At 38.5% G+C, this 144,179-nt stretch overlaps 2 protein-coding genes across 2 annotated transcripts; one reads left to right on the top strand and one right to left on the bottom strand.

Moving 5' to 3' along the window:
* The first annotated feature begins 45,730 nt into the window (after positions 1 to 45,730).
* Positions 45,731 to 64,667, top strand: LOC140231595 (uncharacterized). Its single transcript, XM_072311742.1, has 13 exons — positions 45,731 to 45,790; positions 47,783 to 49,477; positions 52,688 to 52,818; positions 53,295 to 53,378; positions 53,943 to 54,079; positions 54,924 to 55,052; positions 55,914 to 56,023; positions 56,612 to 56,741; positions 58,080 to 58,511; positions 60,478 to 60,586; positions 62,110 to 62,222; positions 63,162 to 63,237; positions 63,815 to 64,667. The coding sequence occupies exons 2-13, from the start codon at positions 47,787 to 47,789 to the stop codon at positions 64,195 to 64,197; spliced, it is 3,525 nt and encodes a 1,174-aa protein (XP_072167843.1). The 5' UTR covers positions 45,731 to 45,790; positions 47,783 to 47,786; the 3' UTR covers positions 64,198 to 64,667.
* Positions 64,668 to 76,960: 12,293 nt separating this feature from the next.
* LOC140231396 (SEC14-like protein 1) lies at positions 76,961 to 138,982 on the bottom strand. The gene is made up of 15 exons (XM_072311522.1): positions 138,920 to 138,982; positions 131,176 to 131,325; positions 116,360 to 116,491; positions 107,283 to 107,411; positions 88,700 to 88,894; positions 88,096 to 88,246; positions 86,749 to 86,864; positions 85,731 to 85,920; positions 84,883 to 84,971; positions 82,906 to 82,976; positions 81,503 to 81,809; positions 80,537 to 80,674; positions 79,210 to 79,458; positions 78,542 to 78,699; positions 76,961 to 77,922 (listed from the first exon to the last, which is right to left on the bottom strand). Exons 1-15 carry the CDS (start codon positions 138,980 to 138,982, stop codon positions 77,802 to 77,804), a joined length of 2,259 nt encoding a protein of 752 aa, XP_072167623.1. The 3' UTR covers positions 76,961 to 77,801.
* Positions 138,983 to 144,179: the final 5,197 nt, after the last annotated feature.

The following is a 144,179-nucleotide window of genomic DNA, read 5'->3' as shown; positions in this document are numbered from 1 at the left end:
CTAAGTTCTTATAACAAAGCTGCTTGTTTTGAAAGAAAACTCAATAAGCAGTTTCATTTTGAGGTGCAACCCATGAACCGATCGTCGTGAAACTAAACTGTATCAAAATAAAGGTCTCTTTTGCATAGCGTTTCGTACGACCAAGACTCAAAGATCTGTTCAGCGGTGGGTGAGCTGTCGCTTGAATCCTCGATTGGCCTGGCTTTCAACACACTCTCATACACTTCACATGGTGAGTTGTAAATGAGGTTTCCGCCCTTTAATGCATGAGCCCTCCTTCCACTCAATGAGCACACGACATGAATACATGCATAAAGGGGGACAGCAGTCTCCCAAGCGAGAGAATCCCTTACGGCCGAGTGTTGTCATTAAAGGCACCACTTGTCCCAGCAGCGTCCATCCCACTGGGTTCTGTTGGCGTGTTTGTTTAGTTGTTTGTTTGTATCTGAATTTAGTACTACAGTAGGTTTGGAGTCTTTGCTTTTACTTTTTATATGAGCCATCCACTTCCGTCTCAAGAGCCAAATATGACACATCATTTTATCAACAACAAGAACAACAACAAAAATAAATCAATGATCACGAAAATATCGTTCTCTGAGAAGAAATTTGATCCGTAATTTGAGTTACCACAGGGCTCGTTAGCGTTACGTGCCTGGTATGATTAACTTCCTACTATACTCCTCGGAGCGCTGGCAGAGATCGCCCGTCCGTTGAGCTTGGAAGAACGGGGGGGGGGGGGGGGGGGGAACGACATCACAAGATTTTTTTTTTCTTCCTGCCGCGTATGCCAATACCCATAAATATCATCCGAATGAGACACTGTAGATTAACGACACAATACACTTATCATTCCTGTCATGTTCATGTATCTCCTGAGATTGCTATGTGTTCATATGATGCCAAGACATTTTCATGTCGCTCTCCGTTAAGAACTTGTAGTGTCCAATGCTTTCTCTCTCGGAAATTTTGCCCTTTTATGTTTGCATCAAAGCATGTATGTTTCACACTATTTTGTATATGAAGAAATAGAAATCAAATCAAAGAAAGCGTTATTTATTCGCATTTTATATCGGCATTCAAATAACAATAATTATGTACACTGTAGTTGCGATATATTGAAGGTAACGCAAAAAAGAAAATCACATGAAACAGGTGAAAAAAGAAATCGATGACCTTACATTCACGTCAATATCTTTCTGCAAAGAATAATAAAGTAAACAGGCCGTTGCTATTTCTTTTTTTTTTTCTCCAAGCACGGTAAGAAGATGATATATTCACAAAGTATACACAAAAGAAGTAAAAAGTACTATCAATACTATTGATTTATGCCCATTTATTATTGATAATATTAATAATTATTAATGTTGTTATATCGTAGAAATTGTCAATTTCGTAACAACATTTACCCTATTGTAATATAAGCATACGTGGAAGGAGCAGAGCTAGTGCTGACTTGGATGGGCCCTATATCTTACACATTTACATGACTATGCCGTTGCGATTATGTATTTACACCATGCACTGTAGTGCACCAAAGATACATTACTGAAGGAAAGGCAACAACTTGTGCAAGGATGGATGTTTTGGGCAGAGCGGTTCAGATGAAGTCGTTATATCACTGATTCTATGCGAGATGTGTATGTGTATATGCACTTGTTAAGGTACTGATAGTGCATAGTTATAAGATGAATTCAAGCTGCTTGAAAGCCTCTCATATACTTTCTAAGAAAAAGGCAAAGTGGAGAGAGACTGGTACCACAACGGCAAGTGTCGACAAATGAAAAATGCCATGAGAAATAAAAGGTTGTCATGGATTTCTTCTTTATTGCCGTGGCGACATCTCGTGGTAAATAAAAACAACAACAACAACAACAACGACAACAAGAGCAAGACTTCTACATCCTCACGGGAATGTTATGTGTCGCAAGACCAGACTTGAAAGTTGCGAAACGCCCACTTGACGCGTATTCTATTGGAGCTCCAATCAAGTCAATTTCTGCTCGAGAACCCAATACAAATTTCACAGTACTAGACATTCTAACTTTTAAGGAATGAACCCTGCTCTCAGTTATTGACAAGAATAAATCTTTAAAAAAGAATTTCAGGAAGACGCCTAGATTGTAATTACCGCACGTCGGGATAGTTTGATTCACAAGAGACACGACAGGGACAAACCGTCGTCCTTGAAGACTGAAATCCCATGTTTGCAATTTCTCCTCGATTTTCTCAAAAAGAAGCACTGACGTAAACAAATCACGGCACCCTAACTCTGGTGATTGCAACCTGAAGGATGTCCTCAGTATCCGAATTACATCAGCGAAAAGTCGGGGAACAGCAGCTACACATGTCCAAACGAAGTCTGATGTGGACGCAAAGCAATGAATGTTGTCGCCTACTGAGAGATTAAGTTGCCTGGATTGGTTGCAGATAAGACAGAATCTGCCTTTAAAGGAAGTGCTCTGCTATGCGTAGGAGGGTTTCGGCGATATCAACCACGCACACGATTCTCCCGAAAAAGAAGTCAACCTCAATTTGAAAGCCGTCGCAGGGGCGTGTACTTCTCTCTAATTCTAAAGGAGTTAAACAAAATGCCAGAGGTGCTTGGCATTTTAGACAAGTTAGCGCAGGTCACTAATCAACTGGAATAATTCGTCCCAGAAAGGTTTTAATCAGCGCGGTGGCATGAGCGACTGGTTTGATGGTCCCAATGTCGTGATTAACATACCGGTGTCAGTCAACGATCAATTGATAACGCGTTACTAACTTTTCACGCAAATAATGAACTGTGCCTATTGCCTCTATCATAAGCACGACGGGATTGAATTCAGTCTGGTTTCATAGCAGCATGAATAACTGTATAACCGTCTTCGACAAGCATTCTTAATCCTTGACAAAATGCAGTTGCACCTGACATTTAAGAAACAGAAGTCCCAATTTTTCGGTCAAATTGGCATCCCGCCTCCGTAATGACAAACGCAAGTGTTCATTGATTCCTTAGGCATATTATTTTATCCGTGTAATACAGCAGTTTGGCAGGTGTCTTCCGTTTACCGTACAATAAGAAAGGTTAACAGATAATCTGAATAATTGTTTATCTTCGATGTCGAGAAATGTGTATATGCTAAAGTGAAATGTGAAGCTGCACTGAGTATATTCCCCTCCCCCTCCCTTCCCCTCCCCCTCCCCTCCCCATCCCCCCATTCCTCCTCGACTCCCGGTGAGACTGAGAAATTAAAATGTAAAGTTCCCAAGGACTTGGAGCAAGTGATTTCCACTGACTGCGGAGGACGCCGGCCACATCATTGCTTGAATTACACTCATTTTCGGCTATCTGCGCTGGAGACATTATCCCGTTTAAATTCTTGTCTGCAGGCAGAAGGCAGCATAGTCTTGTCCTGCACATTCATGAACAGAGGATACAGTTTGTCACTCCGTAATAATATACAGGCGTCACACAGTCCCGAAATTGAGTGAAGATGGGAACACGATAAAGGAAATGTTCAAATTCGGCTCTCATCGTATAAACATCACGTCATTAGTAGGAGCATCTTAAGCCATACTCGTATGACCTCCGGTGGAGTTTCTTAGGCTGCACCAGCAACTTCGTGAGCGGTGGCAATTTTTTTTGTGTAGCCTTCGTGTTTCATTCGTTTGTCTTTCGGGTAAATTTCGTAATAAAGATTATCTTCTTCGTGTAGCCTTCGTGCGTGGTTCGGGTGGCATCGTGTGACCTTCTGTGGGCATCGTACTTACTTCCACTGGCTTTTGACCACGTTCGGGGCCAACTCGGTCGTGATTTGGCAAAAAGGTGTATGTCTGAAAAATATCATGTGACCAACTTCCGTAAGTAATTGAGCCTTTGTTTCCGAGATATTTGGGGCTATCTCTGTATTATTTTATCAGATTTTCCTGCTTTTGATTTGGCAAAAGGGTGTATCTCTAGATACACCTCTAACCGTGCACGCTGGGGAAAGTTTAAAGATTTGGCAGATAGGTGTATCTTTAGATACACCCATCTGCCAAATGAATCATGAATTATAGTTGCGAAGTATGATAAGGCAGAAAGGTGTATCCTATATACTCTGTGTATATTATATACTCTGTTATACGTGCTGCTGGCATGTATGTGTACCTTTTCACCGGCCGGTGCGGTGGCGGGCCCTGCTCCAAATCTTCACACGAAATTGAGCATTTAATATTCGTATTGCTATCTAATGTCAATTTCTGGACAGTATGACGCCACACCTTAAACGATTTGTCCATTCGTCATATTATACATGCGCCTAAAAAATGTAGCCTTCGATTACATACCTCATATATATATATATATATATATATATATATATATATATATATATATATGTATATATATATATATATATATACTAAGTACATTAAAAAATTAAGTAAAATCTTGACTATCAAACCGCTCCCTGTATCTACAAGATAATATCCCCCAAAACTTCGTGGTGGAAGGTTATTGACCCATGGAACATAACATTGTTGTCGGTTCAAGTTGACTGAAACTTTGAACACTGTGAGTATGTAGGTCCTCCTCCTTTTTTTTATTAATATGTATGTGTGTACGAAGACAAACATTGTCACATCGATCTTTTGCAAGAGCCTTCTTTTCTACTGATGACGATGATGTTTGGTGTCCAAATAATGGGCAAAAAAAAATGTTACCTCAATCTGATTCAAAAGCAAGAATTTATTATACAAAGTACTAGTAGTCTTTGAATTCCGTTAGCGTGATGTTCAGAGCTTCTTCCTGTATGTTAAATTACTATATAGTATGCTGCTCGAATATACACACACACACACACACACACACACCTCCACACACACACACACATTACTACTATATCATAGCATTATGGGGGCATTATGAACATGAAACGTGATTTGATATAAACATCCATTACCTGAACTGTCAGTTTTGTCCTACCGTGAGCCCGAGATAAATTCACGATGAATCGCAAAGAGGGGATACAGCCCTTATCAGGGGGGAATATATCACGGGGGGAAAAACCGCGAGGGAATGGTATCATTCAATTATTCATTATCTACGTGTATTCAGAAAATACAAATGACATCTTTCATATCTCCAGCGGAAAGCCCGAGGAAATAGTGATTACTGTCACTCAGCGGTGGCCACGCTGACATTTTGAGTACCGCTCCCCTCCCCTGACAACTCCACCATGCACTAACACCCCTCCCTAGTTTTCCTTGTCAATAACAACTTAAGAAAATGTTTACTCTTTGAAACGAAATGAGACGAGCAAAAGGAAACAGATTGGCATATACACACTAATGAACTGCGACTTCTCTGCCGAGAAAAAGAATGATGGATAGTTTAATTGGGTGTAAAGCGAACTTGAGCGCCGTCTCGGGCGACTCCGTCATATCGTATCGCCGGGCGGGGAACGCCTCGGGTGAGAGATCCTTGGGCCCTGGCAGACGTTCACACAATACTGACGGGAAGATTGTCTTACACATTTCGTATCATTCTTGGCATACCTCGATACGCTACGCGCTTCTCTTGCAGATAAACAGGGGGACGATTATGCTTCTCATACATAGAGACACAGCGGCCATGGTTTGTGTACCCTGCTATAACTTGCCTTTTGCCATATAGCTGAAATGCTTCAAGAAGTCGCTAGTGCAAGGAGTATCCCTTTTTTTTTTCGTTCGAAAAGTAGCTGTAAGGTATAAAATGAGAGATTAAACCCCTAACATACTTGATCTCTTGATTTCATATCCTGTCTGCCTTTAACTCATTGGTTATTTTTTAATGAACGGACATGTACAGACACAAACCTATTAAAAGTATATATACGGTACATTTACATTTTGTATAGTTAGTCTGATCAGCTGCAATATGTTAACCTTTGCGTTATACATTCATCTGTATATGCCAGGGCACTCGCAAATAATTTAAATGAAACAGCGCTTGCAGTTGATTCCCTATAACCACTCAGGCTGAATATCGCTGTCATAATCACCCCTATCAGCTTGTAATCACTACAAAATGAGTAAACCCAGGGAAAAAAAAAGATGGAAATTAAAAAAAAAATCTTGCAATTTCTTATTTCGTCGATAGTTCGTCTTTATCAATGGTTTATTCGACATAATTGGAAATGGATATTAATGATACTTCATACTAAGCTGTAGACTTATAGTATCACAGACAGAAGTAATAATGATTGCCTTGATGGCTTTGAGTTTATAAAAAGGGATTTCGACACGGACTACCCATGATCTCGCCATTTCCATGGCTGACTCTGACTCAATAAAATCAAATGACTGAAAATACTTCTCCATTAATGACGACTGACAACGAACATCACCGCCACGGGCATATCGCTGAATACGATGACTAAAACCTCTCCTTCAGCAGAATTTGCTTTGAAATTTATAATAAAAACAAAGTTCTGTTTCAGAGATGCACGCTTTCTTGAATATAAGTGACGGTTTACAACACACACACTTACGCACGTACAAACACACACAAGTACATACATGCATACATACATACATACAAACTACTCATTAAAATATTCACATCAAGATTGTAGTAAGGCAAACCTCGCATTGTCTAGTGTTTGTCTTCATCAAATTTAGCATATTTATCGGCCGGGGAGGAAGGGATATTGAGAAAGGTACAAATGGTATCATATTATGCGCGTTTCACTGGAGTCGCTGTATCATGAATTCGAGTGATAATCAAATCTTGTATGACTTCAGCAAAAACAACATAGTAATTACATCTAAAAAAAACCCTGGATATATCCCTTTTCATCATTTTGAGATATTGGAGACTAAAGCTGCCGAAAAACAAAGAAAATCATACAAATATTAATGTGATGATTTTGATAATAATATCTTCCAAAATATTTTCATTATATATGAACGCAGTATTTATCATAGATAATTCTTTTTTCTACTGGATGATGACCTCACTTTGAAAAAATATTGAAAACGGCGTTTATCTGTTTTTGCATTCAAACTCTACGTATGTATGAGGACATGTATGTTTATATTATTATACGTTTATATATATATATATATATATATATATATATATATATATATATATATATAGGGAGATGTGAACAAAAGACTGGCTCTCTAGTTATTTTGACGAGTCAGATTTGTGAAATTCGAGAGAACTTAACACGTCATTTACAGGTATTGAGTCATTATGGTCTCGTTCTCTGTCCGTTAAATCCGTAAATTTCATCAATCATCGGTCTATCTCGGCGAAAAAGTCTTTGTTGTGAATTGAAATGAATCCTAAATTGTGCAGCGATGGATAAGATTTGAGCAATCAATCAATCTATTTATCCGTGTGTGGTTGGCAGTTCCACAAAACTATACACGTATTTGTGTCGAGAAAGCTTTTAGAATGCAGCAAAAACACGGTCATCTTTTCGTCGCTTTGATAAATCTCGAGCTTTTACGATGCGATAGTAATCTCTAGACGACAGTAGTTTCACACGGCCAAGTTGAATTCCCAGTTGAATGCATTTGTGCCGGAGCTTTTCTTTATAAAAAAAAGTCCGGGCGTTATAAATGCGCAGTGTTAACTTTGTGCTGTGTTTATAAAATACAGACGGTCGTTGACCAAGTTGACATTTTGACGCTCGTTTTTAACCGTTCATTCATCTAGAGTTTGTGCTATATGAAAAAAAAAAAGAACTGAAGGAAATGATCCATCGATTTGTCTGTCAATCTAGGGTCCAAAATGATTCATTTATGAAGCATCAGCGGCGATGCCATTGTCGCTGCACCTGCCGCTCCGTGGACGCGTGGAGGTATACTTTGATGGATACCTCCATCCCAACGTTCTCATGTCGGTGTGAGGGTGTTTTGATTCATAAATATAAGAGAGTGAGAGAAAAACATTAAATGATAGATGTTTGTGCGTGCATGTATGTTTTGCATTGCGTATATAATATTATACACAATATATCAATGTGAAATATAATATATAGTAAATAATATATGATATTATAATATATCATATATCATATGTAATACATAATTCATAATATATAATTTATAATATATACAACGGCAGGGCCCTCTTGGAGAGCAGTGTTTATACTGAAGAGGCTTCCCAGGGTATAAGACCATTAAAACATTATGTAAATGTACAGCTGGAAAGATAATTATGTATGACAGATGGTGAAAGATTAGTGTGATGTTTGCGTGTGTTTTACTGGAGATAAATCCTATGGATTGAACGAGCGTATCGCATACAAAAGCGGGTTTTTTTATACCCTTGGCTGCGCAAGATTCTCAGACATTTCTTCTCCTTTTTTTCATTGATTTCTTTTTTTTTTTTTTTAACGAAACCAACACTTCCCGAATTAAAGATTTGGCATTTGCCAGTGCCGCGGCCGGAACGTATATGTAAATCAATGCACCGTTGGTCGAATATAACGGGTGAAACTTGCCTTTATCCAGGCTCGCCCGGATAAATCGAATGATGGATCGATCATCATGTCGTATCGGAAGACGGATAGGACGATTGGAAATTTAAACATACGAAGCAGTTGGGAGAGATAGAGAGAGAGGGGGGGGGGGAGGAGAGAGGTTAGTAGAAGAAAGAGAGCGTGAGAAAGAGGCAAGTGTCTCCCAGGGTTTCTGATTTTCATCTGGACTATACTCCAGTAAAACTTAACGCCCAGGCTTATCACTGAGATGATTTTGCAGCCGCTCTGCTCTTTTTCTGACAGTGGAAATTCCTATCAAAACGCATACACTCGTTTTCGTACAGGCGTCAGCAAAAACAAACAAACAAACAAACAAATCAGCCTAGACGTAAAGAGAGACTAAGCACTGTATGGACGGATATTAGTAATCGCAATTATGAGAATACTATATCACATCTATTTATTCCCTGTTATACTCAGTATCGAACTTGCCGCGGCGCAAGGCATAAGCAATGTACCTGGACATATAACATTAAAGAAAAAAGAACAAAAATCTGCTGTAAAGATTAAGTCTGATTTCAGTGTTTGCATTTTATCATTGCTGTTTATGGCCATTGTTATGAGTGATGTTTGTATTGTAATCACAGCTATCATTCAATTCAGCGATCACACTATGTGATCGTGCATCGAAAAACCAACAAAGAGTCGAACGGCTTGATCTTCCGTGAAGACTCAAAACAGATGAAATCATTATGGAAACGAGAAAGCCCAGATGAAATCATTATGGAAACGAGAAAGCCTGGTCAATTTTTAGTTTCTGATATTTTTTGAAAGAGCAATTCTTCCTCAATATATTTCCCAAATGTGGGATCATAAAATGAACGGAAATTATCTTCTTGCAGTTTTTTTCTAAAACACTTTGATTCGGTCTGACATTGGATAGGCTTACTCAGATTTAAGGATTCAGAGCACTAGAAACTCTTCAAACACTTATCACTTGCAACATTTTTATCTTTTTGAAAAGGATGATGCTATTCCTTCGTAAGGTACTATCGGTCATGAATATAATGTACTTAATGATGTGCAAACTTTCAGTTTAGTTTGATAACCCCTTTATAGTGGTTGCCATGGAGTTTTATATCCTTGTTCCATTCATTGCATTGAGCACAGCGGAGTGTCATTACGCTTTCGACTAGACCCTAAACTTCAAAGCCTTTTTTTGTCAGTACAGACTTTTTTTAGAGTGTATACGTATTTTCCATTATTTGGTTGGGTTTAGAAAGTCTCTCTGTATTGAAGTATATGTCATTTTACAGATTACAGTCTGCTCTTTCAACATCCGCCCTTAACTACAAAATCCACGTCTGGCGACTTTTTGGTGGATTTGTGATGCAGGGTCACATAAATAAACATAAAGAAAGTAATCAACTCAAAGCAATTGAATTCAGCTCGTGCAATGTATGTCTAAGAATATCAATTTCGCTTTCCTTGAAGCTCTCCACCCATATTCTTAAATATCAATCCTGGAGATAGGCTACATGCACAAGTCAAAGATGGTGAGATGTTAAAAGGAATTACCCCAGGAATATACAGTATATGCATATTCCGTGAGGGCAGAAACACTAGCAGAACGCATCAGTGAAGTTTGAAGAAAATCGGACAATCAGTTCAAAGTTATGAATTCCCACTATATAGGCTAATATAACTGTATTCACTGAATCCTCATCATATGTATTTGGAGTAAACTCCCCTGGGTAAGAGATTTGAATGACTATACAGGCATTTTACACTGGCCTGTCAAACAGTAAGAAGAAAGAAATAGAGAAAAAGTACGCTTTAGTTTGAACCCTAAGTTTTGCTGTGTATACTCAATATGTCATCATCTTATGAAGATGAGAGATCACAAAATTTTGGCGCCTTTTGCATGCACATGGACATGGACAGACCTAGACAAACAGGTATACTCACATATAGATACAGCATGACACACAGCATGACGCACACACACGCACACACACGCACACACACACACACACACACACACACACACACACATACACATATACATACACATACACTATACAACGCAAGCCAGTATAACATTATAAGGTCTGCTATTCCGATATGAGCACATCACATTCATTTTGGCCACGAGGGCGAATTTGCATCATACAGTTTACATAATGTGTTTTGCCAGCACAATGTCACGCTCATCCAGTATATGAAAATCACAGATAACTTAACCACACTCCAACTGGCGTCATCACCACTCCACCAAAGTTTGATGACGTATGAAACGCAATGCATCTTATCCTACACGGTCCCTCCTTTGGTCGTATAAAGTGTCCGGTCCCTTAACCCATTCACTGTCAAAATACATGATGCTGACATCTCCACACACTCTGCCTAGGATCTATTATACGTTCCTGTCTGATAGCAGGCAGTCGGTTAAGGCGAGGCGATAATGACGCATTAATGCAACTGCTCCATCAACTGAACTGGTTGGATTTGCATGAACTGATAATACCTGTAAAATGCATTAGTGTCAGATGCCAAATGACATGTCAATAGATAATGAGTCAAATCAACCGCACGGCTCGTATATACAACACTTAAATTACCTGAAACGAGGCGGTCTCTTGAGAAAGGTGCATAATGATCGTTTGCATTTTTATAGCGATGAAGAAAATCAAAGTAATTTATCAAACACTGCCATTTCCTTTACCGTGTAATATGTTTCGACACAAAGTTATGTTTAGGCATAATGCTGCTCCCGAATAAAATGCACGTATCGTTAGGATAAAAAAAAAAAATCACGTTTCCTATGTAATCTAGATATTTTGTAAAGAATTCACCAGTAAAGATATTATTTAAATCTTTTAGGCCAAGCGGTCGTTTCTCACTTAATCTGACTGCAAAATAAATCTACAAGATCTATCCAGCAATAAAAGTATGGGCATTCATTTTTTAATACATTCCACACACACCCACATAGAAATGCGTAGACAAACACACACACACACACACACACACACACACACACACTGCACACATACACATATACAGGACAAGCATTGTAGATATAGATATACCCCATTGACAGACTTCTGATTCATATTAGTTTATCGTCTTCTCTCTCTCTTTCTTTCTTTTTTTTTTCATTTCGTCTAGAAAGCTCCGTTATTCACTTTCAGAGCAATTTTCATAAATCCACTTGCGGGTGACCTCAGCACGCGAATCGCTTAATACTGCAGTGTGCGACGGGCGATATGCATTAACTAATTCATATCCGTCACAATTATTGCTCTACTTCTTTCTTGCATTAATTTCCTCTTGCTTCAGTCATGCGGTGACGCTGGTCCGTAGCCACGGGTTATTTTTCGAGAGCACTCCCCCGTCTGTGCCCCCCGAACCCACGGGCGGACGCCGGCGGGCCCGTTCCCCGCGCTACCCCTCTCATTAGAACGACGAATCAATTTTATCATCCTTTCATGTTGATGTCTCTTTTGCTTGTTTTTTTTTTTCACGGTCTCCCTAAAACTCTGTCTCTCTCACTCTCTCTATCTCTCTCTCTGCTTCATGGTCGTCTTAATCTACCAACAATAATACTCATACTAATCCATGAGTGCTTGATTAGATCTATATTATTTCAAACATCCAGAACGGAACCAAGAGAGCGAAAGCTTCTGCGATCTTGTCCCTGATGAGTCAACCCCCTTCACTCACGGGAAAGCAGCGAAGCGCCTCCGCACAAAACGCACAATCCCATTAGGCCCTATACATGTAAGATATAATTCAATTCCTCGTCCATTTCTTGCCCTTTCTCCACCACACCACGTCCAAGGCTCTCCGACCCGCTCCTCGATCCACACAGCGTCACGACACACAAATGCACTGATTACTCTTGCCCTTAAAGGAGTGCTACATGACAATGGGTCTCCCTCTCTCTCTCTCCATCTCTCTCTTTCTATATCTATCTATCTATCTATCTATCTATCTTTCTCTCTCTCTCCCTCCCCTTCCCTTTCTCTGATTTCACTCGTCTTGAGGCGTCCTCATGGCTACGTGCATTAGAGCTCTAATTGCAACCGGAATCTCCATTTCCACCGCTACCACCACGGCACACACCTGTGCCCGGGAAACTCCGCACACCTTTTCCGCAGACCTGGAGGACATCTCTCCTGCTGACTCATGGCACAAGTACACATTACATCCATCCTCTCTATATACCACTCCTCATAGATACCATCAAGGAATCAAACGGAGGACACGCCCACTCTAAAGGCATCATGGGAGTCTCTGCTTTTTTTTTTTTTTTTTTTGATGGAAATCCATCTTCCATAATGCTTGACGTGAAATAGATACCGAGGAAAATGTTATACATTGTATATGTAAGCTTCACGTCCAGATGATTGGCGAATAGTATCTTGGTCTCTCACTCGAAGCAAAATATATTACTGTAATGAAGTGAAAGTCATTGGACATATTACATCCTTACAATCAGGCAATGATGTCACTACGATCCTAATTTATCATCGTAATGCAGAAAGTATCCATTGATGGTCAGACAATACGTAAACTATCTATTAATCCAAGAAAGTGAAATGGATTACAAACACATTTCACACAAGCACAATAATTATTTGCTGGACAAATAAACAAACAAACAACCAAATAATCCTTCTTCGATATCGGTTGAAGCTCCTCTGCGTGTGTTCGTGTGTGTGTGTTCGTGTGTGTGCGTTTTTGTGTGCGTGTGTGTGTTTTGATAATGGAATAGTGACACGTACTGCCACATAAGGTAGAATAGTAGACAAGGACCCCGTTTTTTTTTTTATGAAGAGTTAAAATTGATTATAAAGTTGATCTCTATGATAAGTCTATGGCAGCCTGTGAGTTAAGGAAATTCAAAATCGATTCTATCTTTTGATAAAACATGGCCAAGAAAAATCAGTTCTTCCTAGGTAACTGACTGTCACAATTCTTTTGTCGAAAGTTGGACCTGCAGAGACAAAGGGTTTTGATTACCAGCATTTCAGCCAGAAACTTTTTGCCTCTCAAATTGACGAGTGATCACTCGCAAAGCTTGGTGTATTTCAGGAAAGATACCTTGAATGTTTGCTGCAGGCATTTGCAGTCGGTGTATTGGATATTACTTGTATCTTTATTTCTTTTCTTTTTTTGTAGGGAAGCAGCAAATCATTGAGGTAGAGTGCGAGGGAGGGGAAAAAATACGGACTGAGAAAACAGTAGCCCAAAACAAGAAAAGAACTTTTTCGCGATTGATATTATGTTTCAAGATATTCGAATCGAACGTTATTATAAAACAAAACAATAACCACGGTGATCGTGAAAAGGATGGCAAAAATAAAAAGCGATGACGTCAAAATAAATGTTTGAAGGACAACCTGAACACTAAAGGCACCCTCCTGCATCTCTCTCACTCTCTATCTCTGCCACCAACCTTCGCCTCTCTAACCATGTCGACTCGAGTGTTGAGCGGCTAAGGGGACAACGCTCGCGAAACTATTTTCGCGAGTTCTAGAGTGATACAAGAAACACAACAAATACTTGCCTGCCCAGGTGAAACCCAACACAGCCGGAGCCGGCGACGCAGTGTGTCGATGACTTTATAAACACTATCACATACAGACAGGTATCTGGAGAGCAACGCTATCAACCTACAAATTCAACACGAGGCAGACTCTTCCCGTCGTCTTGAGGGTGGCGGTTTCGAGGCCTCTTCAATATCGAGAATGGGCAAATGATAGTTAAACAAGGAGGCTCGTTTTCCAGCGCGTTGACATTCGACTGCCGGTCTGGATAGCTCGTTTCTTCGCAGTGCGTTACATGATGGCTTTTGTATAGAAAATGATAATATTGATGAAACGGGCCTCCGCGTGGCATTTGAAATGGGGCAGAAATCATTTCGCAGTGAGAACATGCAGAAAGACATCTGTTAGACTCGATATCGCATCTTGCCTTCTCCGGGGTGTGTCAGCATCACCCATATTGAAGTGTTCCTAGCAACCGCCACAAAAACAAAAGTCGGCCTAATCAGCATTATGTCTGCAATGTCCCTCACGGCGCTTCATCCCATACTTCCCCCCCCCCTTCCCTTTCTCTCTCTCTCTCTCTCTCTCCGTCTCTCTTTCAATCTCTCCGTCTCTGTTGTCATCTTTTATTGTCATCTCTTTGCGGATGGTTTGTTTTCAGGGATGTAGAAGTGCCACCAATGAAAGGAAAGACGGCGCATCCTTGAACTGCGATGATAATAGCTGAAGCAGAGAGCATGGGCTAGCTTGCTCAGACAAATTGAAAAGTGCGTACCACACGACTGAGGAAACAATGCATACTGTCCTCCATTGATTCCATCCAAACGTATCATACGTGCAACTGCACTGCCATTTTGGGTTGATAATGAAGATGAGATAGTGAGCGCCGGAAAAAGAAAGAGAAGGGGGGGGGGGGAGAACATAATCCCAAACAACAGAGCATCGCAAGGTAATCTAAAAGAACAGAGCGTCACAAAGATGACGAAGATGATGTAGTAATGGTGTGACGATGGCGATTGCCCATCATAATGATCATAAAGCTAATGACGATTACCGATATAAGCGGTGGTTGATGTCGAGCCACCAGATTTCCCAAAGACAGCTAAAATTCAAAATGAAAATTTGTCTTTTTGTTTCGGGCCACTTTATTCTACATAATGAAATGGTAAATCAACATTTTAGATGTTGTCACTCCTCTAATTTATTTTTTGTAAATGTTAAATTTAACGCTCAAAAGGTTATATTTACCATTTCTAACGTAGATGTTCAACATTGAGTACTCAAGTTTACGTTTGAGTGTTAAGTTAACATTTATAATAAGGGTGGAGGAGTGACCACTTTTAAAATGTTAATTTGTCATTTCATTTCTTAGACTGCACATTTTTTTTTTTTTCGGGCCTGCACCAAAATTTCGCAACTTACTGGCCCGAACGGGCCACCAGATAAAATGTTAATGTGTACAATCAATAATGAAGTACAATGTATCTCTTAACACCGTAAACAAGCTCGAATCGAAAAAAACAAGGAAAAGTAGAAATTACGCGGTGCGTAACATATGTCCCCGCCGGAAGTAGCATTTTGTAACAAAATGTGCAATATAGGTAAAAAATCAAGGTCAAAGGTCAAAGAAGTCAAAGGTCAAAATTCTGTGTAGAAGTTTTGAAGCCCTCACCTAGTGCCATCACATAAAGCAAATGGAATCGAAATTGGGTTAGAAATGGCGAAGGAGTAGCATTTTGTAGCCAGTGTACAATATAGGTCAAAAATCAAGGTCAAAGGTCAAAGAAGACAAAGGTCAAAATTCTGTGTAGAAGTTTTGAAGCCCTCACCTAGTGCTATCACATAAAGCAAACGGAATCGAAATTGGGTTAGAAATGGCGAAGGAGTAGCATTCTGTAGCAAAATGCACAATATAGGTCAAAAATCAAGGTCAAAGGTCAAAGAAGTCAAAGGTCAAAATTCTGTGTAGAAGTTTTGAAGCCCTCAACTAGAGCCATCATATAAAGCAAATGGAATTGAAATCGGGTTAAAAATGGCGAAGGAGTAGCATTTCGTAGCAAAATGTACAATATAGGTCAAAAATCAAGGTCAAAGGTCAAAGAAGTCAAAGGTCAAAATTCTGTGTAGAAGTTTTGAAGCCCTCACCTAGTGCCATCACATAAAGCAAACGGAATCGAAATCGGGTTAGAAATGGCGAAGGAGTAGCATTTTGTAGCAAAATGTACAATATAGGTCAAAAATCAAGGTCAAAGGTCAAAGAAGTCAAAGGTCAAAATTCTGTGTAGAAGTTTTGAAGCCCTCACCTAGTGCCATCACATAAAGCAAACGGAATCGAAATCGGGTTAGAAATGGCGAAGGAGTAGCATTTTGTAGCAAAATGTACAATATAGGTCAAAAAATCAAGGTCAAAGGTCAAAGAAGTCAAAGGTCAAAATTCTGTGTAGAAGTTTTGAAGCCCTCACCTAGTTCCATCACATAAAGCAAACGGAATCGAAATTGGGTTAGAAATGGCGAAGGAGTAGCATTTTGTAGCAAAATGTACAATATAGGTCAAAGGTCAAGGTCAAAGGTCACGACTGAAATTCTGTGTAGAAGTTTCAAAGCTCCCATGTAGTGCTATCATATAAAGCAAACAGAATCAAAATTGGCTCATAAATGACAGAGAAGTAGCAAATTGAAGATTTTGATCACACACGGACGCACACACGGACACACGGACGGACGGACGGACACACGGACGGACGGACGGACGGACGGACGGACGGACGGACACACGGACACACACACGTACGGAGCCCGTTTCATAGTCCCCTGCTCGAACTCGTTCGGCGGGGACAAAAAAAATGACGAGAAACTCTTGTGGTCGAAAGATGAATGTTAAGTGATCAGATGGATGATATGTTGCTGGTGAAATAGTCTCAAACATAAAACTAATTACGCACTTATTCCTTTTTTTTTTCTTCTCAACGTTTCAACCATCTCATACATAAATCACCTCATGCATGCGTACCGCGTAAAAGAAACAAAGGAGAAAGAAAAAAAATAGGTCTTCTCGTAAAATATCAATCATTATATCATACCTCTATCCGCATGAAGGTGTGACCCGAATCTCCATCCGATATTGTAGCAGGCTGAGATGTGTGTTGTGTTCTGCGAAAACAACTTTGGATCGGTAAAATAATGTACGCATATACAACGGTTTCCTCACATCGAGGAAAACGAGTATCGAGGGAACAATGAGACTTATCAAATAGGCGATAATGCGTGCAGATTTAGGCAATAAATACCGCCATTTCTACTCACTCGGTCGCGCGGAGCGCCGAGAGGAGAAAAAGGGGGTAAAAGATATCAACCTGCCTGTTATCAAAGAGAGCTGAAATCGTCTTTCTCCCTCTCTACATTTATATCTCTCTCAAAATGCGTCTATCTGTGTGTATGTCTGTTTCTCTCTCTCCATGATAATTGCCAAAACAGGTCGACCAGCATCGCATAATTATTGTTTTATTCGTTGGTGCGCTGACTGTTAGGGATGAGAGAGGGAGAGACTGGGAAAAGCAGTGAAAACGTCCGAGGTGCGATGAATGGGCAAACAAATAGAATATGACGGCTGAAGTGGCTATCACTAGCATTTACACTGCAGCTCGCGCGTAAATCTGGAGACGGGAGGGAATAACAACTATCTGAATTTCCTATGGGAATGGAATGGGACTGAGAATATCAATGAGTCTATACGCCTCAGGTGCGCGTAGGAAGGATGAAATTGTCATAATGCAAGGTGCATTAATTATCTCTCTTTCTCTCACACGCACACACACACAAACGCACGCACGCACACACACACATATTAAAATACGCAAACAAACAAACAAACAAACACACACACATACATACATCTAACGCAGACTATAACTGTTGACATTAAAATGATGATTTATTTTTGTGTTGCTGGAAACATCGTGAAATAAAATACGTATTATGCGTGCCTATACGTTTATCCACAATAGAAATTATGATAATAACTTCTGGTTACCCTCACTTTTAACAGTGCTATGTCACTATTTTTGGCTTAGTAAAATATCTTTAAAAAAATGTGTCATTCTAACAGCCTGTACCTGTATACATTTACCAAGGAAAAATTATACTCCTTTAAAGGTTTCCCCAGGAAAGCAGTATAATTGCAACATCACAGAATCGGAAAGTTGTGATTGTTTGATCGCGACTTCAAAAATCGTAATATTCCCAGTATTCATCATAATTTCTTCAAACTTTCACTGATTCCTCCTTTACCGTCATCCAATACTTGATGTCATTCCACCCTCGTGCCTTAACAAGAGGACAATATACGAACTGAAACACTCTATTGCGTCAATTTGGAGTACAATGAATGGAATCTGCGAAATGAATTAATGTTGAACGAGTATTGTTCACTCGGTAAGTTTGCCATTAAGTTCTAATGAGGGGGTTTTCTCTGGACTCCTTGTGATTACTTTGGAATAGAGGGACTATACAGCCTCGGGGTAACGGGATAAAAAGGGGATCCCCGCTGATGTAAGCGGAAGCAGCTAAAATGCGTCATAATCTCGTGTACGACAGCGACGCTCTACTCCAGTAATCCCTCCACTGACGGACGCGCATCCACGATACATTGGGCAATCGCTCATCCATCATCTGCGCCAAGTACACATTTTGCCTCCTTTAACCGTCTCAAGACCGCTACTTGAAAATACCGTTGACATCTAATGCAGATAACCTGACTGCGGTAATCGGAGAGTTGATCCAGCGATATAACCAGTCAAGAGGTTCTCTATAGAGTTCAATCCCTAGTGACATTCACATCGTTATTTCAAATACAAAGATTGCTTGTTAATCAGGAAGATACGATGCATTTCTCTCTCGATATCTAGCAAAACCCATCAAAGTGATTGATGCTCGCATTATGTCTTATTTCTCTTGCGATTCCTCCAAACCAAACCAAACTAAATCCAAACTCGTAATCACACTACTATGACGGAAAGTCACTCGTTTAACCCTTTCAGATCTATCCGCACACAACATAGTCATTCCTAATTCCTAGGGAGATTAGTAAATGCATTGTATGGGCAATAATATACACGATTATAATTTTATTATTACATTATATATATATATATATATATATATATATATATATATATATATATATATATATATATATATTTATTGTTTATATAATTATTCAAACCAAAAAATAAAATACATTTGATTTATGTGTAGAGTGTGTGTGTGCATATACTTGAACAGGTTCATTGCGCATGATCTGCATGCTATAGGCCATATCTTCATATTATTTACTTGTATAGAACGGTCGGCAGTACATGAATATAACTGTGTCTGCAAAACATAAAAGGATTCTTTTTTTTTTAATGTGCAGAGTCATTCCTCTCCGGGTTTTTTTATTTTCTCCTCCTTGCAAGGAAGAGTGACTTCGAGTACATCAAATCTTGTTAGCGCATCGATTTCACACTTTGCTTCCATTCGCCTCTCGGCTGTGTTAATTTTGTGACGTCACCCACTGGCCTTCACGCCTTCCATCGTTTAATGTTTCAATTTGTTGTTCATCGATTAAAGGAAAGTGAGAGAGAAATGGGATGGAGGGAGGGAGAGGGAGAGAGGGAGGGAGAGAGGGAGAAGGAGGGAGAGGGAGGGAGGAAGCGTTGACCGTGAACTTCCGAGCATGTGTAATCCAATGATGAGGAATTGACAATACCCGGGCCCCTACGATGCTATTGAAGCAAAGGCTATGGACGCATCGATAGCCTTTGATCTTATTGTACATGCTGGATTTAACGCGTTCGAGACGCCACGGATGTACAGAATGGCCTGATACAAGGGGGCTGCTACTTCATAAAACAACGCTTCACTCTGGGTCGTGTTATCATACCGCGATGCTTCGCTGTGTGATTTGGCATGTACCATTATACTTGCATCCCCGAACGGTCAATCCCAACTCTCGGGTCAGTGGTCAGTGGTCAGTGGTCAGAGGAAGCCAGTGAACAATATGAGAGGAAAACACACGCTCTAATTAGCTGCAATAAGATTCACTGATCTTCAGCTGGTGAAGATGATGTGCACAAACATACATAAACACAATACTGATTCAACCGTGAGATAGTAAGACGAACAATTATTGTAGATTTCTTGTTGTCATATTACAGCTTGTAATGCTTATGAATATGTTCCTTATGACTTATCCACAAATTTGGTGCCTGGCAGAGGAAATGATTATCCACATTTTTGATGTGGGAATAATCATTGTTCCCATGACAACTGGAAAGCACACAAGTGCAGCTACCAGTGTTATACCGCTAATAAAAGGGGAGAGTTCCATTCGACACTGTATATACAGCTCGCTCCACGCACTGGACATCCTTCTGGGTGTTACAATGTGGCACCCACGTTTATGTTAAGTTCCACAAATTTTCACATTCAAATATGAGCAGCTAAACAAAAAAAGACACGATCAGTTGATATCTACGTCATACATCAATTTTCCATCATATCGTTTCTGTTAATTTCATTAGATAGTCGAGAACCTTATCAAATTTCATTATGCCCATTCATTTTGAGAGCTGGTTTGTACGTAACGCCTGCCTCAAAACCTCAACGGCTAAGTTCAGTTTTGACGCTGTTCAATTATTATTGCTCTCCTCTTAGCGAAAGGGGTATCGCTTGTCATCAAGGAGGGGGGGGGTACAGTGGTAGGTGGATAAGATTCTTGATTTTGAAACGGAGGTCACGGGTTCGAGTCCTGAGGAGTGCTTTCGTCCTCTGACATGAAATGTTTTTTACCCACTGCATAATGTCCTCTCGGCGGCCAGGTGCGAAAATGAGCACCTGCAATGCTGAGGGTTATTATAATAATGATAGCGACTTCTGGGAGAGCAGTGTTAACTGAACACTTAGAAGCTACCCTTTAGGTAAATAAGATTTCAATTAAATCCCTTGACAAGACCTTTTCTTATGGTATAGACTCAATGGATTGCATCTATTTATATTATTAAGTTTACAGAATGTTAAAAACAACACTAAGGCACATTTCCGATATCTTTTTTGTCTGCGGTGTGCACACAGGTTGAAGATCCCATAATTCAACCTGGAACAAGCATCAAATCATGTAAAGTGACGAGCACATCGTATAAGTAACCGATTCCACCAGACCCTTTCATGTTATCAGTGTCTTTATTATAGACAAATTGGCGTATCACTCGGGACAGAGGATCTTGTCTTACTATTGTCTCGGCGCGTGTGTGTGTGTCTTTGCAACGAACCGCAGTGTCAGGAAATAACTCTATAAACAAGAGGTAACTGTGGGTCAATTTTCCCTGAATAGTCACATATATGTCATGTCCGTTTCCCAAAGAGCTCATTACACCCTGTATATTGCATGTGACAGATTTCCCTGAATAGTCACGTCCATGTCATGTCCGCTTCCCAATGAGCTCATCACACCAGAGCTCATCACACCCTGCACATTGCATGTGCCAGATTTCCTCAATATCAAAACATGGAGCATAAGACTTAGTGTAAGAACTTCCTAAAAGCCAGTTTCTCTGAACGGAGAAGTATGCATGGTGCATTTATGGATGTTTCCTTTAATGTTTTAGTGTATCAGCCAGTTATTCTCAGTATCTTAGCACAAATATTTCCTGAAAAGTCATATGCATTGTATGTCTGTTTCCCAATACCGGGCTCATGACACCTTTATACGATGTTTGTCAATCAGAGCATTGCATGGCATTTGATGTTTGGGCAGGTGTCGTGTATCAGATACATTGTTGTTGTTGTTGTTGTTGTTTTTTCACGCAGGCGTGGTATGTCTGTTTCCCATTAGGCGTTTTCACATCAGCCCGATGTTTCGATATAGCGCGCTATTTTCTGACTTGGGAAATTTTCCCGATAGCGAAATAGCGCGCTATTTGATAATGTGAACACAAATTAACGCGCTAATTGTATCGCTCTGATCGAGAAAATTTCTCGAGTCCAACTCGGGAAATTTCTGAAATAGCGGGACAGAAGCGCGCTATTTGATAATGTGAAAACGACTCTAGAGATTAGCGCGATGCATCCCATTATGCCAAGCGTGTGTGACCCGATCGATCGAGGCAAACTGCACACAAATCATGAGGAATTTTTGAGAGGGCACACACATTACTTATGCTGTTTGCACATACTCAGCTGTCGAATTAGCTCGAAAAAAAATCGGGCTAAGTCTCTTCGGGCTGATGTGAATAAGAAATGAAATAGCGCGCTAGTTCGCAATCGCAAAAATATTTCGAGCTTGGATTTTTATCGGGCTGATGTGAAAACGCAGTATTGAGCTCGTTACACTTTTGGATGTTTGTTAATCAGAGTATTTTTTTTTAATGTAGTGAGGGTTACGAACACCTGATATTTGGGGTTTTCAGGTACACTGTACAAGCCAGGTATTCTCAACATTTATGTACAGAGTAACTCTGCAAGAATGTTCATTATTTGGTTTATTCTTCGGTCCTGGTGCTCCTTGTTTCAGCAAATCTTCCCTGGGTTGTCTATGTTTCTTGTTTGATAACGAGTATGAATATAGGTATGGGGAGGGAGAAGAGTGGGGTCTATTTATATAATATAATATAATATAATATAATATAATATAATATAATATAATATATTATAATATAATATAATATAATATAATATAATATAATATAATATAATATAATATAATATAATATAATATATTATAATATAATATGATATAATATAATATAATATAATATAATACAATATAATATGATATAATATAATATAATACAACATAATATAATATAATATAATATAATATAATATAATATAATATAATATAATATAATATAATATAATATAATATAATATAATGTAATATAATATAATATAACATAATATGATATAATATAATATAATATATCTTTGTAGTGGGATTGTGTCGGTGATTGGTGGTAGTATATTTTGTTTTGTATGGGGTGGGGTAAGATAGTTTGTGTTAGGAAGGGGGAAGGGGAAATGTAGGGCTAAAGGGGAGTTTGAAGTTTAGGGTTAGGGTGTTAGGTGTGTTTCAGAAGCTGTTGTAAAGAGTTTGTACATTTCTGTTTAGATTATGTGACCGTGCATCACAAAACCAACAAAAAATCGCACCCCTTGATTTTAGGTGAGGACTCAAAAGAGGTGAAACGGGTCAACCAAGTCAATATTGTGTTTTTCATATTTTCTGAAAGAGCTATTCTTCTTCTACATTATACCTGAGTTGGGGATCATAAAATGAATGGGAAAGTGAGTTTTGAGCATTTTTTTCTACAACCCTTTTCTTGTAGAGTAGGGAGATCAGGTATGTCTTTGAGGCTCCTTTTCATTTCTTGAAAATCCTTTGCACACTCTTCACTTTCAACTCTAATAACTTTTAATGGTACTGCTCTGAAAGTTGGCATTGATAAAGAACAGAATGTGTTAATAGAGCATGGTCAATATCAGCTTAATCTGATAATCTCTTCATTAAAAGAAATAAATTTGGTTTGCATTTTTACTGAAACGGGAGTGTTTTGAATATTACAAAATTGATTGATGTAATCCCACCCCCACCCCCGAAGGCGTGTTGGTGTTTTCCTTTTTTTTTCGGTAATTGCTGTACTATTGCCATTTCTATTTGAAAAATGAATATGTATAATTATTTCAATTATTTTTACAAGAATCATTCTCTTATGTTGTATAGCAATACCAAAGTGAATTGATATTTATTGTATTATTTGTTAGGAAGTGAATAGATATAAGATCTTGTATTTGAAAAAAAAATGAAGTCATGCGGTAAGTCGTTTTCGTCTGGTTCACACGGGATGGAAAACGCGAAGGCGGACGGATATAAATGAACCCTTCTGAGCGACAAGGATTCAATCAGGATAAAGCAGACTGGCGTATTTCGCGTGGCGTTCACAAGACTTCGAAAAAATGCTGCCGCACCGCCACCTGGCAGCAGTCGCTTAAATAGAAAGCTATACATTCACATTTCCATGAGATAACACGCAGAGAGAGAGAGAGAGGGGGGGGGGGGAGGGAAGCAAAATAATGTCCGTGTGTTACTACTGCTAGACGGGCCCGTGCATTACAGATGCAGTGTTTGGGTTTTAATACCGAGAGACTCGCTCGAACAGGCGCCGTTTGTCGGGGGCAGTCGAAACGCCGTCAGGTTATGCTGGCGATTAGATTTGGGTACAAGGGGGTGGATAAAGCGATAATCAACTTAGTCGAGGACCTGCGTATCCTGTTCTGAACGCGACACTGACACTTTGGCCCTATATGACTATAATACTGTTTGCAGTATACAACGCGTCCAGGTGAGCTGCTATCGAGGGGTGTATCGTGTGAAGACACAATGTGAATTGATAGACAGACTAGTTCAGCTATAACCAGCTTATTTTCATGGTTGCACATCTCGCGATATGAGCCGAGGTGACAACTGTGATTTCTATCAAAGCAGTGCAAAGAGAGTGAGAATTCAAATAGAGGACATATTGAGAGAGAGAGAGAGAGAGAGAGAGAGAGAGAGAGAGAAAGAAATAGTTAAAGAGTGAGGGAGAGGGAGACAGATCGATCTAAAATATGAGAGAGGAAAGGTATATTAGATCAGGAGCGGAGACGTCATACATATTATTTACACACACCAAGCAGTGTCAAGGGTGGCTGAACGTATTTGCCTTTTGTGGTTGTTGTTTGTGTTTGTGTCTAGCTTTTGTTTTGTTTTGTTTTGTTTTGTTTTATTTTGTGTCTTTTTTTGGCTTTGGCAAAGGAAAAGGGTACTATCATCCGATGACCTTTATAACGTAAGTACTATTCTTTTTATGTATGCATTATCAATTCATGCTTATTTCTATATTATCAACAATAAATAAAAATATATGAAAAATATTTGTGCTGTTATTCGGAAGGTTTGTTATTCCGATGATTCGTAGTTCCGGAAATGAAATAAGGTTCTTTATTCCTATGGTTCGTTAATCCGAAAATGCAAAGACAATACATACTAACAAACCTTCGAAATTACGACCCTTATTTCATTTCAGATGAACGAACATTCGGAATGAAGAACCCTGCTTTATTTTTGGAATTACTGACCTTATCCCATTTTCGGAATTACGCACTTTCGCAATAACGAACTTTTGTTGTTGTTTTTTTTTTTTTTTCATATTCGGATGAACAAACCATAGGAATAACGAACTGTACTAAGAGTCACTACGTTATAGGCCTACTCAGACAGTGACAGTGGTGTTTATGGTACGTGCCCCTTGTACAGGGGCGTTGACCTCGCTTTACGGGTGTCGCTGATTGACGGATGTACATACACAATCCAAATGCATGAAAATTTTAGTTACATCCCATGGTACGTAAATACGGATTTGTATGCATACGCCTTTGTGAGTACGTATATGTGTTGTCACGACTTTAGGATGACAAAAATTGGTTTCGCAATTGAAGAAAACCGACTGAGCGAGTTCTGAAAATGTCCACGTACGGTTTCATACACAAAGGTCCCAAGATACCTCTATTGTACATCGTGTGTCCTCGCTGTGTGATGATCTATGACAAGGGTATTATGTTAATATGCTATTTCATGTCATGTCATGTCATGTTATGTTTCTTTAGTCTTCAGTGCTTGCAACTCTGCAATGGAAGATATAACCAACCTCAAAATGTAAATAGATAGATAGATAGATAGATAGATAGATAGATAGATAGATAGATAGATAGATAGGTAGGTAGATAGATAGATAAATGGATAAATAAAAATGCCAGTGCTCATCCTTGTAAGGAAGTCTACATACTCGTTCGCCCGCACATCACTCTCCCCTTAGATCTCAGGAACGTGAATCTTCGTCGAATACAGTTATGCAGATTGTAAAAATTATGATACACTGACGCACAAAATAATATATTTTTACCACGTTTAATGACAGCAATCACTGCGGAGATATGATTCTATTTCAAGAGGTCTTCAAATTTTAGCTTCGTATACGTAATCTGCTTGTTATCATAATACTGTTCCTTAATTCTTGGAAAACAGGAAGCACATCAGGGAGTTTGCTAAACACGCGTCATCTCGCCAATCCATTTATGAGTACTGAAGAACGGCGTAACGATCCCTGAAGTTTCCCATTTACATCACCATGGCGAAAATTATGGTGCTGTAATGAGAAGATATGTTTTTCTCATCGTGATATTGCATTCTGTCGGATCGCTTTAGGGGGAAAATGAAGTGCGGCGCGCTCGCCCTTTCCACGCTGGACGAAGCCACGCAATGAATCTGATCTCTTGGGAATTTCGCAGACGACTCGATCTCTGTTTTTTAGGAGGTCAGCGCACTTTGTCTTCGTGTCGAGTGGCTATTGAGAAGTAGACTTCGAGCAAGGAGGCAGTATGGCGCGCCTTTATAGTAAGCCCTACCTCCTTGCTTCAAGGAGTGTACGATGTACGGGATAATGTGTGATCATATACTGAGCAAACATGCTCAGAAAACCAGTTTGTGGAGTGATCATGTGTGTGTTCCAAGCAGATTTCTTTTTTTTATATTATTATTTGGGAGGTGATTTGAATGCGAAATCACGCCGACTCGTGTCTGAATGATATATATTGACAGGGGAGGATTTGGTTGAAAAGAGGGCAACGCAATTCATGGACCGAGCCTCCCATTCATCCTTCGCTGATTCATCCCCGATGAGAGTTGGTCTGTATAAGGACATTCCCATTTTGGGACAAACAGATACTGAAATAAATAGCTGTAATTTGTGATCTGCTACTCATGGCCCACAAGGGAATCGTGCAATTACACAAGCAGTGTTTACGCGTGACCTAGGCATGGGACGTGTAATTGCCCACTTTCCAAATTAGATGGTCGTCCGCACAATAATTGTGTCTTTTCTGATTTGACCTGTGAAATATCTTTGGTTTCCGTGTGTGTCTGTCTGTGTATCTTACTGTGGACTCTTGTTGCTGATTTATATTGTGTGAATATGTACGTTGTGTGTGTTAATGTGTGTGGGTGTAGATGTGTGTGCGTGTATTATGATGTGTGCATAAGAAATTCATCCCATGTTTGCGTCTTAGCGCAGAATTGAACATTGGTAACATCATCCCAGGACAGCACACAAAGGGCTTACTCTTGTGCTTTATAGTCAGTCTCTGCTGCAAAATCTACGCTGAACTATAAAGCCGCGTAAGTCTGCCCATAAATGGCATTTCGGGTTGTTGAGCGGAAACTACACAAAACGACCACACCATTATCGAAGATGCATTCCTAGCTTCGTCTGCATGATCATAAAATACAATAATAATAACAACAGTGGGGGGGGGGGGAGGGGAGGGATACTATGCAGCACGTATGCAAAAAGCAAGCAGGAAGATCTAAATTTAGATGATTAAACATGAGACAAGCTATATTCTTCTTTACGAGGATGATAGCTGCAACCAAATAACCATAATGTTTATGTTAGACAGTTAGGCGACATTTTGTTGGTTTTATGGCAGGAGCTAAAATTATTAGCCATGTTTCTGTTATAAGAGATTGTATATAGGCATAAAATGACGTTTGTTGGTTTAGCATGGTACTCAACAGCTCTCATTCTAAAAGAAGACATGGGATTTTTGTCATTCAGTGCCAGTCAGATTGAATGTGACGGGGGTTTCCGTTATTGCAAGCTAAAACTTTCTAGAAGGTAGAATTGTCCAAGAATCGTTGGGGCACTTTAGCATATAGATATAGTGGACAAGACCATTGTCATTATACATTGACTCATATTGTTATTTTTGCCAGAATGACAACGGCTCATCCGCTTGCAGCATGTAGCTTATCCGACTCCCAAACCTGCATTAGAGAAGAATTTGCTATATCCCTGTATATTTGTACTTTTTTTTGTATTTTCTTTTCCCCCTCTATGTTTCGGTCATTGATTTGTTGTATACCCGTGCTCCTCATCTCAATCTGTAGCTCGATTTCAACTGGGACCTACGCTCGACAAGCTTGCTTTTAAGTCGGTTCCTTCATAATTATTAATTCTGCATTCATTCTCAGATTCCAACTTTCATAGATCAACCACTATGTTTTATATGTTTGCAGATTATTCTATGTATGTCTCCTAGCTGGATATCTATATGTACAGTAGGCCCTATTTCCTTTTGTAATATTATGCCTCCTAGGATATCATGCATTATTCAATCATGTTATATTTGATGTATTATTTCATTGAGAAATATGAAAATAAGATTGATATTGAATTGAAATTGAAGACTTGGCTTTCAATCCGGGGTCCCGAGTTCGAATACCGTCAAGTGTCTGTAGTCCTTGGACAAGATGTTTTACCCTCCATATCCCTCTTGGCCCAGCTGTACGACATTATTGCTAGTAAGTAGATGATGATGATGATGATGATGATGATAATAATAATAATAATTATTAATAATAATAATAATAATAATTATTATTATTATTATTATTATCATTATCATTATATTTTTTTTAATAATTATCATAATCGGGATAATAATAATGATGATAATAATAATAATAATAATAATAATAATAATAATAATTATTATTATTATTATTATTATTAGTAGTAGTAGTAGTAGTAGTAGTAGTAGTAGTAGTAGTAGTAGTAGTATTATCATTATCATTATCATTATCCCGATTATGATAATTATTAAAACAATTATTATTACTATTATCATCATCATCATCATCATCATCATCATCATCATTATATCACACACTCTTGAATCATATTTCGTTGTTTTATTTCGTTCATGGGTTTGCTATAGTGTTTCCTCGGCAACTCTGATATGTTTCTGAATTAAAAAAAAAAAGACAACAACGACAACCAGTCTCTTAATTTCTAGTTATTCTGCAGGATAGGAAACTCGGGGGAATAAAACTGCAAAACTGCATAAAACAAGAAAAAAAAAAACGAAAAAGCAAACAAAACTAACAACACAAAACAAAGAATCCACAGGCAATGACGTCGTCGAGTCTTGTAATCGCGCACTCGCAATACCGGTGGCTGTCTCTCCAACCAGCATACTGTAGAGGAAAATATCCGTGGCGTCTAGCTGTGAGACTGATTTTGATCTGTAGCAAAACATTTCTTCTCATTTTGCCTTTTTCAACAACAACAACAAAAAAAATCAGGTAAATGAATACCTGCATGCCGCACGCATCAGGGAAGCATGCATATACCGCAACAATGCCGCTAATTTATGGGGTTACGAAATTTGTCTTATTGATCGTCGACGAATGTGGCCTTGGTCGTGGAAATCGGGCTAATGGCGCAAAACTTGAGCGTATCATGCTGCGTTCCACTTTCGCCGCCGAACACACGGTGCAGAAGGTACAATACACATCAAAATGTGGAACTTCTAATTCCATCTGCGTGTATGTGTGTGCACACAGTGCACGTTGCGTGCGCAAGTATTCAAACGTCTGCTCGTTCTTGCATTCCAATTTTATTTTTTCTATATCAATGCATTTCCGCTAACCTACCCCTTCCTCCCCATATTCTCTTAATTCGCCGATATCATGATGATTTGCATAATCATTATAATTAAACAATTATCTGAAGACAAGGGAGTGACTCAAATTTGAATAAGTAGGTATGATTCGCTGTTCAAATGTCATCATGCACATCATACAAGGGTAAGTAGGTTTATTGAATGAAAGGCAATCTTTTTTTATGCGAAAATGTTATAACTTACAAAGTTACAAGGTACAGAGTCATACATATGATTTACCAGCTTTGATTGTCCTGCGTTCTTGTATTCATGGGTTGCCACCTTCAATTCAGTTTAATTTATATTGCTTGGCAATAAAGTGTTGTAAATATACAATGATATCATCACACGTTGTCAACCAACACACAAGATAGCATTATTCCACAAACATCACAAAAGGGAGAGAACGGTGTTTTATTGGTGTGGTCGGAGTGAGGAAGGCGAAAAGACTTCTGAACAGCCAACTTAATAATTATATGTCTGCGGATCGCAGACAGGGATATGTGAACAATCGAAAACATCCAGCTCTCGGATGCATTTATTTCTTATTCATCCATAATGCATCCCTCTTTCACAGTTCTCGACTCATCCGTCACTGAGACACCTTTTATCAAACATTTTGAAGTTCACTTCTCATGATTTGATATTTATGTTTTTCGATAACTGCAATGTAAGCAGAATGTAAGAAGATCGACGTATATGACATGAATGAAAGCATTGCCATTTCCTATAATACTTTTCACGAACACCCTCATCTACACCTCCCTTATCATTACGATTACTCTTAACGTTATCATTATCGTCATTATGTCAACATGTCTTCATTATTATCACGCTCTTTTTAAATGCCATTTCTTTGACACACCTATGGACGCCGAAATCCTGCTTGTAGAAGTTTGTCGGAAATTCTCCTGAGGCGCGCCCGCCTTGCTTTATGAATTGACACGACTGTCGACTTTCTAGAAGCCGAGAGTAATAAATCTGACGACTTCGCAAAAAAAAAAAAAAAAAATATATATATATATATATATATGATTTGCCCCTAAGCATTCACGTTATCCCGAAAACCCGATGCAAACGAAAAGGGGCATAAACAGTAAGCCAAGACAGACTTTACACACCTGTCTCCCAACTAGAACTGCCACTAGAAATTCTTGGCAAGTTAAGCCACATCGATAATTCGACGCGCTTCCTTTATTTTTATTTCATTTATTCATTCATGTTCTTTTTTATTGCTTCTCACAAAGTCTTTTCATTCGTCGTCAACTAAAATCGATGGTTTCCTCCCTCGACTACAACGCAGGTGGTGGTTAGCATGCCGATTTACGATAATCAAAATTTTTATATTTCAAAGGCCCGGAACATTTCAATCATTGTCGTGTTCCGATCCATGCGGCTCTTTCCTATCAGCAAAAAATGACAATAATGATCATCTCATACATCAATGCTATATGTTATAGACTCATACAAAGATAGAGTGTCTTCTATAACGCGCTCATAAAGATGGTCATTGCATAGATGAAGAGGGATTTTTGCCGCTGTTTGTATATCCTCATCTATAAATCGAGCAGAGAGCGTTTGATATACTAATTACGACATCTCTGCGACTCGGGAAAATGCACCTGCCTTTGACAGTCTCCAGGTAACTCTGTGTTTGAATCTCACAGAGCTGAATGATTACTGCTCGAGTCCACGTGCCTCCATTATAATTTTGACCTCGAGTCGCCTGCGTCTCCATTTGGCCAACTGGCGCGCTCGATATCAACGAAATTTAAAATTGGCTCTTTCGCTTTGATTTGACTGAAACATGTTGGACACACTGACTCCTTCTGTGGGTAAAAACACCAAAATACAATTTGCGAGGAATGTCAATATTCAGTTTTCCGTATCATCGTGAAGAATTCCAACGGATCCCATTTTTTTCTTTTTATATGATTTACAAAAGATTACCGTATTATGTCCGCACGTTAAGCCTTACTTTTTTCAGTGGATCCTTCATTATTAATTTTGACATAACTTTGGATTTGCTGACAGAAAATAGATGAATAAAATGATTGGATGAATGAATAAATAAATAATTAATTAAATAAATAAATAGATTAATTAATCAATTAATTAATTAATCAATGATGCCACATTGAAATACACTTCACTGTTAGTACTGTGTTGTTAACTGACAAGCATCTTGCAGCCCTATACTCTAGTCATGCTATAGTGGTGTTCTGATGAAACACAGACTATTTCTGAATAGATATTAATTGAAATGAATTGAATGAAATTGAATTGAATTGAATTGAATTGAATTAAATTGAATTGAATTGAAATGAATTGAATTGAATTGGAATGAATTGAATTGAATTGAATTGAATTGAATTGAATTGAATTGAACTGAATTGGATGATACTTGAACAAGTTTTCAGGCATATAGTGGAACATTACGAGGAAGTCATCACTTTTCACTCTGCTTGCCTTTTGAAATTATCATTAAAAGGGGAAAACAAATCATTAAAGCTATAAAGCTTTGCCCTGTACGCCATACTTGGTAGTTTTTCCTTTAAAAGTCCCGGAAGACACGATGGAAATCCCGCATCAAAAGCCGTTTGTAGTCATCAATTTCACGCACGAGACATACGTGGTGGCAAGACGTTTCAAGCAGTATGAAATCACACCCGACAAATTCCTGAGTGGAACCAAAGATGAAGTTCATGTAGCTGGCAAGATAGTCATGAAACAACCCTAGTCTGACTTTCAGACTTTTGTCATTACTTCATCTTTATGATAACGACAAGGTTACATAAATATTTATCTAATAAAAAAAGGTGTAAAAACATAATAAGAAGACAATTTTGTCATACTGATCAGGGCCAAAAACTGAAGCGAAGATTTTTACTCGCATGGTTATACATGACGTTGATATGCATCTTGCGTTGTATGGAGATTGGAGAAGAGAGAAAATTTCGTTGCTTCGCATTTAGCTTTGTTTTTCTCGCTTGTCAGGACAACGTCCAAAGCAAATCTAAAATTTATTGCAAACCTATCAACAAAATTACGTCGTTGCTTACTGACAAGGCTATACTAGTATTTGGCCTTCTGGTAACACTACAACAGCAACAAAGAATTAAAAAAAAAAGAAAGGACAAACCCACTATGATGTGCCGCCATATCGTGATAAAGATGTACACTCACACAATACTAATGGCCTCTTCTCAAGGACACTTTATTATCATACAGGATGCTGATGGGATGACTACATTGGACAGAGGATCAGATAACCCATGTAGTATGAGACACTATAAGTAATGGCAGTCTATACTTAAATCAAGCTTTAACACACCGGATTTTCTTTTATATTAGTTTGTTTGTTTCCTTATTTGGGTTTGTTTTTCATGGGGGTGTCAAGAATCATCCTAAAAAGGTATTGACACTGACTTCTCGTTAAATGTGAATAAAATATTTCTAAATTAATGAACAGGAAAGTACTAATGATGGCAACAAATGCAACAAAACACGGACCGTTATTGAATCAGTAGAATCAGTATAGTTAGTCACGCCATCTGCTGGACTGAACATGGAGGATTTTAAAGAAATGGGGAGACCATATGCGGGCATAGAATTTCTCTGACGTTTCAGGAAAATATAAACTTCAATCCGGTAAAAGGAGGAAAGAAGACTTAGGTGACGATGACGACAGATAAAGAAATTATTCTCAGAACACAAAGACGGCATAATATGCCCTCCATATATGTTTGTAGAACATTGTGTATCTGTATAAATCCAAAAGGATAGATTGAAAATCCATTAACGACCTGACACAAACACTCTGCACTTAAAAATATCTGTAAAATGAAATTTTCATAATCATGAGGCATCTGTATTGTTCTATGAACTGTTTTTGTTCAAAAGACCTGATTACAAGCCGCACAGCGAGTAAGAGAGAAGCAGGATGCTTCGAAAATCATTCCCATATTCATCAGCTTCATCATCCCTAGGAGTTACCATTAATTTTCTGCATCTAAAGTATTTTGTGAAGGTCGTGTTATGCAATATTATGCAATATGAGGTGTTTTTTTCCTACCATCGCTCTGAGGGAAGATATGGCCGAATCATAGCAGCAATTATTGTCTCCATGGAATTTTGCCACAATATACCATTCAAAGATCCACCCAGAATGAAAAAAAAACAAAACAAAAAAAAAAAACCGACACTTATAACACTCCATATTGGCAGCATCGCGTTTATAGCAACAATGTTGTAAATAGCACGATGTTCAAACGCTGCGTGTCCGTTATAAGCTATAAGAGTGTTCTAAATGGTTTATGATATTGAGAATGACAAAAGCAATAGTGATAATTAAAATTGAAATAATGATTATAATAATAATCTTAATCTTTAGTATTATTAGATTATATTACAGTACAACAATGTATATAAAGATATTGTACCCTGAATTGTATAGAAGTTCTCGTTTGCACCAACAAACACACACATCATCATCTCTCTTTCTCTCTTTCTCTCGTACACATAAAAACTTAAACATGCACACACACACACACACACACATATATATATATATATATATATATATATATATATATATATATATATATACATATAATATATATATATGTATATATATATATATATACATGTATTTCATTCATTTCCCTACATGCATACACAGCAATCATGACGTTAAGTGTTTGATAACGGATCATGCTTTTTTTCTATTTTGTATCGTTTATTACGTGTAAATCATCAGCAGCATTATTTTTGCTGTCAGCTTGTCAAATCATTCCTTGTCTCCGTGAATTCACGGGATGTGTACAAACCGTCATTTTACATAAATTTCACGTCCATATTCTCATTCTGTGGGTGACGTTGCTCTGCCCATATATCCTCCAAACGACCGATCTTCATCGCTGCTAATTTTAACCGGATGATATTGTCTCTCTTCTTCATGCTATCCCCCCCCCCTCTCTTTCTCTATCTATGTGTGTGTGTGTGTGTATGTATGTGTGTTCTCACAACATTACACACTGCGATGAGTTAGCCCTGTGTTCAATTTGACGTGAAAGCGGTGCACAATGACGCATCCTGGTGTGCCTTTCCCCATGATTGTGTATGAGTCAGTGTGAGGCGAATATTATCACCACCATGCATATACACGACGCATTGTGTGGCGTCATGAAGTTGTGTGGGATACGCGGCAAAAAAAACAAAAAACAAAAAAAAAATGCTGCGTTGGAATGCAAACTTTGCTGTAGTGTTAGACATTGATGTGTGGCGCCCGCAAAGACTTTGTGTCACGTGATCAGTCAGCAATGTACAGTATTGTATCGGACCAAAATAAAAATGGCTGTGTGTGTGTGTGTGTGTGTGTGTGTGTGTGTGTGTGTGTGTGTACTTGAACATTTAAGTAGAATGCTTCAAGTGTGCCCCTTTAAAGGAGATACATTATGTTTCGTATATTCATGTGGAATTCAAGTTGAGTTTATGTATAGCAAATAAGGATTGAAATCAAAATAAAAACAAAAATTTGGAAAATCAAAAAAGCGTGTGTGTGGTTTATGATCAAAGTTCCCTCCCGTGACATTCGAATCAGTCAGTCATTACAGCACACTGATGCCGACAAAAAAAGAGTTCGAACATCGCACTGCATACATCTTTGCCAAGGAGACCATAAGACAAAAAGAGGAGAAATACTTCCTTTCAAAACTTTCTGAACATCCTTTAACGTGTTTTCTAGCCATTCGCTTGTGATGGGAATATGAAATGAGTTACACTGACAATACACAGAGGCAATTATTGGCTAATGTGTGAATATAAAACAGCAAATGGCCAGAGGGCAGAGAACTCTGCACACCATAATCCTTAAAATTCCACCAAATGGCATCCCATTCCTTTCTAACTCCTCCTCAGAGGATTTTCAGCTGAAATTTCGCACGATCACCCTGCCCTGATAGACTCACGACATCCAATTTTGTTGTCGCCGATCATTAGCAGCTCCCCAAGGCGCAATATGAAAATGGCCAACAGGTACGCGCAATTTGCAAAATTAGCATGCAAATCGCTATACCAATGTGCTATACCATCCAGTGGGAAAGGCCGTAAAGATATCATCATCATGCAGATCTAGTTTATTTGCACAGTCATACTTTGGCGTGTTCAAGGCGGTAACTCAAAATTGAAGGCATTCTGACTTCGCCCGGTTTTTCCCCCCTTTTCATGGGTTTCATTGGTTGACAATGTGTCTGAATTCTGATGACGCTGCTGACGCGATAAAAGAGAAACATTTTTAAAATTGTACATAAGATTGTTGACAACGTGCGAAGTGTATGTGTACACGATAATATAATCTGCGTAAATCATCATCAAAGTAACAATGATTTCTTCAAATCATCCAAAGTACTAACTATACAAAGCGATGATGTCTTGGTATATTTCTGTTCACTCTTTCTCTCTCCCTCTCTCACTCTAGTCTCTCTCTCTCTCTCTCTCTCTTTCCATCTCTCTCTTGATCTTTATCTCTTTATCACACACATAATTATACACACACGCATATATATGCTTTACATAATTATGTATATGAAATATACAATCATATATTTTTTATCTCTTCACATTCATTCTTGTATGTGAATCACATGTAATTACACATACATCACTCACTCACTAAACACAAACATAACAATATGATTCCTGTACATAAGACATGTGGACTCCATCTAATACATTTACGAAGTGCGATACTTTAAACACAGTGAGCATCAATGCCACCATCATTCTTATTTTGGCAGGAAACGCTTGCATTACAACGAAAATATGGAGATGAAACTACCAGATCTTCTGTCGACATTATACAGCGGATCCATGGGGATCAATGGAATAGGAAATATAGTGTGAGATATCACTCATAGGGAATGAATGTGTCTTCAGAGATTTCCTAAAATACTTGACCAATGGGAATCGCATGGAAGCTACAGAGTACAGTTACTTTTTTTTTTTTTGGTGACAAGCAAGTGAGCTTTAAAAACGGTGAAATACAGATTAAAGCACGAGATACAACTCTTTGTGCTGAGGTATAATCTGCTACCAGTGTCTATATCTTAAGAGACTGTAATGAACCTCCCCCCCCCCCCCATTTTTCGTGAGCTAATATCGGTACATTCGGGCGTAGCTCTAACAAACCAATGCCAACAGAGCTGAGTAAACTAGTTCACCAACACAAAATAAGAAGGAAAAAATGTTTCGTTCGACAGTTAGTAGGCCTACGGATGATAGATTACGATGAAACACTATAGCCCGAGTAAGATGTGAAATCTGTCAGCTAACATGCATCAGTTTCATTTTTGCATTATTAGAGGATAAGTGGTCTGTTTGGTTTTGCAAAGAGAAAAGAAAACATGTTTTTGCATTTCAACTCACCTCAAGTTCAGGTGATACACAGACGAGTGGAGGAGGTGAATTGAGCAGACGGCTGAAGCTTTCCTCCCCTAGCCTCCCGGAGTTCCCTCGGGCAGGACTCCCGTTATAGCTGCCGGGCTGGTGTACGTCAGGCGTACATGTAGCCCTGGATTGCTTGTACTCTGTGACGTATGCAGGAGACCAATCAACCCAAAATGCTTGTTTCGATGCAACGCGGCCGCCCAATCACAAGTTGATTACTAAAGGTTGAAGCCTGTCTAATTACGAAGTTGCTCGCGCGTGCCGTTCATTTGCGACCACGTATTGTCTCTCAGCTGCACATCTTGTGCCATTTCAAATCTCCCCAACTCTCAGCAGGTCGCACGCCGTTCCCTCGGCTATCTCTCCCTCTTCTCTCTCTCGCGCATGACTAACCTTTCCGCCCGAGAGACAACAACTTCTGTGAAAGGATAACTGTGAGGGCGTCCGTTTTATCAATACTAGTACGCGTCTATATTCTACAAGCAATTTAGCAACACATGATAATGCCGAAAACGACCAACACGCGCTATTCACGCAAACTCTATGCCTGATTGGTACAGCATGTGCCACACTTTACATCAAAGGTGAAAAAAGAGAAAACAAAAGGGAGGGAACCAGGTATACCTCAGTTGTCATCAATGACTTAGGCCTGTTTATTCGGCACGTATTGAGACATGAAAACCTGAGACATATAGCCATATCAGTTTCTCTGGTAGATCTTTTTTTCCCCTTATAATAAAATAAAAACAGTGCTTCTTACGTTATAATCTACTCTCCTCGAAGTGAGGAAAAGCATGCTCACTCACTGCAAATTCTATTCACGATATTTGGAGGTTGCAAACATGACACAAACCCTTCTCTCCCCTCCCCCCCCCCCCCCTCTAGTTCTCTCAATTTGCTGAAAAGAGCACGGTCCGCCGACAGATTTCAAAACAAGAAAATAACCTTTCCCAGCCTCCCGTGTTTTCTTTTGTCAAATTCTATGACGAGAGCGGCGGTAAAAAGCTAGCGCTTTTGTGACCGTGCGCTCAGTAGGTGCCTTAAAAACAGCGCCGGCGGGAAACTCTACGATGGAAATCAAATCTTATCATATAGAATGTCGACACGCATGGCTAAGGCCTGGCGGAAATGAATACAACGCTTTTGTTGCCCTCCCCCGTTCTCTCTCGACCCGAGAACGTCTTCATTTTGATATCGGTTCACATTCCACATTCCACAAAAGCTCTGATTGGCGGCCTGCCTTGCGCCATATGAACGTTGCCATTGGTTACGGGAAGATGAGAGGGTAGATACAGTTGGACGTCTGCACGAAATACGCCGTTATTAGTACCGACAAGGATTACGCTTGCCATTTTACTCCATTGTCCTCTGTAACATGTATTCTGCTCTGTGTGTAAGAACGCCAAGTATGAAGAGAGAGGAAGGGAGAGAGCGGGGGGGGGGGGGGGTAGTTAGTGGAGGTGGGATGCGGTAGCAAGAAGATGAGGAAGAGGAGAATGCCGAGTGGTGGCTGAGTGGTGGGAGAAAGTATACATAGAGAAATATATCTTTTTCCACTCTCTTCATCTCTCTCCCTTTCTCTATTCAGAGCATCATAAGTTACGTAACAACTTTTTTTGCCATCATAACTATTGACTCGAGATTGGCAGTTCAAAGCAAAAAGATCCAAATATGGTGGTATAATATACTTATTAACACCTTCATGGTTAGTTACGAAAAACATGCAACGTATAATACCTTATGCAACTTTTCATTTCCTTTCATTAGTAATTGAGAGTCTTCAAATGACCGAGAATTTATGTTACATACAATGTAGAAGAATCAAAATAACCTGTCAAGATCTGATACTGATATCCAGTAATTGATTGGTCCTTTATTCGGTCATAGATGCTACAGACGCACGCAATGCGAGCTGTGATCAGATCTTGGAGCGACGTCGCGACGTCTCGATAAATACAGTTTGGTATATAAAGGTACATAATTTGACGTTACGGAACACTAGTAGTCTGGTTAAATAAGCAAGGATCTCCATAGTCATAAAACAAATAATGCACATCATTCAATCCGAGGTTCATTGAAATCATTCCACCAACAATATTACTTTTGGAGATGCACTCATTGCAAGTATGACTAGTTTAATCAAGGAGCTACTTGTAGCTCTATGATGGTTGAATCATTGTCACGCTGAACATTTATTGTGCCTCCATTTTGCCGATATTTCTAGTCCTTGCTTTCCTTTTAGATTTATAAATCCACTGATAGATATCTCCGTCTTTGTTTTCATGCAAACTTGGTTAAATATAACTTACTCCTCCTTGAGATTTTTGTGCTTGAAGAGCAAGGCATGACGAAGCCATATAATGGCGAGTTGATCTGTCAAGACTGTATCGAGAGGTTTCTACCCCCCTTTCTTTCATTCTCTCCCTCCCCCCCCCCCCTCCCTCACTCTCTCTGTCTTTCCTTATTTCTCTCTTCCATGAGCATCATGTTGGACTCCCTTGTTTTCTTGTATTGATGTTATGTGTTATCGGTTACCAAAACAGTAAAGCATTTCACTCGTTCTTGAAAACTGTTCTGTATGGAAATCGATATGTAAAAACACATGGCATTATGTTACAGAATGTATAGGCGTATGTGTAATGAAACGTCGCCCAAGCGACGGAAAATTGTTGATGGCTGATGAAACTGCTGAAAATGATGGAATAAATCTAATCAAATCAAATCAGGCGTAGAAATAAGTGTGTCTGGATCATGCGCGCCTGTCGGGTTGGATTCGTTATTGGATGTCTGTTGGTAAACTCTAATATGCCATATGCACGCGTACTTTGGGTAATCAAAATCTGCATAATTCATCCATGAATTTTAGCTGTCTTTGAGAATCCCGACCTACAGGTTCCGATTAAATTACCCCTTTCCCGTAAACAGCAGTTCTGGAAATTCTGTTCCTACTCTTCGAGAAATGTGTCACATTGAGCATACATAATCATAATCTTGTGGGTGCTATGGATGAGGAGGTCACGTGGATATAGATTAAAACTCAAAAAGTCTCTTCTGAAACTGATCTGATCATCAAAGGATATTTCATGAACAATAATGTGGAATTAGGTATGCATTTTTCCTGACACTGATAATAAAGTAACCAATTATTATCTTATTCATGATATTAGCCATGATAAAACAACAATAATTATCATAAATCACATGTTCTGCCAAATTTGGCCATCAAGATACAAAGGATTTATCAACTTATTTGTAATATGAATTTTGTTTCCTTTTCCCATAATAAATGCGAAAAGCGTAGAGTCTGGCTTCCTACGGCGGTATATACGGGGTCAGCTGATGGCAGTTTTACCGTCCTCTTCATCTTCAATTTATCTTCCTCTGTCCTGATCCTTTAATATCTCCTCTTCTCGACCCCCCCCCCCTCCCCCCATTCTATGCCTCCACTGCCTTTTATATTCAAAACAATTATAGGATTAAACTGGAAATACTTCACTCCAGCTTGCACTAAGCAATGTAAATTAGGCTGCGTAATGAACGTTGGTTGTGGGTTGACTCGTCATATATAAAGCATCACAGTGCTTTACCACAGCGACCTTCTTGCATCATTTAACAATGGTATTACAGACCATAGTTCTTTGCTATAGTAATTGAGCATGTTACAGTAATTTTCTCTTCTGTCTTTTTCTCTTCTCCCTCTACTCAGTGAACTATTTTGTTCAAGATATGTTAAAACGATGCTATAGTTTTGGTTGAGATGGGGATTCAGATTCGAACTTTTTGTGACATAATAATGATTATCAGAAACCACTTATACGTTTGATATTAAAGAGCATACAATAATCTAGGAGGAATTAAAAGTTTATTTGATGAAAATTGTTTTTTAAATGGGTAAAATTAAAAAAACAAACAAACAAAGAAGTTCTTACAAAAGCTGGGACTTACCTTTTTTGGATTTTTTAATTCCCATCTCAACCTAAACTCTATACCATCCCTTTAATTGGCTCTACTTGATTAGATTCTTCTTCTCGGTATAAAATAAGGGACAAGTATAATATCTGCTTAGTAGTGGTATTTCTCATTCTCTTTGTGTTTTTTCCTGATATTCTTTTTCTTTTGTATGTCCTCTCACCTCGTGGTTCATCTGTATGACTTTCTTTTATCTTACACTGAATATCTTTTTCAGTGGTTATTGTTGTATCAGCTCGTCTCTCTAATTTCTTTGTTTCTTACTTTCTGTCACGTCATGTATACATTCTTTTGTACTCTCTTTATTTTCTCTCTGCTGATAATTCTTCCACCCCAGGGTATAGGTGATCTCTTGCTGGGAAAGCCTTGATAATCACGATGCTGGTTACGTAATGGCTGTTTCCATTTTTGTCTTCCCTAGATCTGAACTATACTCTCTGCAGCATCTGACATTTCAGCTGCGGCTCTTTGAAAATCTCCAGCTCGCTTACAACGAAATTTTAGAGAATATCTTTGAAAACGAGGCGTTGATGATGACGTCACGCTTTGTTCTTTTTTAACCATGCATAATTTTGAAGTAAGTTTCCGAGAGAAGGATTGTGTCGGTATTCAAAAATGAATGATTGTTGAAATTGTACTGTTTGTTTGTCTTTTTTTTTTATTCTTGTTCATCCTAATTATCAAAAGTCAAAGTCAAATCAATATATATATATATATATATATGTATAATTATATACATATAAAATTTAATAATATATATATATATATATATATATATATATATATATATATATATATATATATATATATATATAAACATGTTGCGAATTCACGTATTGGCTCCAATATAGCGAAGAATCAAGAAATAAACTAGTAATGCATTATTTCGCTAATAAGAATGAGTTTATTGAACAACTCAAATTTTCGGTGGCCTCCACCTTCTTCAGGAGTCTCGACGGGGAAAATTTGAGTTGTTCAATAAACTCATTCTTATTGGCGAAATAATGCATTACTAGTTTATTTCTTGATTCTCCGCTATATATGTATATATATATATATATATATATATATATATATATATATATATATATATAATATATTTATATATGTGGGTATGTGTGCGTGTGTGTGTGCGTGTGTGTAAATTAATGGACAAATAAAGGCATATTATTTGCAGATATAGATACACTAAATGATGAACGAATACTTAAAAACACTTGTAAGGTATTATGATGGTTTTGACCCTAGGAAGTTGTCCCGCTTACTCGTACTCTTATATGTTTTAATCTCTGTATATCTCTTGACAACTGTCTTGATTTAGGATCTGTAAAAAGACAAAGAACAAAAGGGCCTCCCCTTTCAAATACTGTGCCAAGACAAAGTGTGTGTTCGGGTCCCAGTACACGTACCACGATTATTGTTGTGATCCTAGTTTGCTTATACATAATGATCCATCGCACTTGTTTATATTCTTTTGGCCCACGTTCCACCTGAACCCGAAACGTCGTAGGAGACAATAATGCTCAAATAAGAAGCTACATGGACTCTCAATGTTCAAACTAATGAAACAGGCAGGCAAACAAACAAGCAAACATACAAACACACGGACACACAAACAAACAACCAAATAAATAGATTGATAAACTAACTAACTAACTAACTAACTAACTAGCTAGCTAGCTAACTAACTAAATAAATAACTAACCAATTAACTTACTAAATAACCAACCAGCTTACCAACGGAAACTAGGGAAACTCCGAACCAAAATCTTCCTTCTGTCCACCTGCTGCGATATTCTTCGAATTGATCATTAGGCCTATTGTACTTAGTATATTTGGTCAGTATGTTTCTGCTGAAAATGGAAAAAAAAAAGAAATGAATGGATGAATGAATTTATATGTTGTGTTTGGCATCTTGAACTTTTGTGATTCGGTGGGACATTATTAACCTTCTATGTATGGAGTTGATTTTATAATAACGCCAAATCCAGATGGCCTCGCAATGCGTTATATCTCAAAGCTAAGTTTACCTTTCGTTACAGTTTGAGAAATAAAAACACTGCGATAACAGCATCAACAATAAAATCTGACCCAATCATAATATTTTATGATTCCCTCCGTGCAGTCATCAATCAGTTCATGATGTGAGAGGAATAACAAAGAGTCGCTCTACCCAATTCTCCGCACTATAAGAAAAAATGCAAAAAAAAAAAAAATCTGGTTTTTAGCGGAAATTAAAGTTGCGAGTTTGTGATACCAATTTTCGAATCAGCTGCCATTCGTAACTATATAATATACATAAAAATTGTATAGAATATACAAACTGAGTCAAGTTAGACACTTATTACTCAATCTGTAACGCTAGATTATATCAAAGATATCTTATGATATGATAATCATTATGATTGCTATCATTCTTATGATTCTTCTTCTCCTTCTTCTCTTCTTCATATTCATGGTAAAAATTGTTGCAATACGCATTATGATGCATTAGAGACAATTTTACCTAGTGCATTAAATTTGTCAGACAAACAACTGTGTTTACGTTAATCACAAATACACGAGGACGAATACAAAATAGAATTAGGACTCCTGGATTTTTTTTCTAAATCGTCTATTCAGACCAATGAATTTTCAGGCTCTATTTAAGACAGAAACTTGAAGTATGCCCCATATCTTAGCTGCAACTGTTTTATCGTGAGCTTTAGGATAAGAAACATAAATGGTGGATAACTTGTCTTATGTTATTTGTTGTTTTTTTTTTCATCTATAACTATACTTTTTCCGTTTTTATTTTTTTTTTTCGTTTTAATTTGTAATGATTTATATTTTATGTTGCATTCTCTTCATTGCATGGTTTCTGTGTGTATCATGATGCTATAATTTCACGGCCTTGCTGAAAAAGAAAAACTTACCGAATTGCTGACAGCAAAATATTTTCTACCGTGTTTGAATAAATGAACTCAACTCATGTGGATCGGCATCGGATCATATCCTTGATAAAGATTAAACAAAGTACTGAGTAGATGAAAAATCTCAAGACATAATCGTGCATGATGTGTGATCTTTTATTCATAAATATTGTGACATGATTGTTATCATTGATTCTTGTTTTTCTAGTTTGTTTTCTTACAACTCGGCCGATATGGATATCATATGTTTTAAACTTTTACATAATGCGACGGGTATCAAAAGAAAATTTCATCGATTATTGAATTAGTTACAGGATAAATATACACCACTATAGTCATATAAATATACACAATTTGTTGCGAATAAATTATTGCAGATATGCAGTTTCCCCCAATTCTTTTGTGCTTCTCCTTCTTCAACCTTAGGCTTATCTTATCTTCTTTCTTTCTTTCTTGTTTTTTGTTTGCTATTTCTTTCTGTTTTTCATTGGCTTTTCTTATTTCTCCGTTTCTCTCTACCTCGCCTTCTTCTCCGTAGGAAGAAGGAGATAAACATATTCATAGTGTATGAAGGCAGGGCTCGACACTAACGGTGGCCCGGTGGCCCGGGGCCACCAAAAACGCACGTCGGGCCACCAAAATTTCAGAAATGAAGAATTTGGTGGCCTGATCGGGCCACCAAAAAAGGTCGGGTGTTTGCCTTTGGGCCACCAAAATAAAAGTTAGTGTGGAGCCCTGATGAAGGTATAGGTCTAATCGTTGACTCACATTTTTATGCACCTGAAGTGGAAATACTTGAGGTTGGTTGACATAATAGTTAACTCTGGTAATATGCCCTGTGTGCAAACACGTATTCAGTTTATCACTATATAAGTGACCCTCACAGTCAGATATTTCGCCATGGACCTACTAAACATGAACGGAGGTCTTTCTTTGATCCCTTCATCACCGCCGCTACCTGATTAGCTGGATGTGTATCTTGATAAGTAGTTCAGGCTGCGTTCACATAGAAGTATACTATTCGGGTATTCGGGCTCGTTTTTCGAGGGCACGCGAATAGCTTGAATCGAACGATAGGATTTCCTCACACCGGTTCACATAGGAGGGCACTATTCGAAAGTACCGAATAGCTGCGAAAAGTATAGCAAAGTGGGAATCGAACTTGTTCAATTTTCTTGCACCGTATACCGTCTCTCGTTTATGAAATAATGACAATTTTGGTCTGGATTTGACCTTTAGCAAAAATAAGCATGTAGACTGACATTCTGATGCAGTTTAGAAAGTGTTAATAAGATTTGCTAGGATGTAGGAGGAAGAAATCCTCACTGCATGGGATGGTGAGTTGACGGTGCGGGTGATGGTGTATTCGGGGCCCGAATAGCGAATAGCGAATAGCGAATAGCGAATAGCGAATAGCGAATAGCGAATAGCGAATAGCGAATAGCGAATAGCGAATAGCGAATACCGAATACTTCTATGTGAACGCAGCCTAAAATGAAATGAGTAGGCCTACACATTCACATGATTGGACAATGACGATTGCGTAATCGTGCAACGTCATTGACAAAAGAACCGTTTTCCTCATTTTGGTCTTATTTGGCTGAGGAGTTTATTTTTTCCCAGACTCAATTGCCTTTGAATAAACACCAGTGATAGGATCAGCAAATCTCAAAACATGACAAATTTTGCACTGCATAAACTAGTACATGCATCTGTAGGCCTTTGTGTATGTATTCGGACTCGGAAACAATTAGATTGAGCGGTTTGCTCTATTTCACGTCATGAGTTATTGGAGATTGTGCATTTAGAGATACCATACACATGTTGAGCGGAGAAAGAGGACAGTTCAAAGAACAAAGACTGGAATCATCTCTGCCGACAACACCACCAGGTATCACATTTATTACCTATTAAAATCTCTTCGAACATAGATAAGGACTTTTTACGTCTTGAGTGTTAAACATAGTTTTGATTTCCATGTCTGTTGAATATAGTTGCTGGAAGTTGTCCTGATAGATCGCGCTCTCTGTTATTTCAGTCCCATACGTGTCATTCGATGTAAGTAACATGTCTGCATTTTTAGGTGATTGTCCACACAGTGCACAATTGCCCATTCTTTGTCGCATTTTGTAAGTTGGTGGATCGTGGATTTAGCTAAAGCACTCTCTAAATATTCTTCAGATACTCTTGCATTGCTGCAAGGTGTACAATTTGTGCACTGTGTCACTGTCACGTCAGTAGGAAAAGATGAATCCTTTCTTCGTAGAGTTATGTTTGACATTTGTAAGTCATCACTTCAAATCACATGTAAAGTTTAAAATTTATTATTTGTTTAAATGCTTAGTTTAGTAGCCCTACACTAAATAGACCTAGGCCTAGACAGACGTCTAGTCTAGATCTTCACGAAATTATAAATCATAAGTTCTATCCCTTCTCTCACGTTAGACAGAGTAGGGGTCTAGTATAGTCTAGTAGGCACCCTTTAAAGTGAAACACCACTTGCACTTTAGCTGTCGTAGTCAAGAAAACAAAATCTTTTCAGACATTCAGAGTGTTCTTTTGCAAATATCTCTCCAACTGTTTTTAGATAGACACAATACTGTATACGCTGTTATTTTCGCGTACAGATATTTTTGCGATTGATGAGGTCGCAGACATTTTTGCGAGATGTTTTCGTGAATCGACGCCGATGCTTATGTTCAATGCTCTATTAACGAAGCACATGGAGACAATTTCGCGTGTTGTTAAATTTGCGATCCAACTGTGATTCGCAAAATTCGCGAACAATGATTTAACCCTCGCGAAAATAACAGCTTATACAGTAGATTCTAGATCTATATACCGTTTAGTGTGTGGAAATTCACATGATATTCACAGTCATGACAGACAGTTGACCTCACTTACTGTACCTCCAATCAATAGCTCATAGGGACTGAAGAATCCCACAATCTTCACAGTTCCCATGTGTAGAATTTGCTGTTACTAATTTGTTAATGTTCAAATGATGTCAGTAATGCTGACTGCTTGCATGTTTGTTACAGTAATAAGTTTATTACTCTTGAATGTGAAAAAAAAATTTGAATGGAAATGGACTCTCATTCGATCTTTCAGCATTGTTCAGTGTAACATTACATTCTGTAACAAACATAAAAAAAAAAGAAAAACAAGAAATGCGTGCAAGAGTTTCAGGATATGTGTGTACGTGTGACATGTCTGTAGACACTATACCCCCAGTACTAGATATGCAGTATGTGTTTGCTCACATGTTCATGTCACATGGAGAATACAGAGTGAGCACTTGCTTTCCCAATACTTTGCAGGGCATCATGCTGCCATAAGGGCTTAATGGGCAAGAGTGCTGCATGCATTTTGTGTACATGTAAACTGTATATTATGTACATTGCAGGTGTGAGGGGGTATTTTCATTACACACAGTGTGTAGGGTTGGAGGCAAGATCATTCCTTGAAGTATTTACAATCAAGTGTGAAAAGATTTTTCATGCTTTCTTTGCCCTCTTTGTGTGCGTAATCTTGGCATTTTTTCTTGTGTGTGTGTGTGTGTGTGTGTGTGTGAATAGCTGAGCAATATGGGGATTTTGCTTTGAGTGATGTGTGTGGGAAAAAAACACTAAGTTTAATATAGATGGGCCAGGAATTTCACATCAAGGTAACTGAACTTTGGGTAAGTTACTTCAACTTATGCATGTTTTAAGAAGTGGATTAACATACAAAAAATTAGGACTTCTTATTTTGCCATCGTTATTAGTGACATTTGGCCAATCTGATATTGAAGTATCACAATGAGGTTCAGTTGGCTGTACTTCATAATTCTGTGTAGTCACCAAGCGCCTGTAAAAGTTTCTTACTGCTTTTTTCAATACAGGCTCATGATGGACAGTACACCCGAGTTCCCCCATGTGGCCACGTCGCCTGGAGAGTTAAGTCCAGAGGCTGAGGAGGACACTCCCCAGACAGTATGCCCCATTGATCCACCCTTACCCACAGTCGATGATACACCGACAGTGGTCCCAGCACAGGAACCAACAACAGCAGAGCAGTTACAGCAAGCGTCAGGTGAGAATGAACAACTAGAGTCAGCCGATGATGTCTGCAAAGAAAGTGAGTTTCCACAAGTGGAGACCTCACCGCTACCACCAGCAGACGTGAACGTAGAAAGAGCTGATATACCACTTGAGGCAGAGGCAGATTCGACAGAGAGTGCTTGCCAAGATGAGGTTTCGCCAACAAGGGAGTCTGAAAGGAATTTCCAGGCTGAGTCAGAAGGTGTGCATCAAACTGGAGAAGATGAGGTTTCACCACTAGAGGAGTCTGAAAGTAATTTCCAGGCTGAGTCAGAAGGTGTGCATCAAACTGGAGAAGATGAGGTTTCACCACCAGAGGAGTCTGAAAGTAATTTCCAGGCTGAGTCAGAAGGTGTGCATCAATCTGGAGAAGTCACCACTACCAAGGAGGCTGAACATCCACAGAATGATAATGAGCTGGAATCGGCTGAAAACAACCAACTTGCAGATGAATTGAGAACAGAAGTGGACAGTGTCGGTGAAGGTGAAAAGCTCCAGAGCAGTGAGTGCATAGGACCTGTTGCAGTCACTCCCCATGAATCTGAGGACAAAGTGAGCGGAGGCGATGCATCAGAGTTGTGTTTAGACAGTGAGAAGAGTGAGATGCCAAGCAGTTCACCCAAGCCATCCGAGGACCCAGAAACTAATGCTGAGAAGACTCTGCAGCAGACAGGACCAATAGCAATGGATGTCCCTCAAGAGGAACTTGTATCAGATGAACCTAGTGAAATGGTACAGAGCTCTGAAGAAAAGCAAAACTTGCATGATGTTGATGTACACAGCACAAATGCAGAAGAAACTGATCCTGCAAATGTCACGGAGAGCAGAGATGATGACAAACCTATTCCAAGTTCTGAAGAGGGAGCTGATGAGTCTAAACCTACAATATGTGAAGAGGATGTAAGTACAGACCAAGCTGTCCATGTGAGTGAAGGAACAGCCAATATACCGGAAGTTGATGACTCACTCAGCGAGGGACCAGTAGCTGAGACTGGAGGGGAAGATAGGGGTGAGGAGACGGTTGATAGTACCACAGATGTTCAGAAAGAAACAACTCTGGATAATGGCGGTGATGTTGCTTTGACAACGGATGATACATCCAAAGATGATGATGCTGCTGCGGAAGAGACTCTGGAGCTGATGGACACCCAAATCCTGGAGAGCGATGACGGGAACACGCAGGACTCGTTTGCAGATCCGAGCGGCGGGGTCGAGAGAGGGCCCTGCAGCCGGGAGCAGACGATGAAGGAGGTGAAGGCCCTGGGTGGCCTGCCCTCCATGAGGCTCCACGACGAGTGCAGCATGGAGAGCTTCGTCTCCGCCAAGAGCAGCGAGTTTGACTACATGGACAGCCTCCAGGGGAGTCCCCTGCCGGTCAAGCGGGTCCGCGAGCTGATTGACGAGAGTCCCAGGGCCAGCCCCGTCCCTTCAAAGAGGTCAAGAGCCAGTTCCCCAGCATCGCGGGACACTGATGCTGGGATTCACAGTGACGATGAGTGAGTACTACATGTTTCCAGACTCAATATATCTATATTTCTTCATATTTATTGCAATGCACCATGAATCATGGCTTAACCCTAACTAGGCCGGGGGGGGGGGGGGGGGCCTCCAAGGCCCCCTTGACATTCCGCGCGATGTATCGCTAACGTGAAAAGCTATCGCCACGACGTTTCATGACTTTTTTCTGTTGAGTCTCCCGCATCTTTTGACACCAAATTTGTGATGCCCGGGCGCGCGGTTCCGAAGTTTCGCATAAATATGTACATGCATGTCAGACCAAAAATTGCTCAAAAACGTGAATTTGTGTATAATTTCAATGGAAACTGTGCTTACAGTCAAACTTCATAAAAGCATGATTATTTTGGGGTTTTATTGATTAAAATCAATTAATAACATATCTTCTGGTTCGGAACAATGTCGCAGACAAGTTTCATCGAAAAAACAATGAAAAACATAAAGTCGAAAAAACAAAGAAATACATAAGAAATTAAAAAAACAATAAAATACTTCAGAAATTTTTTCGGATAGCTCATTTTTTTTTCTTATATTTGCTTAGGACACTAAAAAGAATATTTACACAAAAAAATGTGCCCATTTCGAGCTTTATTTAGTGATTTATACCAAATTGTCCGATTTCATGCATCATTATGCATAAATTAGCATAATTTAGTATAAATGACAATTTTTTAAAAATATAACTTCGTAATACTTTAGATTACATCATAGGCAATGTGTGTGCCAATTTTCATCGCGATCACGTGGTCGACGGCTGGGATCTGGAGGGGGGCCTGGGAGGCCCCCCCCCCCCCCCCCCCCCCGGCTCTATGATCTACCTAAATAGCCCGGCCTAGTTAGGGTTAAAGTAGTAGTCGTGGGAGCTACCATTCCGTTCATTTTTTTTTTTTTTTTTGCAAATTAGCACAAAGACAATCATTGCATACAAGGTCAGGCCTCAAATTGACCGACGGCCACCGATGGCCATGGCCGTTGGTGCCCCTCTCGTTGGCTGCAATGCCTTTTTTTCCTTGATCAAAGTTACGGCCAAAAAAAATGTGCCCTTTTTCTTGTGGCCGTGGTCCCCTTTTAGAATGAAAGTTATTATTTATGACGTATAATATGCCCTTTCTCAAAGTCTACACTTTAATAAGCTTAGAACAACTTTCCTGATCTCAAATATCATACCTTCAGTTTACTCGCATCCCAATGTATCTGATTCAAACTCAAAGAATCTTTCCGAGATACGAGACGACGTGTATGTTCATGTACACCCGACCAGCTTTTACCGTTCCGACTGCCTCCGCAGCACAGCGGCCATAGAGTTACTAGCTAGGCAGCGGCGGGCCGGAGCAAGTGGTCGCAAGCCATGCTAAAAAATGCCAGGCCTGTTGGATGGCTGCAAGCATTGCCATCTCTCTCGCTCTGCATTCATGCCCGCATGCTCAAAGCAAAATGGCGCCGGAAGTGCTCCAAAGCGAGCGCGGCGTATGCGTTGAGAACGTTCTTTATCTTTTAGTGATCGTGAATTCTGTAATCTCATTGGTCAATCAACCACTTAAAGGCATAATTTACCATTTGCAGATGAAAGCATTAGTGCTATGAAATAGTTCTAAAATGTGAGTTAGGGATAGAAACAACCACTGTCAAAATTTGAATCCGTATAATCGATGTTAAGTGTTGTTAAATACACAAAATGTGAACAATAGTTATAATAAAAAATTTTCCAGACTAAACCGTATACAGTTACGGTTTATTGAGAAAAACCCTGATATCTCCTTATATTTTAGGTTTTACTGCAAATATTTCATATGGTAGGATGTTTTATGATACAACAGACCTACACATATGCATCAAATATGATATCTTGAAAATTTTTGAAATCACTGCTCCCAAAGGTAAACTGGACCTTTAATATGTCCCGTATTACGTGATATGACGTCATGATACTGTATTACACAGCCAGCTGCGCGTGTACCAAAGACGCTTGTAGGAAAGTGCGCGCTAATCCTGTGCAAAACAAATGGACAGCGCGCGGTCCTCAAGCGTATTGCGCACATAACCTGAGACCACTAGACGCTTGATAAACAACAGCAACTTATATCTATCTGGCTACTGCACTGCAGTATCTTATGGCGGTACATGTACGGTACGTATTTGTATGCGCGCATCGCATGCAGTAATCAGCTCGCGAAACGTAGGCCTAAGTCAACATGTCATGGCTGACAGCCGGCGATTTCAACATCATTCACGAGGGGAAATCAGCGAGAAGAAGGTTAGCACTTACACTAAAAGATAAAATCGTTACCCCCAGCTTGTTCTTACGAAATACGGGAAATATCTACGGTCTGGTGCCATATTCCATTCGGCCTTCGGCCTCATGGAATATGGACCAGACCGTAGATATTTGCCCGTATTTCGTGAACAAGCAGGGGATAACTAATAGTATTACAGAACCTACATCGTATTGCGTATGGCCTACTGCCCAACGTCGTCTGCTGCGGAGAGATCTTATGCGTACGTGCGCTGCTGGAGTGTAGCAGCACGGTCGATAGCATACAGCTCTATGGGGCATTCACATCATGTTAACACCCAACATGCCCTTTCCAATGTGGCCTTGGTGCCCCTCTGACTGACCTAAGAGCCCTTTGATGGTTGGCCTCTTGGAAAAAGTGCCCTTTTCTAAATGGCCTTGCCCCTCCAAAATCCTATTTCAAGGCCTGCAAGGTATTTTTGCTGCTGTTCTCTCAGCGTATGTTGATGTGGTCCTTGGAGCTGTTTATCTATAAAGTGATCAAAAAGCAAAAGTATCCTTTGAAACAAAGAATCTTTTCTCTCTGTTCCATCCATAGCTATCGATACTGAAATAGTTTTGTAATAAACCCTTTTTTTAAAGGTATTTTGCTCTCATATTGCGTGAGATACTTTGTGACAAGCAGGTCAGTAGTCTAGTCAGTTGTGACAATTAATGATATTCAAAATTCTTGAGTCAATTTCAAGCACCTTCAGGATATTGTGTACCTCTTGTTTCAGAATGAATAGTTCAAGAAAGTTCAAGTGAGTTTGGTATTGTTCACTTTGCAGTTTACTAACTGCTTGACTTATCAAACTACAGATGTATCATGGTGTCTACACTTGTCTCATCATATTAGGACTGCCTTTATTACTTGAAGAGAGTAATTGCTACATATGGTGGTGTATTTACATTGCAGCCTGGGCCAATTTCCAGCAGAGAATGTGTTTGAATACCAGTGGCCCCAGGATGGCTCTGGTGACTACTACTTTGTCCAGGAACAAATCAGCGAGTTTCTTGGAGTCAAGTCCTTCAAGAGAAAATACCCAGGTGAGGTTTCACTGGGCAAATCTCCTTTGCTCCAGCCTTTGTTCTTGATATTTTTTCTTGATTACAAAGATACAGATTATGTGTGTGGAGGAGCATATGATTTATGTTGATGTGAGGATGCTCAATTTTACCTGGACCCCTTTCAAGTCAAACATTGCAAGATGCTATCCTGAGTGGTTCCATGACGTTTGCTCCTGTAACATTTGCTCCCATGAAATATATGCAAGCTATAGTGAAGCTAACCATAAATTCTACCCACAAACATAATCCTAACCCTAATCCTCTAATGAAACTAAACCTAAAACACCATCACAACCCTAACCCTAAGTCCTTGGAGAAAACAAGACTGGAGCAATTGTCGCAGGAGCAAATGTCATGTCACCATCCTGAGTAGACAATGAAACACCTTTCAGTCTGCCCAAGAAGTACAACATTAATTGATGACTACAATGTATGAATCGTACTCACTCTGGCAGATCTGGAGAGACGGACCATGGAAATCAAGGAAAAGGAATTCCTGTTGGAAAGGGGCGTGGTCACAGAAGAGCAAGTCACCCTTGGTAAGGTCCCTTCGTTTGACAAGTAACATGGTGTACATGTATATATCAAGTAGTATATACACAATGTACATGTATTGCTGTCATTAAAGCATATCCTTAGGTAAGGTCCCTACATCTGACAAGATATGTAATTATTTCTAGTATATGGTGGTGTCATCAAAATGCATTTGTATGACAAAGTACTTAGACATGTATGACTTTGGAGCCATTTTTTTGCATTAACAACACACATTTTCTTTTTTTTTTTTAATTCACCACACTATGTATAGACAGCATAGTAAGCTTTGTCCAGCTTTACTTTATTTCTGAACTCAAATAACAGGGGTGAGTAAGAGCAATAACAGATCATAAGTTCACTTGATATTCTCTGTTCCCGTGATATTATACGGAGCCAATGGAGAAATGATTCCCATCAATTTTACTTTTAGTATGGTCTATAGCAAACTTCGTAAATTTTTATTTGAGTCCCACATTTGTACCAGTTTTAGAATGAATGCATGGGCATTTTTGTAATGTGGCACATTTTCGAATGAGAGTGTTAATGTGTATTTTTGTACTTGGCAGGTCTGACTGCCCTAAGAGGGGAGGAGGTGTACGACTTGATGATGAAGGACTACCCAAACAGGTACTCGGAATATGCCAGGGTCATCCAGGAGAAGCAGAGACAGAACATCAGCAACAGGCACAAGGGATATGGAGTGGTAAGTGGGCGTGTCTCCGCTTTACTCGGCATGCCATTAGATTAATGCCAGCCCAGCATTTGCACCGTAACCCTTTGCATGCTTTGAGTGCAGTTGGCACAGATAACCCCATAGCGTTATACACAGTGTCCAAAGACCCCAGCACAGAAGGGGTTAAAGGGATTGTATAGTTTTGGTTGAGACCTTACCTCGGGTTTCTAACATTTTGGGGTGAGATTACGAGAAACTTCTTATGAAATATGAAAGAATGTAATTCCAAAAGGAATTCAGTGTTCAATGTTAATGAAAATTGGTTTGAAATGGCTGAGATATCCAAACAGAGCAATTCCAGTAAAATGTGGGACCCATCTTTCATTACGATCGCTTTGTTTTACTTTATTTTTTGATGTCTCAGCCATTCCAAAACCGATTTTCATCAAATAAACTTTGAATTCCTCTTAGAAAGCTACGCTCTGTACTATTTTACATACGGTTTCTTGATATCTCGCAAAAAGTTAAAAGCCCAATTCTCACCTTTACCAATACTGTACCATCCCTTTAACCTATGTATTCATTGCTACTTACATCAGGGCACTGGTATTGAGGGTTGCCAGGTGGAGTGGATAATGCCTCATGTAGACCATGAAACTGTACTCTCTATTTGTTGTGTGAGACCAGCAGAGGACAGGGACATTTCTCTGTCCTTCACAATCAGATAATCCTGATAGATCAGAATGTTCGACATTGTTTTTTTTTTAATAATTATACACTAATTTACCAACTTCAGATTCGTATGAACATCACATCCTTTTTTTTTTCCTCTCTCTCTCTCTCTCTCTCTCGCACCCCATCACTATCCCATCAGCCCGCAGTGGATGCCAGTAAGATCAAGGAGTACATCAAGAAGGCTGCGAGGCAGGCGGCAGACTTCAATGCTGCCCTCATGAGGGAGAAACGGGAAGACAGACAGTACTACTTTGATCTCCAGACGATGGTGAGGAACTTAAATACCCCCTCTCTATCACTAGCCACATATAACGCTCTTAAACTCTTTACAACCCCCAATGTTTCCCCTTACAATGTCAGTCTTCACTTGCTGAAAGAAGCAGTGATTTCGTACATTTTTGTGTGGGTCTGAACAAATTGATCATCCATTTTTTGGAGAGTGAATTTCAGAGTCTGGTTATACAAATCAAATTGAACCAGAAATGTGAACAAATAGGGTGATACTAATCAAACTTAACTAGTGAGGTGAATGATTAGGGTGATGCAAATCAAACCGAACTAGTGAGGTGAACGAGTAGAGTGATAGAAATCAAATTGAACTGAACTGAACTGAACTGAACAAGGAAGGTATCAATCCTGCAAGAAAAGACAGAGAAGGCATTTTTATTTTCACTCATCCCCCTCCACACACACATATACACACACACTCTCTCCCACATGTGCACATGAGAGTGACAGTAAGTATGTTTGGTTCAGAGGTTAATGAGTTAAGCAACAAAGCAGCCTTGAAACTGTTTGTGGTAGGCTGTAAAATGTGATGATTTATTGAGAAAGCTGATTGTAGCATTAGGTTCTAATTTATTAGATGATACATACTTGATAATAGGCAATAGTGATAATAAAATGACAAAGGTTTTTGTCTCATTCTATCACTTGATCAATGTTGCCATTGTTGCTGTTAATATTTTCATCATTAAAAATCAAACGACTTCATTTTCAAAATGTTTGCTATCCTGCCCTGTGTGAAGTATTGTGTAGGAAAAGGCTGTTCTATACACTATACCACGGTGTTTGTTCTTTCATTGATTCGTATCCAATGCGATACGATTTTCATCGTAAATATCCACAGCAAATCCACATGCCTCAGTCCAGGATGAAGAAGCTGACCAAAGAACTGACCAAGATTGATGCCTACCCTGTAGCGGTCATCCCAGGACAGTACCAGGACTACTGTAGATAGTTAGTCTTCTTCTTTCTTAACTCTTTTCAGTGCTCTGCACACTTTTGTCACTTTGAAACATTGTGCACCAAGGCTATGGTATGGCAGTATCAGCAAAGGAGAAGTCATTCAGAAGCCTGTAGAACTTCCCCTGAAATTTTGCCTCGAGATGAGAAATAGTGTGAGCCTATCAGTGAGCCTAACAGTGACAGATTATGATCAGATTTTGATTTTGGTTTAGAACCGAAGTGTTGATATTTTCATATCAACCGATCTTCAATATCTGTCAGTGACTTTATGTATAAAAGCCTTTCAAGAATGTTATGGTAGAGAGAGGAACATCAGAAAGTTTATTGTTTCTAGTGTATTGAAAAAATGTTCATCCTACAAAAATATTCCTTGTAACAAAAGTAATTGAAAGAAGCTGTGTTTGACTTCACTGCTTCTGTGACTCACTTTGCATCCATATTTTTATTTGCAAGAACATTAAAAAATGATAAACTTGCACTGCATATGCAGTGGCTGATCGACTGAAATTTTTCTCTTCATGAGGTATCAATGTTAAACTACTGATGGATTTCCATTGTAATTTTCCCATTTGCTTCTAGCTACTCGTCAGACGAGCTGCGCTACCTGCCCCTGAACACCGCCATCTACGGTCCGATGTCCATCCGGAGAGAGACGGACTACGGACCGGAGGTTGAGGAGGGGGATGGAGAGGACCAGGAGCACATCTCGGTATTAAAGGAGATCTTCCAATGATTGTTGGTTCCATCTTGTTGATACATAGAGAACCACATGGATTGTGTGTCGAGCTTGTGGTATTACGAAAAGGCAGATGTAAAGGATTAAAGGAATGGTATAGTATTGGTGGAGATGAGGATTGGGCTTTTAATATTTTGCAAGATACCATGAAACCAGTTATGAAAATAGTACAGACCATACCATTCTAAGAGGAATTCAAAGGTTTTTTTTTTTTTTTAATGAAGATTGGTTTTGGAATGGATGAGACATCTAAAAAAAGTAAAACAAAGCGATCATAATAAAACTTGGTCCCACCTTTTATTACAATTGCTCTGTTTGGGATATCTCAGCCATTTCAAAGCCAGTTTTCATCAAATAAACATTTAATCCATCTTGGAATTATGTGCTCTTTCATATTTCATTAGAGATTTCTCATATCTCACCAAAAATGTAGGAAACCTGAATTAGGTCTCAACCAAAACTATATGTTCTCTTTAAGGTATACAATAGCTAAGGGGGAGAAATAATTGGAAGAGTTCATGCTATTAGTGCACTGCAAATTGCTTGTTTCTGGAAAATATTAATGATTTTTATTCATTTAATGTGTGGTGGTCGTAGCATGATTTTATGAGGTTTGCCACTTTGTAAGCAGAAGAACTTAAAACTGTAAACCTATATATATATATTTTTTTAAATGTGGCGATGAAGTTGTGATATTTGTTAGGAATTTTGTTGGAGATATGGAAAGGCATGGGAGAGCCCTTGGAATCGTACATGTGCAATTACTGTATCTATGCGCCAAGAGCCACTGTCAAAAATAGGTATAAGAAGAATTCCCAGTGTCCCTGTGTCAGGATTCTTGCCGCTTGTGCTGCTGCTGATGTTGGAATTATTTTCTGCCATTTATCATTGTGCAACCATTGTATGTTGACCCGAAAGCAAGGTTTGGATTTTGAAAAGAAGACCACTTTCGAATAGATGATGCTTGTGTTGAGTTGTATTTATTGCAACTGAGTGACATATTGCCCTTCTTAGATGTAAATAAGCACCGATTATTCAGTGTGTGGACTAATAGCCATTATAAAAATTATGAGCAAACATTTCTCACCCGAGTACAATATGCCCATGATTTTTATTATTACAGTTTCTCTAAACAATGAATAATCGAGGCTTATTTATGTTGCTAAAGGGCACTTTGTCAGTCAGTTGCAATTTAGACCGCTATTAGTTGCATAGAAAATAAGATGAGGGTAGAGACTAGATCATTGTGTGCAATGCAGAAATCATGCATTTTTTCTCTTTCTCTTTTTTTTTTCCTCTCCCGCCTGGCAGGACATCACCCAGCTGGATGATCTGATAGCAGGAAGAGACAAAGCTCCCAATGATGCACCAGGGGACAGCGGATCGCAGCAACCTCAGGAAGGCCAGGAACAGATGCAGACACTAAACCAGAACCCCCAGCCACTACCGCCACCGCCACCGCCACCACCACAGCAGAAAGACCAGCATCAGCTGCAGCTGCAACAACAGGGTCAGCCCCCTTCCCAGCAGGTCCAGCAGCTGCAGCAACAGACCCCAAATGGCGGTCCCCAGCCCCACCCCCAGCAGCCCATGCGGGCACCTGGTGCGGGGCCGTCCGGGCCGGTGGTGGTCCCGCCGGGGCCCGCATCCAGTGGGGATGAGAGTGACGTGGTGAGGGTGCCGGGACCGGAGGCCCTGCAGCTGAGCATGGAGGCTGTGGTGCCCATCACACAGCCGTATCAGGTGAGCACAAATAATTACTTCAGCCTCATGACAAGATTCTGTGCACAAATTCAACTGTCTCGATTAGTTCCTCAGTACTTTGAGTGCAAATCAAAGAAGAAATGAGGTTAAGATACAGTATTCATCGCATAATCGGGACAGGTTGGGAGTAGCAAACACGCCCCTTTAAGCAGGGTGCCCGATTTCGCGATGAGCACTCACCATACACTAACGGCATACAACATGTACATGTAGTGCACACACACACACACATACTGACGTACTGTACATGTACATGAATACACAGCCACGCTACCCCTCGGCGTGACCCTCTAGCTCTCCCTGCACATGGCTTTGCTTATATGTAGGGGAGAAGAATGTTCGCGAAAGCATGTGTTTCGCAATGGCATGGATACTTATACACGGTGCTTTCGTGGCTATGCATGTATGTGTACTGGATGGACGGAGGTCAAAACACACCAGTCCGAAGCTTGCTATGTAAGTTCGATGTAAACGACAACTGATAGGGAATCTTTGAAATATTGTTGTGGTATTTTTGTAGATTTTTTGTGTAAAATATCAACAAAATCAAAGATCGCTTGAAGAAAAATTGTCCCATTTATCAGAGGTCCCCGCCCGATTATCCAGTGAAAATAACATGCATTGGAAATGTTTCTGGGAAGCGTATGTCATTTAAGCGAGGTTCCCGATTATCAGATGCCCGATTATGCGATGAATACTGTAATACTACTGCCTTGATGATGTAAATTCAGTCAAACTCTATCATTTCCTTCAGACATGTTTAGAAATTCAACAATATGACATTCACTGATGAAATCAAAACTATCAGAGTTGTTGCACTTTATGAAATTCACACAGAGCCCAATCCTACATGTTTATCACATCTCATGTGTTGTACAAAGTTTGGAGTCTGCAGGCATCATGTGTCCATCAGGGTGTCTGTGTGTATTGTAGCCAACGTATCGTGGTGTGTATGATGATATTGATCATCATGATATGATGATATGATGATATATGATGATATTGATCATCATCTTCTCCGTTATCCTTCTTCGCTTTACTTCCCGTGACTGTTAAAGGGAAGGTAAACCCAAAGAGCAATGTGGATTGAGTGAAAGCAGCAACATTAGTAGAACACATCAGTGAAAGTTTGAGAAAAATCGGACAATCGATGCAAAAGTTATGAATTTTTAAAGTTTTGGTGTTGGAACCGCTGGATGAGGAGACTACTAGAGGATATGACGTATGAGAGGACAACAATACAAAGAAAATAATTATAAAGGATATTCAACAAAAATTCACTTTTCTAGAATTATGAAAGAGCAGTGGACCAACCGCTTTCAGAAAGCAGGGGGAATAATTGCTACCCTTAACATATGTCAATATCAAGTTGATGGAATTTGTAATTTTCATGAAAAATGGATTTTTGTAGTATTTTCTTTATATTTTCTTGATATTGTAGTCCACTCATACGTCATAACCTCTAGTAGTCTCCTCATCCAGCGGTTCCAACACCAAAACTTTAAAAATTCATAACTGTTGCATCGATTGTCCGATTTTCTTCAAACTTTCACTGATGTGTTCTACTAATGTTGCTGCTTTCACTCAATCCACATTGTTCTTGGGGTTTATCTTCCCTTTAAATAATCAGCTCTTATAGTGTTTTAATTGTAAATGATTCCACGTAGGGTGGCTCCGTCAGTGAGTTAGACAGCGTTGTTTCCGGGAAAATCCCGAATCAAAAATGGATGATGGATGGATGGATGAATTGATGGATGGATGATTCCATATGAAGAAGTATCATGACGTCCAAAGTGAGGAGATGAGTAAATTTTATGCACATTAGAACATTTAGCCTTTAATTTCTTGTTTAAATTCTCATGTTAAAGACCGAAAACACATAAATGCATTTATTTTTCTCTGTCTTCCCTCCCTTCGCAATATTCTAATAATCTCTGGCTTGCAGCCCAAGGACCTTCCTGATGCCATCTGCGGTTTGTGTCTGAAGGATCGCCATGCCAACACAAAGGGCGTACCGGAGGAGCTGGTTCATTGCTCCCAGTGTGATAACAGTGGTAGGTTAAAGGAAGAGTGTGGATTCTTTACTCCACTCTGTACATAATGATATTCACACTTTTAAATCATTAATTCAGTTGTATATTCATGATATGCTTCAAATTTGAACTACCCATCTTATTCAGTAGTAGCAATTTTACCTATGCTCACTTTCGTTTTTTTTTTTCTTTGTATTGTAAGATCTCTTAAGTGATTGTTAAATGTTATTGATCAGTGTACAGCAACACCTGCATTTCAGCCTTGGACTGTGAAAGGATGCTCTGCAGTGTAATTATTAATGTATGTCTGCCTAATTGACATATAAATGCTTTTAAATTTTTGAATAAATATATACCATTACCAAAAAAAAAAAAACAAGCAGAAAACAAAAAAACAAATCTCGCTTGTAGGATATGGCCATGGAATTAAGAATAACAACCACATAGATAGCAAATAAGAGTGAATATAGAGGTACATAATGAATGACTTTAAAGAAAAACAACGCCGATGCTAATTCCCTTGACTGCTTGTGGTGATGAGAATTGTGTTGCCATGGGCAACAGAGGACAAAGATGATGATGGTTTACGCAAGAAGGGAAGATGACGTGAGTGACGATTACAAAAATTCTGGTGGTGTCCCGTGAAAGGCAAGAGGATTTTCCATTCAATAAACTGAGGATGTTTGTCAGCTGAAGAAACACAAATTAACCTTTACTGTGGCTTCTTTTCTAATAAGCTCAGATGCAATTAACCTTTACTGTGGCTTATTTTCTAATAAGCTCAGATGCCACAAATTTCTCTTGTCAATACACATATTTTTGTCTATATCGTCTGTGTCATACAGCCATGGTCCTCTGAGCACTATGTGTGCATTGTTTCACAGAAGTTGGTTTGTCAAAGTTTACCATATGGCAAAAATGGCTCATTGTTTTATTATTGCTAGGGATATTTGTACAGTTTACTCATAAAGAGGAATTGTATGTGTTTGTTTTATGCATTACTTGTGCGAATGTCATTTAACACTTTTGTCATATAGCCTGTAATTTGACTGTGATATGATTCTATGAGCCAGAGAAAAAAGAAAATGTCTATGAATGTGCAATGTATATCTAATAAAATAATGTGAATTAGCCTAATGCAAATATATATGCTAGCTGGGACAGCTGTGACCAAATACTTTGTAACACAAAAAGGAGGAAGAGTAAGTTTGCTAAGTAAATTATCTGTCTGGCCAAAGTAAAGACTAGTTTGTCTTCACCAGATACTGTAAAAACGATATTTTCGCGACATGAAATTTTTGCAAATTGGAGCCGACAGCCTCTTCCGCTGCATGAAATTTTTGTGAGTTGCCTCTAACATTCAATGCATACAGTGTGGACAAGTACTTTTGCATGCATTTTAATTTCGCGAATCATGGATCTCGCGAAATTCACGAAATTGAGATGCACGCGAACATTCCTCGTTTTACAGTAAACCTTTTCAAATGCCATGCTGATGTGCTCTTACAGAACATACAAATGCCATTTGTATTCTATCCGCCCAGGTCACCCCTCGTGCCTGGAGATGAATGATGAGCTGGTGAAGACCATCAAAACCTACCCCTGGCAGTGTATGGAATGCAAAACATGCTCCCAGTGCGGTGACCCAACACATGAGGTAGGTCCTGACCTCTGATGCCTGGGCAATGCCTGCCAAGGCAATGCCTGCCAACTGTGGATAAAACTTTTTTACACACCTCTTCAACTGGTGCTCAGAAGTTGAAATATGAGAAGGTTCGGGTATCTTGGTCAGCTGTTGATAAGTTTTATTCAGGTAGTTCCTTTCATGTCATGGAAAGCAGTGTTAATATTGAGTTACCACTTGTATTACCTGTGCAACTGTGCATTATGTTGGCACATGCATGGTGCCTATTTTCAAATTTGTTTTATATGGTTCTGACTTTGATACAATTTAGAAAGTCGTATCAGGGAAAATCATGAAGAATATGGTATAGCAAGGCAAATGGCTCTTTTGATTGCGAGTTTAACAGGCTAACTGCAGCTATCCCATCATAACAAAAAAGGGGGGGAGGCACAGAAAGGGGTAAATGGTAGAAAAAATTTATTAATTGATGGATAGACAGATAGATAGATAGATAGATAGATACACTGTAGATAGATGGATAGATAGACAGATAGCTAGATAGATAGATACACTGTAGATAGATGGATAGATAGATTATTAAATGGATAGATAGATAGGTATGTAGATAATTAGATAGATGATAGATAGATGAACTGATTGATGATTGATGGATGGATGGATGGATTGATTGATTGATTGATTGATTGATTGATTGATTGATCGATTGATTGATTGATTGATAGGCAGAAAGTGATAGAAACCAGAGACAGTATCAACAGAATAGATAGGCCAAACATATCAGATATACCAGCTTGACAACGCAACAAGTCTGCAGTAGCAAAACCTCACCTTCTTTCAATGAGTAATTGATGCTGAGTGTAGCTCTGAGCATAGCTTCAACACTTTTCCACCACAACTAAGTGCGAACAGTGAATATTCAACTTACACATGTACTTATCTTCCCCTGTTTAGGACAAGATGATGTTCTGTGATAAGTGCGACCGGGGCTACCACACATTCTGCGTGGGACTCACGGACATACCCACAGGTAGGAGGCATCAATCTACATTCATTGATCTGTCCAACTGCCCAAGGTTTTGATCTATTACATGATAGTCTTTCCTCAAGACATCCCTACACCTCTGAGATGATCAATGGACGCTGTGCTCTAAATCTATGTATTGTGCTTTAAGTGCAAGAACACACACACACACACAAAAAAAAAACAATGAAAGGAAAACAAAACAAAACAAAAGAACTGCAGGGAATCCTTGTTACATGTGGAACTGAGTGTTACTTCATCACTTTTTTTTTTGTGGTCAAAATTGGTATGAATGACTGCCTTGAAGCTGCACCTATGGCATTACAGGCAGCATTCAGGTGGCATTCAGGTGCTTTCAATATCCTATGGAGTTATATTGTCAGAGTATGATGTGCTGGTACGACTGTCAAAGCATACCGTAATTTTTGTGTTTTGTTTTGTGAGATTTTCGTCTCCTGCACTTTGTCTTGACAGTGTAGATGTATTGTATTTTGTTCATCAACATAGAGCATGCTCAGGCATGCAAATGTTGATGGTATTTTACCGCACCAAACTAAAATTTGCAATCCTTTTCTCTCCCCAGGTCTTTGGTTGTGTCCAAGTTGTTCTTCGGGGGGTGGCATCCCTCCCCCAGTGCCCCCTGCCAACCCCATCCCAGTCCCCATACCGGTACCTGCTGGCCTTCCTCCGGCCCCTCTACCCATCCCCGTCCCCACAAGCCTGCCACCACAGCTGCCACAAAGCCAACAACTCCAGCAACTGCCCATGCAAGAACATCCGCCTGCAACACTGCTGCCGCAGCCACCACAGCCGCCACAACAGCCACCACAGCCACATCCACAACTACAGGCACCACTGCCGCCACAGCAGCAGCAACAGCAGCAACAGGTGTTACAAGCCCCCCAGCCTTCCACACCATTCCAAGAGCCAGCCCTGGGCAGCAAGAGGAAAAGCACCAAGCGGTAGCCACTCCCAGCAACTCAGCAACAACCCACACAACATTCATGACACCCTTTCCCATAGACGTGTATCTCGCTTAATGCATACCCGTCTGGCCATGTGCTCAGCTACAAGTACCGCCAACCTGGCAGATAACCACTTAAAATTCATTGTGTCTAACGATACACTGCTCCCGATGCCGTTGGACACAATCTCGTGCAGGAACATTGAGGTTGTGTTACAAACTAATCAGCACTCGGGGGAAATAGACCGTTTCTGTAATGTATTACAATTTATGGATATTTCTTTTTCTACAGCCTAGTAACGAAACATATCATTCACCTACTCCCCCCCATTGCGTTCCACAGGCAGGAATTCACTTAGTTGTTGCTATGGTAGGTAGGGCAAGCCTCCGACAAGCTTTGTGGTTGTTCAGGGCAACTTTTGTGAACAAAGCATGCATGAAATCTGAATACATTACAGCACTGGTTTATTTGATGCCGAAGTGTGTGTGTGTGTGGGGGGGGGGGGGGAGGGGGAGGGGGGATGGGGGAACCTTTGCCTGCTTTGCCCAATTTAGTTTAGTGCCTTGTCTCATTTAGCAAGTTTGTGAATCATTCATGAGATCATAGCTGCCTGGAATATTTAAATGTGGCGCATCATGGGGCTGCCTCTACAAGAAGCCAAGACCCATATATACTTGATCAAATCTCCTAAATCACAGAAATGAAGTATGTTAATTGCTAGAACAGCTGTCAGGAATGCCTTGAATCATGGCTACAACTAGTACATACATACATACATACATTCACACAGACAAACCAGGGAGGTGTAAGAAAAGGAGAGACAACTCCCTCGTAATTCGTGCAAACACATGTTTGGGTTCAAAGCGTTACAATGGGATGTCTAGCATTCAACTATACGCTTTGAAGTCATGCTCTACACCGCTTTAGTTGCAAGGCGAAGTTCGGAGACGAAAAACGCATTTCACCTTTCTTTGAATTACAAGCTTTATTTCCCCGTGAAATTTTAAATCGAATACTCGAATTGATTAAGAGTAGTTTAGGAAAGAATTCAATATTATGAACATGTATCTCTAGTTTCTTCGTAATGCGCAAATCGAAATAAAATGAAAATCAGGCCCTCTTAAAAACCTAATATTTTTCTATAATGCGCACATTTCCGCATGTTAGTTTTCTATCCTTTAATCTGGGATATTTTGATCTTTCAAATAAAGTACTCTGCTAAAGCGTGCTCCAGCGTGCTTTTAAACTATTTGCTGTTAAAATTGTCAGTTTTACACTGCATTTTGATTCGCTGCTCCAATTCAAGGTACACAAATTCATTGTTGCCATAGATAGATATGAGAGCGCTAGTCCCGATTATTGATGCTCTCTTTTGTCAAAGCACCTGATTTCCACCTGTAGTTAAGCGCATAACTTCTCGGCGGTGCCGCGCATCCTTCAAAGGAGAGCAGGAGTTGTCTCTCCTTTTCTTACACCTCCCTGGACAAACATACATGCATACATCACCCTCCAGTATTGATCCTTATACTGCTACTATCGTATTGGGTCTTCCCCATTCTTTATGTAGATTATTTTTGTAGCTCCTCTGAATGTACAATGTTGCCATATCAGAAGTAATCCATGTGGTATTGTGTCTGTTGCTATAGGAAGTGCATACAAGATTATTTATTGTACATTATTGTGCGAGGAAATTGACCCGTGGCTCTATGATAATAAGTTGAGATCTTTTGTTGATTTTGTCTGCTGCTGTTTTGTTTTGTTTTTTGTTTTTTTGTGTGTTTTTTTTTTGGGGGGGGGGGGGAAGGGGGTCGGCTGGCCCTTTGGTGGGGGAGGTATGGTTCATACAATTGTTTTAGAATTTGTCAAAGAAAGTCAGATATAATTTTTGTGTTCATCAAACATAGCTGACTCTGCAAAGGAGAACCCCAAACCATGCTCCACATTGCCTTGAATAAACAAGAGTGACATCCAACAGAGGAAATGGTGGAAGTTTCATTAAACTCAAACATGAGATGAGAGAGTTTCTGCACCGCAATGACATTGGTTGCAATCTCTAATGATAAGTAGGTGAATTAATGATATCATTATTTCACAAAATTATCCCTGAGTATTCTGTTGTAATTAGATTTTTTTTTTCTCTCAGTGCCATAATATAGGATGAATTTCATCCTTCCCATGAAGTTGTTGTAGGGTTGAAATTACTTAGCAGTGATGACTTTTATGCAGAAATGGCTAACAGTTGCTAAGTGAGCAAACAAAACTTTACTTTCACAATTTCTTTTTGTGCAAAACAACTGGATGGTTGTAAGGCAATACCATGAACATCGCCAAGTCTAATTTGCTTAATACCGTGTATGTATTTGCAGCCAACCTCACGAGAACATTTAAAAACTTTACTTTCAAAACGTTCTCGTATAATTTCCACCATTCTGTTTGTTTAGTCATGTCGGCTTGAACACAAAGTGCTTGCTCACTTCACTGTTATGTGGTTTATATCAAATTATGGCTGGCTGAATGTCTTGATCCAACATGTTGATGGTTTAATAGTCTGTTGCTGCTGCACATTCATCTATGTCAAAGTTCAAGACAACTTTGCTCCCCCCCCCCCCCATGGCGTGCACATTGCATGGCCACACTCTGCTATACACCACATTTTTCATATTTCAGTAGCTTTTCTTCATGCTCCTACTACTCTGCAAACTACACACTGTGTATAAGCAGAGCTGCCAAGTCTCCTTGATTCTGCAGGAGTCTCCCTGAAAATGTCAAAATCTGTTCATGTCTGAATAAGAGAATATTAAAATCTCCCTGATTTCGTCTGTTGAGAATGATAAGGGCATTAAGTTGCCACAAAACCCATAGTGTTCAAGACAAATTAACGCCCTTCTCATTCTCAACAGACGATTTGGGAATTATTTTCACCCATTAAAATGCATGTAACACAGAGATATATCCCTTTGATTTGGCTGTGGGAATGTTGGCAGACCCATTAAAATGCATGTAAATCCTTGCATCTGATTGGCTGAGAGCAAATTTGTCATAGAAATGTGGCAGTTGTCACTGATAACAAGTTTTTTTAACAGGTTTTTATGGAGGTGATCTGGCTATCCACTGAATTACAATTCATCTTGTGCCACATTTCCTGATCTCTTTGCAACCTACCAAAACCAACTAGTGTGTAATGTATAGAAGCAAGCCTGTGTTGTGTCGAAAGTAGTCCACTGCCTGGACTGTTTTGTGTGATCATTTACCGCGCACACACCGCTACAACACGCGTATGCCCCACCGTACGCTTGTGTATTAATTTACCGCGCACGCACATATCTCGACCAATCGGGCGTACAGGTTTGTGGGCATCGAGCGGTTACAGGAGATAGCGCGATAAGCTATGGAGCGGCGCACCGAGGTGGATGCGTAATGATAAAAAACGTCCAGAATCTGGACTGTGGAAAGTAGCCAATATTGTTAATTGAAATGTAAATATCATGTATATAAAACAACTTCCATGGAAGACTGAGACGTGACTGTTCTGACCCTGTCATTCAAAGTGGAATGTCTACGCTTCATTCCCTTGCAAGTGTGTGTCAGCAAAAGTAACAAAGTGAAAATGTGATCTTCATTGTGTTTAAAGTTTTGTTAGCTGTTGAAAGCTGTCGGAATAAATGCGAAGGCCGATAGTATGGCTGCCACAAAGACACAAATAAAATGCATCAATAGGTTTGTATTGTCAGTTGTGGTGTACATGCTGTTAATCAACAATCTCAAATATTTGCAGTAGTGCTTGGTGTTGGGTGTTATCTCCTTTCACCCAACCCCCCCCCCCCCAAAAAAAAAAAAAAAAAAAACAAAAACAAAACAAAAAACAGAAACAAAAACACAAAAAACATAAAGAAAAGTGGTAAAAGGAGCTCCTTCAATGCCAGTAAGAATCTTGAGTACTGAATTTATCCATTACTTTACCATACCACTTCATAAGCACTGTGACACCACACAAACTGACACAATACACCACAAACTCTTGACACTAACACATTACACTGAATAATTGTACATGTATTTTGTTTTCAAAGTCATTATTTTATTTTCATATCATCTATTGAATATTTTTCATATCCACACTGTTAAAAGCATAATCATCAAGTACATGTTCAATAATGGACTACTTGCATTTATCATAATATGCACATTTCATTTTTTTTTCACACATACAAAAAATATGGTAATTTCTTATTGCTTTTCTGCAAGTCAAAGAATTGCTGCTTGATATTAGACTAAGAAAAAAAAAGAAGAGAAAAATGAACTGTAAACAGCAAGTTGCACATTATCCTCATACCCTAATACAACTGTAAAACTGCAAGCAGGCTAAAACACCTCTTTGTGTGATGTGCCCCGATGTGCTTGATCGGGTCCGCATCCACTCTACAATATGTCCACAAGTCGCAGAGACCTGTTAGAATGTGTTGCTGATGGAGCTCATCTGAGCTAAAAACGACGGCTGCAATTGTCTACTCAACCCACAGGGCTGCAGCTACCCAAGCTTTAGCTACCAGCGGCAACTGAGAAAAAACACAAGCAAAAAAAAAGAAAAAAAGAGAGAGAGTGCTCACGCTTGCAAGCATGTGATCATTACAACTGAGGTAGTAGTCCTCTTTGTAAAATTCTCGCAAGTTTTTGTGACAGTTCGTCAGGGTAGAATTTGGTGGCCTGTGTAAAAGCCGGAAAAAGGAAAAAAGGATACAAATATGAGGCTCAACCTATCCACAGGTTCCACAGAATAATTTTCTTTTTAATCATTTGACAATGTACAGATGTTGTACTTCAAGGGAACTTTCTTTACAAGGTAACCAGTCCTGGACATCGAGTTCTGGGAATGATTAATTATTTGACATGAATTGAACACAATTCATCTCTAAAGGACACCAAGTGTGACTTCAAATTACATTCCCGATGTGTTTGAGTCGATACAGCTTTCGTGACCTAAAGATATTTTGCCCAGAATAGTAGTCTTAATAGGAACCAACCAGGTACAGACATTGGCATAGCAAATACATTATCATGGTAGTCTTAATAAGGGTATGAGTTTGATACTGCATCCAACATTGCAGATGCAGTGAAATTCACATTGATTGGAATTTGAAGAAATTGGTCACTGCTTTGAGGAACAAATGTTTGGTCTTCTTTGTGTAGCTACAAGTGGATGTATTTTTTGTCCTACACAGTATGTCTTCTTTTTTGTTGTATGTCTTTCTTTTGTTTTTTAGTAAGTTGAATCTTGCAAATGGCTGTGACACGCCCTCCTAACATTCATGAATGAATAAAGAACATGACTTCAGAACATGAGAATAGCTCACTGAAGATATTTTTCTTAAAAACAATACATGCAAATGTATCTTTATTCGTTTGTGTCTGTATTCTCCCAAAGCATATGGCACAACTACTGAATGGAAAGTTCGATAGTTTTGTTGTGCAGCTGCTACCTAGCATGGATTTCTGACCTCGCAGAACCTGAGCTCTTGTAAAACCATCATGTGACCACAGTCAGATGATAAAAGAGGAGAGCTAGCAGTGCATGAAAGAAAAAACAACAAAACAAGAAGCAAACCCGCAAATATGATATGCATGCAATACATCCTGTAGTCCAAACTAACTAACGGCTGTATGTTGTTACATACAACAGCCTAGACACCACATGTGTATGAGGAAGTAGCACAGCAAAATCTAATGTACTTGGCACATTTTAATATTATCATTGTTATTTCTTTTTGAGAGAAAGAGAATGAGAGTGAGAGAGAATCAGAGAGACCTTTTTACTATTTGGACATCTACTGTTCAGTAAAAATATCATGATTAGTTATATCCTATGTTTGAATTTGGCAATATGACATAACATGCATTGCTTTGGTAACACACACAAGCAGGTCTCTCATTGAGTAGCCACTGCCACACACTATGCAATGACATACATTCACCTAACCTTTGGGGTATATCTTTCACAGAGTACCAGGATTCTACCTGTCTTGGTAAAATAGAGGTAACCTCTGTTTTTACACATTCACAAGTTCCTGCTATGCAGTAACGTTCACTCGGCTAGAAAACATTGAAGGTCACCCTAACGGTACTTCTTCAAGCATTATATGGATTGCAAGAGCATTCGGGTCTGTTCACATTCACTCCATCTATCCCATTGCGTATTGATTTCATAATGTATTAATAATGATGAAAATGCAGTGATAACTGTTAGATTACAATACAATGCTAAATAACTTCATAATTTGATAAATGCGGTTATGCATTTGCCTCATATTAATTGTTAAATCATGACTGAATATCCACTGCTAAATTAGATCAACATTACTGTGAGAATACGCACCAACATTGTTATCCGCCATGTTGTATGTTGTGATCACCCATTCAAATCACCAATAGAGTAACTACGACACTTAACGTACTGTGCGTCACTGCGCAATTATGATTCCACATCAATCAACAGCGGTCTGATTTATATAATCTGTAAATATATAGATATGACTTGTAAATCTGTTTAATCACTGAAGTCATTATTTCAATGAATAACCAACCTAATTTTATCTTCGATTGTCTACTTTAATACATGTACAGCTGCCAGAAACAACTGGATAGTTACGTTGCTGTTTGAGAAAACTAATCTCATACCCTCCATGAAGTCCAGTCATCTGTGACTGTCCTCATAAAACTTTCGAGAAGTTGCCCAATATCTGTGTTTTTTAAAAGCTTTGACATACTCCACAACTATACCTGTTGAAATGGAGCTATTCTAGCCACTCTATTTGGTAAAATACAAACGCTACAGTGAAAATGGAATCCAACACAAAGAGATAACAACAATCAAAATGCTGCACATAGAGTGAAGCATGTAGAGAGTGGTTCAAAGAATCATTCACATGGGACATAAAAATGAACTACCTGGCAATCAAGAGTTGAGCTGAAGAAAGCCAAAGGTAAGTCCATTATGAACATATTCAACATTTCACTTTGGAAATTTGGAATTTGATTACAAAGCCCAGTTCATCCTCAATCTCTCTGCACACTTTATACATCATTAGCTTGTTCTGTGATTTTCAAAGTCTGTGAGATCTTTTTTTTTTATCAGCAAAAAACCCCCGAAATTTCTTATTTGTTTTTTTTTTCCTTCATCAGGATCATGGTAAATATCAAAACTAAAAAATAACAAATAAAACAATGAACATTCTGACCAAAAAGTTCCATAACATGAAAATTATCTCCATGTTCTAAGCCCCTAATCATTAGAAGGAAGCAGAATAAAGTTATGCAATGAATAAGTAGACTATGGACAAAATAGTTTTCCCCATTGTAATTTCATTTCTTCGGCTGATTTTTTTTTTTTTTTTAGCAAACTTATTTGCAATTTCTGACAGCTCTGTGCTACCCGACACCTAGAAAACAGAGCACCTAATGCTGAACGTCAATATTTATAAAACATCAAGATGTCAATTATCATTCTTTCCTATTTCTGCTATTAAAGGCCAATATGATCAAAGTTTCATTCTTCTTCTTTTCTGCACACCCCTCAGATACAAGACTTTGATTGAACATACACAATTACTGTCTGCCAGTAAACATACACAATTACTGTCTGCCAGTAAACATGGGTGTATGCAAGGGGGGGTCGGGAGGGTCGTACGACCCCCCCAAATTTTCAAAAGGTCCACTTTTTGTAAAAGACATTTTTGTTTTTTGAGGGCTTTTTACTCTATATAGACCTACAACAGGGAAAAAAAGTGACCGGTGTTCCAGCAAATTGTCAAAAACCTTGTAAATTTCGTAACTTAGTTTTAATATGCCATAATTTACCTTATTTCTAAGCCGCACTGCCATGCCGAAAAAGTCACTTTTGTATGCACCAAATGGCCCCATTTTAAGATACAAAATTCAAAAACTCCCTACCGTGGGAGGGGGACACCCCCCTCTCACACCCTCCCCCCGCTCGGTCGCTCCACTCCCTCGCAAAGGCAATGGTCCAAAAATTTTGATTACGACCCCCCCAGAAAAAATCCTGGATACACCCCTGGTAAAGATACTAATGACAGCATTTTAGTACATACTCAATAGTGTGAAGTACAAAAACTCTCTTCTGCTCATGTATTATGTGAATATTGATGTAAACAAATTGATATGTTGTAAAAAGGGAATAAATAGAAGATTATGGTTATCATTGTACTTTCAGCCATATTAGGTTTAATGTAGCAAGAAATAAAACACCATAGATGTCTCCTATCATCTAGCATATCATTGCACTACTAGCTGCAGAGAGAGGGGTTAGCTCTGTACCTACGCAAGCCTCTAGCTCTCACGATATGATACTTTCCTACGACAGGTGCATGAGAGAATTTGGTACGTTCCTCAACCGCCCTGATCTATTATCAGTCATCTTCCTATGAATGAAGCTATGTTGTATGTTTGTAACTACGCTTCTGCTACCGTCCTTTGCCTAACCCTATGATTGTCCTACACACTAGCTGAGGAAATGCGGTGATCTTAAGCGAATTTCAGTCAATCATGTCCCACTCTGGAACATAATGAAAAACTGAAAAAAGAAAGAAAGAAAAAGATTATGCACACTGCTATGAATGTAAAAAAGTTGATAGATATAAAACGTAATTTATACTTTACATCGCATACAGATGAAGAAAGTTAGATATTCAGAAAGAAGTGAAAATATAAAAACTTCTAATCGGCCAAAGATATGCAATAATAGAGTTCTCGCTTATTTGTTGCAACACAAAACATACAAAAATGCATTCCGCATAGTGTCACACACAAACTGTCCACATAATAATTCAGTCATTTTCACTTTGAAAGATTCCCCCTTCACTACCATAACACCACATCACAAAGAGTAATAATATACCACTCAAATAAATCCACAAAAATGGATGTAAATGAATTTTATACTTCTTACCTAATGTCATGGGTTTGCGCTGAAAATGAAGGATAACTTAAGAAATGAAATTCTGGATATTACACCTTACTAAGAAATTCCTAGTATTATAGGCAACTGCCACTCACTAAATCCCCTTTAATGAGTGATCATTCAAAGCAATGTAAACCAGGTAGATGCATATCTTGCAATTTTACACCTACAAATATATATTTATAATCATACAAAATAATAAAATGATTTGTATCATAATACTTATAAACTCTCTTTTTCACAGAATGCTGACTCTGAGGTACCTGGCTCCATCATTCCTAGTGATGTTTGTACGGGGACAAACACATGAACTTTGACCTTTAAACTTTGACATCAAAACAAACACATCACATGACCAGCCCAACTGTGGTCGGCACATTGACATTTTGAGCTTGCTCTGCATATCATGGACATTAAGGACAATTTTGTGGTCAAAAAGTCAGAGATTTTTTTTTTCTTTCTTCTTCTTTTTTTTTTCCAGTCCTTGATATTCTTTGTCCCTGACTAACAGGTATTCACATACTTTGGGAACCGTTTCATTTAAATCACATTTGGTATTGCATGCGCAATTGTAGCTTTGCAAGAAAAAAAAACAACAAACAACATAGCATTCACACATTCATTCACAAGAGTACCAATGCCAAGAAATACAACAAAAAAAAAATGTTATTACGGAGGAAAACGAGAAAAAAAGCACAATGTAACAACTGAATCATCGCACGGATCTGAAAGACGAGCATTTGGTTTGAAGTAAAATATTAGAATGCAAATCGCGACAAATTGCTACGAGCAATTTGGTTCTGAGCAATGAAGCAATTAATGACTCCAATGCAATCTCAATGGTGGCGACAGCTCTGTCAAAGAATGAACCCTGTAGTGATTCCTATTCATTGCTTCTACCTGCTGCTCTCTTGGCATGGAAAATGAGTTTGAGCTCCCATGCTCGCTTCAAATCTATTAGCCTTGCTTGGCAAGAGGAATATACATCTGCAGCAGACCAGCTGCTGCATGGTTAAAAAATCTGCATTTTCTATTAAACACACATACTGTATTTTTGTTACTTCTCTCAACACAGATGTAGCAATGGTGCCATACCTTAACATCCGTTTAGTACCCTACCCTCACCAATTGATAGCTTCGCCCTCACAATGGCTGTGGATTTACGCTACGAAGAGTTTGCATAGCATCTACAGTGAACATAATTATCATGAACTACAAAATAAACACCATCTGAAAGGAGGATAATGGTAATAAAGCAGAATGAAACTTTCTCTCCAAAACACAGAACTTTGCCATACCAGTGGAGTCGCAAGTTTTGGTTTACACCAGACAGCCTCTACAAATTATAGATTGTGATTGCGACTGACGGACCTCCTGATCATTTACTGTAGACGATCTGCCATACACTGAGTGGAAGAACTTTGCATCAATTTTGTGCTTCTGCTTTTGGAGAAGCTGTAAAATCAATTGCATATTGTGCATCAATGCGTGTAGGTGCCTGTGCCATTATTCTCCGTCTCTCTTGGGTTGAAGCCTGCGTAGACCAATAGTTTCAAAGAATTGATTGATTGATTGATTATCGCATTATCACATCACGTGACAGCAGAAAAACCTGTATGACAGGTGATGCTTCTTCAATAACTGCTTTAATGACTCCCATTATTGTACTCAGATATGAGTCAGAGTGGGAATTTTGAGGACAAAAATGCTGTGCCATCAACGTGAACCTTACCCTCTATGACCAATTCTTGTTGTTCCGTCTATGTAAAGACCTATCTGTTGCTAACCTGGGCCGTACAAATTTCTCCCCAAAAAATTCCACTAGTCTCATGGGCTGAAGCGAAAGGGATATCATTCACCAATCATTTGAGCAACTTCAACTGAAGATTCTCTCAAATGCACTTTCACTAGGCAAACACACAATACAAATCTATACAAAGACTTCAAACCAAGAGTGCAAATTCCTATAGGAGCATAACTTTCTACAGTCGAGCAAGTACCAGCCTTATGGCATACACAATGGTTCAAAAGACAATAATAAACCTTCCCCATCAATTTGGTATTTTTTTTTTTTTTGTCTTTGTTTCTCAATTTCATGAAAATTGTACCCTGCATACCTTTGGAATGAAATCTATTTGTATTTACTTATTCGTTTCCCTGTACCAAGTAGCTACGAGTACATTGACAATCTTACCACTTGTTGCTCACAACAACAAAACATTTGTAAAATGACCACATTTCAAAAAGCAAGAAATATACACCATAGTTTCATGCTTTTGGCTTTATACATAGAGGTAGTGACAAGAAAAGGAAATGGAATGAACCCTTTGCTTATTTTCTTGTTTTCTGCTTCATCGTCAATCAATTTTTTAGACAATTCATTACAGCGACTCTTACAGTGCTAGACAAGTATGACTGACTTCAAACAGCAATACACAAATATGCATACTTCACTTTAACGTACTCTTTACATGTTGAGTAATGTTACCATATTCCAATGCAATGACAAGTATTATATGGTACTAATTTTCATGAGTGAAGTCTACAAATTACCCCCCCCCCAAAAAAAAAAAAAAAAAAAAATTCTTATGCAGTGCATTAATGTGCTAATTGCTGAAGGTGCTATAGTGCCATAATGCCACATAGCACAGAATCAAACCACTTCTTTCTGTCTGATGAAGCTGATAATGGCAATGGAAGGATTGAATTTATTTATTTTTTAAAATATCAACTCATCTGGAAGTCATATAAGTTTTGCGACAGTCGTCTCTACAACACATTGTACAATTTTAGCAAGATTGTACATCACAGCTTCACAGAACTCGTTCCAGGTGAACCCACATGTCACAGCTTGGTATCTTGATGCAGCTGCAAGTGATTTAAAATCGCTGGACTGAATCACCGTGGCTGCGTAATTTGGCACTGAAATTACAGACAGTCTGCAATGTGCATGGGGCATGAAAGAGGCTGGCGGCTCAGTGATAGCCAGGATTAGTCAGACATCAGCACCCGCTTGCAAAGAAAAACGTTCAGACAAACAAACTTCAGCTGATCCAACACCAATCCCAACGTTTGGCTCTGATTGGCTAAAAATCACACAAAGTTGCGTAAATATTTCGTGATAACAAAGTAGTATTTGAACAAGGTCATGGGGATCATACACAGTAAACAGCCCACAGTCAGACAATTATACAGGAACACAGCCAGTAAATGGCATCAAAGAGTGTTGACGGTTCTTCCCATATTCATAACATCTGGAATGGCAAAACCACTCACTTGGCACTACACACTAATCACCCATTTGTCTGAATGTGTACCGGTACATATCAAGACGAAATAAAAACGATGGCAAACTCCACACATCCCAAGTGATGAAAGGGTGGGCGAATCCCTGGAATTTGAATTTGTTAGTTGCAGAACAAACACAATACAGTGATGATGTTGACAATAAACCCACAGGAATTTCAGCTTTTTCTTTTTATTTCTTCACAGACAATAACATCTACATTAAAGCAACCATTATGGCTTTAAGTTATCATGTGAGCTAATTAATCTTGCGCACCGAGAGGGCATTTGATATGGCCTTTTTTTTTTTTTTAAACTCTGACATGATCTGTTACGAGGTTGGCTTTCATTGAACTACATTACATAATATATATAACATGTATATATATACATATATATATATATATATAATACTTATATACTGTATATATACATATACACATATATATCACATAAATATATTTTAACCACTATGTGGCAAAGTAAGCTTCTGGTACTGATGGTAGCTTGCACGGTTAAGCGTTTGCTCTAAGGGAACTCACACACATATGACTGCCAGCCACTGAATAAAAGAGGGAAGAGGTTAAGGAGCCACTCAAGGCCATTATGTTACCTCCATCACATGTAAAGAGGCTCAACTCCTCTAGCTTAAAATACGGCAAATTACTCATCAAGAATCGGGAGCTTTGGGCACAGTGATTGTGTGACAATCTTTCCTTTAATACCAATTACTTAGGCCTGCTTGTTGCTCAACATTTTTTTGTTCTCCCTTACCATCAGAGTGTTTCTTGAAACTGTCAGCCAGAGCTTTGGCATGCCAGAGTGGTGGGGAGGGGGTGGGGCGGGGTAGATAAATCAATACATAGATGGATAGATAGATAGTTTGAATTGTCCTAGGCTGCAGGATGTTTTTGAGCTGAAAAGATGAGCCGAAAAGATTCACGTAAATCTTGTAAGAGAGGTCATTATATCAAAGTCTGTGTTAAAGGCCAATTACCTACTCAGAAATAATTGCTTCATGTGGCTGGCGGTCACGCATTATCTAATCTTTGCACAGACACACACACACACACACAGACACCATACAGACATCCTACTCGACATCAGGTCACACAATAAATACATACAAACAGACAGACAGAAGAGGGGGATGGGATGGGGGCACTGGTCTTGGCGAAAAGTACTCATTGTGGCTTGCCAGATGAACAGTGCTGACACGTAGAAAGCGCGCGGGATGCAGAGACGGAAACACACACACACACACACACATACAATGAAACTGCGATGATGAGGATGATGGGCGGAGCATCGACGACCGGTCCCTAGAGGGCAGCATCCTGTCGAGCTAGTCACCTGGAGATGGTGGTCTGAGAGCTGGCCTGGGAGCGGTCACTGGCCTTGCTGGACGTGGTGCTAATGCTGAGCGAGGAGAAGCCACTTTGGCAGGACTGTAGGCTGGTCATCGATCCCCTGCAAGAGGAAAATCAACATATCGTGCATTTTCAAAACAGAACACACGGCAAAACAGTTTTAATCTTGGTTTCTTCTCTTTTTGTGGAAAAACCTTTATAACTACAGCTCGTACACTCTCTCCAGAAAACAAGTTCCCTTGTGATTTAATCTTATCTTAAAATGCATATGACACAACTTTCCACAGTCACTGGTTTGAATGAAAAACAAATCAACAATAATTTTGATACTTATTTATGTCTATTTCAAAATGGCACTACCAGTAAACACAGTGTAGTTTTGGGCATTTTGTCACACGCTGCTAAGTAATGAGTGAATAGGTATATGAAACAGATGAAAGGATATATTTGGCAACAAAACAAGAAGCAATCAATGAAGATAGACAAAGAGACAAATGGATGAACCGACAGATCAAACATTGATGAATATACAAATACACAAACACACACACACACACATACAATTTGTACATGTCCCTACATGCATGCATATCTACTTGTATAACACTAGCATATATATTTATATATAGAAGGACAGATGAATTTACAGTAAGATTGATGTACATTGTACTCCAAATTAGCACCATGATTAAATAAGTCTGCAGAAACATGCAGCGTACCTGAAATCCTCCGAGGCGAGTACTTCGTGGTAGAACATGATCTTGGACTTGTGGTGGTGGTGTGTGGCCTTCTGGGTGGAGTTGGGCAAGGTTGAGGAGATATTGTAATGTCTCCACTGTAGTACATACCACCCTGGCACCTGACACACCGAAGACCCCTGAAAAATAAACATGAACACAATGCATAATCAGCCATTATCTATCAGAACTAGATATACAATAGGTCAATGATTGATGTCAATTTCTAGGATTTGTGAGATTCTCATTGAACTCTTTTGTGTGGTACGGGATAAAAGTTTGAATTCTCGACCAAAATCTTCTCTGAATTCTCTGAATTTTCACCTATTTACCTATTTTCACTTATTTGACCTATTCTCCGAATAGGTGAAATGGAAAGCCTAAATTTTTTATCAAGTTGACTAATAAGGGAGTGTTGCATATCTCTGTATATTTACTTCGAAGTAAAAAAAAAAAAAATCCATGCCTTTGCTTTCCAGTCAGACTGCATTCTGTAAATAGTGGTATTTACTGCCCTTTGCAGAGTTTGCTATACATTCCAATACTCCAAGTTTCCAATTCGATTTCCAGTTCCAAACTGATAAAACCTAGAGGTATGTGGTTCGCCTGCCTGAATACTCTTTCCCTTAATGTCAAGTTAACCAACTGACCTGTATACTTTCTCCAGCCTTGCACACGAGAGCCGACTCCACCACTTTGTAGTCTATGCCCGGCTGCATGGACTTGTCGATGACGATGGTGTTCGTGACCACGCCCGCTGGTGTCGAGACGGGATTGGTCACCTCCTTGTGGATGGTCAAGGGCCGGCGCGAGACCAGGACAGAGAAGATCACGTCTCCTCGAAGGACGTCAAAGTCCCAGGTCAGGACCTGTTGGGCGTCCTTGATGTGAACCAGAACCTAGGACAACACGGACAATACATACAGTTTTGTGCACTGGATAGGACTGGAGGGTATTTTGGTATGCATAAAACAATACATGGGACTGAGCCGTACACAGCTGGGACTGTGTTGATATTTCTTGAAAATAAGAACCCTCAAGAATGTTTAAAATCTTTGCCATTTAAAGGGACATTCCAGACGATTTTCATAATTTCACATCATGTAGTACATAAATCGACAACTCCATGTATAGATTTGTGGAATTTACTGTGGTTCTTGAGCAGAGAAACAATACTTTGAAAAACCTTAAACAAATTACACTGAACAAGGATGATGACATAGGAGGTTCACATATTTCAGAAATGTAGCAGTGTAATTCCATCACAATACCACTTGCTTGCGAGTTCACCTGTGTATAATCTATGCATGCTTTCTTCTTTTGTTCTGCTTCCTTAAGCCCCAACTCATGCATTCTTATGGTGACTCTGCCATGTCATCATCCTTGTTCATTGCAATTTGTTCTAAATTTTGAAAATATTCTTATTCTTCATCCCAATTATCGCAATTTCTGAAACTCTGTCCTCAGTATAACTAATTTATAGTTTATCAAATGTAAAAATCTGAAAATCATCCGGAGGTCTCCTTTAAAGACTGATGCATGTGAGCCAAAACTTGACAACTGTCAAGGCAGGGCATTTCCTTCACATGGGCTTTAGCGACTGTTTACTGCATTTTGAAACAGGCATAAATATCAATATCCAAACAAGAACACGATGTGAACATGTACATTCATTTCTCTGTCCACTGCTGCAGTCTACGGTCACAAATAAACCGCTCACAAAATTGTTGGGCAGTCCTGATTTGCGAAAAATTAAACTCGCTAAATAGCATTTAGCATTTATTTCATTCAATACTTCATAAAAACCAAATAAACAGAAAATGCAGAGCATATAAAATACAAGTAAATTCAGATTCATGTCGTCAAGCATGCCTCACAGTAGATGATATTATGCCGTATATGGTACTATAGGGAGAGGTCGAGAGCAAAAGAGATAAGCCTGTGTCATTGTGAGGTCACAGCGGTGCACGGACATACCTCGTGAGGAATCCCCTTCTGAAGGAGGGCCGACTTGTACACAGTGTCTGCACACAGGGTCGGTTCTCCCGGGCTGAAGAGGTCTTCAGAGGACCGGTAGCAGGCCTTGGGGATGATACCACCTTCTGGTATGTCACACTATCAAAGTCACAGAGATGGATGAAAGAGACAACTTAATCACATGGACATGATGATTATAGACTTTATTGATTGTCCTGGCATAGGGAACTAAATTGAAATAATTATTATCATAGAGTCATTTAGAAGATACACAATCATTCACAGACATACACTATGTTTGGAAAAATTAATTCTGACAAAACACAGATTGGCTCATATTATGGTCCTAAGAGAGAATTTTTGTGATCTGCTGAATTATCATGGTTTCACAGACTCTGATTAGCTGATGGAAATTACTTGACGTTAAATGGAATTGGAATGCTTTGGACAACATTGAAAATTAGCATATACCTGTAGACAACTGCAAAAGTCTACTCTACTGACACAATATGGAATATTTCTCAATCATTCTCGCCTATCATGTCTGGTATTTTTTAGATAAATATCTCTTCTCTCATGTGCAGCACCAACTGAACATCGAAACTAGATATAAGTACATTATATTAGTGACACTGAAAATTTCTTTAGTATGTGCTAGACATTTTCAATGGCCAACTGTCACTGATAAAAAGAATGCTGGAAATATTATATGGGAGAGATGTCTACTCGAAAAGTGGAAGTATTTTTCTTGCTCAAGTTGGGTAAGATGAAGTTTGCATGTTTCTAGTTCTGTGGAATAGAAATATAGAATAGTATTTTACATAGAACAATAAGCAAAAAAAAATGTGCGTTTTTATATTTGCGCTAGTTTCATGTCATGTAAAATGCGCAAAAATGCCCACTTTTATAGTATTTGAGGTCCAGCAGATAGGAAACACAGCAATATTAAGAGCAAGGCCAACTTACAAAGCAGTCACCGCTGATAAAGTCAGGGACAATCTCTGGTGCCACGTGGTCCGTCAGGCCGCCGCTGTCCATGTAGTTCTTGCCGCCGTAGATGAGAAACTTCTGCCTAGTGTTCTCGTCGATGAACGGCGAGACGAGCGTCCAGATGACGGGGAAGACGCGGGGCGCCCTCACGATCAGCAGCTTGCCCATCACCTCCGGGTAGTTGGCCTCCACCACCTCGATCATTCGTAGGAGAGCCTTGATACCTGGCCGCCACAGGTGCCTCATGCTGAGGCCCTCGCAGTCTACTATACAGGTCCAGGAGCTGCCAAAAGGGAACATTCCCCCCAAATTATATTGTTAAATTCAGAAAATATGACAGACAAATTCTGTTTTTGGACTCTCTTCCTGTATCAAGCTTCTGCATCAAGTTTGAGTAATGGTATGACAAACAAAACACAAAGTCTGATCGCTAGCCTCGAGAGAGATATTGGAGCATACAATCTGTATTTCCCCAAGTACAGAAAATATAATGCTAGACGAAAGTGAGAGCATTATATTTCTGTCTTCCACAAAGTTAAGGTCTGCCAGTACCAGGATTATCGACAGTGTTCAAACAATTTCATAACCTAGAGATGGTGAGGGGAAGGAAAAAGGGACTAGCTTTACAGTGGTCTTCTTCGGTGATACTCTTGAATGCCTATTCGCCTACCACCAAGAAGTGATATCAAATATGATAATGTGACATCATAATTCATTGTTGTTGTTTTTTTTAGGGAAAGGGGTGTCGGTCTTACTTGATTGTGTAAACTAGTCAGTTTGAATATCACAAGATAATGTCGTGAAGTCATATGATCTTATTCTTCCAAGATAGGAATGGGGAGGGGTAGAAACCTTGCAATGTTTTAGCATGCCTTTTATATAAGTTTGATCAAATAAAAACAGATTCAAGAATCTGAATTAGAATTTATATGTCAGCTTTTGGAAAGTGGAATCCAATCAAGTGACACTCCTCAAATTGATAATGCTGTCATATCTAATGCAGCAAACATAGCTGATATTGTGGCAACATGTTTCCTCCATGTTAATATTCTAATCATAGCTTTTTTTCTGGATAATCCTACAGGGAATATGAAATAAGAAATGAAATGATGGATTGTCCATTTACATATTATATGTCTAATAAATTGATAAACACAACAGGATTTATGAAATGTATGCATTTTACAATTATTGTGATTTAACTTTCTGTTCAAAGGAAATAAATTGGTACAGAATTGAATTGCATTAAATCTGAAAACTGCACTCTACAACTTGACATGCATGACAGTTAATCTATAGTCATGAAAAAAAAAAATGACCTAGCATGACCTCCTCTCACTATGACCTGCATCCTGTGACCCTTGACCTAGCGGACTCACCTGATTGGATGGCCAGTTTGCTGGGTGGCCTGCTCCGTTCTCCTCAGTCCCTCCTCATTAATAGATAACACCTGTAGAATGCAATCATCCATTGCCTCTATCAATATCAAAGCTTCTCAATGCCTGATGTTGGTTTGATATCATTCTGGGGATGATTTTGGCGAACTTTCACCACTTCAATCTGTTTAAAGACAACCTACAGACAGTCCTCTCTCCTCTGATTTTTTATTCGTCCTTTCTTCTGCTGTATCAGCATGCTTTCACAGCCTTCTTCCAATCCACTACCCACACATTCATCAGATCATGAGTAACTTCATTGAGTACAATGATGGTTTTAAGGGTATAAAATGTTTTGATCTTTGGATGAGGTGAGCAGACCTTACTACTGATTTTAATGCTGCTGTTTTTTTTTTTTTTTTTTTTTTTTTTTTTTTTTATACATTGCTGTGTCTGACCTTGCAACCCAAATAAAGAATTGAACTGAATCACACGGAGTGACTCTTGGATGTTCTGTGTGCTTTTCCAAACTGCATTCATTTGATTCATCTGCCTGAAAATCATGAAGGTAACAACTGATGGCTAGACCTGTGAGAGGAAGAGGGGGGCAGGAGGGGTGTGAGAGTGCACCCTCCCAACTCGAGTCTGGGTAATGATATCCCGGTAGTCTCGCGACTTCACGAATTCAGAAGATGACAGGTGAACTACGGACACTTTCTTCACATCTTATTGAACACTCAAAACACAAACTGCAGGGGAACTGATAGAGGTCTTGAGCTGACATGCAAGCCTGTTACTTGGACTGACTGAGCTCAAAGGGTTTCCGTCGCCGCATTTAAGGACACTGTGGTATTGACTGTTCAATTGTTTGGTGCACCCAACCCTCAAAAGCATTTTTCTGCCTTTAAAGGGACCTTTATAGGACATATCTGTTCACAGCTTTTCTTGCATATATCCTCCCATCTCCCTCGTTTAACATCATGCGTCATTGAACAGGGGCAGTAATAGCATTGTCCTTGATAGAAATGAGGACAGCAGTATGCTTAAATCAAGAGGCAAATTCCAAACAATTATGTGTGTTGCCAACGTCATCTCCTACCGCCCACAACCAGAAATTGAGACATGGAATATCAGAGTCATTAAAATTTTTCTTGTCGCCATCAAAGGGAAGAAGCCAATTTGGCAATTTCACAGTTCACTGCGATGATGATGTGCAAGTATAACCAATGTGTCATTTGTAATGGGTTTATGGCAGTTAATGCTTCTTCCCCCCCCCCCCTCCTGTTCTCAAAGTCACCCAACCATTAGGAAAGGATCCATAAAATGTCTTCCTGTTGCCATTAAAGGGAAACCACTCATTTATCATTTGTAAGAAAACTGGAGGAAAATATGGGTTGATGACACACTCTCTCCTCTTGAATAAATCACACCATTGCCTGGACAGTCACACTCAGTAAATTTAGCTGCACTTCTAGTTAATTTCATATTAACAAGATTCACCAACGACAGGGGGAAAAGCTCTGGGCATTACACTATAAACCAATGTCCATTTTATAAAACAAATAACCCTCACTCTCGTCAATCACTGGAACCACATGCCATCATTCCTCCCTTTGGAAAATTTTGAACACGCTCCACGTTGCCTTGTGTATTTGAACTATTCCGAACTTTCCTCTCGCGCACATCGTTCTCATCGAGTAATTCAAACCTCAGTGTTCTCATCATTTCATTCACTCATTTCAGAATTTATTTTCCATATATCCTTTGCCAGCTCGGCAGTAGGGCCTAAGGCTTGCATGTTTAAAAAAAAAAAAAAAAAAAAAAAAACACAATCACAAAAAAAAATTATGAAAGTGCTTTCCAGATTCTATCAAATACTGTCATAAAACAAAATTTGATTTTGGGTCGAAATTTCATGTACGTGCCCTTCTACTGGGCAGGCGATGGATGTTAATCATTATCGTATGTGCGATGCCTTACATGTCTAAGGATTGCCTCTTCCCCTACAGCCTTGATGAGTCCCTTGACGTCCAGCTGACCAAGCCTCATGATGAAGACGGGACGGCCCTCTGAGGAAAACATAAGTTCGGGGTCAATTACACGGGCTACAGGTCATGCCACCAAATATTTTCACTCAAGCATTTAATTCAGCCAATAGAGAGAAAAAAGCCCATCTACAACTCAATATATTGGAAGGGGTTCAGTTATTTAAGTCTGTTTCTCAAAAGTTTAAAGAATTCTTCAGGAAACCTGAATTTGATATCTGAACTACATGTAATATTCACTGCTCTCAAGTGGGAAATTTTGCCTACTTTACACAAGAAGCAAGAATAGCTCCATCACACATATGCCAAACCTTGTTAACAGCACTGCAGTATTCTGAGGACTTAAGGTGTAGTTTAAGTTGAAAAACAGTAATTTTACCTTTCCTGCAGGAGATTGTATGTGTAGTCATACAATTTTTGGAAAAACAGAATTGTCAATTACACCTGCAATATTTTCTGCAAAAAAAAAAAAAGTCTAAAATATTGCAAAAAGGAAACAGCTGACATCTCTGCCAACCAATCAGAATTATCCAAATGATGTGTGAAACAATTTAGAAGCAGTAGCTTCTAAAGCTTATCACTTAATGAGAAAGAATGAAGAGGAGAAGGAGGAGGAGAAGGAGGAGAAGGAGGAGAAGGAGGAGGAGGAGGAGGAGGAGGAGGAGAAGGAGGAGGAGGAGGAGGAGGAGGAGGAGGAGGAGGAGGAGGAGGAGGAGGAGGAGGAGGAGGAGACAACAAACAAGAGTGAGAATGAATAGCCTGGTGACCCAGAACTGAGCTGACCTCTGTCATAGTAGTGCCAGCCTCCAGGGAAGTAGTCTAGGAGGATGGGAGGCGGCTCCCAGGTGCTCAGGATCTGGTCCACCTTGTGCTGCTTCCGCCAGGCCAGCGAGGCGGTGATCATCTCGTGCGCCTTCTCCGTGTTGAAGTCCCGCGCCCGCAGGAAGCGCAGCAGGTGCGAGTCCTTTGGCATCTGCGGCGGCGAGAGGGAAAATCAGGTCAGTTGGAAGATCACATTTCTCAAAGAGGCTGTATGGAGACCGGTGCACTTTTATTTTACTTCTATTTCACTGCTCAGTCCTGCTGACTGTTCTTCAAAGGGGGAAGTTGTCAATAGGTGAAATCAACAGAGTTCACTCCACCCCAGAGTATAGAAGCAGCCGATTCAATGAGAATTCAAGCAAATTCATAAAATATTCAGTGCACATAATCTTGCATCACGTATTGTAACTACTGGTAATTTTACTCATAGACAACTCTGCTGCCAAACCAGCCACTGCTCATACATTTTGCTTTCAGAAAAACATCAGGTCTGTTTTATCTCAAAATATATAGCAGGCTCATTGTGAGAATTTGGTGGGGATCATATCTGTTGTAGTAATTATTATTCTTACTCATTATCATCATCATCATCATTTAGTCATTATAACTATCATCATCACCAGTATTTACTTGATGTAATTTGATGTTTTGTTTGTAATGTGGGCCTACGGCTATGCTGTCACTGTAAGTCTAGAAAGAGTTGATATTTGAACAGTTCATCCCCCAAAATACCAGCATCTAAAGAAATTTTGGGAGGGGGGTGGAGGGCATTCAAAGAAATTGGCCAACAAAGCCACTGTGGTGTGGGTAAAAGGCATCATATATTCATGAGGTTTATCATTTCTTCATGAGGTTCCTTGTCTTGTAAAGATTCTCATATTTCACTTCAAATTGCAATCAGGGTTTAACTAGAACACACGGATGACTGTTGTGTATAAAAATATGTGCCAGACAAAGAAGTCTTGCATATCTCTCTCACTTTTCCTTTGTGCGTTTCGCTCAGCCACTCCCTCAGCTGGATCAGTCGACTCTCTTGGAGGGGTGTCAGGTCACCAAGGAATTTCTTAATGTACTCCTCATCCATCTTTGATGCCTCTGTACCAACAATCAATAAGAAATGCCACGTAGTGAAACATTTGAATCACCAGGTTTTCAGATGGTATATAATCAATCACGGACCTACTACACATCGACGAAGGTGGCAGCGGTGATCGATGGGATCAAAGAAAGATTTTTATCATAAGTCCATATGTGTAGTAGGTGCACTGATTTATCATCACAATTACTATTGCTTGACTCATGCATACATATAAACACAAAATAAGTGGTGCACAAAACTTGGACTCATTGACTTACATGCAGCACACATGTACATTACACATTTGATTTTACAGTGAGAAAGGAATATAACTTGCTCAAATTGGCTGATGGAACTGTCATCTGAAAACAGTCAGTTGCCATATATGAGATTTCTAGCAATCTACTTCTCATGCCTAACTAATAAATGGCCTAATAAGCAAATTATAATAACCAGGCTCTGGAGTTGATGCTGGATGCAACACACACACACAAAAAAAAAGAAAAAAAAAAAGGGGGGGGGGTGGAAATGGGAATCTAATAACATTATGCTTCACTTGTACACTTGTGACTACCTACACGTACATATTGCAGTAACGACACACGTAAGTATGACCGTTGAATTTGTTGTCATGGTACCATTCCATCAAGAAACTGACAACAGCAAATATTCCCAGGGACTTTGTCACAGCAAGCCCTTGTTCTGACAGTAAATTTTTAAAGCAGCATATTGGTGTTGGACCGATTGTGGCTGATTATCTCATCACCTAAAGAGAGCGATTACCGGTTGTGATGTTGAGTTTTTGACTTTTTCCATACATCAATTGTGGAGAGAATTGTAATTCTTCAGTGGAACAAATGTCCTCGGATTAATCTTTGCCAGAGAATTCATGATGTCATAATTGACGTGGTTGCGTGGGTCTTTACAGCTGGAAAAGTCCTGCAAAGCGTATCTCACGTAAGGAGCGCATTAATTGAGGTCATATGGTGGCTACACAATTGAGCATTCAGTGTGAGGTCAAATAGTGGCTATACTACTGACCATTCAGTGTGCAGTCAAAATGGTAGCTAAACCACTGTCCATTCGGTGTGCAGTCAAAATGGTGGCTATACCACTGACCATTTAGTGTGAAGTCAAAATGGTGGCTTAGCTACTGTCCATTCTGTGTTCGGTCAAATGGTGGCTATACCGCTGACCATGGCGTGTGCACACGTCATGAAAGACAAGAACCTCGCAAGCACTACTGACCTTCTGCAGCCGAAGCAGTCGCTCCCACCATCGCCCCGCCCTGCTCGGCCATGGTGCTGGAGGCGAGGCGGTTCCTGATGACAGCTCCATCCACCACGCCTACTGTGCAGGTGGTCTGGTTGGCAAACGGTCGCAGGGCGGGCTTCTCCTCCTATTGGAACAGACAAAAAAATTGAGTAACATTTAAGTGTCTCCCTGACATCCACTGCCATGATGCGAAAATTCATGACCATACTGAAATCTTGTTTCCTATTATACAAATCACTTACAAAGATGGACTTTGCTATACAAGTATAACTGTAATGTTACATTCTACTTCAATCCAAATCTCTTGTCGGCTAGACTGCGTGCTGTGATGGCCCATAAAGAAAATGATAAATGTATTGTGCTGACCTTCTTCACTCTCTTTGATGCACTAGAGACAAACAATGAAGGCTTCTATGACGATATAATGATTTCCCCCATAAACACATAAAGAAAATAATTCCTCCACTCCTTTAATAGCATAGCTCGTAAAGACATCGTTGATGCTCTGAAATCAGATAATAAACCGACAGTCTGACCTGTAAGTGAGGGTATGAAAATAACCACAATCATCTCTCACCGATTTCTGCTTCACCAACACCTTCTTCCGCTTCGGTGTGGTGGTAGTCTCGTTTTCTGCCACGGCTGGCAGACAGGCCTTCACGCTCGTCACCTCTTCCTCCTTCTGGTCCCCGTGAATTTCCTGCCACGTCGGTATTCTCTCCACCCCCTCCTTGATGATTTCATGGATGTAGTACAACAGGACCTCTTTGCCCTGGATTGGTACAAAGAGAAAGGAGAAGATAAATTTAATATATTATTAAATTTCTTTATGTATGCCTTTGCTGTGCTTGGTGGAAATCACTATTTTGAACATGAAATCTGAAACATATTTTTTCCTGAAATTGAAAAAACTTTCAGGGAAGAAAGTTTGATGTGATACCATTTTGCAAATTTTACTTTGGAAATTGCAGAAATTTGTAAATGGTACTGTCATTTATTGAACATTTGGCTTGATCCTACAAGTGTCTTTAACAACTGTAAAGAGTGTGCAGGTATAAGAACTTGCAGGTGATCATGATATGAGTCACTTTTCTTTGTGACAGATACCCAAGAACAGGGGAAACATTGGATTACATTTCATACAGAGATATGAATTTGGACATGGTCTGACACAATGGCACCCTGCATGGTACAGTGTATCAGACTATTAAAATTTCCATCAAACCGTTATAAAAAAAAAAAAAAAAATGCAAGGGACATCTGTCCTAGCTTTGTCAATAAATAAAGCAACTGACAGCAATCAAACTTATTGATCTGCAATGCAGGGCATACCTTTCGGTTTCAGCACTTAACTTGTACATGTACACATATGAGCTATATCTCCAACCTAGTGTGTGCGGTTCTAACAAAAGTGATCTACAAGGTCTCAAAATCTTTCTGCCGAGATGGCGAATACCTCGCCTGCCTGTCATGGAGATTCAGCTTAGTTTGTGGATTAACCTCAAACTAGGTCACTGTTTTAACACTCATGATAGCAGGTATAATGGAACGATACCCACTCCATGACATTTTCAAAAGTTCTGCTACAAAGCGCTATCACGTAGCACTGTACCCTTGGGAAGAGAATGAGGGACTGGATGTGCAGTCTCATACATTGTGCATGTTACCTGGAGCAGCACAGACATACAGAGAACAAGAGGTGTCTGATGAGAGTGTGAAGAAATGTTCAGGGAGATGGATAATGACACTTTCACACAAGGATGGGAGAGAGATAACTCCTCCACCAAAACTCAATCATCCGCAGTTTGGAAGGGGGGAATGTGTGACAACCTGCTCTTTGATCCAGGAGAGCAGCAGCCTCATGGAGTCGCTGGATTTAGGGGGGAATCAGAGGAGATGGGGCGGGCTTTACACGCAGGTGGGACAACAAAGACCTGGCTAGATATGACGTCAAGGGGTGGCAATAGGATGCAGTATGAAGCTGGGTGGAGGAGGAGGAGGAGGAGGAGGAGGAGGAGGAGAAAGGATGGAAGAAGAAGCGTCAGGAAGATGGAGATGGAGATGGGGAAAAGTGTAAAAATAAACCACGACAAATAAAAAAACTCATAATAAAAATACCATATGCATTTGACCACAAGAGGGTAAGGAACGAAAAGACATTTCATTGTCACCTGAGGGATGGGACTATAATGTACAATACAGGTTGCCGATAACATTTTAAATAGTATATTGCCCAGATGACTTTCTTAAACTTGGGGTAGACTGGGTCTGTTTGGGCATAGCATCAGCTTCTCGACTCCAAAAGAGCATTAACTTTTAACAACTCTTCTTAAGAATGATGGACCTCTTTATGCAAGGAAAAAGTTTGGGCTAAGTGCAGTATTTCATCAGGAAGATGAGGGAGGCAAAGTACAATGACAAATGCAGCAAAGGAGATCACCCTGTCCACGTTATGCAATGTTGTTTCTTCACTATTCTGAGGAGGGGAGGGGGATGAAAATCCAAGCACGACATGGACTATACAACGTAAGTTGTTTTTGTTATGTTTTGTTGGCTTTTTGTTTTGTTTTATATTTGTCCTGTTTTTGTTGTTTTATTTTTGTTTTGTTTTATTTTTGTTTTATTTCATTTTATTTTCTTTTTTTTCTTCTTTTTTGAGAGAGAAGAGGTGTGTGTGTGTGTGTGTGGGGGGGGGGGGGGGGGGAGACTGGGATAACAGCCGGTGGTTTGGATCTCAAATGACGAGGAGAAAATATTGTCGGATGAGAGATGATGAAAGCGCGAGAGAATCCCAAGGAAGCGAGAAGCGAGCGAGGGTATAACAAGGTCGGTGGACGGCGCCGAACCATTAGAGGATGAGCAAAGTCCCTGCTCGTCCAGCGAGCTGTCAATACTCGCGCTCCCAAAATAGGCTGCTAGTCAACACGGGGCCGCCTGGGCAAATTTGCCCTTACTACTGGCACATCTGGTGTAATGAGGTTGTGAGTCCGAAGAGGGATTTCAGAGAGTCACCAACTCGACACTTTGCCAGAATGCGATCAACCTGCCGCATAAAAACTGCACAACAGAGCCTGATCATTGGATGGATGTTCCACTGCTGGGAACATGTTTCTTGCTTGGAGGTAGAGAGTGGAACAAAAACTCTCACATGGCAATGCTCACTTGCAAAAACTGTACTTATAACACCCATCATATGTTTTGGGGAAAAAAGTCAATTGTCCCCCTTCCCAGGTCTTTTTCCTACTTTTTTCATCTTCTATAGGGTGATACTTTGTCAAATTTGCTACACTGTATGCCCCATCTAGTGAAAACACATTTGAGTCCTTTTGAAATTGTAAAAAATTTACATTTGTATTCGTCGAAATACGATTCCAAGCTGTCAGTCTACTTTGGCACAACATTGTAATTTCATGCCCATATATTCACAATCATGAATAAACTGAAATGGTGTTAACGAGGTCTGTCATGTTTTGATGTACAGCCTGATAGAAAACACGGCTTGTCATTACTGAAGCATGAAATTCACAAGTTCTGAATGCCAATAAATTTTCCACAGATCGTTGGTGACTTAGTTTGTACGATCACTTTACAAAAACATGGTGTTGATGGAATGTGTTCATGGCATGCAGTATTAAGTATTTTCCATGAAATTACAGCACTGTGCAATTTAAGGACATGAGCTCTTTCCATATATTTGCATATATACATGTATTGTACGATATCAAAATGTCACACAAAAACAGCAAGAAGTGTGTGAAATTTATCATATTGCATTAGTTACAATTAAAAGTCAAAAATACATAAAACTAAAATTCCTAAAAGGTTCCACATATTTTAAAAAAGAATTTTTATCTGCAGAATGAACCAGGAAAGACAGGGTAAATTTATTCACGTTTACAGCAGTTTACAGAACACCTATTACATTGTATCCCTAGGTACAATGTAACTTCACTTCAGATCACGATGGCATTACAGTATACTGCAGTGCATGGGAATAACACATGGTATCACTGCATAATCTAAATGGCACAACATTGTGTATATTTTCAATTTGAGGACTGTACGCTGACAAAAAAAAATCAATTTCACTCTGCGGCCCTTTACATACGAGCGCAGCGTGCAGTGTGCACAAGCAAAAAAACGTAAATTATGGCAGGACTTGCATGGGGCTTGGATGTGCGCGCGTGGATGGGCATTCGGAGATTAAGTTACCTTTCCAATTAGTTCTGCCCGAGGCCTGTGTAGAAAAACGGTGAATGCAGCCTTGAGTGTAAAGTGTGTATTCAAATTCCGTGGCACAGCATGCCTGATCACAACATGACAAGACTGTGTGCTTTACATTTCAGTGTGATAAATTTGATTAATTTCATTCATTTATTAGAATTTCAACATACATGCTGTACTTGATGACTTTTCCTTTTTCTTGTAGTACATACACTATACCCAGTGTCTATCCTGTGTACTGGATCAGCCCTGCCAATGAGAATTTTACAGTATTTAAAGGCAAGGTTTCTCAAACATACAGTATAGTTGCTTTTATAGTTTATGCAGTGAAGAGATTGGTGAAACGCTCAGCATTCAACTGAATGACAGAATGTGGAATTTTCATAAAAATGAAACATTTATGAAATTCTTTGATATTTTCTGTACATCCTCTACTATCATGACAGCTTCCGTCTAGAAATTCACACGTAGTGGCTCATAAAATTTTAAAATTTGTGACGTCATCTTTCACACTCGAAAGACTTTCATAGAAAAACACAGTGTTATGATAATGAGCTCTTGAATCACTTGCCCGAGGTTGGAAGGACTGGACATTTTTAAACAGATGATAAGTGGATGAACATCCGTGACTGAGTGAAAAAAACAACAACTAAACAGAAAGCACACTAAATTGCATCCAACAGCCTTGATGGAGGGGAATAAAATATTGATAGTTTAAAGGAGAAAGCAATCAATACTGGCATGCGCTCGTTCCCAACCTCACATGGCCATCGACACGCATGACTGCACCGTGATTTCCTGTTGCCGGGACGGCGCAGCTCAGGATCGCGGAAATTAGAGCAAGGATGGCAAACGCGGTCGCGTCGATTTCACGAGTCGTTTTCCCCATCACCTCATCTCCGTCACTTTCGTGTCTGACCACTCTCATGCACCAACAAACAATCCCGAACAGACCAAAGTCAAATGCACCTCGAGTGCGACCCAAACCTCCCGAGAGTCTGCTTTTCATTACGCCATTGTTGTATGCCGCCTCTCCTGTCCCGGAAGAATGCATTTCGTCGCGTTCCCCGTGTTGTCATCGCTTTCCAACACAGTTACTCATCCTACCGAGTTTAGAAAAATTAATAATCATGACTATCGATCCATGCCAAAGTATCTCTATCTTTTCCCTCTGTACTACAGCATGATCAAATTTCATACCGGTACTCTAAGTTTTTCCCCACACACATTGTCAATGATCATCCACTAGTCACTGACTGCTGGTGTGAAATTTTATATTCTCCTAGACTGTGATAAAAACTAGATCTCAACCTTCTTTTTTTTTTTTTACATTCTCCATTACTCTTATAGAGAAAAAGTGTGCATTGATTAAAATTGTAATTAACTGATCTAACATAATGCTCCTGGATTGTGATCTCACTATTTTCAATCTTATTCTTTCTTATTCTTATAAAGAAAAAATGTGTGGAATAAATAGAATTGTAATTGATTAATTTGAAATAATTCTTCTGAATTATGATCACCACATTAATCTTATTCTTTCTTGTTCTACAAGAAAAAAGTGTAGAATGATTATAATTGTAAGAAAAAGGGATGACTTTCACAGACATCTGATGCATATATGTATGTGATTAAAACAACTCAGATTACTCAGTATATCAAACTTGTTACCTGTGTAAAACGTAAATATACGAAACAAATACATGTGCACATGTTATGATCAAACTTCAATTTCTATCAATGTGGCTTTCTTATTTTTGAAATTCAAGCAAACTGAAGTCATATGCCTGTTCTCATAATACTGAAGCTCATCGGTCATCATGCAATCGAGGAACTAAACACCTACCCTACTCGGCAGACCCAGTTTAGATGACCTCTCGGAGAAAACCCTGTCCGAGAGAGTGGATTCCGACTCGTACGGCGGCACCATTATCTATCGGCCGATATATTGCATACATGTGCCCTTTGACTGGACCTCACGGGCATTTACAACCTTGTGCAGTCCCTGCTTCCTTTTCAATTTGTCCATTATTGAGATCTGTGAAGCCCAGCCAGGCGAAGTAAGTGACCTTTCTGCATCTCGAGAGCCATACACTGGGACCACGATATAGAAAAGCCAATTTTTTATGACAAATAAAAATGTCCTGAGGCCATTCAATGAAGATGACTCTAGTTTTCACATGATTTCACAAACTGGAAACTAGATATATTTCTGTGAAAAACATGTCATTGGAAAAAAAAACAGAAAAAAGAAGATGATCGAATGCAAACAACACAGAGCAAAGCATCAAGGGCACGCACAATGTGCAAACTGTTCAAGGCTTATGGTCAAAGTAATCTTTTACAAGATGCCGGGCGAAGTGAACAACATCTAAGATTTACTTTAGGTACAGCAACACAATTTCGTACGACTATGAAACTTGTGCAATGTACATGTAGGAGCCGTCAGCCCTGCCCACTAAGCATCATATTATGTAATGTTCCACACAATCAGAGGAACTTCCTCCTAGATTTAAGCATAAAGCACTTTACACTGCTTTGCACAAAAAGAAATTGTTGAGAGTTTGGAGTGTGCTTCAAAGTGCATGCATACCGTACAAATTAGCCTAAAAAGTCAGAAGCAGAGATCTCAAACACAGCAAAATTAAGGAAGAAAAGCAGTTCTGATGCAGGAAAATGTTGAAGAACTGCTTACTCTATGCACATTATGTTTCTACCTTTACCTGGACTGATGATATGAGTCACAGAAAAAAAAAAACACTTAAATGCAGCTGTGATAATGAGTAGTGTAGACAGTGTTAAATTTAGTAATATGTGTAGATAAGACGAATATTATAAATGTGGAAATTTTCGCATGAGTAGGCCTAAGTTTTTGCTTTCAGTCTGGTAAGATGAAGTTTGCATGTTTTTATTTCTGTGAAATAAAAATATAAAGAAGTATTACATGCACATAAAGGCTTATACATATATAATAGCAAGCCAAAAAAATTGTGTGTTTCTACTTTTTCACTATTTTCAAGTCATGCGAAATCCGCAAAAAAATCCACTCGGCAAAAAGTTTCCACTTTTACAATATTCATATAGTGCAGGGTACTTGAAAAGTAAGTGACTACACTGTAAGTGTCTATTTTGACACAAATGTACAGTAGGTATAAACATCACTGCGAGAGGAAAGAATCTGCTATCAATCAAGCGCAAATGATATGCTTAAACTGTGAAAGTCTTTTTTCTTCCTGCTTGTCACTTAATAAAGCAGAAGCTACAATACGAATGGCTTCCACTCTCGATGTAGTTGCCCCCCCCCCCCCCAATCGAGGAAAAGCTTCACAACCCCGGTTTAGTATCAATACGGAAGTGGCACATGATAGATTTAACAAAGCACGAGATAAACTTCAGTACTGACACTACCAGCAGCCTCAGGAATTGCACTCTTCATTAGATTCTTGTAATTTTTTTGTAAGCCTATCTACACCAATCTTTATTTTCCCCCCTTCTGGAACTCAGGGCAGTACAGTACATGTAATTCTGTAATTAGAACCATGCAAGTTTGTAAGTCAGCTGTCGCCATGACGATGTAGGATTGGGGGAGGGGCGTGGCACATGGGTGAGTCAGCCACCATGTGGAAAGGGGCTCAGTTGCCTGGGCTCTGTGTTTTATGCTTTAATTGCATACAATCACTGTGTATATGGGTACTTTCTGACACAAATGCCCAGTGGTACTCGCACTCCATGGATTTGGCAATACACTTGTACCATATTTGCTCACATTTGCTGTGCATTATTTTCTTTTTTCTTTTTTTTTCAGAATCAGATGCACATGTGACTTGATATTTCAAAGGCCAAAGTATAGAAATAAGACATACAGTATGTTAATATAGTATAAGAAAGGTACCCTTCCTCCCCCCCCCCCCCAAAATAAAAGTTTTTCTTTTTTGTTCCCTAGTCACTGCTTCCCTCCGCCCCCCCCCCTAAAAAATGTACCTAATAATGAAGAAGAATAAGCAAAAAAACAAAACAAAACAAAACAAAAACAAGGTATTGGGAGTCTATGACTGAATACTTTTCTTAATCAGTCATATGAAATTGGAGCTTCTAATATATTCTTCCAGATTACATTACTAGTGTTGTACATTAACATTGTTTCAGCTTTTACAGCCTTCAGCATCATATTGCCTGAGCTTTGTGCATTTATACAACACCGTCAATCACTTTCAATGATTGTTGAATGGTTTCTTCAATATACTAGTCTATGCTGACATCGCCAAAACTAATTCCCTGAGGAATGATGGAGGGAATGATCCCTTCTCCAGCAAGCTATGGCACAATGTATTCTGATAAAGTGGCCCTGGGCATAATGTGATACTTTGATTTGATGAAACCCCAACCTGCTATGAACATGCAGCAATCAACCAAAGGTATTTTAACAAAGTTGTCCTCCCTTTATTTGCTTAAAATATTACGGAGAAAAGAGAAAATGACCTTTAAGACCTGAGGGCATGGTACATAAACAAGGCTGTTGTTTAACAGTTCAGTGAATACATTTTCTGTATTTTGTTGTAATTATTGAAGCATTTTGAGTCCATTTTCATATCCAATATACATATTAGTTATGATAAAATGTTGTCAATAACACTCCTAGCTATAACAAAAGATATGAAGAAGAGACACACTGAGAACATGTCCAAAGTAAGCCCAAAAACAAAAATTCCTTCTTCAAAACCACTTGTCTGTGAGCCCCAGAGACATATGTAACAGCCATGTCCAGTCGGTATCTGGGTGACCGGAAACCACTTCAGTCATACTAGGGTGATTAACGTAATGGCATACCCGCTGAGCAGAGAGTGGTAGTACCAGCCAATACTTTCACTGAGCTTCCTTGTGACATGTTGATTAACCAAGGAAATGACAAGCAGCTATCAATAAACCTACAGTGAACATTCTTCCATTGAATGTATCTCAAACAGCTGGAGCAAGAACTTGACAAATTTGAACCCCCCCCCCAAAAAAAAAAGGAAAAAGAAAAAAAAAACATACACAAAATGTTGATTGATATGTCTAGTTAATTTTACAGCTAAGTGGTAGCCCAGTTATTTGCTTTATTTTTCTTAATCATTCTTCCCAACTCAGATATAAAAATCCAAACAAGTAATCAGGCAAATGCTGTTTAATCCTACATACATGTACAGTGGGAATTTTGCATAGACTCAGCTTGGGATGAAAAAGCAGCAGGGAAATGAAATGAAGACAGACAAGATAGATTTCGGGAATGCAAAAATAGAAATCTGTGGGATTAAAAGAAAAAAAGCAAACAGAAATATATGCAAATGCAAGGTTCCTTCCAAGAATCATTCCACTGGATTTGATCGCCGGGATTATACTACCTCGGATGGGGCACGCAAGAGCAAGCAAGGTATATGCTTCTATCAAAAACCACCCACGGATATACTACTTGTATGGCAGTGAGAATGCATAATTATAGTGTATTTTACGGAGATCACGCCATGAGTGGTTCTACATAAAAATACAATATATGTACACACATAATAAAAACCTTGACCTCCACTTCTCATACACAGGACCATCTGTCACATTGCTCTCTATTTGCAATGTATTCATTAAATAATAAAAAGACCGAGTAAACTCACGAGAGAAAGCTGCACTGGTGCAGGGAAGCATGTAAACGCGCGCAAAGTGTCATGTTTGACTTGTGAAAGCAGTCTTCCACATCAAAAGAGATTGAGTGCACGGTTTGTTTTATTATTGAAACACGGAAAGAGGTACACAAATATCTGACTCTGATTTGCATTCCAACCTACTATATAAAATGGATCAGATGATTACGATTGCTGCTCTAATCCTATTTTCACAAAGGCCTTGGAACGGATAAATCAAGGACCTCTTGGAATGAGAGAAAAGTCTGACAAAAGCAAGAATTTGAGTCATAAAAAGTAATATCGTGCACCTTCTCGTCAGGCCCTTGTTTACTCGTTTGCATTTTTGAATACCAGAAATTTAAAGGTAATGTTTACCATTGGGAGCAGTGATTTAAAAAATGTTTGAGTTGTCACATTTGATGCATATTGCAATCAGTATGTGTAGGTCAGTTGTATCACAAAACATCCTACCATAGAAAACGTTTTGCAATAAAGCCTAAAATGTAAGGAAATATCGCTATTTTTCTCAATAAAACATAACTGTAGATGGTTTATTCAAGAAACAGTTTCATTATAACTATTGTTCATATTTTATTTATTAAAACAATATTTTACATTTATTAGACAGATGAAAATTTTTGACATTGGTTGTTTCCAGTGCTAACTCATATTTTAGAACTATTTTGAAGCACTAAAGCTGGGTTTTGTTTCATCTGCAAATGGTAAACAATGCCTTTGAAAGTGTTTGATACGCAAGGCAATGCCAAACACAGCTGATTATGCACATGCACAAACAAAAACCTTCATTCATTTTAAGGGTATAGCCATCAATTGGTAGCAGTTATTAAGATAAAAACAAAACCTGCTATTTGGCATAATCTACACTAGCCTCTGTTCTGTAATGATACATGATACAACAACCTTACCTCAATCTACTGAGTTTACGGTACTCACTGTAGAAAAGAAAATACTGCTCTACATTCCTGTCAACCTCCATCATTCCTTTAGTGTTATAAAGCAACGTATCCTTTAAACTAGGAAACGCAATGGTCATGGATCTAGATATCAATCAATGATCCTCACTGATAATTTGAAAACATACATTGTACGTTGCCAGATAAGCCTTGGTGGTGGGACTCACAATGTAGGAATTTGAGTTGTTCCTACTTGAAAGAAATATTACAACAAGTAGGAATCACACCAGAGTGAAATGCATGGTCATCACTAATTTTCCCAGCTCCTGCATGATTGTCATATTTAGTGTAAATACATTTTTTGTTTTTGTTTTTTCTGTCACATTTTAATAACAATCTCCTACGTACAATTGTACCAGCCTATTCCACTTTTAGTCAAGCGAGCATCCCCACGTTTATCCTCTATATCTCATAGCCGTCTGTCTATGGGTGCCTTTATCGCAGTCTGTCCGTGGAGTGTGTTTTTCAATTCACTTCTGGCGTAGAATTAAGGTTTCCAAACGACTTTCTGAGAGCTTTGGGCAGTTTATAAACGCAAAGCTGTTTAATGGGGTTAGAAATGCCTTTCCAAAATGCAAAAAGGTGCGATCGCAAATGCGTTTTAGCCAGAAACATGTTTCTGTGGAGATGATAAATACAAAGTTTTGATATGCATTCATAGCTCTGACCTGTCCACGCCAACTACTGCTATTTTAACTACACATCTCTGCACCTTGGGTCAAACTGTGCAATAGAGCTGCATGGTGACAAAGCCTCCCTCTGGACTGTAGAGATGATAAATACAAAGTTTTGATATGCATTCATAGCTCTGACCTGTCCACGCCAACTACTGCTATTTTAACTACACATCTCTGCACCTTGGGTCAAACTGTGCAATAGAGCTGCATGGTGACAAAGCCTCCCTCTGGACTCGAGACAGATATGATAAACATGTCAACTCAAGAAATGCAATCCGAAAAGCCTTAGCAAGTAGTTAAGCATTTTGATAGTGGGTATTGAAACGTGTTCCAAACATGGGAAAGATGATAAACACAGTCTGTGTCTGTCTATCTGCCTGTCTGTCTGTCCCTCTGTTTTCCAATCAGTCACCTAGATCTCTCATGTTTTGGACCGCCATGATCGTGCTCCCCAATTAGGAGATGCCAGCATGCCCGTTATTATGCAATTTTCCTCTTCATTTGTCGCAATTTCCCCTTCTCCTTTCACCCATCCAATCCTGCCCTCTATTGTCTGGGGTGGGGGGGGGGGGGGAGAGGGGGAGGAAGGGGACGGCAGCTGACGGAACGGCTGTCAGGTCGCAGACGTCACTCTCTCAGTGTGACGCAGGTCGTCCCTGGCCGCATGAAATATGCATACAGATGAATAAATCAACTCATCTTATACGCTCAGTCATCCATGATCCCACGGTGTAGTGCATTCATGGGCGCACAGACACACAGACAGATGCATGCACACATACACACCCACACACTCTTAATGACCTCAATGCAATATGTTTGTCAACAGAAGAGTTCAGCGATGAGATGGCAACTCTTAAATATTTCATGACTATACCTAGCAAGGTTACCCAGTTACATGTTTTTCACCGCATAAGACAATAAAAGACACAGGACAGGAATGATGCGGAATGAAATGTGATGCATTTCATCCCTGGGTTCCTTATCGTTTTTGGAGAGCACTGCCTGAAAAGAATAAAAAAGAGGACATTCATTCAATAATGAATCATGCACCTGCAAATGTGATGGGAGAATGGGGGGGGGGGGGGAGGGGCTGGGACCCCAAGGATGGTACTGATGACCTGAAGGACACTTGAAAAGCATTGCTTGGAAACTTCAGTCAGAACACTGTTTGAAGACTTCTGCCTTGAAAGAGGGGTTTACAGAGTATTTGCTGATATTTCTATTTTTCCCCTCAAATTCTATAGGGCCTACTGAAGCTGAGAGTTCAAACACAATGTGTCTCAATTTTTTTTTTTTTTTTTTAGTTTATTGTCTCTTTTTCCACTTCTACTTCCTTTCTTGGAATGCAACTTTCTAGTAAATTAATCTGATTTAATCTGTCTTCTCAGGTCTTTTTTTTTTATAAACTTTTGGTTTTACTTTGAATGTATGCTCTTGTTTGTTTTTTCTCTTTTTAAAAGTTTTCATACATGTAGATACTGTAAAACCAGAAATGTTCACGTGCATTTTAATCTCACAAATTTAAGACCACCAAGATTCATAAAAGTAAAGTGTATTTGAAAGTTCTTGTCTACACTATAATACATTGGATGCCAGTGGCGATTCACAAAAATTTCATGTCACAAACAAACTTGTGCGTTGGCTCCTATTTGCAAAAATTTGATGCCATGAATATCTCTTGCTTTACAGTATGCTCATATGTCACCTTTCCCCCAAGAAGAGTACACAGAACATTGAGGTTTTTGCAAACTAATCATTTTCTACTGTCACACTGCAATACTAATAAGATAAACAAATAGCTGGTCAGTTAAGTTCAAAACTTGAAAAGAGAAGTTTGAATACAGAGCAATAAATTCACTACATGTACATACTGAACATTTCATGTTTGAAATTCAATCAATTTGACATGCTATTTTTTAAATGTGAAAACTATCTTTTAAAAAGTCAGCATTAAAATAGAAATTGTGTATTCCATGCATGTACATGTCTTTGTAGTACTTTTATAATCATTTACAGCCTTCCTGGAATATATTAAAAGTTTCTCCTTAACAACGTCATTCATTGTCCTAGGAATAGAACACTGCACACTTGAAAACTGATCTTGAAACTCAAAACAAGGATATAATGGTTTGCTATCTGGGGAAACTACCGGTAATAAAAGTAATACTTACACTACACGGAACTGACAGCTTCCTCCACTGGATCTAATGTTTACATGATGACTACCAACAAAATCCAAACAAAAACATGAGTCATATCACTCAAAACTATGTAACACTGCAGTGCCTATCAGAAAAGAAATTCCACATTTTGGTGGATGACTACTATTAAATCAACATTCATAAGATATTTCAGTGCTCAGTTAACAACCATAAAGTACCACTTATGTATTATGCATAGAACTGGTATTGCAAAAGTGGAGACAGATTTTCCATTGCAGGGAACAAGTTTACTTCATGAATTTGAATGAAAAGTACAGTCTACCAAAAAAGAAAAAAAAAAAAAAGAATATGAACTGTGCACACTTCTGTTCAATACCATGAACATGGGACTGATACACAAAAGGTATTTTGTACAGAAGAATCCAACATCCCATTTCAATCCACTGCCCATTGCTATGCAAAATACAGGAATTAAAGGACACGTAATGTTCACCTTTATAATATAAATGCAGCAATATACTACGTAATAGAACACATCAGTGAAAGTTTGAGGAAAATCAGAAAATCTCTTCAACAGTTACACTATTGTAGGAATTTTTGAAGTGTCAGTGCTGTCATCACTGGATGAGAAGACTACTACAACTTGTGATGTCACATGCATAGAGTGATACAAAGAAAATACATGTAAAGAAATTCAACATATTTTTACTTTTCTTGCATAATATACCACTGAACTTGAGGACTTGATTTGATTCTTTCAGAAGGCAAGGGGAATAATATCATCCTTTTTATAATGTACTTCAGTAACAAGTCGAGGGAATGCGTACTTAAAAAACAAATAAATTTCATGAAATTCACTTTTTTTTTCCTTACATTGTTCTAGATGTATAAATCAGTAGTACAGTGTAGTTTTTTCATCCAGCAGTGACTGCAAAAAAAACTTAAAATTCATAACTTTTCAACGGATTGTCCAATTTTCTTCAAACTTTCAAACTGATGTGTTCTTCTGATATTGCTGCATTCACTAAATCCACACGTACAAGGTGAACTTGTCCTTCAAAACAAACAAAAAAACTACACATGCCCCCAACATTGATTTAAGCCAAGAAGTTTGATTTTCCAATTTTCTATTTGATTAATCTAATATCTATTTGTGTGGGTTGTTGTTGTTTTTTTCATTTAAAAAAAGAGATCCTCTCCTAGCATAGCCATGTTTCACTTCCACGGGACCAGCGAGAACTTTGTCAGTTGTTTTGTTCAGTTTTGTCTCTTCATTTATTGTTTGTTTTGTTTTACTTTATTTATATTTTTTTTATCACGGTAGTGCTTGCTGCATCCTGCCCGGAGGCAAAATGCATACATGCAGCAGGAAACTGAAAAACCCGACAGATAGGCAGTCGTATACATGTTTTTGCATCGGGAAATTATGCCGCGTACACTGTATGAAGTGCCTTGCTGAAGGCAACGACAGCCGAGACCATCATGCATAGCAGATGCCACTGTCTTGCAGTGCACCACCGCAGGCACCACGCACTGCAACCCTGGATGTTTGGAACCGCCTGGATTTCAATATCATCCAGGCCACTTAAAGGCCACACTGCCCTCGCTTGGCAGTGCTCTCACTTTCTTTTCTTTTCTTTTCTTTTCTTTTCTTTTCTTTGTGTCCAGAACAGTAACTACAAAGATGTACAATTAGACATTACATACAATGTACAGTTTGGACATACTACATGCGTAGAAGAATGCTATACAAAACTTCAACTTTCCTTCAAGTGTTCAGTTACATACACTTTCACAAAGACAATCATCATAATAATGAAAACCACATGAGCAAACAACTAGCACAAAAAGAGGGGGGGGGGGGGGGGGGAAAGGACCTTTCCAACTATAGCCCATGATTTCAACTGACAAAATTGTGGTGTGGTACAAAATGTATGTAAATGTGACAAACTGCAGTTACCTGGTACTTTTAAAAGGAGTTGTTGCAGTCCTACTGTAAATGTATGCCTGTATGTCTGTATCTATGCTGTTGTACTGTAAGGTCTACTACATGTACACTTGTAGATGTTGGAAAGTTGTACACTGTATATCATGAATTCATTTAGCTGGCCCCTACCAAATAACAGCAGCAAATATATAATGTACACATACAGTGTACATTAGCCAAAAAGTACTTTAAATACAGTACCAAGTGTACAGTGTAAGAGAGAGTCCAGAAACCAAATGATACACCTTTGCCATTAAGTATTCAATGATGCATAGTTAATGGCCGATAAAGCATCGGCTGATGACAAGGCAGTCTCACTTGCTATAATATTTTTGGAAAGATAACTATGGTGTATACATTAAAGACGGGAACTAGGACAAAAGCCATTGATAAAGTGAGTCAGTTCCAAAGAACAATACACGTCAGAGCCACAGTCGTGTCAAAGTTTGTATGATCTGTATCACCTAAAAATATTTCACACGTAATATGGCATTATATGAATGCAGTCCATATCATGGACCTTCCATTAAAACAATCCATTGAGAGTTTCATATTGTAGAACTTTAGAAACTCAGAGCTCTTAAAAACAAAACAAAAAAAACCCAAAAACAAAAACAGTCCCTTTAAGAATATGATACAGACAATCAATATGCACACTTTGGACAGGAATCCGGATTTTACCAATTGAAGGAAAATTTTCTCTACATGGTACACCTATGGTACACCTTGCCCCAAACATGTATGGTAATCATACAACTTGCTGTTTGTTAGCTGCATCAAAACGTTGCAACCATAGAGTGAGATACAAATAATACTACCGGTAAGTGCTGCAAATACAACTTTAATCTTTGATACTGGACACCCTTCTTTGCAGGACATTTCTTAGGTGATTCTACGATCGACTCTTTTAATCTTTTGAGGCAGCTTACTCTTTGTAAGCTCCTCTTCGACTGTATAATGTCTGCATGGTGCATTTATCCCTAATGGACCTCTAATCCCAAAGCTAGGAGACAAACACAAATCTTCTTTAGATACCCAATAGAAGCCTACTTTTTCTCCTGTGTAAAGTTTTTTTTTTTTTTTTTTTGTATTATAAAGGACTGAGAAAGCTTTAGAATACAAATAATACTGGGTGATGGCATGGGGACATGTATATTTTCTCCTTTTTTTCTTTTTTTTTTGAGGGGGGGTTTGTAATATTTAATATTTGTCTAGAGGGAAAGATTTAGCATTAGATGATATCAGTATGTACAACTTTAATACATTGTATCTCTATTTTGAGAATCAAATCATGTGTCTCAGTGTTCTGCTTTGCAAGCAGACGATGTATACTCACATGTACAATTGTAGGCCCAGACATACTCAATACTATAAATTTCGTTGAAGACGAGTCCCGAGAATACTCAGGCAGGTGTTTATGGGAAATGCATGTTTTAATAGCAAAATCAGTCCGTCCTCAACGGGTTAACCTCATTTATCATGTGCTGAAGGGGTATCTAGGAACATGTACATATACTGTTTACATACTATGTACAATATATGCCTCTGAACCACATGGTCTGGCTTATACCCTGATTTCTGAAGATCTATGATTACATGAGGACTGACCTTTCAGTAACCCCAGCTGGATATGAAAATATCGCATAATACATACCTGAATTACTGACAGTGTGCTGTCTCATATGCTGCTTTGGATAACACACACACACACAAACACACACAAACCAAACCAAACAAATGGGGGGGGGGGGTATTCCCTTGAAAAATGGCTAAAAGCTTTTTGTTTGCTGAACTAGGCCTCAGAAGGCCATATCATTTTGAGATTTAATGAAATCTTCATTGTACCAGAGAATTTTCTCCATCCAGCAACATCATATTGATCATGTGTCACCTTTAGTGCACTGTACTATGCATCCAGAACCTATTTACATCTCCCCGTCTTTATACAGTATGTTTTCAGTCTATGATCGTACATGTGTGTATAATACAAACATAGAAAATTGGCAAGGGGGTGCGGTGCTGAAGCGTGCACTTTAAAGATTTGGATAGTGCATTTAATATAACCCCACTGAAGTAAATTTGTACTTTGGACAACAAAGAACAAGAAAACGAGAAAAAACAAAACAATGGCACTCCATCCCTCTTATTAGAACTGACTAAATTCATTAAAGCCAAACAAAATCAGAAAAAATAAAGAAGCAAATATGAATAAGTACACCAAATCATGACATAAAGTATGCATTCACTATGATCTTCTATTAATGTGTGTTGCCAAGGTATTACATCTTGTAGATTGTGCTACAAATTGAGTAGCACAAACAAAGAGTTCTGAAATGCCGCAATGCCAGTGACTGAATATATGTCAAACAATTTTTCAACTCTGTTAAGACATACTAGCCATGTAAAGTACAAATTATGGTAAATATGCACCTTAAATCATTACAAAAATGCAGTTTCTGGGACCTACATTTTAAACGGATGAAGTGTAGGGATATTCTATGCAGCATTTATATGGCAGACACCTCACTGAAGAATGCCAGCAAAAAATGTCTTGACGTGTTATGAGTGTAGAAATCACCTACAAATTCCGGCTAATTCCCCCGCACACAATTAAGTGTCATCATTTGCGAATCGCCAATCATAATCAGAACACAGTCCCATACATCAGAATTACTGGTGGGCTGGGTTTCTCCAACGTTTACCCTTTTGAAAGAATTACATAATACCCTACAATAAACTACCTGCACATGCTTCTTATGTGTCAACCGCACCTAAAGCTGTATCAGAAAAGCAAGGACACCTCTGCATTGCAGCAAGTGAATCTGTACAAAGTATGTCATTTTTCTTTGAAAAAAGGATGCTGCTACCAGCAGTACAGAGGTATTGTTGCTGGTCACAAGTCAAAACAGGAAACCAAAGTACAGGCTTTGATGCTGTATAAAGGCTCTTTACGAAGTGAAAGTGGCGATAATCCGGAAAAAGTCAGTTCGGTCATGTACAAAACTTTGAAGAGAGCAATAGGCAATTTTCATTGCAGGGAAAAGATTCACATTACAAGGGGATTTGCACTTTTTAGTTTGTTCGTCTTTTTTGTTCAGAAGTTTCACTGATTTGCCAATATTCCCTGTACTTCACACACTGTTACCAGCATTTGTTTAAAAACAAATTATTGCCAACAATTGTTTATTGGATGTGTCTTGCATAATAATAATAGGAGAGATGATGTCTCTTTTCTCGACAAAGCCAGAATATAAACCAGAAACATTCCCGGCATGAAACTTTCATGAAAAGGAGCCAACAGCCATTTCATACACGGCATGAAATTTTCGCAAATTGCCACTGGCATTCAATGTATCGTGTAGCAAAAAAACAAAAAACAAACAAACAAACAAAACTATTGCATATAAAGTTTCATGCATGCAAAAATTTCTAGTTTTACAGGAGTGTTTGTTTGTTTGTTTTTTTTTTAACTCTATTACCTTCTTGATGTTAGCAGCGTACTGTTTGGCAGCAATTTTCTCCACCGTGTTCTCGAAGCCAAAGAAGGACTTGACCTCCAGGCTGGCTGTCTGCTCAAAGCATGTCCAGTTGGGATTGTCTGGGTGTACCTATTAAAAAGAGATTCAAATAAAAAAATTCCAATCAAGAAATCGTATTTTGCCACAGGTCCACGCTGTACTCGACAATATTCTTGTCGAATGGTATCATAACAGTATTCCTTTCATTTTGGGTACCTACTGGTCTGACAGAAAGGTCGAACCAGTTAGTAGAAAAAATGGGTTAGTGTGCAGCCCTGAAAAATCACTTCAATTTCATTTTTTAATTGAATCCTATTTGCTTCATTTCTGTGTTTTTGGTTTACCATTCCCAAAGAGCCAAAGGCTGCAGGTGGAGACCTTGTATAAAGGTAAACAGTCAGCTTGACTGGCAGCAGATACAGCCGCAGTCGCAGCCACACAACTGAGTGTCAGAAAGAATCCCTGCATTAATTTTAAAGGTAGGGAATCCCATTTGCATGCCTTAAATGAAGAGTTGTATAAATACAGCGGTATGTTGAAGAGAGTATCATTTTAGAAACTCCCATAAAGTATTGAAAGTGGAAGGTAACATTTAGTACATTTTTATTGACCGTTAGATTTTGAATTGAATTTTTTTCGGGGCTCACCGTAAATTCCAGTACATTACTACGCTACCTTTGCAGACCCATGCACTGCATGTGTGTCCATCATGTATATTTTGTGAAGAAAGTTCATCAAAACTTACAAACATTTCTATATACATTCTTGCCACACACTCTATATGTTATTACATCAGCTCTTATACTTTTAAATTTGTGTTTATAGATAAAAAATACAGAAGACTGCAACAAAAAGGCATAAGTGTGGCTGACACACAGAACTACTGAGTAGTTGAGTTTTGTGCATTATTCAAATTGTAGATAACTGTTGACTTCCAAATTTCTCAGCAGTGGCCTAAACAAGTCCCCTGAGGTTCATATTTAATGTTTTGCTGCATTTTGGGAGGTCTGTAAAAGGTATCCCCTACCTTTAAGATACTATACATAAACAATGTAGTCTCATCTCCAATTGATGCATTTACCAATGTTATGGACTTGAGTGGGGTTGAGTACTGTATGTAGCTTTAGTATACTCAATGTTTCTGAAAGCATGGCCAACTGCATCATTACTTTTCCATGCTGTAGACTTCAATCAGCAACTTGAGATGATCTTATTTAATAGTTGATACACCATTGCCAGACCCCATGCACTAACAAAATATAATATGTCTAGATGTCTTCTCAAGTCAGCAAAATCATCATGCTGTACATAATTCAGTTATAATGTTCCACAAAAGCATCGACATCAAGGGTTTACTGGGAGAAATGGGGTTAATTGATTTTTTTTAAGGTAATCTCCCTGAGAGGCGACTATCGAGGCAGATGGTGATTAATATCTCATTGTTTGGAGTAATCATTCGACACACTTTTATTGCTCCTGCATCGCGATTATGAGATAGAAGACAATCAGGCATCGATCTCGCGGTCTATAGTCCCTAATTGCAGCTAATGCATCCGGCAATGCTCATCGTAAATTTTTTTCGGGTCACCGCGCTTCCACAAGGAAGCACACGTGACAACAGCAGAGAAGAGCTGTATGCGCGAACAGTACGCTTGCGAGCGTACATGCCACACATGAACACAGTGGTAGGCTCGATATTCAAAAGTCTTCAAACTGGATAATATTCCATGACTTTGAATCATATGGAGGTGGAAGGCATACAAAAATGTATTTTTGAGGGGGTAAAAAATTGGCCTCTTTACTTTTCATTATATACGATGGAATCAGTGCAGGATGTTCATATCTGCACTAGACGTATCTACCATAATTCTATAAATGCTTAACAACATCAGGGAATTCCCAATTCTCATGGTGTGCTTTGCATGAATGCCTCTTGGATCTTTGATAATGTCAAAAAAGACCGATGTCAAGCTGAGAGAAATGCCTTCACTTTTCCATTGTTTTCAAAAATTTGGAAGGAAAAAAATGGAACAATAGGATTAAACATCTCAATTTATGTTGAAAATCATGTTGATGATTTATTGCAAATTTTTTTTTTTTTAATCAATTTGTATAGTGATCTTCTTTTTCTCTTTCACACTTTCTCTTTCTCTCTGATGAGAATGGTGGCAGAGAAAAGGACTGAATCGTTATTTCAATATTAAGTTGTTTTATATACATGTACTTTTACTGCAGCTAAAGAAACAGAGTGATTTTTTCCCCTGCAAAATAATGAGTTTCTTATTTTCTCCAGCAACTTTAATTATGGACGGATTCTTCCTCTAAGGCACAATCTATGGAGAAACAATGCATATTGACTTCTCATGGAATTTCCCCACCTCCCAATTATTTCCACTCAGTCGCCGCTGCATTCTCCGTCGCCAAGCCTACTTGGTGAATTTCCCCGACATTCCACGAAGATGCTCCAATGACCTAGTTGCACACTTTATCTCTACTTGCCCCGTGTCCTTCTGCATTGAATGTTTTCTTTGGATCTTGTGAGCGCAATCAAATCCTGCTGCTGTGTACACCTTCCAGATTTTTACACTTGTGCATTTGAGGTTGGTTTGTTTCTTTCTCTCTTTCCCCTCTTTCTTTTGGCTGTTGCCAGTCTGCCACTACAATACACAGTACAGTGGACTCCCGTTATAACGAAGTCCTCGGGACCGGCAGTTTTCTTTCGTTATAACGAAATTTCGTTATAACCGAATGAATAAACAATAAAAATACATAGAGTTGATAATGTTGCGGCCCTAAATTTTATTTCGTTGTAACCGGAATTTCGTTATAACCGTGTTCGTTATAACGGGAGTGCACTGTACAGCCACAGATTGACAGCACAGGCTGAAATTAACCCTTTCTGTACCACAGACAATGTTACATGAGGCTTTTGGTGGCAATATATCAGTACTCAAAGCACAAAAAGATTTTATTAAAAGGCACGTGACCCTGAGAGCCGTTGGCAATCTCCGGCAGCCCATCACCAAACAACCGAAATAGCCTTCAACAAATGGCCGAAATTATTTCACGAACAAAAAAAAAAGAGAGAAAAAAAAAATGAAAAGCAATCTGTGATGTAGTGAAGATGTTCATATCAAAGTGTCACAACAATTTACTTTTATAGCTAGTGAGCAGGGTGCCACAAATGCAATACTCATCTGTAGTATGGTGGAAATGTCCGTCACAGAGATGTATATAATGACAATATCATCTGTGGAAATCAGGGTTTTCACCAGCTACATTTGCACTACATGTATGTGTTGGTCTTGTGCAATTGTGCTACCTACACAGCAATGAACCCCTGTCACAAAGTCAAACTGTAAATGTGAGGTGAAAATTAATTACTGACACTTACTGTATGAGAGTTAAAATTTTTAATGAATTGACAAGTACACTGTAGAAGCAGGTTCATCAAAGATAAACACACCTGCATCTTTCTGCATCACACGCAATATTTGCATGAGTGAGAAAAATATTGATATATACAAAGCATATATGACCAGTCCACCAGAAATACACTGTAACAGGAAATCTATCTCATAGTACATTATATAACTGCTACCCCATGGGTAGTTTGATACAGCTCTGTGAAAAAGTCAAACTTGTAGAGGAAATTCTCATTGAATATCAATGTTGTTGTTACATTGGATACCAGCCCTACAACATAAACCGAGTCTAAAAACAGTTATGAGCACCTACAAGTTTGTGTATGTGACTTTAATCAAACACTGTAACTATAGCATCAATTTTTATCAACATCAAATAAAGGTTGAGGCTGCTCCAAAACAAACAAAATAATGAAAATATGTGAGATAATTTCAATATTCTTCAAAAACATTTCTTGTATTAATGTAAAGCATGCAGCATCACTGAAAAGACTGAAGTATTTTTCTCCATTTGATGACTACCTTTGATACTTTAAATACTTTGAAAATGGCATTCTGTTTTTGCATTCATACTCTTCGTATGAAATGTATACTGATGCATGCATGTGTGTATTGTGTGCATGTTGGGAAGTACAGCATTACGAATACATACTACTGTATGATGTACTGTACATTGTATTAAGTACATTGTAACAGAGAATGATTAATTGCAAGGATGAATTCCTTGGACAACCCCTATAGCCTTGGACAAACAATATTTCTTTCATGAACACTGGTAATGCATCAGGGAAGATAGTGCATCCATGATGAGTTGCATAGTACTACACAATGTACGTAGCAGCCTGTGGGTAGAAGAATCAATTTTGTTTCATACTTCTGTACCGGTCTACTTGCAGCTTGTTTTTGTTTTTTACTTTAAATAATTTTTAATGGTCTGTTTCTCTTCAGGTAGATCCTGAAGCATCACATGATGGCACTTATATCATCATCAGCTGAGAACCAGAAGGGCATTATTACCTTTTAGGATCTGAGCATAAGTAAAAACAAAACAATCAATTTTCATGAAATAAAAAGCTTACTTACATAATCAAAAGTGGGTAGATTTACAATGTACCTTGTATAACTACATTGTTCTAACTACTGGAAAAATAGCATCCTTGTGGTTTGACTGAGAATATTTTACTGAAAACAAAAATAATTTAGAATTGACACCATAATATGGAAGAGATAAAGCTCTACAACATGATACCTACAGCTGTATAATTCAATACGCCCTCAAAATTGCAATAATGCCCTTCTGGTTCTCAGCCAAAGATATGATCTCTTCTGTAGACCACAGGCCATTAATATCAAACGCGATAGTCAACACTATCACTGAGAACAAAAACTGTCAGCAGGTATTTGTATGTACTACAATATATTTGAATCACCATCTTTTGCTGGTGTGCATATTGACCAGCAAGTCTGACAGCACCGGTGCATCTGCCAATGTGCACTGTATTCAAGTATCGATAATATTGCACTTTATAATATCGATAAAACACGCACACTTCAATTAAGTGAGTCTTGCTGCCAAGCTAAAAGGCTCCCCCCCCCCCCATTTTTTTTTTTTTTTCATCCTCTGTTGTTCTTTCATTTCATGAACTACTGGCATCAGTTTTAACATCAGTTGCACTTGTTTGACAAAAAAAAAAGTCTAACAACAGGTACTTGTAGATTAATCCCAGTACGAAAAGCTGTCTGCTGCATTGACAGTGTGATTGGTTCTTGACATTTACCCTGACAGGCCCTAGTGTTCAATATCAAATGCTAGTAGCTGTAGAGTAACTCTAGAATCAACGGCTATCATATCACTGTATCAATAGTTTATTGCCATTCCGTGTTGGTTTGTGCTATCATATTGTACTGTGGAAACTTTGACAGCACATTTCCAGTGATTTCAATGCTGCAATGATATAAATGCATTCATATGTAGGCCTGCAGTTCATATGTAATACTTCATTGTAAATTTCTTTTGAGTTTTTCTGAGTTTTCAGAAGCATTGTAATGGAAATGTGTTTGTAATCAATACCAATATTGGTGCACATAAAAACACTTTTACATAAATGTACGCCAATGTACTTCTATGGGAACATAGCTGATCCCAAGTGATTAAATGCCACATATTGCAGCAAATACAGCATTCATCATTACAGTGCCACTAGAATTATTTGTTGAAAGCGAGGCTACTAACCAAATCATGTGAAGCAGGTGAAAATGCTTGAATGCCAATTCATTTGATATTTGTAAAACCTGACTTCTCACAGGGGGCTACTTTATAGAATGTGAAAGGATATAATTGTATGAACCCATTCTATTGCACCCTCCAGGGGCTCACTGAGACTCATTGTCCCCAGGAGTTCCGGGTGCAACTCTTTGAAGGAATGCCCCCTAACCCAGGGCAGAATGCTTGGAAGTAACAAAGACATCATTCGTACATTCGCCTTTGACTACCCCCTACAAAGAATCTAATTCATTTTTCTTTCTTTCTTTTCTTTCTTTTACACAAAGAAGTTATAGCTCCTTCTCTACAGCTCAACAGAGATTCTCAGCCTTTCTGCTGTGTATTTACTGGTGCAGTGAAGTTGCATGATTGATTCTAATTCATATCAAAGACACCTCGTAGAGAGTTCTTTGAAAGCGCCATACCCACTCTCCACGGTATAGTCCTCTGGTTACAATTTGTGCTGCCAGCACACTTTGTCTACATGTGCATTTTGGGAGTAATTGATTCAGGATTGATCGTTCATTGCCTGGGCCAATGAGAAGCCACAATCGTTCGTTCTTGAATTTTATTTTGTCCGTTGCTATCTTCCTTGGGTCTTGCAGGTGCCTGCAAATATCGTATTCAGCAACCAGCAGTTTATAGTTTTACAGTGATGTACAACTGTATTGAAGACCATCTCACGGTTGAGAAAATTTTATGCAGCTTTTTTTTTTTTTTATAGATTATACATTGTAGATCGTTATAGTTTTACAGTGATGTACAACTGTATTGTAGACCATCTCACGGTTGAGAAAATTTTATGCAGCTTTTTTTTTTTTATAGATTATACATTGTAGATCATTATAGTTTTACAGTGATGTACAACTGTATTGTAGACCATCTCACGGTTGAGAAAATTTTATGCAGCTTTTTTTTTTTTATAGATTATACATTGTAGATCATCATAGTTTTACAGTGATGTACAACTGTATTGTAGACCATCTCACGGTTGAGAAAATTTTATGCAGCTTTTTTTCTATAGATTATACATTGTAGATCGCAAGGATCATCCATGACAATCCCAAGGCTTTTTTAATATGCCAAGGATGTCTTGGATGCACATGGTTGGTTTGCTTTAGAACAACTAATGAATGAAACAGATTGATATGGCAATGGAGTGTTGGCACAAAAAAAGCAAGTGAATAATAGATTCCTCACATGTCATACAAATGAGAGGCTTTCAAAATCCTGAAACAGTCTAAAACAAGTACATACAGTGCACTCTTAACATTTTGTGGCAAAAGAATATTTTCATCTTGAGAAAAGAAAGTTGAAATGCACCATTTTTCCAAATGGGATTTCATTTCTTACAGAATGTTATAAATCCAATTCATCTACCAAAGCAGCAAGTGGTGTAATGCACAAAAGATGCAGTTTTAATTGCAAGTTGTAGTAACTACTGTACAATGTGACTGTCATCAATCTGCCATTTCCAAGGTACGGGAAGCCTTCATACATGTACAAACCTATACTGTGTAGGTGACTGACAAAACAGACCTGTACAACGCAGATCAGAACAGAGGCTAGGGCAACAATGTTTGCTTTTGTTTTTGCCTTTTGTTTTTCTCCAATTATGCGAAGAATGCTGACTCCCCTTGGAAGTGTACATTGCAATGGTACTTCTCTTTTATTACATACTTCTGATTCCATTTGTGTACTTTTGCATGTTTAACACAGTTCTATATAAAATTTGTTTTAATGCTAAATTTCATGTATAATGTGAACTTAATTTGATTACTGGTATACAATTTAGATCATTGTGAATGCACAGTCTACTGGCTGCCGAGTACACAAGTCCCTGGCCTTCTGTGAAGTTCATTATTTTTTAATAACAAAGAGGGTTTTTTTTTTTCTCCTGAAACAGAATAAGACTGATTTCAATTTGACATAGACCTTTCATTTTCTAATAAAACATCCTAAAAGGGCCTCACAACTCTGGACAAGCATAAACATCACCAGCTCTGTGTCTGTTTTCCAAATATTGATCTAGAGCCCTTCAGCTGTGATTGTTTGGGTGAACAAGGGTTAACCCATCAGAATCATTGCAAGATCATATATTAAAAATATATGCATCCTTGTGTAATTTGCTTTTGAACTTTGCTCACACACACACAGACACTTGCTTCAGTGCATACAATTTCAATTGACGAAAACAATCTTGCGTGTGTAGTCTCAGTTCCAGACATCCACACGCACATTTATACCAGAATGACTGAGATGGCGAGGTAGTCTCTCACAAGTCTTTATGCCTAAATTGACTCTGCATCTGTTTCTCTAAAGTCAGCGCCTGTGTACAGATACATTGTACCATGCTATTTTTACAACACAGCATTTAGTTCCATATCATTATACACGGTATGTAATCTGGGTCCCGTTGCATAAAACTTTTTTAGCAACCTTAAAAAATACAGGCTGGGATTTGCCCAACCTGAATTTTTTAAGGTTGCTAACCTAAGAATGTAAAATCTGTTGCATAAAAACTCTGGTTGGGAGCTTCCAACCGGAATTTTGTGATTTCAACCGGAAAAAAATCTGGTTGGAGTTTTATGCAACGGGCCCCTGGTAGGTGAAAAACAGGCTGGATGTAAGACTATGCAACATTCAGTGTCACTTAGTTCATAATATGCATATATTTATCTTCCCATGACATCATGCAGCATAAATTGGTATGAGGTTTTACAGAAATGAAATATTGTCTTTACAACTCTCTACCTTTAAGAGCTGCACTATTTTTCACACTTGTCTACGAATTAAAAGACATCACATGAGCACAATTTTAATGCACCAAAGCTGCTAATTTTAGAATCACTGTAGAGAACACATTATTCTTCAGGTAATCAATTACTGAAGTTGTATCAAGTTTGCCAAGAATAATTTTTTTTTAAGTTTTTTTTTTTCCATAAAAGCCCACAGACTTCGTCATGATGAAGATTTGTTCAACACTCAGGATCTCGTGACCTTTCACTGGGTTGTCGTCTCCTAATAAGATGGAAATGACATTTCAAATAATCCCCGCAAATTGGGACCCACAATTCCTAGAGGTAATTACACTTCCTCGCTGCCTGCTGTCCGCACCAAATGCTGAATCAAATGTCATGGGAAGTCGGAGGAATTGTGGGTAACGATAACCCTTACTCTGGTCCCTGACCACTGATGACAGGTGGATGCCCACAGATATAAAGGACGAGTGATTGCGATGTCGAGTTCTTGGGGGACGGCGTGCCCTTTGATTGTATGTGTTCAAGAGGCAGATAGAAAGAAGAACTGAAGAGAAAGTTTTAGCCTGTATGTGGACCTGAAATACTCACCGTGTAGGTGCAGCCCTCCAAGATGCCGATGCGAGATGAAAAGCTCTCATTCCTGGCCTCGATCTTGAGCGTCCTCTCCTTCATGTTCAGGTCATTCTTCTGGATGAAATACACAAACTCCACTCCTGCAATCTGGATGTGCAGCAAAAGCAGAAATAGTTGCAAAAAAAAAAAAAAAAAGAAGAAGAAGAAGAAGAAAAGAAATTAATTGATTCTTCACTGGCACTCATTCACAACATTTCATTAAATTCCAGTTTGAGAAATTTGAGCTTCAAAGTCCCATACTATTAGAGTCTCTGATGTTGTGTAAACATGAGGCTATGAAAACATTACTCTTGAAACTATGCTAAATTTGTGAAAATGAGAAATCAGTGAATTACCATATTAACCATAACTAGACAGGTTAGTGTTTTTAATGGAATAAAAGGTTTATTAGCATAGTGGCAATTATTCATAGCATTCTCCTCAAAACCTTTGTATGATAACGTCTTTTAAAATGTATCGGTATTTGAACAATTGTCACCACACAACTCACTCAGCAAAATTCTGAAATTTCTGAAATGTCCCAGATAACTGCAATCTACTCAAAGACAACACATGGCATACATGTGACGAGGAAGGACATTATCTTTGTTTTTATGTACACATGCGTGACATAGTGCTCCCATCAATCTGCACGCAACCCACTCACTAACCCGAGTCGGGTAGTCTCAGGGTTGTAATTATTTACTCAAAGCCTTAATGGTGTATAAAAACGACCGATAACAACTGAGAACAACAAAAGGACCTTACTAATTGTAGAGTTTGATGCCCCCAGTTGATACATTGACCTCAAGCTTTCAAATGTACATACTTCTATCTTATGCACGGCAGGGCCGCATTCTGTGTACTTCCTACTTGCCTGAAATGGCTACCATGTGTAGGGGCCCTGCACTTCAAATACGGAAGTGGATTAATTTCTACACTTGCCCAACAGTGAGTATTAGTTGCCCAACAGTGAGTATTACATGTAGTTGCCCATGACAAAAGGGCATATGGATTTGTATCACCCTGGAGAATAGTCTAGTGTACATATGAAGAGTTTGTTTGCAAAAACCGATAAGTCCATATTTGTCAAATGGAGATACAATGTATTTACGATTAAAGGTCAAGAAAAATAAGGAGAATAATAAGAAAATTTTTGCTTCTTTTGACGATAACTTTAAAAATGTACCTTTATATGTAATGACCAATATATCATTTAAAAGGTATTATTTTGTACTTGATGACAGAGACCGTACTTCAAAATCGTCAAAAATGGACTTATCGGTTTGTGCAAACAAATTCTTCATACACGTATGTACACACACTAAAATAAAACAATACTGCAAAAGATCTTGATAAACTTTTGGTTGTCCCCACCCATGCATTGATTCAGTATCTTTGGTCCAAGTGCCACACCAGATTACACTCTGTGTGTTGGTTTAATACTACCGCTTGATTGAGACTTGGCTTGAAAAAAAAGAACACAAAAAAAAAAAAAAAAAAAACATCCACTCACACACTTGATAAAAAAAAAATACAAACACACAAATATTTCTTGTATGCTAATGTACACTGTACATTGGAGACACCTGACTGAAGTGAAGGAGAGATGATCTACAGCAAAATGTGCACTATTAGATTAAAAATACTGTAAAATATAACAGCGTGCAGTAGGTTACATTTAATATTTCTCTTTCAATAACTGTAACATTATCTATGAATGTACTCTGTTTGAAACTTTGATGACTTGGCATATATTATGTGACTCACATGCTGTACCTTGCTATACGGACAAGTGAGTCAGCTGTGAGGTAAGATTTTATTTTACAGTATGAAACCCAGACAAACTTTGGGCAGAGTTGCTTGAACCCAGGACAATTCAAAGAAAAAAAAAAAAGAATGAGAGGGTCAAACTCCATGTTTCTTCGCAATAAGATTGGTGTCTTATCATCTCCACCATACACAAACTGTGTACCTATGGGAACAAAAGATATATCGATTTATCAAATCAGACTTTGATGATGTCTTGATTATTGGTGTGTTAAGAGCATTCCAGAGATGTCAGTGATCCTAGAAAAGTCTATACATAGCACTTAATTTTGTTTTTGATGATGTATTGTATTGTTGTATTTTCATAAACACCACATACTGAACATCACCAAGGTGGGGGGGGGGGGGGAAGGGGCTGGAGTGGTTTAATCCATCTGTTTGAATTAAGATAGTAGTGAGTAGTCTGCATATTATAATTTACAATGTGATATACAATGTATGAAGGAAAACTTAAAGTTTAATTTAAATATAGAATCATAGGGGTGCTATGAGAACATTGTACTTACAATGTACATGTATGTATGATCCAAACAGTTTTCATGATACACAATCCTGAGACAATGAACTGACATTTCTCCTGATTCTCTATCATAATTTCTTCTGATTTCTTCTGATTCTCTGTCTGGATTCCTTTAATACCATTTTCATTTAAGAAAAAGTTTCATGATATTGTGCATCTACATTGTACCAGGGAGGTTGTCTCTCTTCCACCTCCCTGATTGTACAGTTGCATGGTATACAAATACTGAATGGTCACGAGTGCAGTGGTGCACGATTTTGCATGAGGTGAAAAATACACTTTTGTACATCTGCTCTACTGTTAATTTGAACATTCTTTTTAGGTGATGTAAAAATATGTATTTGAATGCATGTGTGCATTTATTGTACATGCATGAGTCTACACAGTGGCGCATCCAGAGGGGGGTGCACTGGGCACACGCCCCCTCCTTATTTGTGTTAAAACAAAAGAAATAAGAAGAAAAAATGGGGGGCATGTGTGCCCCCCCCCCCTTTAATTTGGTAAAGGCGCCTTCCCTTTACAGAATTCCTGGATCCGCCCCTGCTACAATTGTACAGTTACAGAATACATGTGTACATTGTAGGTACACCTGTACACTGACGGACGTTGACACTTTTACCCTGATAAGATGACAAAATAATATCATGTACCCAGGACAGCTGACTCATTAGTTAGATACAATTGTAGTAAACATATAATAAAATGAATGTAGGGCTGTGTAAAGGTAGATCAGGAACTCCTTGTGTCTGTTTGCACAAAAGGTATGCACAATCTGGCACAGCACGTTGTGTGTAAACATCTCAAGAAACAGTTTATGGCATATAATCAAATCAAAATCAAAGGTAATGAACACTTTGAACCTTGCTACTGGTTATCTGTACATGTACATACATGTATGTACACAGGCAACTGAAGCTGCTTGATTAAGGAAGTTGAGTCCTGTAATCAATAGAGGAAAAAATATATGAAGATTATTAATTCATAACAACAACTTCCTCAGGGACGCTGTACCATTATTGATGATACAGTAGCCCCCTCTGAGCAAATGGGTTGGGATTTCTGTACACATCATGAAGGTACCTTTACAAGTTGTATGTAACCATCCCATCCCTCCCCCTAAAAAAAAAAAAGAAGGAGAAATAAAGAAATAAAAGAAATAACGATAATAATTTCCAGGCACACTAGGAAAGTAACATCATGGTGACAGCTACAGTTGTACTTGTATAGAAGATAGTGTGCATTGCAACTCAAACTTGTACGCTGTAGCAGCCTATATACACCAGGCCACTCCTGTAAAGCATGACCAAAGTTTGACAAAGAGAATTGAGCCAAACTCATTGCACTGCACACCACTGTACATCTACTTTACATGCATTGTGAGTATTAAACAGCTGATCATGAAAGGCGGTGACGCAAAAGCTTTATATCTCTGCCTGCCCGTCACACATGACTCTCTCATGCACAATAGTCAGATCTTGCATTGAGTTTATGGCTACTTCCTGTTTTGACAAGAATGTGAACGCTTAAAATACAATGTATAACACCAGACCACTATGACTGATAGCCTACTGCTTTCACACCTTTACAACATCATTTAAACACAAGACACAGTATCACACAGGCAATTTTAGCACTGATCACTCTCTTGAGCAGCAACTTTGACAAGATTACAAGATGTGTGTACATGTACCTCCGTGAAAATGTTAACGGGTGCTTTGGTGAACGTGATATCACAAGAAAATAGCAAATCAATGACAAAGTCAGAACCCAAATTTAACGAGCTGCACGGCATTATTTTGACATGGAGTTCTCACAATTTGTACATGGTACAGTAAAAACATATGCAGTGCTAAAATTCTATGACATCTTCTCACATCTCTGTACTGAATTCCCCGCTCCCCCACCGTTCAGGCAGTAGAAAAATCTACATGTATCTTGTACAGTTGTATTCATTGCAAACTCTATATGAAGAATCTTGAATATAATATATTTTCATCGTCTGAAGGCAAATGATTGATTTGCAGATAGAGGTCCAGAGGTGTGTTCAAACTTTGATTTGTTTGATCTGTGGTGCGCACTTTTTGTCTGAAAGACTTGACCTCAAAACATGATTGAGGATGGGGAGCTGGGTTTGACCCTACATTTACAGCTACTTCCATCCACGAACCTTGCACACACTTCATCTTTTACATTGCTCTGTGACTTTTCTTAGCATTACCACTTTAAAAAAAAAAAAATAATGATGAATTTTTAAGATTGAAAGAACATTGCCAGGTAAAAGGAGGAAACCCACCCCAGTGGGCGATATTTGATGTGTGGCAGAGCGAAAATGGCAAAGTGGGAACCTGCATTAGTGTAGAATACTGCAAATCTGATTTACTTCTTCACTGAAAACTGATGTACTGTACAAGTACACATGTACGTGATGGCTTTCTCCCAAGGGTGTAAACCACATTGTGTTTATTGTTACACAGGAGAGCAGTCATCCTGCACACCCACGGTCTCACACTCTACCAATCAAAGATGGCTTTCATTGGAGGGCATCAAACAATTTCACTGATTCCTCTCACTTTCTGGACTCCCGCATTTGTAACGCTCGGCTCGGTAAACACTCACCTGAACACGAAAAGGTTGAAAAGCGTGTCTATAAAAGGAGAGAATTCTAACTCACTTCTCTCTCCATCTCTCTCTTCTTCTTAAATGGATTTTTGCAGTGATGATGAACATCTACGTGCCAATTTACAGGTTGTGTTTGTAACACCCCCGGGAGGATTCTAACCATGCATCAAAGATGTAAGGAAGACAGCATTTCAAGAACCTCTGCACAGCCTTCAAAAGAATCCATATTTGGGCAGTAAATTCAATCTAGTGCCCTCCCATTATTTGAGTGAGTTTTCATGGTCACTGTTGCCATGTAGCATACAGTATGAAGGGAACACTGCACTTGACAACAACAACAGAAATGAAGTGAGGGAGGAGGTAAATATAGTGCCAAAATGCCCAGCGATCATGACAATGCTATGATGTTGTTGCATACAGTATGCATGCAGGGCCCAGAAAAAACCATTCATCACTACCATCTGAAAGTTGCAAAATATAGAGTATATTTTATGCTTTTATATGGGGATACTAACTCATTAGGTGATCCGAGTATCCTCTCGGATCACCTTCTGTATCTGTACGGATTCTTTGTTGGTTCGTTCTTATTTCTGGACAAAAGTTGTGTATCTACTTACTCAAAAAGTTCTCAGAGTATCAATTTCAAACTCATACCATATATGTATCATGTCCCAAAGACGACAAATTTTATGTATCACTGTGATCAGTCGACCGTGACGTCACTATGACGTCATTATATGAAAACACATTTTCATTCATATCTCATTAATGGAATGGAATTTTTCAATGAAATTTAGGTCATATACATTTCAAGTTATGGGCATTTTACTCATATTCTCAAAATTCATATTTTCTCTTCAAACGTGCGCGTATGCGCGCGTTAAAATATTTGTATGCTCAAATCGAGCTCAAATTTTTTTTGCACACGTTTCAGACCATTTGGAGCATTTTTTGAAAAATTGAAAAAATTGGACGGACGCGTACGCGCGCGCACATATACGCACGTACAGCTCATACGCAATAGAAATTCCCCGTTTTTTCACACTTATCGGATGCGTAAAATGTCAAGGAATATTTCTACCAAGTTTCAAGTCGATCCGACTCAATATGACGTCATACGGGCCCGTCAAAGTTGAAATTCCGCGCGCGCGTCAATGGCGATATAGAGTGCAACAATGCAAAAAAAACGCCAGTTTTAAATCCGATTTTACTCGTCAGGATGGACGGTGACCCCCCATTTTCTTTACATATTCTGAAAGCTGATGAGTTGTACATGTCATTTCATGGGTTGGCGATGCTGAAAAAATGATTAAAAGATATCAAATTTCTTAATAAATTTTAAAAAGTAAATTTTCAAAATGACGTCATCAAATTCCAAGTTCACTCAAGCGTATCTCACTTATTCTTTTGTTGAATTTCAATATAGTGTAGCTTATTTAATGGTCTTTCAGTCATATAATAACAACATTTTGATTGGATGACGGCATCACCTCGTAAAAAGGGATTAAAAGTAACATTGTCAAATTTGACCAGTTTACGTGTTATCTCTATGGGAGTGCAGTTTTTCTGGAAATGAAAACTGACATGACTATCTTTATCGAGCACTAGCTCACTTATGCTTCGGTGAATTTCTCCCATATTTTAGTATGTTGTACCTGAGACTTTGGGCTATCGTTAATGTACCCTTCATTTTTACATACGTTGTCGGCATCACGTCCAAAAACTTGGTTGAAATTAAAGCTTTTCTTCGATGTATTGAAATATTTCTTCCTTTCTGCAACTTTCTTTGCAATAACTCAAGAAAAACATACCCTATCACCGCCATATTTTGCACATGTTTAGTTCATGTCACGTCCATTATTTCATAAAATAACAACTACTTGATCACACACCATCTTGGGTATGTAAATTAGGGTCAAAGGTCATAAATGTTTCATCCTGTATCTTGGTGAATACATGTCCTATCTCTCCCATATTTTGCATACGTAAAGACCATGTTACAAGGATCATTTCACAAAATAACCATTTTTGGCTCAGATGCCATCTTGTCTGTGCAAAGTGGGGTCAAAGGTCATATGTACTTCTTCCTGTATCTTCGTTATGACGTGTTATCTCTATGGCAGGGAATTTTTCTAGATGTGAAAATTGACATGATTGTCTTTATTGACGACTAGCTCACTTACCCTTCGGTGAATTTCTTCCAGATTTTAGTATGTTGTAGCCAATTTAATACTCTTTAAGTTTTATTTTATCAAAGATTTAATCGGATGATGTCTTCACCTCGTGAAAATGGATATAATGTAACCTTGTCAAATTTAACCAGTTTACGTGTTATCTCTATGGGAGGGAATTTTTCTGGAAATGTAAATTGACATGGCGGTCTTTATCGAGCACTAGTTCACTTACTCTTCGGTGAATTTTTCCCAGATTTTAATATGTTGTAGCTGAGACTATGGGCTATCGTCATTGTTCGCTCCAATTTTTCATACCACGCCGAGATCACGTCAAAAAACTTGGTTGAAATCAAACTTATCTTCGATGTATTGAGATATTTCTTTCTTTCTACAACTTTCTTTGCAATAACTCAAGAAAAACAGCCCCTATCACGCCCATATTTTGCACATGTTTAGTTCATGTCACGTACATTATTTCATAAAATAACAACTACTTGATCAGACACCATCTTGGGTATGTAAATTAGGGTCAAAGGTCATAAATGTTTCAACCTGTATCTTGGTGAATACATGTCCTATCTTTCCCATATTTTGCACACGTAAAGACCATGTTACAAGAATCATTTCACAAAATAACCACTTTTTGCTCAGATGCCATCTTGGCTGTGCAAAGTTGGGTCAATGGTCAAAATACTTCATTCTGTATCTTCGTTATAGTGTATACAGAATTTGGTACCAAAGATGGCAGACCTGACTCTCTTTTCTAAATGAGAATCCAAACATCACACGGCCAATGTCTCTAAACACAGATGAAACGTATATGGTCATGTCTATTGCGATCAGGACTCGAATCATTGATTAAAAAAAAATCGGATCACCTAATTTGTCAGTCTTGACAAATTCCAAGTCTAGTGTTAAACTTCCCGTTGTCACAAAAAGTTCTTTCTCCTCAAATGTTGTGTAGAGGTTAGCTCAGAAAGTCCTCTTCCTATCAATGTCAAACTTATACCATACATGTATCATGTCCCAAGGACGACAGATCTAATAAAATCATAGTGATTAGTCGACCATGACGTCACTATGACGTCATCATATGAAAACACATTGTCATTCATATCTCATTAATGGAATAGAAGTTTTCAATGAAATTTACGTCACATATAGTTCAAGTCAAGCTGATTCTACCCATATTCTCAAAATTCATCTATACCCTTAAAACATGCGCGTACGAGCGCGTTGAAATATTTACATGCTCCAATCGAGCTCAAATTCTTTTTGCACACGTTTCAGACCATTTGGAGCATTTTTTGAAAAATTGAAAAAATCGGACGGACGCGTACGCGCGCGCACATATACGCACGCACAGCTCATATGCAATGAAAATTTCCCGTTTTTTCACTTTGATCGGATGTCTGAAATGTCAAGGAATATTTCTACCAAGTTTCAAGTCAATCCCACTCAAAATGACGTCATACGGGTCCATCAAAGTTTAAATTCCGCGCGCGCGTCAATGGCGATATACAGTGCAACAATGCCAAAAAACTGCCAATTTTAAATCCGATTTTACTCGTCAGGATGGACGGTGACCCCCCATTTTCTTTACATATTCTGAAAGCTGATGAGTTGTACATGTCATTTCATGGGTTGGCGATGCTGAAAAAATGATTAAAAGATATCAAATTTCTTAATAAAGTAAAAAAAGTAAATTTTCAAAATGACGTCATCAAATTTCAAGTTCATTCAAGCATATCTCACTTTTTCTTTTGTTGATTTTCGTCCAAATTTCAATATGTTGTAGCTTATTAAATGGTCTTTCAGATATATAATAACAACAATTTGATTGGATGACGGCATCACCTCGTAAAAAGGGATTAAAAGTAACATTGTTAAATTTGACCAGTTTACGTGTTATCTCTATGGGAGTGCAGTTTTTCTGGAAATGAAAACTGACATGACTATCTTTATCGAGCACTAGCTCACTTATGCTTCGGTGAATTTCTCCCATATTTTAGTATGTTGTAGCTGAGACTTTGGGCTATCGTAACTGTGCCCTTCGTTTTTTTTCATACGGAGTCGGCATCATGCCCAAAAACTTGGTTGAAATTAAAGCTTATCTTCCATGTATTTTCATATTCCTTTCTTTCTGCAACTTTCTTTGCAATAACTCAAGAAAAACAAGCTCTATCAGCCCAATATTTTGCACATGTTTAGTTTATGTCACGTACATTATTTCATAAAATAACAACTACTTGATCGGGCACCTTCTTGGGTATGTAAATTAGGGTCAAAGGTCAAAAATGTTTCATCCTGTATCTTGGTGAATACATGTCTTATCTTTCCCATATTTTGCATACGTAAAGACCATGTTACAAGAATCATTTCACAAAATAACCACTTTTTGCTAAGACGCCATCTTGTCTGTGCAAAGTAGGGTCAAAGGTCATATGTACTTCTTTCTTTATCTTCATTATGACGTGTTATCTCTATGGGAGGGAATTTTTCTAGATGTGAAAATTGACATGATTGTCTTTATCGACGACTAGCTCAATTACCCTTCGGTGAATTTCTTCCAGATTTTAGTATGTTGTAGCCAATGTAATACTCTTTAAGTTTTGTTAATCAAAGTTTTAATCGGATGATGTCTTCACCACGTGAAAATGGATATAATGTAACCTTGTCACATTTAACCAGTTTACGTGTTATCTCTATGGGAGGGAATTTTTCTGGAAATGAAAATTGACATGACGGTCTTTATCGAACACTAGCTCACTTACTCTTCTGTGAATTTCTCCCAGATTTTAATATGTTGTAGCTCAGACTTTGGGCTATCGTGACTATACCCTCCATTTTTTCATACGGCGCCGATATCACGTCAAAAAACTTGGTTGAAATTATCCTTATCTTCGATGTATTGAGATATTTCTTTCTTTCTGCAACTTTCTTTGCAATAAGTCAAGAAAACCAGCCCCTATCACGCCCATATTTTGCACATGTTTAGTTCATGTCACGTACATTATTTCATAAAATAACAACTACTTGATCAGACACCATCTTGGGTATGTAAATTAGGGTCAAAGGTCATAAATGTTTCAACCTGTATCTTGGTGAATACATGTCCTATCTTTCCCATATTTTCCACACGCAAAGACCATGTCACAAGAATCATTTCACAAAATAACCACTTTTTGCTCAGATGCCATCTTGGCTGTGCAAAGTTGGGTCAATGGTCAAATATACTTCATTCTGTATCTTCGTTATAGTGTATACCGAATTTGGTACCAAAGATGGCAGACCTGACTCTCTTTTCTAAATGGGAAATCAAACATCACACGGCCAATGTCTCTAAACACAGATGAAACCTATATGGTCATGCCTATTGCGATCAGGACTCGAATCATCGATTAAAACAAATCGGATCACCTAATTTGTCAGTCTTGACAAATTCCAAGTCTAGTGTTAAACTTCCCGTTGTCACAAAAAAGTTCTTTCTCCTCAAATGTTGTGTAGAGGTTAGCTCAGAAAGTCCTCATCCTATCAATGTCAAAATTATACCATATATGTATCATGTCACAAAGACGACAGATCTAATAAAATCAAAGTGATCAGTCGACCGTGACGTCACTATGACGTCATTATATGAAAACACATTGTCATTCATATCTCATTAATGGAATGGAATTTTTCTATGAACTTGACCTCACATATAGTTCGAATCAAGTTGATTCTACTCATGTTCTCAAAATTCATCTGTACTCTTAAAACGTGCGCGTACGCGGGCGTTGAAATATTTGTATGCTCCAATCGAGCTGAAATTTTTTTTGCACACGTTTCAGACCATTTGGAGCATTTTTTAAAATATTGAAAAAATCGGACGGACGCGTACGCGCGCGCGCATATACGCACGCACAGCTCATATGCAATATAAATTTCCCGTTCTTACACTCAGATCGGATGTCTGAAATATCAAGGAATATTTCGACCAAGTTTCAAATCAATCCGACTCAATATGACGTCATACGGGCCCGTCAAAGTTGAAATTCCGCGTGCGCGACAATGGCGATATACAGTGCAACTATGCCAAAAAACCGCCAGTTTTAAATCCGATTTTACTCGTCAGGATGGACGGTGACCCCCCATTTTCTTTACATATTCTGAAAGCTGATGAGTTGTACATGTCATTTCATGGGGTGGCAATGCTGAAAAAATGATTAAAAGATATCAAATTTCTTAATGAAAAAAAAGAGTAAATTTTCAAAATGACGTCATCAAATTTCAAGGTCACTCGAGCGTATCTCACTTATCCTTTGCCGATTTTGGCCCGGATTTCAGTATGTTGTAGCTTATTAAATAGTCTTTCATAAATACAATAACTCAGTTTTGCTTGGATGACGTTATCACCTCGTAAAAATGGATTGAACGTAACCTTGTCAAATTTGGCCAGTTTACGTGTTATCTCTATGGGAGTGCAGTTTTTCTAGAAATGAAAACTGACATGGCTATCTTTATCGAGCACTAGCTCACTTATGCTTCGGTGAATTTCTTCTAGATTTTAATATGTTGTAGCTGAGACTTTGAGCTATCGGTAATGTTCCCTTCGTTTTTTTATACGACGTCGAGATCACGTCCAAAAACTTGGTTGAAATTTAAGCTTATCTTCGATGTATTGAAATATTTCTTTCTTTCTGCAACTTTCTTTGCAAAAACTCAAGAAAAACATACCCTATCACCATCATATTTTGCACATATTTAGTTCATGTCACGTACATTTTTTCACAAAATAACAACTACTTGATCTTACACCATCTTCGGTATGTAAATTAGGGTCAAAGGTCATAAATATTTCATCCTGTATCTTAGTAAATACATGTCCTATCTTTCCCATATTTTGCACACGTAAAGCCCATGTTACAAGGATCATTTCACAAAAAAAAAAAAACACTTTTTGCTCAGATGCCATCTTTGGTGTGCAAAATGGGGTCAAAGGTCAAATATACTTCATTCTGTATCTTCGTTAGTGCATACGGAATTCGGTACCAAAGATGGCAGGTCAGACTCCCTTTTCTCAATGAGACTCCAAACATCACATGGCCAATGTCCCCTCAACACAGATGAAACCTGTATGGTCATGCCTATTGGGATCGGGACTCAAATTTTTGATTTCCAAATAGATCGGATCACCTAATTTGTCAGTATTGACAAATTCCAAGTCTAGTTGACATTGAATCACTCGACAATCCTATTTGTGCTGCATTCCAAAACTACTGTACTAAACACATGACCATACAGTACTGTATGACATTCACTGCCCAACGTTTACAGAGTGTTAGCCTTTCTTAAAGACTCTCTTTCTCTGTAACAGTGCCACAAGAGGTAAGGAGCGAGAGGTGTGAATAAATGAAAGGGCTTCTGAAGGCCCATCAATTATTTATTATTTTTTTTTACTGTAATAAAATGCTTTTTGAGTTACGGGAGTTTGTTACAAGTACTTGGCAGCAAAGATCTCAACTGATGAGCAGAGCTGTGTTTAAAGGGACTGTACAGTACTGGTTGAGGTGGGGATTCATGTTTTGAACATTCCTAAGTGAGATAATGAAAAGCCTCTTATGAAATATGAAAGAGCGTGTAATTTTAGGAAGGATTCAACGTTTATTTGATGAAAATTGGTTTTCAAATGGCTGAGATATCCAAAAAAGTGCTAATAATAAAAGGCGACATGCCACAACTTTATTAGGATCTCTTTGTTTCACCTTGTTTTTGGATATCTCAGCCATTTCAAACCCGAATTTCATCAAATAAACTTTTGATACCCCTTAGAACTGCATGCTCTTTGACATCTCATAGAGTGGTTTCTGAATATCTCGCAAAAAGTTAAAAGCTAAATCCTCACCTCGACCAGAACTGTACACACCCTTTAACAGAAGCTCATAAAAACTTTACATCTGCACATGTGGCCTTTGGGCAAATCTCGCAATTTCACAGATCAAAGTGACAAACAGCAATGAAAGGACTTTTGGAGATCCAACAAAAGTTTTTTTTTTTTTTTTTTTTTTTTTTTTTTTTTTTTTTTTTTTTTTTTTTTTTACTCTACACCTTTCAGTTATGGAAGTTTGCTACTTAGCATTCGGCAACAAAAATCAAATATATACCAGCAAGCAGAGCTGTGTTTACAAGATGCTCATGTTTTTTGCACATTTTGCACTGATCACCCATGGGCAAATCTAGTGATTTCACAGCACGAAGTGACTAAACTGTATCATACAGGGATTTGATTACAAATTCAATAGAAGTGATGCGGTGTACTGGTTCAGGCTTTCTCCCATATCATGAATGATAATCACACTCATAGTCTCAACGGCCCTCGTGCTTATGCACGTGGCTTGATTATATTGTCTTTGCACAAGACTGACAAGACATTTCAAAACAAGACATTTCCAACCATTCTTTTTTTCTGTACTTGTCTTTAAATTACAAATTACAAAATTGTATTATTGTTCAAAATTTGTTTTTCATTGCATTGTTGTATCATGTATGTGTATTCAAAGGTTCTATCATACAATGTATGTGTTGGAAATGAAATAACATGAAACAAAACAAGACTGTCAGAGTAACAGTTAAATCAGCATGAAAGCCTTTGAAAAAGACTAGCACAGTGTGTGTGTGTGTGTGTGTGTGTGTGTGTGTGTGTGTGTGCGTGTGCATGTGCAGAGAGACTTCAGACATTGACTCCTTAGCAATCTTTCTCATTTGGAAAAAAAAAAAATGTGCTTTTTCACTTTACAGTGAATTTTCAAAGTGTGTTTATTCGTGGACCTAGGTGATTATTCAAATCAAATCTCCCCTTATTGCTTTACCTTCCATTTGCCTCATCTGCAATTCTTTCCTTTTAAATACTTTAAAGGAGTAAATCCCTCTTCGGAGGAGGCCTGGCTGTGAATGCTTTGTGACTTTAGAAAGACCTGGGAGAGTGGGGATACCATGGAGTGGGACGGCCGGCCTAGCTCAATAGATTTGAGAATCCTCATAGCGAATTGTGTATAGTTTTATCAGTGATCTCTAGTATCAAAAAGTACAGACACAGCAGAAGAATATTGAGAGGGATCTACCGTGTCCCATGAGTGTACGCTTTGACGCATATATTTGCTGATGGGTGCTAATCGTACTTTTCGAATGTCCCCCTGTGGGCAGCAAATGAATACATTGATTCAATTGTGCCACCAATGTCTCCCCATGCTACCGAGTCTCATTAATAGTTGTGTGTTTGTTTATATGCAAAATTTACCAGAAAGAATATTCCAAACTTCAAAGAATCACACAAAACAAACAGGCAAATTTAATAGATAAAAAAGAATATGGAATAAAACAAAAACAGAGTATATTTCACTATCATTCATTTATCCAGCTTCTCTTGATGCGAGACGGTAGGCCTACTCATTAACCGTCCATATTTACCACTTGAATGCCTGAAGGCTCCACAGAGCATCACTTTCAGTACCTAAGATCATTCCTTGTAATGTTGCACTGGACCCATAGGACAGTACTGTTCAGATGGCACATACTCTTTGTACAAAACATGCAACATCCACTAATAAAAAAGAGAGAAAGAAAGAAAGAAAGGAAGAAAGAAAAAGAAGCTCAGAAATCATACAAACCTTCTTGAGCAGATACGGTGCGTCTGGGTTGAGCTTGCAGCGCCTCTCGACGACATGGATGGCGCCATCATCGCTCTTGTACTCAGACATGATCTCGCTCCCAACAAAGATTGGGATCATCTTGCAGGTGGGGAACCTCCGGTCATAGGCCTGCATGAGTTCATGAGATGTGAAAGAGACTGGTAAGTTGTGCTTTATCTTTGGAGTCATAAGGGAATATATTCACTACATTTTTGTTTTGGGGTTTGTTTGTTAGTTTTTTGTTTTTTCTTCAAATGATTGCACAAAATGGAGAACTTTTATACATAAGATTTCATGCTGAATTTTGATTAAATTTCCATCATATTTCACTTTTAACAATTCAAACTACCGAGTGCCATAATCAGGCATCCTTTTGTAAAACAAATATGCACATTTGACTGCTTCTGTTCTGCTGAAACTGTAGACTGAAATTCAAATCCATGAAATACAGGCTGCTAAATATCTCTTGGTAGAACCTTGACAACAAACAATTACAGTGTACTGTAATGCACAAAATTTTAACGGCATGACATTTTTGCAAATTGGAGCTTACAGCCTTTTTTGCAGCATGAAATTTTCACCAACTGCCACTAGCATTTAATGCATTATACAGTAGTATATACAAGAACTTTCGTATGCATTGTAATTTCACGAATCCTGGCTCTCATGAAATTTTGGAAATCAAAATGGCAACTAATATTTCTGGTTTTACAATAAATCAAATCAACTCTCATAATGATTTTGACTAGTTTTATGGCACATCAAATGGAGCACCACACTCCTGTTTACTTTTGTGAATACAACCATCACACAATTTGTTACACATTGTATGCAATACATACTTCACCAGCAATCCCTCTTCTCTGTTTGACAGCTGGAATATACTACATCACTATACAATACTGGAAGTAATTAAAGCAATCAAATGACTGTTCTCTACTTGATGTGCTAAAACCTAAACATTGTACATCCTTTGGATAGGACTACAGACAAACTACTCTATGGCGGTGCAAATGATCAGCCAGCACTTTGGCAGTTCAGCCTTACAATTCTCCCAGTACCGGTCTCGCACAATGTACAATGTACAATATGTACATGATACAAAGTGAATGACTACAATGTACAGTGTAACTTGGAATAATTCAAATTTATTGTAAGAATCTCGTACTGTTGTACTTTCCAGACAAAGAATAATTCATGCCACTATTGTAATCCTGAAGATTTTGTTGAAAAGAGACCAAAAAAAAAAAAAGAGAGGAAAGATTCTACGTCATTGTACATTGTACATGTGCTACATGTACAACCGAGTATGCCACAAACCATAGCCACGGAACATTTCTTTTGTGTTTGCAAGATTTCATACTCCTTGTTGCAGTGAGGCTTTTTGTAAATTTGTTACATTGTATGTTGCGATAAAAATCTGCACCACTATTGTACGAAATCTCATCCAGGATAGTCAAACCATTCTCTGCAGCTACAATGACCGACTAGAGCCTAACATGAATTTCTTTTTGAGAACCTCCTCAAGACACGACGATGATGCTTTGCGACAACTGTACAGTGTGTACAATCCACGGCTGCTTCCTCACCGAGGTCAATGACCTCCTTTGACATGTAATTCAAAGAGAGTCCTCTCTGAAAAGAATTTCTCATCATTATGACCTTTACAAAAGGAGTCTCCATGCCTTCCACTATCCTCTGCCATCTAGGGTTATATGATGTCTCAAACACAGGTATGTACAGGTATTGTATACTGCTGTGCATACAGTGTAGTTTACCTGTGTGTTCACTGTGTTCTAGCCATCTGAGAGCAACTTCTACAAGTTGCATTGTATGCAGTATATACTGTACAGTACATTGCACCTTCAGCATTTGAGAAGTCACTGAACACTAAATACCGTAACTACATACTCGAAAGGTCAAATTCTATGAAAGTTCGATCGTATTTAATAATAGTTGGAAATTCTTATCTACAGTGTTCTTAGTTATCATGAATGAGAAATACATGTACATACCTAGGATTTTGTAACATACTGTATCATATAAAGCATGACTTTCAATGAAAAATTCCTGACTGTACGAACACTTTCTGCTATAATGTACAATGAACTGAAGTGTATACCGGTAAATAGAGCCTACTGTAAACATGAGTTGCATCGTTCAACTACATTGTACTCTCCCTTCTTTGGAAAAATAGCCAACGATCAATATGGTACACGCCCCAGCCTGCATGCTGCTGATTCAAACCAAGCACATGGGGTCTGGCAACGCCTCCCTATTGTTGTCCTGCGTCAGGACGCGGAGCAGACAGAAGCATCACAGTGACGGAGCGAGGCAGATACACAAGGGAGGTCCAGATAATGGCTGTAGTAATCAATACATATTGACAGAGCCAAATGGCCTGAGGATGTCTCCATCTGAACTAGTCTCTGTCCATTTTCAGGTTGTTGTTTGTTTTTTTCTTCATTAGTCTTTTTTTTTAAACAATTCAATTTGTCTATTTGTATTGGCTTTCTGTACAATACCTTCCATCATAATAATTTTGTAGGTTTTTTTCTTTACTTTTTTTTTGGGGGGGGGGCATGCATGAACAAATGGTAAGTACATTTTTTCCCCTTTTTCTCCCACTCTCTACATCTTCTCTAGATACAGACATGGTATTCATCGTCTGCTGGACTCTTTATGTGGAAAATACAGCACGGCATTTACACATCAGCAGGGCTTTAAAGATGAGTACACCACAACAGTGGATTGTGCTGTACTTCAGCTCAATAATATTGTCACATTATTCATTGACAGAGGTGATCTAGACTGTCTACGATACACTGGTGAGTCAACATTTTTACAAATGAATGGACAACTGCCCATCAAAAATATGTGAGGCTCTCAGCCAAATATTCAGTACTCATTCTGCCAACTACTGTACAGGAGAAACATCTCGTAGAGGCTTCCTAGTGAGTACATCCATATGTAAAACCTCTCTGAGGTACCACAAGTTCTTCTTCAGTTAATACTCAGATCATAACATTTCCAATCTGACAAAACATGATAATCTGGACTTTGGATCTGCAGGGGTTACATAACCCGTAGTACAATTGTATGAAAGCTCCCTATGGAAGTGAACCTCGATCTACACATTATGCATGCTGTACACAGCTTGCTGAGCACCCAAACCATTACAATGTACCATACGTGTACAGCTATAATTTCAAACTGTGTTCACCAACCAAAGGGGATGAGGAGCAAAAGTTTTCCAAGTATACAGTATACAAACTGTATTTCTTGCTTGAATTCGTTCTGTCTGTATTTATGAATATTCAATGGGAGAGGATCATCATACTATAAAACTGTACTTTGGCACCTCATACATGTACACAATCATTTCATTGCAATGCATTTTCATGTCAGACGAACACAAACACACACACACACACACACACACACTAATTAACATTTCCTAGATTTGTGTACACGCTGAAGTTGATTTCATCTGACAAGCTGTTTCTGCCACCCTATCCATCCCCCCATCCCCCCCCCCCCCACGATGATGACGTACAGACTACAGGTGTTACATATTACACTACTCGCCAACAAACTTGCCCACTTCCTCCCTCCCTGATGGCCTATTTTTAGGGCATATAGTGTGAGTAAGTGGCAATTAACATCCCACGCCGTTTCCACGGCAACTAAGAAAGAACTCAGCCAAATGAGCTCATATCCCACTCACGTCCCTTTCAAAACCCAGCCCCACACCTGTCCATGAAGCCAGATCAAAGCCTTCATTGCCATATCAACGTCAAGCAAACTGCAAAATAGCAAAACATAGTCATCATGAGGTACATTGTAAGCACAAATGTTGGGAAATGAGAGGGTAGTGGGGGAGATCACAGAGAATCAATGAATGATCATGACAATTTAAACACTTTCAACATATGTACTTGAATCATCTCCGTACGGGTTTCCTATTAAATGCCAATAAGCCAGTTCGGGGTTCCACTCTGAGCATGAGCAGAAAAAGGTCATTTGTACCAGCAGAGCATGTTGGTTTTTAAATTCACTGAGATAAGCATCTGTGATGCAATGATTATTCAAGTAACCCTTGTATTAAAGTGGTGCTTGCCATCACATCCACCTGGCAGCAAAAGCAGTATTTGGCAATATCAATAGAAGAAGATTGTCATTACATTCAATGCAAAATAAATGGATGTTTTCCGAAGTGTCAGTGATTGATGGATCATTCTGATCACCTGGTCTATGCGAGTACATCCTTTGTTTGAACATGACTGATGAATTCCATGAATAATTGTTACGTAGGGCAAGCTAATGCATTCTGTTGCTTGAAGACTAGTGGAGTGCCTAATCAACTGAGAAAGAAGAAAGGTCATTTGTACCCATCTGTACATGAGCTAACCCCGAACTGGCTTATTATCACAAGCTACATCCTGTAAAGTTGACATGCACATGGTACATGGTGTACCATACTATGTGTACACTGTATGTACTGTACTGCTTCCATCCAGGATGGTACTAATATCTCTATCTCGGACGTCTTGTGTCCAATCTAGTATTAAAGGACAAGTTCACCTTCATTAACATAAGGATTCAGAAAATGCAGCAATATTAGTAGAACACATCAGTGAAAGTTTGAGGAAAATTGGACAATCGATGCAAAAGTTATGAATTTTTAAAACTTTTATGTAGGAACCGCTGGATGAGGAGACTACTAAGGCTCGTGATGTCATATGAGTACAACAGTATAAAGAAAATGTAAAGAAAATTCAACATATTTTCACTTTTTTCGCATAATAAAAGAGCTCTTCACTTGCCTCTTTCTAAAGACAATGGGAATAATATCACCCATAACATACATGTCAGTAACAAGTCAAGGGAATGTGCACTTTTTTCAAAAGATGAAATTTTGTGAAATTCTCTAATATATTTTCCTTATATTGTTGTACGCATGTGACATCATACAAGTACATGTACACTCAAGGAGGTACTAGGCGAGCTCGCCTAGTACCTCCTTGGTACACTGCAGTAATCTTCTCATCCAGCAGTGACTGCACAAAAACTTCAAATATTCATAACTTTTGAACAGATTGTCCGATTTTCCTCAAACTTTCAATGATGTGTTCTACTAATATTGCTACATTCTCTCAATCCTTATGTTAATGAAGGTGAACTTGTCCTTTAATATCAACTTGCATATATATACATCGTATATATACATCTTTAATGTAAAAATCATAACTCTACTGATTGTGACATACAGTGTACAAGTACAAATTTATGTAAATTGGTTTGACCATTATAAAGTGCTTTGGTCAGTACATGTACACTGCAGTAATCTTCTCATCCAGCAGTGACTGCACAAAAACTTCAAATATTCATAACTTTTGAACAGATTGTCCGATTTTCCTCAAACTTTCAATGATGTGTTCTACTAATATTGCTACATTCTCTCAATCCTTATGTTAATGAAGGTGAACTTGTCCTTTAATATCAACTTGCATACATACATCGTATATATACATCTTTAATGTAAAAATCATAACTCTACTGATTGTGACATACAGTGTACAAGTACAAATTTATGTAAATTGGTTTGACCATTATAAAGTGCTTTGGTCAGCCCAATACCATCGTCACTTCTAGATATTGCTACATGATGTACAAAATGTACACTTTGCAGTGGGAATCATAACGGCTGGAGGATACATAATTCTGGATTTCGAACACACTTTACACATTACTACTGCACAACAGTACAATAACCCATGTACATTATACAACAATGTTGTGAAGCTGATAGTCACCTTCTGAATAAAGATTCACCAGGAAACAGTTTGTTTTTGTTTTTGGATATTTTTCCCTGATGCATACAAACACCAATTCCAAGAGAAAGTTGCCCACAAGGACAGTCATGACGGAAGCAGGATATGGGTGTATACAGCTCTGTGAAAATCTGAGTAACATTATTATTATCTGAGTTTAAATGTTTTTTGTTGTTGTTGTTGTTTTGTTTTGTTTTTAAGAACCTCATTCAGAATGGGTAAAGATCAGCAGAACTGTGATTAGAAAGCGAATACATGTCAAAATATTGATATTCCTTTTGCAACATAGACCAATACACAACTTGCATCCGTAGGATGTATTCACATGAAGGAAGTTCAGTATGGTAGTGTGTGATTCATGTCGAAAACTTACACATTACAGAAGGCACCAACTTCTCAACTCAAAATCTTTCTCTTTCCTTCATATTTTCAGACTTTCTTTCCTCCCAACTTTTATTTCCTTTTCATTATTTTCTTTTTATCTGTTGTTTCCTTGCTTCCATAGATCTTTCCCTTCATCTACATTTGCTCTTAGTTTCTTTCCTCTCCGATATTTTTTCTTCTCAAGTCCTCCTATCAATAAGTATCTCTTTTCTGTCCTTTTAGTACAGTACAATTTTTCCTTTCTTTTTGAATCCATCTGTCTCTTCTTTCTTTACTTCCTACAATGTATTTTTGTTTTCTTTTCATCTTAAGGCTATTTTCTCCTGAAAATCTGGTTATTTTCCTTTTTTTTGTCTTTTTGGTGCCATATTTTTGTATTCACAATGTATCATCTCTTCCCACTTTTCCTGTCTTTTCTCTGCATCCATTTCCCCAGACTGATCCCTCCTCTTTTTCGTCTCTCTTCTCTCTCATGTCTCCCCTCGCTCTCTCTCTCTTTAATTTCCAATCTACCAAATTCCAAAATGCACCACGGTGTATTTTCCGAGATCAACATGAACTCACATCTTTTATTCGTATTTCATTCAAAACACACACACACACACACACATGCAACACAGAACAACAAACCTTAATCAACCACTTTGTTAACAACCAATACCACAAAGTCTTGCAGAAAAGGAAAATAGGAAAACAAGTACTGGTATGTCTTTTTAAAGATAGTGTAGAAAAACTCGCTGTGATCGCTATGGGGTCGTTACATTGTGATCCGACGATTGACTGTATTGCGTGCTGCCGTCAGAAAGTGTACCATTGACTTTTACTTGAAAATTCATCGTTTTGAGGATTTTAAGTGACAACAAGCCCAGAGAGAGAGGGAGAGATGGAAAAAGCTTTTCGCATAGCATTATTGCTGCCCAGTATTGTAACTTGTAACGTATGTAAGCTACAGACCAAATTTTGTGCCTCAATATAATACTGGAATTCAGGCACCCTGGCCCGGTGCGAAACTGCACTAGCGCCAAGAAGGTGTTTACTTTACAATTCATCATGCAAGGGTAGGGCTCATCATGCAAGGGTAGGGCCCATTAGAAGTCAGACCTCGGCGCTCAATGACAATGGAGTAGAGTTTCTAACGCCTAACGGTTAGATCTTTCTAGTAGGTCACCTACACCATAGTAAATTACTCCCGCCTCAGTCAGCTCAGTCAGTAGACTCTCTAACCTTTTAGTCTTTACTACTGTAGAAAACCTACTCTGGTCTGTGCCTTTTGTGGGTCTTTGAAGTTTGATACATACCGCTTAGGGTCTAAATAACACGTATTTAGTAGCAACGGTACTCCATATCAAAATGCCGGTAGAGATGGGAATGGGTGTGTAAACACATCGATCGAATGCAGTGACAGTGTGTCATCCCGGTAGTATACAGTAGTCAGTACAGTCACTAATGCAGGCCGGAGGAAAATCATACACGGCACCGATTTCTGAAATCACTTTCTGACTTACCTTCATGACCAATTCGAAGGGAAACTGGTACACCCTGACGGGTGATTGATACGTCTGCACCATCTCCTCTGACTGAGTGTCAACTCTGCCACGGTAACATGAGCGGAAAATAACAAATGAATTTTAAACAACTAAATGTATGTTGCGTGCTGGCTGAAGTCCGTACGACTGCTTGCCACTCGCGATCCACGGCCGTCTGAACCCTAACTTAGCACTACAATACGCTCACGGTCGTACGGTTACGGTGTCCAACAACGTTGCGCTGTAGCCGCCGGGCAAATAAAGGGCTCGAACTCGTCTGTGCAGTAGCTATAGCTCGGCCACTGAGTCTTTACTACAGTAAAATAGTGACGATATCCCTCTATTAGACACGAACTTGAAGTCACTGATTCACACTTCTTCCTCTTGACGACGACTGGTAGCTGCGACTCACCGGTTGATGATCACGATGATCCTTCCACCGTTTGGTCGATCGCGCTATGCATGCAGACATGCATGCTATTTATGAGCCGTGCGTAGCAGCACACCGTATATATCCGACCGGTGTGTTTTTTGTTTGTTTTGTTTTGCGTTATTATTTTCCCACGTATAATCGCGAATACAAAATGTCATACGAAACAATTGAGACGAAGAGCCCCACCTACGTTAGATGCATTATAAAATTTTTCTACCGTTGTCTTTGTTGGGCAAGTTGTTTTTAACTACCGTATAACGTACTCGGTATCTATGCTTTGCAGACCTGTAAAGAGTGCAGTTGACATGATATCACCAAGTCCTATATAGCGATCAGTGGCATCATGTTCAATGTTTTGATAAGGGTCATTACCTTTTGCCCTTTGCACAAAATGATTATCATATCATGTCATTCATATTACATCAACACTCAACAATACTATAAAAGATGGACAGAAATTCACCAGATGAGGGCAAAATTCATCAAATATCCAGAAGCTGCATTAAAAAAAAAAATAATAATAATAAATCTCTACTGCTCCATTGCTTGATACAGCATTCTCTATTGGTCTGAAAATAATCTCTTTCTGCTGTCCACTCATCACATTCACCATGCAGTAGGATCTTTATAATCATTAATTAATCATCAACACCACCACACCTCATTATCATCATCATCTTGTTACGACCAAAATCACTCTGAGAATGATCGCACAAAAGAAACAATCAACTAATGTTCAGGCGGTTTATTAACAGTGATATTGTGGGTACAGACTCGTAATCGGCTTTCACATCAGTACAATAATGATCAATAGAAACAATTACAAATCGGTTATAGAATCACTTACATATTATGTTATCAAGTAGTCCTTTGAAAATGTTCAGATACGATGTTCGATGCACCGATGAATGATCCTTGACGCACCGATGAATGATTCCTCCGACGTAACTCCAAAGGCACAGGTTGCAGTAATCCACAGTATAAATCCGGGGTAAAATCCACGATAGATGTCCAAGGTATAATGTTCACAGCGAAACGTGTAAAATGCAGACGTTATGACGACCACGTCCAGTTGATGCGTTGAATGATGATTCACTTAATAATGTCCAGCGAGGAATCCAGCCCGTCACAGCTTTGCCGTAATAATGTCCGTTGACACTAAAATATGGAGTCTATCTCCAACGTAGGCAAATTAATTCTCTGCAGGCAAAATGTCTCCCAGGCCTTATCTCCACAAACACAGTTTGTATAGCAGGTCAGCAGGTAACACAGGACTGACTATAACAAGTCGCTTCAGAGCCAGAAGTGACGTAACTCTCAGAGCAGAGGTGTTGGGTACTCTGCCTACCTCAGAAATTCTCTGGCTTATATACTATCCATTCACCCCTTTCTAGTACATTCTGTAATTTTCTCCAACCTGGGGCCACATACCTGAACATACTAGCAAGTCCAAATTCCAGGAATCCTGGATGACTCACTGTAACTATGTGCATAACATCATTGCCAAAATTAACTACCAATCACATTGGGCTACAGGGACAGTGCCTCTCTCATCCAAATATGTAAGCACTTCCCAGAATTTTCTGGAATGGGTTAAATCATTCTAGATTGAGTGAGCTATAATGTATTTCCTGTCACATGCATACATGCACTGTAGCTACATTGTATACCACATAGAAAATTCTCCACTGATTTGGTCAACCTGTATGTACTATACCTATATCATATGGAATGTTCTCCATTAATCTGGTCACCCTGTGTACATACACATTAAACAACCATGCATACAGCCTTGATACATGTACATAACTACTTGTGTGTACATTTGTGACAATCTATATTTATCATCACAGTGATCTACTAGAATAAGGGCTTTCAAGTCATTGTTTCTAATTTTTTCTAGTTCGAAATCTATCCTGTTTACCTAAACTTCTCTCTACAACTCCCAACTCATAATAAGGAAAATCTAACAATATATTTCCAGTGTTATAAAATTTGAGCTCAATGATTCTAAATTCTCTCCACCCATGTCTTCAAAATGATGTAAATATGATACTTATATGATACTAAATATGAGTCTTTGAAAATGAATGCTTGAGGCTTCAAAAAAGTTTTTTTTTTTTTAAAGTATGTGAGTGACGTTTAAAAACAGGTGATTTAATTCATAGAGAAGCAGGAAAATCACTATACTTTGGCACCCTTTCAAGAGTCTAGAAGAATCGTTTTTTGTTTGTTGTTGTTTTTATTTTTGGTCATCCAATAGAATGCCATTGAATGACTCAATCTGCAAATCAACCATTCTTGATGTCAAAACGAATCACCACAGCTTTTTACAGCTTCTTTAGTAAATTTCACATATGTACACCATACAATATTTATTCTGTTTTATAGAGTGATTTGTGTTATTTTTTTACACCTGTTATCTGCTTCTTAATTATTATTTCATGATTGTGCTACTGTACTTTATATTTTCCGTAGGTAAATTTGTCAGAAAGAGAGAAACGAAAATGAGAACAACCATCATCTTGGTATAAAAAAAAAAAAAAAAAAATCAGTTTTCATAATGATGCATTGCACTATCTTCATAAAAATTTATTCTGACTTTTGATTTGGGGTAGCTTAACTTTCTACAAATCAAGAATGAACAAATGTATTTGGCTAGTCAAATCTATAAACCAGGCAAGTATATCAAGATACAATGCAAAATATGAAATGAGGAAGCTATGCATTTTTTTTTTATTAAAGTGTCACAGTAGGTAAAATATAACATCTATTGATTACTTTGGTATTTGCATCCATTATTTAATTCATAGCAAAATATTAAGAAATGTAATCATTTTTTTTCTGTTTAATTTACTTTTCCAAATAAATATTGATATATTTGATATACAATTCATTAATCTACACATTACACATCACATTTTATGCACATGTTCACAAGGTTTTTTTTGTACTGCTTTTGTTTTGATCTAAAAAAAAATCATCACGACTTTTATTTCAATACAATGAAAAAAAAAAATGAAATCATGCCAACAACATATTAAAGAAAAAACTTCAAACATGAAAATTAAAGTCGTAAAATATACAGATTTTCACATCTCTTTAGTTGCCATGGCTATGTGCTGCCTAAAGTGACTTATTATTAAAAAAAATACATTCACTATATAAGATTTCTCAATGCATGTTCAATAATTTCAAACATTTTGAGTGCGTGGGTGAATGTACCCATCATAAGTTTTGTAGTGTATCCTTCCCCTATTAACAATCATTTTCACTTGGTCTTTGATAGACATGCTAACTGAAAGTAACGCTTGCAGAGCAATGATAACAACAAAAGAGACATAAGCAAACAAACAAAACAATTCATAGACCTGTCATAAAGAATAACATCTTTTTGAAGATGGAATAATTTTGTGTATAAAATGTCATCATTAGCATCCATATCATTATCAATAATGTAGTTGTCTCCACCTATGTTGTCTGTTTTTTTTTTTTCCATGAACAAGACTGATGAACTATTATCTTGTACTCTTATTGAAATCCATAGAGGTTGACCACCAAATGATTAAAAATGAAGCATAGAAAATCTCTCACAAGAACACTCAATCTTAAATGCCAGACCAACAGGGTTTTGTTTTGGTCACTTCCATGACATCTAGAAGAATGACAATCTGTCTACATTTACATATAGTGGAAGAAACCTACCTCGAAATTGCAACATATAGGTAATTGATGTTTTCAAACTCAGAACAGATGAGCAACATATTCCACAACTGAAAAATCACCAAAGAACTTTAAAGAGTCTCTTCTACGGTGTTACACCAAAGACATTTATAACGACAACAAATCATACAATCTACGACTGATTAGTGATGACTATTATTTCAGGTCCTATACATTCACAGCTATACTGTGTCTACAAATAGTGTACAGTCATGTTATCTACAATTCAAACAAATCTTTGGTCTTTGAGATCACTAAAAGAGATGAAAATATAAAACAAATGTTTTCTATTTGGTTTTAATGCAGCAAAATTGATCGGCATGAAAATTAGCATACCCTACACATATTTCTTACATACCTCATTTGAAACAAAGTGCTTCAGTGATAAATTAGAAAAGCTGATATAAATCTAGGTACATAGGAAGACAATCTTTTTTAATCCTGAATTTTCTTGATTGTTGACCTTCATCTTCAGTGCAAATCTACATCTGCGATGCAACAATAACAACATTGATGCCTTCAATTCTTGGAAACTCGCCAACCACTTTGTTTATCATTACCTCACCAAAAAGGCACGTAACGCACTTTATAGGCCTACTGTTTTATGTGCAATACATGACAACAAATCAGAGAGAGAGAAAAAAAAAGATCTAACACTTTCTAATAAACCACAGCTATTAATGGTGCCAGACAGAGAGTCCATCATATGGGATGACTACATCCAACATTATCGATCAGGTGCAGCACTCAAATGCAAAACTGGCAGATCCATATAAAGTGCAATACCTTATTTAATTGATGTAACTTGATATATCAGTAACTTGTATTTTTTTTCTTTTTTGATAATACAAATTTGTATTATAATTGTTAGTCTCCATTCCAGTTTAATATTTTTGATATTCCCAATAGTATCTTTATTTTGTATTTACTAATTTCAATACTTATATATTCTCACTGTAATCTTATACATTATTGCATAAACAATGATCACGTCTTTATGTATTTTGACATTGTTGAGCTCTTGGGCTGCTAGTATTATTCTCTTTATGAAATAAGCCATTGAAATAACTTGGAAATGTTAAA

This window comes from Diadema setosum, chromosome 8 (genome assembly GCF_964275005.1).
Source record: "Diadema setosum chromosome 8, eeDiaSeto1, whole genome shotgun sequence".
Taxonomy (NCBI): Eukaryota; Metazoa; Echinodermata; class Echinoidea; order Diadematoida; family Diadematidae; genus Diadema; species Diadema setosum.
This window is presented reverse-complemented; position numbering and strand designations above follow the sequence as displayed.

Bases quoted from the DNA above. Each gene is read 5' to 3' on its own strand.
- LOC140231396 (XM_072311522.1), bottom strand. From the start codon at position 138,982: ATGGTGCAGACGTATCAATCACCCGTCAGGGTGTACCAGTTTCCCTTC. The intron at 116,492-131,175 runs GTTTGTATGATT...CTGCACATCCAG, and splicing joins CACCGTATCTGCTCAAGAAG to ATTGCAGGAGTGGAGTTTGT. The intron at 80,675-81,502 runs GTAAGTTGGCCT...TGACTTTGATAG, and splicing joins TTATCAGCGGTGACTGCTTT to TGTGACATACCAGAAGGTGG.
- LOC140231595 (XM_072311742.1), top strand. From the start codon at position 47,787: ATGATGGACAGTACACCCGAGTTCCCCCATGTGGCCACGTCGCCTGGA. The intron at 56,024-56,611 runs GTTAGTCTTCTT...ATTTGCTTCTAG, and splicing joins TACCAGGACTACTGTAGATA to CTACTCGTCAGACGAGCTGC. The intron at 63,238-63,814 runs GTAGGAGGCATC...TTCTCTCCCCAG, and splicing joins ACTCACGGACATACCCACAG to GTCTTTGGTTGTGTCCAAGT.